This window comes from Convolutriloba macropyga, chromosome 3 (assembly GCF_964194025.1).
Source record: "Convolutriloba macropyga chromosome 3, txConMacr16.3, whole genome shotgun sequence".
NCBI lineage: Eukaryota > Metazoa > Xenacoelomorpha > Acoela > Convolutidae > Convolutriloba > Convolutriloba macropyga.
This window is the reverse complement of record NC_134470.1, coordinates 46,064,385-46,208,563: the sequence shown is the minus strand read 5'-3', so window position 1 is coordinate 46,208,563 and position 144,179 is coordinate 46,064,385. Positions and strand designations below refer to the sequence as shown.

The 144,179-nt window shown below is 35.3% G+C and overlaps 2 protein-coding genes across 2 annotated transcripts; both read right to left on the bottom strand.

Annotated features, from left to right (window-relative positions):
• Positions 1-33,089: 33,089 nt before the first annotated feature.
• Positions 33,090-92,267, bottom strand: LOC142336237 (uncharacterized). The gene is made up of 4 exons (XM_075384916.1): positions 91,462-92,267; positions 88,737-88,830; positions 60,742-62,593; positions 33,090-34,165 (listed from the first exon to the last, which is right to left on the bottom strand). Exons 1-4 carry the CDS (start codon positions 91,769-91,771, stop codon positions 33,515-33,517), a joined length of 2,907 nt encoding a protein of 968 aa, XP_075241031.1. The 5' UTR covers positions 91,772-92,267; the 3' UTR covers positions 33,090-33,514.
• A 917-nt stretch (positions 92,268-93,184) lies between these two features.
• On the bottom strand, positions 93,185-96,919 carry LOC142337089 (uncharacterized). The gene is made up of 2 exons (XM_075386159.1): positions 96,056-96,919; positions 93,185-93,434 (listed from the first exon to the last, which is right to left on the bottom strand). The coding sequence occupies exons 1-2, from the start codon at positions 96,363-96,365 to the stop codon at positions 93,337-93,339; spliced, it is 408 nt and encodes a 135-aa protein (XP_075242274.1). The 5' UTR covers positions 96,366-96,919; the 3' UTR covers positions 93,185-93,336.
• Positions 96,920-144,179: the final 47,260 nt, after the last annotated feature.

The following is a 144,179-nucleotide window of genomic DNA, read 5'->3' as shown; positions in this document are numbered from 1 at the left end:
AAGTATTTCTATTTTGCTTAATTACAAAGTCACTGACGTTTATGATTCGGTTGCTTTATTTATGATTCGGTTGCTTTGTAGTTTATCTCTAAACTTAGGAAACTGGTGGTTGACTTTGGGTCTACATAATTCCTTGGCTTCGGTAGAGAATTCTGTTGCTAATTCTCTCCCATCTTTGCTTTTTTCTATTAACTCACTTTCAATAACTTCGAGCACCTCTTCCTGTTCTAGTGTATTAGTTTTTACTTTTTTGTAGTTTGTCAATATCATTTTTTTGTAAGATGATCGCTTGTATACACATAGATAGTTATTCCTGAGTTGTTAAATGTTTGATCAATTAGGGAAGATATCTCTCTCCAATCCATTACGTCTAAACCACAAGCTATTTTTGGCATTGCTATACCGCGTAATTTTAGTCCTAGTGCGTGATCTCTCATAGCAAGTAGTGCTGTTCTGATTGTATGTGTGGTTGAACTATCATAATAATTAGCTTTAGTGATCAAATTATATCTTAAATTGTTTTCTGCTTTGAAAGTTATTATGTCACCTGTATCACAGTTTCTACTTTTACAGTAATCGTTTGGGAGAGTATTCTTTTTGAAATTGTATTGGCGAAACCTCTTCTCATTTCTGCATCTGAGGATATTGTGTGCGCTATAGTATAAGCATATTAGAGTGAAATATGGATTGGGTACGAAAATCTACATACCTAATGCAAGATTTATTTTGAATTTGGTGTCCTTCTTGTAAATTGTTTACTACTGTGTTCAGTATAAAACAACAGTTATAGTCCTCACATTCATTTAGTATTGTACTTGTGAAGTCTGCACAGTTTTTGATATTGTGTTTTTGTATAGGTTTGTCTGTTATGTCACATATAGCATAACCTATTATTCCTCTATTCTTCTGTATTGGGTGATTCGTTTGATTCTCCATGAATATTGGTAGAAATCCTTCAGGTTTTGGACAAATTGTATTTACGAAGACTAAGTCAATTTTTGCAACATTAATATGAGGCATGAAATATGTTCCTGGTGGAAATAAGGCTTGATTTGGGTGCTTTTGCTTGTGCTATTGCGTACTTTTCTTTTGTAGAAAGATCAGTTGAACTATGTTTAAAACAGCCATTTTTTTTTGGTTATGGATAATCTTTCCCATTGTTGAGTGAGCCGTAGCAAATTAAGTTCATTCAGTTTTTAATTCAACTGCGGGAAAATCGAAGTGAAGTGCTTTTAGAAACAAATGACAAAAATCAATACCTATTATGTTCTGTCTCTGTTCTTTAGTGACAAACACTTTATGAGGGACTGTGTATTTACCGTCAGTTTCAAAACTAGATTGGATAGTTGTGTAACCAAGCATTCCGATTGATGAACCAGTATATGTTTTGAATCACATATTGTACTTTGTAGATGCAAATTTTGTCCGAGGTTTACTAGAGCAAGGTATGTAGGAGTATTGATGATATTGCAAGTTGATCCTGTGTCGATCACAATTTTTACTTCCAAATCACTGTTACTTTTCTATGTCTCCGGTGGCAAAGTGATATTAGTTGAGGTACTTTCTTGACTTAGTACTACTTTCTTTAGTAGCGTTCGGGGACTTTCATAGTTTAAAGGAAAGAAGTCTGTTATAGCATTTACGTAGTCATTGTCACCTTCAACGAAACTTATTTGATTTGGTTGTTGCTGAATATTGTTAGATTTTGATTGTCGTTGTTGTAGATAGATATTTCTGTTTGGTGCATAGAAGCTAGCGCCTTGTTGTGGCTGTTGCTGTTGTTGTGGTGATGGTGATTGTTGGTCAAGATTTGGTTAATTTTTTCTATATGTGTTTTGCTGAGGGAAGGTTTGTTCGTAGGGTTGAGTGAATCTATTACCATAGTTATTAAAAGATGTTTTTTGCTGTTGATAGTTAGGCTTGTTGAACCTAGGGTTATAGTTGGAGTAACCTCCTCTTGGTTGATAGCCTTGGTTTCTATGACCACTAAATATTCGGTTGCCTCTGTTATTCTTTCTATAGTCATCGGAGAATGTTATATTTAGCCTTCTTGGTTCAACTAGTTCTTTTCTCAATTTGTTACCACTATCATATATTTGTTTTTTTGTACATCTAGAGATAGAATGACCATTACATCTGCAGTAATCACAGAACCTAGTACTGTTGAGTCTGGTTTTTACGTTTAATCCCTAGGCCTAGAAATATCTATAGCATTTACTTCGTTGCTTTTGAAAAGACTGGTGAAATCATTGATTTTGCTCTCAAGTGTTATAATTTTATCTAGTCTTGTAGCTCCATTAGATGCTTTTGTTACAGAAAATGTTAAGTCTTTTACGACCAAGTGATCAACAACTTGTGCCAAAGTTATTGACGGATTTTCAATAGGTTTTTTTGTGCGCTTTGCGTTTTAAGCCTTGTGGTCCTAGCCCTCTTATAGCAAAATCTATGTATTTCTGACTTCGCTGTCTGTGCTGAATTATGTTCTCCTTCCTTATGTTGTCATCACCTTCAAAACTTGCAGGTATCTTTTCTGGCCAACCTTCATCAACTTCACTTTTTATTCTATGTATATAATTCTTTATTAATTCTCCTTCCTGCCTGAATGTGTTCTCAACCTCAAGTCTAAATCTGAATTGGTCTTTACCATCTGTAAATCTTTTTTTGAACTCATCTTTTAAAGTATTCAAAATTGTAGCATCTGTAAATTCACTTTCAAACCAATCTAGTGCTGTATCAGTTAAAAGTGAGCCGAATAAGGATTGTTTTCTTTTATCATAGCTTGTTTGTATGGCGGGTGCTGCAGGCTTATTTCCTAATGAAAAGAGTATTTTGTTTTCTACAGAGTTTTCAAAAAAAGTGGCATCCTGATTAAGATCATTGCCTGAGAACGATACAAGTGAAAGATTTGGATGTGTTATGGTCGTTTCAGGTGGGGGGATAGCGGCTGGTGGGGGACTACTACTACCAGAACTACTACCGAATTATTAAACTAAAGATGGTTAAGAACAGAAGAGCATTAAAAATCAAATTCAATTGAGAATTTAAGTTAAATTCCTTTTGAATAGTTAAGTTAGACAAGTTAAATTTTAGGGCCTCTCTAATATTATAAATGGACAATTTAATTCGAATGATTTTAAGATAGAGCGAATTAGTCTTAAAGCTTCTGTGATAACTTAAATGAACAAGTTAAATTGAAGTGAGTGGCCTCTCTGGGGCCACCAGTTATACTGCTGGTCCCTACATTAGATACTTTAACGACGGGGTTAATCGCGGGACCACATGTATAAACTGAGAGTTCAACCCCTAGTTCTACTCTTGACATTTATTTATATATTAAAGAAAGTTAAATGCAAATATGAATTAATAAGTTATATTAAAAAGCATCAATTATGAACCGAGCATTAAGGGATAGAATAGTTAAAGAATGTTATTAAGACGGAGCTAGCACTAGTTAGCATAGATTGAAATATTCTAAGTTAACTTGTCACTTTGATAGAATTTAGGAGATGTTAACTTATAACTTAGAGAAATTAAGATGAACTTACCTGATTTCCAAAATTGTGCTAAGTTAATATCTTCTGACTTTGAAAGTTCTTAGTTAAGAAATATGATAAGTTGAAATCTATCTCAAGTAAGCTGAGAATTCAGCAAGGGAAAAATACGGGAGTATGATTTACATCAGAAGTTATCAGGGACCAAATTGAGCTGGTGGTTGAGCGTGCAAGCTCCTGTTATACCTACGAACACGTGTCTCTCTAGTATCCTATTGGATAGAGATAGCAGTGTCGACAGAGTTACCAAGGTTAAGTTGGTGTTCTCAAAATGGCGTGATGATATCACGTCATGGTATTCTCAGTTTGGGTTAGTGATCTTAAAATAGTAGTTTATTTAAAACTACTTTGTAATTTGTGGACATGTTAGAATGGACTTTGTCTAATTCAAGTTTATGCTTCACGTACTATAACGTAAATTCTCAAAATAGCACTAATATTATTAAACAGTGTTACTGATTGTAGCACACTTCAGTACACAGCAATGACATATAGAGATTCCTAATCAAAATGTAACATCTCAGCTTTCAAGGAAAAGACTATTTTTGGTGTGTCTTTTTAACTGTTTTTTTAGACTGCAGGTCTACGAAGCTATTGCGGCTTTTTTCTGGCAATCTGCCAGCTATATTTACACTGGCCCCACTGATATATACATACTGTTTTCTCAATGATATAAAAAGGTAAGAAAGTGTCACAACGGGATCATAAGAAAGGAGTTGCCACTTTGCAAAAAACTCTATTGAATGTTCAGGGTGTAAAAACACTAAATCCATAATTACTCTTTTAGTCTCAAAATTGTCACCATCTTGAAGAATTTATGGCACAAATTAATCCAAACAATTTCAATCTTTAATGGGTTTGACACAACAAATTATTAAATTCGTTCTTGTTCTTGCAACTCTGTACCACCTGTTCAGAAATAATATAAAATTGGAACTAATTGGGCAGCGAATCACCCATTTCATTTCAATCTAATAAAAAATGTAATCTATTAAAATGCAGAAAATACACATTTCGAAACGTACATAAACAATATCGTCAGGTGCAACACCTTGCGAGAGAGCTAGTGGTTGTGCTCACACAACAGATAGTTTTTGGTCGGAAAGCAATATCGTAAGCACCACGATATCTTTTTTAAAAGTGTGAAACGAAGTGCATGCTTTTTTAGAAAGGTACAAATTTTATCAATGAAAACGTTATGTTATCGGAACACAAAACGTATGATTGAATATTTTGCAGGGACTACGTGCTTTGTCAATTTTAACAGATTATGACAATTGTGTTTTGTGGTACTTGCTACCTATTAAATGTTCAAAATTAATCGCATAACAGAAAATTTCACCGCTTCTATGTACTAAAGTCTGACTGAAAAAAATTATAAACGAGCAGAAATTTTTAAACGCGGTAAAAACGAGCAAAAATTTTTAAAACGAGGTAAAAACGAGCAAAGAGTTTTAAAACGAGGTAAAAACGAGCACAATTTCTAAAAACGAGCTAAAGTCTGTTCATGGCTGACTATGGTCTGGATGGGTCTGATCATGGCAACAATAAAAACGAGTCAAAAACGAGCAGGTATGAAAAACGAGCTAAAGTCTGATCATGGCAGATTATTGTCTGGTTGGGTCTGATCATGACCAATTTTAGTCTGGATGGGTCTGATCATTAACGCACACCTCGACCTGGGCAGTGTCAAGGAGCAGGAACTTCTGAAATAAATCGCATCATTAAAGAAATTAAAAGTGATTTGTACGTTGAAACTTTCATAGTCATAATTGGTTTATCAGCTAAGACCCAATAAGGCAAACAAAACAATTCATGAAAAAGAACACGTTGAAATGATAAACTAATTCTGTTACAATTTAACATTCAAAACATGCCCGTCTCAATTATGGGCTTAGTTTCGAAAATCTCGTTATCGTACCAAATGTGGGGAGGAAAGCCACAAAGTGTAGGAAAATACGGGCCGAGTATATAAGCTTATGGAGAGCGTTATTTCAAGTCCGCTTTTCGCCAATTTCCTAGTCCAAGTGTAATCAATCCTTCTCTAATTCATCCGTTTTATAACAATTTCCCCAATTCCATTCAGGATAAGCAAGATTTAATATCACTCTCCAACAATCAGTTAAAATCCTATAGCTCGATACACTACTTGCTTATGGATCAATTCATTCCCCCACTTAGACATTCGGGTTTAAACTCGCAGAAAAACCCCATTGTTTCGTTTTATCCCAAGTTTACTCTAAACAGTGCTTACTACGACAAGATGGACACGACCATCAATTACTCTAAGGAAACGGATTTCCTCAAAATCCTCGATAATGTTTTCATTAAAAAACTTAATCGCACACCTTTTTTTTTCAAAAGCCGCAGTCACAACGAAATTTGAAATTAAGTATTTACACAAGACAAAGAGCTTTCCATTTCCTTACTGATCATCGAATTTTTTCATTACACCCAACCCCTAAACTCGGAACAAAATTGCCCCAAAAATTTATGGTCGTACATTAATTATCATTTGCTAATTGAAGCCTCCAATTAAACCCGTGTACTTCCCAGGACGAGGTTTTCGTTTGTCCTCGTTTATGACGCAGACCATTTTTGAACGCACACAGGGGTACGGTGTGTTCAAAAATACGTAGTCGAGGATTCTTATTTAACGAGCAGCATAAACGAGCACGTACTTCAGTTAACGCACCAGGTACTTTAGGTCGAGTACCATTAAAGCACCAGGTACTTACGGTCGAGCCAAAGTCAGCACCATAGACGCACCAATTCTGGAACATAGACGAGCCACGTTCTGCCACATACACGAGCCACCTTCAGCCCCACAGACGAGCTAGAAGCTTAAGTCCATACACTTTTTAAAGATCTTTTTATAGCAGAAGTAATGTCGGAAAATTATCTCAAGTTGATTGAAAAAAACCAATTTTTGAGCTTTTCCAGTATGTTCTGGGTGTGTTTCCCTCCTCCTTTCTCATCCAGGCTGGGGGCCGGCTACGGCGGAATTACAAACTACAGCTATAGGAGAATTGAGCAGAGCACTAAAAAAACTAGGCTCGAAAAGCTCTCTCCAAAACAGACAACTTTATAAAATGACAACTATTAATGACATGTTTATATCATGAAACAAATAATATTTAATAACTAATAAAACTAAACTAATTTTAAACTAATATTAACTAAGACCCGATTAAAAAAACGACGTTTTAAAAAATTTCAAATAAGCGATTAGGAACAACCAAGTGACGAACTTTTTTCTAGTAGAGCTAGACCAAAAATTGTATTTGTATCAGAACCTACACAAAATGCGGGATTCCTACGTTGATTTTTGTCACCTTTCGACAAGTCTATTACCCGATTGAAAAAAACGACGTTTTTATAACGTTGCAATGTAGCTATCATTGAAAATTCGAAACCTAAAATTCGTAAGTGTGATTTTAATCCGCTAACCAAATGTCAGGGCGGAATTACATGTGGACTTTGAGGGTCTATTTTTAGATTATTAACGTCACGATATTTAAATACTGTTGGCAAAATATAAATTTTAAATTATCGTTCCGCAAAGTCTCTTCCCCAACATTGAACAATAACGTACTTAACTTGCTCGAAAAATTTTTACACTCACGGCAAACACAAAAATTCACGTCGCGAAGGAATACGTTGTCTGATAAGCAACCAGGTAAAATTATTTTGTGAAAATGGTGGCATCAACATAATCAGAGCTCCTGTATATCATCATCGCGCTTTTGACCTAGTTGAACGGTTCATCCAGACATTAAAGCGCCATCTTGCTTGTAATAAACCACAGAATGAGCAGCTGAAAAGATGACGAATTTTACGAAAACTTTAAAACCTATAAATTATCACTTGGCATTTGCGAGGCCACACGTTTAGCGACTGAACCCGGCTATCAGATACTCAACTCAAACATATTTATACAATTCTTTTTTGATCAGGCGCCCGGGTCGAGGAATTCGTCAAAATTTATACGACTGCGCAGTTTTTTTGACCAGGCGACGCTTTCACAGTTTTTCGGAATTGACGCCTGGATTAAAATCATCGAGAGAAGCGAATAGGACTTGAAAGCCAGCAACACAACGTTCATAAAGGACGCAGTATCTCAAAACAATAAAGAACGAGACACAAGACTCGTGAACATATACGCTAAATTCTCTGAAAAAGTCAACCAGTACCTCAAAACGAACTCTCTGCACAAATAGCGATAAACCAAAAAGTAGAGTAGATCCCCAATTTGCTTTTGGAGTCTCGCAGAAGCGTTTCCTCTTTGATGCTCTTGCTCCAGGTACCAGAATTGAAGGTACAGACACAGCGTCCAAGATATTTGACCTCGAACTTCTTGAAATGACAGTCAAAAATAGCGACTTAGCCAATTTTAGCACCCAGGAGGAGCTGTGAGCTGATTACATCACAGATGGGCACTGGAGACACAAAACCCAAAATTTGACCGAGGAGACTTCACCAGCATTTGATTAATCTGCTGGAAAGGAGCTCGGGAGAAAGTTTACCAAAAAGGCACCACCGGCAATATCACTGATATCCAAGCCCTCCAGCAACCAGGAAAAAGGTAATAGTTCAGAGTGCAACAAGCACTCCATATGAGGGTACCCGAACCTGAACTTTGTCGACAGAACCCAATACAGGATAATCAACATTGGAAGTATCATCTATCGAAGATCGTATCATCTATCGGTTGGGAACAAATGCAAAAGAAAATCGGTATGGTCAAAACCCCAGTCTATACAAATTAGCGTCAAATTTTTTCAGAGAATTATCAACTCTTGAGGAAAATTTGTCTCTTATTTGCATAAGGAGAAAAATCGAACAATTAAAGAACTCGTTTTACGGTTTCAACAATTCTGTCCCCGATCTGAATCGACTTTCAGCTTCATCTAGAAAATCAAAGGCAGAAAAGATTTAGAAGGATAAAATTGATAGCATTCGTAATTTGGAGGATATGTACATCTCCCAACCTCCTTCCAAGTCTAACATTATCGAATCGGTTAAAACGCAATAGAGGAACCAAACAAAAACTCGTGTACCAAACAAAACAATTTTTTTGCAGCCGAGTGTAATTTGGTGGACAGAGTGCGCGACACCCCGGATCATCCTTACTCTTGATCCTTTTATTGCATCATATATACATTACAATTATGTCAATCTAAGTTTAGCTATGTACATGCGGATTTCGTAACAGTATTATGACCTTTTGTATTGCTTCTCTACTGAGTTTTATCTAGATTCTGTTCTGGTTTCTTTTACTGTTGTACATCGCTCGTGTATTGCAGATTGTAATACGATAGTAGTAGATCTTTATGCGATGCTCCCATATCCCGTACTAATCTAATTACGTACAACAGCTTGCTTAAATCTTTAGTATCTTTCATACACTTTTTTCCTAAATGTCTTATGCAAATTTTTAACGCAAATAAAGAATTTTGTTTGTCAAGTTGCGGTACAGTTTCTAAGCATAAATTTATCATAACTGCAATCTGTATCTAATGTTGCTGTTAATGAGACTTTTATTTTGTTAATGTTGCTGTTAATGAGACTTTTCATTTGTTTTGCCTTTTATGTTTTTCAGTTTACAAATATTACAAGGTGTATGTTCTCTAACAGATTTAGCTTCATTGCTCTACGGGAGGAAAAAAACTTCTGACAGACAAATTATGGAAAAAATGAATGACCTTGAGCGCCTCATGGGAATCGCTTCAGCTTCAAAAGATGAACAGGTCACGTTATTTTTTTTTGTCTGTTCTCATTTTCGGCAATTTGTAATTATTTTCTACATTTTTCTTAATATTTAAGAAAAGATGAGAGCACGCGGATTTGATACGTTAAATAATTCACAAAATTATTTTGGTTTTGAATACAAAACTACGACAGAAAATAACAACTCATGAGGTAATAATACGTGTTTTCTGAAAACATGAAAGAAACTTTTCTCAAAAGTTGCCTTTTGAGAAGAAAAGAAAACGATAAATTGCAACCGCCACCTATATGAATGAAGTTTCATCAAACGACTGGTCAAACTTGTTATCATTGACGAAAAAAGGAGTCAGCACAGAACAACAATTAATGGCAAATAATGGACAACACTATGGTTTAAAATCAAAATCAGGGTGAAAAAACTATCAAAAAAACTAATACAACTAAACGCGTCAAGCAGTAATTTATTTGCTATCAAGCAGCTATGATGGATTTTTATTGAGATTTACTTCGATTCAAAACCCAAAAAAAGCTTTTTGGTCAAAGTTTGCAATCAGTTCGCTCTAGAATGTCCACACTCAGTAGTTTCTCGAAGGCCTCAGTTGAAAATAAATTGGGCTTCTCATTAGTTAAACTAATTGATATTTCAGAATATGATAAACAAAATAACACCAAATCCAAATATGCAAGAAATGAGATAAAATCAAAAATAAAAATTTCTCCATGATTTTGGGCTAAGAAACCGCATCAATTGAAAAACTACATTTACCAGTCAAGCGAATTTTTCCTGGGCAATGTTCTTCATGATTTGCCATGTAAGCTATCATACGATTGATTTTACAAATTGTCTATCAGATGATATAAAGCGACAAAAACAATAAAAATTATAATGCAAGAAAAACAAAAAAAACAGGTTATTTTGAAATCTTCTTGTGCTACCATATGCATAAGCAAAAATTATTTTTTAAAAATTTTAAACGAGTTGTTTATGGAGTACATGAGAAGTGCAATTTAGAGAAAAAAATCCCTAAAAGTTCAAATCAAACACGATAAAAAAAAGCTGAATTTATTCGCAACTTCATACCAAGTAATTTAAAGAAACAGCAAGTATAAATTTACAATTCCACGCAGTGACTAAAATGACAGAACTAACACCTATACAATTGAACAGCGTCAATCTGATGGCTAGATTTGGAAAAGCAACAAAAACTGTTCAAACACAAATTGTCTTTTGAAAAGAATAGGAAATGATAAATTAGAATCACCTTCTATATGAATGAAGTTTCATAAAAAAATTGATCAAGTTTGTTATCGTTGAGAAAAAAAGGCAAGTCACCACAAAAAAACAGTTAATGGCGAATCATGAAAACAACTATGGTTTTAAATCAAAATCAGAATCGAAAACTAACTGAAAAAACTAATACCATTAAATGCGTTTACAAATTTTTCCTTTCAGATATTTATGATGGCTTTATATTGAGATTTATTTTTCTTCAAAATCAAAAAAAATTCATCTATCAAATTTTTTCGTCAAAATTAGAAATCATTTTGCTCTGAAATTTTCATACTCTCAATTCATTTTTCATAAAAATGTATCTTAAGTAACCGAATCGCAATTATTATGGATAATCTCTATTCAATTTTGACAGTAATTTAAAATATCAATTTAGATTTATACATGAGAGCAAAAGAATTATATTAAGTGACCTGTGCATACACTTATTTATCTGTTACAAGAAAGCAAAAATCAGCCAAAACCAAACAGAAGTCAAAAAAGTTGCACAATTCCAAGTTATTTTATGGGCGATATTCTTCATGGTTTCTCATGGAAACTACCATACAATTGACTTTACAAAGTGGATATCAAATCATATAGAGCGACATTATCAAGTAAATACAAAACGCAAGAAAAATAGAAAAATTTATATAGAAAAACTTCTTGTGCTAAAGTTTGCATTGCCAAAAAGTATATTGTGAAAACTTCAAACAACCTGTTTAGGGACAACAACAAAATACAAGTTGAAAGATAAATTCCCTAAAAGTTCAAACGAAACACGATGAAGTATGCTTATACTATTAGAAACTCATATTAAGTAATTTAGGGCAACAGAAAATATCAATTGACAATTCCGATTAATGACAAACTGACACAGCTAACACCAATACAAGTGAAAAACAGCAATCTGTTGGGGAGACTTGAATAATCGACAAAGCTGTTCGAAGACAAATTGCCTTTTGGGAAGAAAAAGAAGCAGTAAATTGGAATCATCAGCTATATGAATGAAGTTTGATCAATACACTGGTAAAACCTGTTATCAGTGAGAAAAAACACAAGTCAGCACAGAACAACAATTAATGGCGAATCATGGAAACCACTATGGTTTTAAATCAAAGTCAGGGTAAAGAAACTAACGGAAAAAAACTGATACCACTAAACGTGTTCCAAAAGTTTTTGCTATCAAGCAGCTATGATCGCTGGTTATGGAGATTTAATTTGCTTCAGAATTCAAAACTCTTTAATCAGAATCTGAAATCAGATCGCCGTGAATTTTTTGTCACTCTGTAGTTTCTCTTATTCAATAGTCACGCAAATTGATAATTCAGAATGTGATAAACAAAATAAAACAATCCAAATTTGCGAGAAAACAGATATAATCAAGAAAATTCTTCATGTTTTTAATTGAAATTCAATTGAAATTGAAATTCTACATTTACCAATCAAGCTAATTTTTCCTGGGCAACGTTCTTCAGGTTTTGGCGTGAAACCTATCATACGATTGATTTTACAAATTGTCTATCAGATCATATAAAGCGACATAAGCAGGAAAATTTAAAATGAGCAAAACTGTTCGAGGAAAATTTCCTTTTGGTACGAAAAAGAGGCAGTAAATTGGATTCACCACCTATATGAATGAAGTTTGATCAATAGACTGGTCAAACTTGTTATCATCAAGAAAAAACAGAGGTCAGTAAAGAACAACAAATAATGGCGAATCGTTGAAACCACTGTGATTTGAAATCAAAATTGAGGTAAGAAAACTAACAGAAAAAACTAATACCACTAAACGCGTTCAGAAAGTTTTTGCTATCAAGCAGCTATGATGGCTTTTTATTTTGAATCTATTGCTTCAAAATTCAAAAAACTTTTTATCCATTCTTAAAATCATTTCGCTCTGAAATGTTCACACTCTCAATTCAATTTTCAAAAAAAATATCGTAAGTCACCAAATCGCTGGTATTAGGTTTGGATAACCTCTATTCATTCTCGACAGAAATTTAAAATCTCAATTTAGATTTATATGAGAGAGCAAAAGAATTAAATGAGGTGACCTGTGCTTATTTATCTCCTACAAGAAAGCAAAAATCAACCAAAACCAAACAGAGGTCAAACAAGCTGCACAATTTCAAGTTATTTTGTGGGCGATGTTTTTCATGGTTTCCCATGCAACCTACAAAGTGGATTTTAGAAAGTGGATATCAGTTCACATAAAGCGACATTAGCAAGAGAATACAAAACGCAAGAAAAATAGAACAATTCAAGTTTCCTCGAAAACTTCTTGTGCTAAAGTTTGCCTAGCCAAAAACTACTTTGTGAAAACTCCAAACCACCTGTTTTTTGAAAAAAATTTAAATACAAAATGAAGTATCAATTCCATAAAAGTTCAAATCGAATACGATGAAGTATGCTAAAATTATTAGCAACTCCATATCAAGTAATTTAGGTAAACAGCCAAAATCAATTGAAAATTTCAAGCAGCGACAAAATGACAAAGCTAACACCAATACAATTGAAAAACAGCAATCCGTTGGCAAGACTCGGAAAATGAAAAAAACTGCTCGAAGACAAATTGCCTTTTGGTCAGAAAGGAAGCAGTAAATTGGAATCACCAACTATATGAATGAAGTTTGATCAATAGACTGGTAAAACCTGTTATCATTGAAAAAACACAAGTCAGCACATAACAACAATTAATGGCGAATCATGGAAACCAGTATGGTTTGAAATGAAAATCAGGGTAAAGAAACTAACGGAGAGAACAGATACCACTAAACGTGTTCCCAAAATTTTTGCTGTCAAGCAGCTACGGTCGCTTTTTATTGAGATTTAAATTGCTTCAGAATTCAAAAATTTCTTAATCAAAATTTGAAATCAGTTTGCTCTGAAAAGTTCACACTCAGTAGTTTCTTTTATTCATTAGTCACGCTAATTGAAAACTCAAAAGGTGATAAACAAAATGACACGATCCAATTTTGCGAGAAAACAGATATAATCAAAAATCAAAAATTCTTCATATTTTTATGCTAAAAAAGCATCAATTGCAATTTTACATTTACCAATCAAGCGAATTTTTCTTGGTGAACGTTGTTCAAGATTTGCCATGTAACCTATGGTACGATTGATTTTACAAATTTTCTATCAGATCATGTAAAGCGAAATTAGCAGGAACATTTAAAATGCACGACAAAATAAAAAACAGTTTTTCGAAAAAACTTTCGTGCTAAAAATTGCATAGCCAAAAACCACCTTAAACGAGTTGTTTATGGACTACCAGAAAAGTGCAAGCTGAGGAAGTAAATCCTTAAAAGTTCAAATCAAACACGATAATTTATGCTGAGTTTATTAGCAACTTCGTACCACGTAACTTTAAAAAACAGCAAATATCAATTGACAATTCCACGCAGTGACAAAATGACAAAACTAAAGACAATACAAGTGAAAAACAGCAATCTTTTGGCGAGACTTAGAAAATCAACAAAACTGTTCGAAGACAAATTGCCTTTTGGAAAAAGAAGCAGCAATTTGGAATCACCACCTTTTTGTATGAAGTTTGATCAAAAGACTGGTCAAACCTGTTATCAATGAGAAAAAACACAAGTCAGAACAGAACAACAAATAATATCGAATCGTTGAAACCACTATATCTCAAAATCGGGGTAAGAAAACTCACAGAAAAATGCAATACCAATAAATGGAGAGTTAATTCCTGAAAAGTTCAAATTAAACAGGAGAAATTATGCTGAGTTTATTAGCAACTTCACACCAAGTAACTTTAAGAAACAGAAAATATCAATTGACAATTCGAAGCAGTGACAAAAAGACGAAGGTAACACCAATACATGTTAAAAACCAAGTGAAAAACAGCAATCTGTTGTCAAGACTTGGAAAATGAACAAAATTTTTCGAAGACAAATTGCCCAGTGAATTGGAATCACCACCTATATGAATGAAGTTTGATCAAAAGACTGGTCAAACCTTTTATCATTGAGAAAAAACACAAGTCAGTACAGAACAACATTTAATAACGAATCATTGAAACCACTATGATTTCAAGTAATTAGGGTAAGAAAACTAACAGAAAAAACTAATACCACTAAATGCGTGCACAAAACTTTCTCTATGAAGCACCTATGGTCGCTTTATATTGATAATGAATTCGCTTCAAAGTTCAAAAAAAGCATTTTCATCAATATTTAAAATCTTTTTGCTCTGAAATGTTCATACTCTCAATTCAATTTTCAAAAAATTGTATCTTGAGTAACCAAATCGCTATTATTAGGTTTGGATAACCTCTATTCATTTTCGAAAGTAACAAAAAATCTCAGTTTAGATTTATACGCGAGAGCAAAAGAATTTTATAAAGTGACCTGTGCATACACTTATATATCTCTTACAAGAAAGCAAAACCAACCAAAACCAAACAGAGGTCAAACAAGCTGCCAAATTTCAAATTATTTTGTGGTCGATGTTTTTCATGGTTTCCCATGGAACCTGCAAAGTGGATTTTACAAAGTGGATATCAGATTACGTGAAGCGACTTTAGCAAGAAAATACAAAACGCAAGAAAAATAGAAAAATTCGAGTTTTCTCGAAAACTTCTTGTGCTAAAGTTTGCCTAGTCAAAAACTACTTTGTGAAAACTCCAAACCACTTTATTTTTGCTAATAATTTAAATACAAGTTGAAATTTTATTTCCCTAAAAGTTCAAATCAAACACGATGAAGCATGCTGAAATTATTAGAACTTCATATCATGTAATTTAGGAAAACACCAAAAATCATTTGTTCGAAGATAAATTGCCTTTCGGTCGGCAAAAGAAGCATCAAATTGAAATAACCACCTAAATGAATGGAGTTTGATCAATAGACTGGTAAGACCTGTTATCGTTGAGAAAATACACAAGTTAGCACAGAACAACAATTAATGACGAATCATGGAAGCCAGTATGGTTTGAAAAGAAAATCAGAATACAAAAACTAACAGAAAAAAACTGATACCACTAAACGTGTTCCCAAAAATTTTGCTATCACGCAGCTATGATCGCTTTTTATTGAGATTTTATTTGCTTCAGAATTCAAAAATTTTTTAATCAAAATTTCAGTTCGCTTAATCAAAATCAGTTCGCTCTGAAATGTTCACACTCAGTAGTTTATCTTATTCATTAGTCAAGCTGATTGATAATTCAGAATGTAATGAACAAAATAACACAATCTAAATAGGCAATAAAACAGATAAAATAAAATATCTAAATTTCTCCAAGATTTTACGCTAAGAAGCAGCATCAATTGAAAAACTACATTTACCAGTCAGGCGAGTTTTTCCTGGGCAACGATCTTCATGATATGCCGTGTAACCTATCATACAATTGATTTTACAAATTGTCTATCAAATGATATAAAGCGACGTTAGCAGGAAAATTTAAAATGCACAAAAAAATTTTGAAAAGTTTTTTGTGCTAAAATTTACATAGCCAAAAAGTACCTTAAACGAGTTGTTTATGGACAACAAGTGAAATGCAAATTGAAGAACTATTTCCTTAAATGTTCAAATCAAACACAATAAATTATGCTGAGTTTATTAGCAACTTCATACCAAGTAATTTTAAGAAACAGCAAATATCAGTTGACAATTCCACGCAATGACAAAATGACAAAATTAACACCAATAACAAGGGAACAACGGCAATCTGATGGCGAGATTGGGAAAATCAATAAAACTGTTCGAAGACAATCTGTGTCTGAGTAAGAAAAAGAAGCGATAGATTGAAATCGCCACCTAAATGAAAGAGATTTCATCTAAGGACTGGTCAAACATGTTATAATTGAGACGAAAGGCAAGTCAGCACAGAACAACAATTATTGGCGAATCACGAATACAACAATGGTTTGAAATCAAAATCAGGGTCAAAAACCAGAAAAAAAAATAATACGACTAAACGCGTTCACAAAATTGCGCTATCAAGCAGCTATGATGGCTTTTTTTGAGATTTATTTTGCTTCAAATTTAAAAAAAAAATGTTTTTTAATCAAAGTTTCAAATCAGTTCGCTCTGAGATGGTTACACTCAGTAGTTTCTGCTATTCATTCGTCACGTTAATTGACAGTTCAGAATGTGATAAACAAAATAAAACAATCTAAATATGCGAGAAAACAGATATAATCGAAAATCGAAAATTCTTCAGGTTTTTATGCTAAAAGCATCAATTGAAAATCTACATTTACCAATCAAGCGAATATTTTGTGAGCATTGTTCTTCATGATTTTGTATGCAACCTATCATTCAATTGATTTTACAAACTGTCCTTCGGATCAAATAAAGCGACATTAGCAGACAAACTTTAATTGCACAAAAAATAAAAAAACACTTTCTTTCAAAAAACGTTTTGTGCAAAAATTTGCATAGCAAAAAAGTACCTTAAACGAGTTGTTTATGGACAACAAGAGAAGTGCAAGTTGAAGAAACAAATCCTTAAAAGTTCAAATCAAACACGATAAGCTATGCTGAGTTTTTTTGTCAACTTCATACCAAGTAACTTTAAGAGAAATCAAATATCAGTTGACAACTCCACGCAGTGACAAAATGACAAAACTAACACCAATAACAAGGAAACAAAGGCAATTTGTTGGCGAGATTGGGAAAATCAACAAAAATGTTCGAAGACAATCTGTCTCTGGGTAAGAAAAAGAAGCGATAGATTGAAATGGCCACCTAAATGAATGAAATTTCATCAAAAGACTGTTCAAACATGTTATCATTGAGACGAAAGGCAAGTCAGCACAGAACAACAATTGTTGGCGAATCATGAATACAACAATGGTTTGAAATCAAAATCAGGTCTAAAACCAGCAAGAAATTAAGAAGACTAAACGCGTTCACAAAATTGCGCTATCAAGCAGCTATGATGGCTTTTATTGAGATTTATTTTGCTTCAAAATTAAAAAAAATGTTTTTTAATCAAAATTTCAAATCAGTTCGCTCTGAAATGGTTACACTCAGTAGTTTCTCCTATTCATTCGTCACGTTAATTGATAGTTCAGAATGTGATAAACAAAATAAAACAATTTAAATATGCGAGGAAACAGATATAATCGAAAATCGAAAATTCTTCATGTTTTTATGCTAAAAGCATCAATTGAAAATCTTCATTTACCAATCAAGCGAATATTTTGTGAGCAATGTTCTTCATGATTTTGTATGTAACCTATCATTCGATTGATTTTACAAACTGTCCGTGGGATCATATAAAGTGACATTAGCAGGCAAACTTTAAATGCACGAAAAATAAAAAACGGTTTTTTCAAAAAACGTTTTGTGCAAAAATTTACATATCCAAAAAGTACCTTAAACGAGTTGTTTGCGGAGAACAAGAGAAGTGCAAGTTTGAGAAACAATTCCTTATAAGCTCAAATCAAACACGATAAGTTATGCTGAGTTTTTTGGCAACTTCATACCAAGTAACTTTAAGAGACATCAAATATCAGTTGACAATTCCACGCAGTGACGAAGTGACAAAACTAACACCAATAACAAGGAAACAACGGCAATCTGACGACGAGATTTAGAAAATCAACGAAACTGTTCCAAGACAATTTGTCTTTTGGTAAGAAAAACAGCAATAAACTGCTTTTGGTAATTAAAACACCTATAAGAATGAAGTTTCATCAAAAGACTGGTCAAACTTGTTATCATAGAGACAAAAAGCAAGTCGGCACAGAACAACAGTTAATGGCGAATCTTGCAAACAACTTGGTTTGAAATCAGAATCAGGGTCGAAAACCAACAGAAAAGATGAATACCACTAAACGCGTTCACGAATTTGAGCTATCAAGCAGCTATGATGGCTTTCTATTGAGATTTATTTTGCTTCAAAATAAAAAAATTATGTTTATTTAATCAAAATTTGAAACAAGTTCGCTCCAAATTGTACACACTCAGTAGTGTCTGTTATTCATTAGTCATGCTAATTGATAATTCAGAATGTGACAAACAGGATAACACAATCCAAATATGCGAGAAAATCGATACAATCAAAAAAATCAAAAAATCTTCATACTTTTACGCTAAGAAAAGCATACTGCGAGGTTCTACAATTACCAATCAATTGAATATTTTTGAGTAATGTTCTTCTTGATTTGCCATGTAACCTATTATACGATTGATTTTACAAACTTTTTATCAGATCATATAAAGAGAAATTAGCAGGAAACTTTAAATTGCACGACAAAATAAAAAACAGTTTTTCAAAAAACTTTCGTGCTAAAAATTGCATAGCCAAAAACTACCCTAAACGAGTTGTTTATGGACAACCAGAGAAATGCAAGTTGAGGAATTAGATCCTTAAAAGTTCAAATCAAACACGATAAATTATGCTGAGTTTATTAGCAACTTCATACCACGTAACTTCAAGAAACAGCAAATATCAATTGACAAATCCACGCAGTGACAAACTGACAAAACTAAAGACAATACAAGTGAAAAACAGCATTCTGTTGGCGAGACTTAGAAAATCAACGAAACTGTTCGAAGACAAATTGCCTTTTGGTAGGAAAAAGAAGCAGCAAATTGGAATCACCACCTATTTGAATGAAGTTTGATCAAAAAACTGGTCAAACCTGTTATCATTGAGAAAAAACACAAGTCAGAACAGAACAACAATTAAAATCGAATCGCTGAAACCTTTATATCTCAAAATCGGGGTAAGAAAACTAACATAAAAATGCAATACCAATAAATGGAGAGTTAATTCCTGAAAAGTTCAAATCAAACAGGAGAAATTATGCTGAGTTTATTAGCAACTTCACACCAAGTAACTTTAAGAAACAGAAAATATCAATTGACAATTCGAAGCAGTGACAAAAAGACGAAGGTAACACCAATACATGTTAAAAACCAAGTGAAAAACAGCAATCTGTTGTCAAGACTTGGAAAATGAACAAAATTTTTCGAAGACAAATTGCCCAGTGAATTGGAATCACCACCTATATGAATGAAGTTTGATCAAAAGACTGGTCAAACCTTTTATCATTGAGAAAAAACACAAGTCAGTACAGAACAACATTTAATAACGAATCATTGAAACCACTATGATTTCAAGTAATTAGGGTAAGAAAACTAACAGAAAAAACTAATACCACTAAATGCGTTCACAAAATTTTCTCTATCAAGCAGCTATGATGGTTTTTTATTGAGATTTATTTTGCTTCGAATTTTTTAAAAAAAGCATTTCAATCAAAATAACAAAATTTTGCTCTGAAAAGTTCACATTCAGTAGCTTCTCTTATGCCTCAACTGAAAACAAAATTGGCTTCTCATCAGTCAAACTAATTGATAATTCAGAAAGTGGTAAACAAAACAACACCAAAAACCAAATAAGCGAGAAAACAGATACAATCAAGTATTGATAATTCTCCATTATTTAATGCTAAATATAGCTTCAATTGAAAACCGAAATTTACCAATCAAGCGATTATTTCTTGAGCTATGCTTTTCATGATTTGCCATGTAACCAAGCGTACGATTGATTTTGGAAATTGTCTATAAGATCATATAAAGCAACATTAGAAAGAAACATTAAATTGCCAGAAAAAAACCCTTAAACCCCAAATCAAACACGATAAATAATGCTTAAACTATAGGCAATTCCGTAGCAAGTTTTTAAAAAACAGCAAATGTCAATTAACAATTCAACTCATTGACAAGATGAAAAAGCTAACACCAATACAAGGGAACAACGGCAACCTGATGGCGAGATTTGGAAAATCAACAAAACTGTTCGAAGACAAATTGTCTTTTGTTAAGAAAAAGAAGCAATAAATTGCAATCGCCACCTATTTGAACGAGGTTTTATCAAAAGACTGGTCAAGTTTGTTATCATTGAGAAAAAATGCAAGTCAGCACAGAAAAACAATTAATGGCGAAGCATGAAAACAACTTTGGTTTTAAATCAAAATCAGGGTCAAAAATTAACAGAATAAACTAACACCACGTTCACAAAATCTCAGCTATCAAGCAGCTTTGATGGCTTTTTATTGAGATTTTTTTGACTTCAAAATCTAAAAAATAGCGTTTTGATCAGAATTTAAAATCGGTTTGCTCTGTAAATTTAACATTCAATAATTTCTCTTATGCGTCATTTGACAACTTTTTGGACTTCTCATAAGTCCATCTAATTGATAATTCAGATTGTGAAAAATGAAATAACTCCAGAAACGAAAGATGTGAGAAAACAGATATAGTCAAAAATCGAAAACTCTCAATAAGTTTATGCTATTACATAACATCAATTGAAAATCTACATTTAGCAATCGAGCGAAATCAGTTTTCAGAACAGTATTTAGATAATTATATACTTCGTTTTCAACTAATGAAGTCAAGTCCTTCAATTATGGGATTAAAGATCAACACAAAAAACCGCAAAAAATGGTTAGAAATCAAATATTGATTTTAATGTATTGAAAATAAATTTTGTCCAGTCCTAAAAATAATATCTATGCACTCACGATAAAACTTAATTAAAAAACAAAAATAACTCATAACTCAAAAAACATGAATATTTTGACAGTGATCGTTACCACAAATTTATAAAGAAAAACATTATTGGTTTATGCCTAGTTAGAAATTCGAACAACAACATCTTTGCACCAGTAAAACTCATCGATTGCAGTAGGCTTGCCAGAAAGTTGTGGGGAAAATGCAAAACCGAAAGTCAAATGGCAATCGGGAAAAAAACATCCTGCGAAAATCGAAAAACAAATCTAAAATCAGATCTGTATTATCATAAGTAATAAGTTGTATTAAATCTATATAATTGTATCGACGATGACACGAGCAGTAGCATGTACCGGCTTTAGTGCTACAAAGAAATCCCTTTTAAAAATAGCAACAGAAAAAAAACAAAAAGAAATGGGTATAAATGTGCAAAAAAATAAATGCGAAAACGTGAAATGTTCACAAAAACAATACGCTTAAAAGGTTTTCTAGTGATACAACTAACAACTCTCTACAATAAATTTATCGATCGTGCAAGATTGACGGAACAAACGATTGTATAGTTTGGTTATATAGTCCCCCCAGATAAAGTGGGGTCCGAACAAAAAAGTTATTTTCTTCGTTCAGGTATACTTTTGGTGTTGTTTGGTAGCCAGGTCTCTTTGGCTTGCAATGTTACCGAGTAAATAAAGCGGGTGAAAATAAGTCGTGAGAATATTAACCAATAAGAATCGAGTTTTTCGAATTCGAATGGAAAAGCGTCTGAATGATCTGAAAATGTCAGTTTAACATAAATTTAAATAAACTTAATCATGAAACCTATTAAAAAGACAATATTGGCTTCATAATTTCGGGTTTTTTTGCATTTATTGGTACAATATGGTGACGTGTTATGCTCTTGAATATGTTATTATAAAACGTATCAATTGAGCTCAATGGTAGGCCATTTGTAATATATATTTTGGCGCTGCTCTAGATTACAAACAAATTTTTGCCTTAAAATTTTTTAATTAGATCTTCCCCGGGACGAGATTTTTTAAGAGAAATTATGTAAGAAATGCGCTGACTAGCGCTGAAAAAATTTTTTCAGTGGATAAAACTTACAAAATTATGCGCACAATGTGCTGAATTTTTAGCAAATTTCATACAAAATTTCAGCGCGTGTTTTTTTGAAAGATTTATTCAGTGGAAAATAATTTTTTCGGCGCTTGTCGGTGCATTTCCTACATATATTTCTGTTTTTTCACCACTTATCTTCGCATATAATCAACGCTTTACATAAACAGTTTCAGCACTTATCTTACATATTTTCAACGATTTACGTAGGCAATTTGAGCACTGATCTCAATTAATTTCAACGCTTTCCGTACACAATTTCATCATTTTCAGCACATTTTAAAATTAAATTTAGGACTTCTGCATAACTTTTGAAGTAATGACTTTATTTCCATGAAGGTAGTGAAATTGTATTTAATGTCATGAAATTTTGTAGGTAATGTGCTGAGTCTATGTAAGGAATGTGCAGAAAGCGTTGAAATTATCTCATGATCTGCATTCCCGAAATTATGTAAGAACTGTGCTGACATTTTGAAGTGTTGAATTTTTTTACGGAATGTGTTCACCATTCTGTTAAATTTTTGCAATAATAAGTGCTGAAAGCGCTAACAATTTCCTGTTTCCGAAATACTGAAATTATGTAGGCATTCTACTGAGAGTTTAAAGAGGTTAAATAATGTAAGGAATGAGTTCAAACGTGTGCTCAATTTAAGTAAGGAATGTGTTGAAAAAAGTTCTGAAATTTGTAAGAATTCAGTTGACAAGTGCTGTAAATGTTTCATTCAACACATTCAGCAAATTAAATTTTTTCCGACAACCGTTCACATCTGGCAACTGGTCACAATGGCTGTTGATACGTATAGTATTTGATTTGATGATTGGGAATGAGCTAATGCCAATTTTTGCACCATTGCTTTGAAAATATTATTGACTTGGTCCCGCATTGTTGTTTTACAGTCGGTGGTCACAAGAAAGAGCAGCTTCTTGCAACGAGTTGGGAACAGCACAGTGAGTAGAAGAGCCCTGCACAGTGAGACGAGATTTTTTACAAAAAAATTTAAGAAATGCGCTGACAAGCGCTAAAAAAATTTTTCAGTGGATAAAACTTACCAAATTATGCGCTTAACATGCTGAATTTTCGACACATTTCTTAAAAATGTGCAGCGCGTGTTATTTTGAAAGATTTATTCAGCAAAAAATAATTTTTTTTGGCGCATGTCAACGCGTTTCCTACATAAATTTCGGTTTTTTCACCCCTTATCTTCGCATATCGTCAACGATTTCTACTAATAGTTTCAGCACTTATCTTACATATTTTTTTACCAATTTATCTACGCAATTTGAGCTTTGATTTGAATTAATCTTAACCTTATCTGTACTCAGTTTCATCATTTTGAGCTCACTTTAAATTTATTTCAGGATTTGTTCTTAAAATTTGAAGCATTGACTTTATTTTCATGAAGTTCGTGAAAATGTATTGATTGTCATAAGATTTTGTAGGTAATGTGCTGAACTTTTGTAAGGATTGTACAGAAAGCATTGAAATTTTCTCATGATCTGCATTCCTGAAATTTTGTAAGAACTATGCTGAAATTTTGAAGTGTTGAATTTATCTACGGGTTGTGTTGACAAATTTGTTAAATTTTTGTAAGAACTAGTGCTGAAAGTGCTAAACATTTCCTGTTTCTGAGATGCTGAAATTATGTAGGCATTCTGCTGAGAATTTAAAGAGCCGAAATAATGTAAGGAATGAAGTCAAACATGTGCTCAATTTATGTGAGGAATGTGTTGAAAAAAGTTCTGAATTTTGGAAGAATTCAGTTGACAAGTGCTGAAAATGTTTCATTCAACACATTCAGCACATTAAACACATCGAACAACCGTTCACATCTCGCACCCGGTCACAATGGGTGTTAATACTTATCAAGGAGTGATTTAATGATTGCGAATGAGCTAATGCCATTTATTGCACCATTGCTTTGAAAAAATTATTGACTCGGGCCCGCCTTGTTATTTTACTGTCGGTGGGCACGAGAATGAGCAGCTTCTTGCAATGAGTTTGGAACAGCACAGTGAGTAGAAAAGCCCTGCACAGGGACACAAGATTTTTTACAAACAAATATGTAAGAAATGCGCTGACAAGCGCTGAAAAAATATTTAAGTGGATAAAACTTACAAAATTATGCGCTTAACGTGCTGGATTTTCAACACATTTCCTACAAATGTGTAGCGCGTGTTATTTTGAAAGATTTATTTAGTGAAAAATAATTTTTTGGCGCATGTCAGCGCGTTTCCTTCATTTCTTTCACCACTTATCTTTGCATATAATCAACGGTTTCCTTACAAAGTTTCAGCACTTGTCTTAATTATTTTCACCGATTTACATACGCAATTTGAGCACTGATCTTATTTAATCTCAACGCTTTTCGTACGCAGTTTCATCATTTTCAGCACAGTTTAAATTTATTTCAGGAATTGTGCTTAAATTTTGAAGCCTTGATTTTATTTTCATGAACGTCGTGAAAATGCATTGAATTTCAAGAAAATTGGGCATAAATTTTGGGATAAATGTGCTGAATTTATGTAAGGAATGTGCTGAAAGCGCTGAAATTTTCTCATGATCTATAGTGCTGAAATTATGTAAGAACTGCTGAAATTTTGAAATGTTGAGTTTATTTAATGAATGTTTTGAAAAGTCTATTAAATTTATGTAAGAAATGTGCTGAAAGCGCTAAAATTTTCTTGTTTTCGAAGTGCTGAAATTATGTAGGCATTCTGCTGAGAGTTCAAAGAGTTGAAATAAAGTAAGGAATGAGTTCAAACGTGTGCTGAATTTATGTTAGGAATGTGTTGAAAAAATTTCTGAGTTTTTGTAAGAAATCAGTTGACAAGTGCTGAAAATGTTTTATTCAACACATTCAGCACATTACTTGCATAATTTCATCACATCAAGCTCATTTCTTACAAAATTTTTCTCTTAAACCCGTTCACATCTCGTCCCCGGTCACAATAGTTGTTAATACTTATCAAGGAGTGATTTGGTGATTGCGATTGAGTTATTGTCAATTTTTGCACCATAGCTTTTGACTCGGGCCCGGATTGTTAATTTACTGTAGGTGGTCGCGAGAAAGAGCAGCTTCTTCAAATGAGTTTGCAACAGCACAGTGAGTAGAAAAGCCCTGTTTTGTCCGATGATTGGCAAAATGAATCGTAATCATCGCTGATTCCTTATGAGGAAGACAAATCGGTCTCCCGCTCTGGCATTGAATGCAATGAACCCTCCATGAAGCGAAACTTGATGCGACCGTTCCAAACTTTTGAATATCATCCTGAAGACGTCGTGATCCAGATCCCGACGTTGGATACTCCTGCAAACATCAGCTTCCTGAAGCTCTGCTCTGGTCCAGCGTTCCTAATATGCATAGCATATCAGAATACAGGAAATTTTGAATACGATCTTTAACAGACATCCAATTACCGGATGCAGTCTGCTGTGATTGACATTTCTTGGGTTCTTTTTAAAATCTTTGTTTGCGAGAAGTACTAAATGTTGAAACGCTGAACGAACCAAAACTGTGCGACAAATTTGTAAAATATTATGGAATTTCATTGCACTAAATAATTTTGAGTTTAGACGGCAAAAAATCCAAAAAAGATTTTCAGTTACGATTTAACGTAATAAGCAAAAGAACGCCATATTTTCCGGCAGATAGACAATTAGTAACACCCACAAAAGTAGCTCTTACCAAAAAAAAAACATCGATTTACAAATTTTTGGTCAGATTCCAGTAAATTCAGAAAAGAATTAGTCTATTATGACTACATAGCAAAAGTTGCTCAATTTTGAAGATTTTTGGTCAACTTTGGTTTCCTTCTGTTTTCTACCTTTCTAGTGTGTGACATAGTTGATTCACGAGTTACGACTGGGGTTTTTCTTCACTTTCCCTCTTCCCTGGGTTACTGGCTCTCCCTTTGTGGTAAAGTATTTCTGCAATTGTATGCTGTTGAGTTTTTGTACGAGTAATAGTTTCTTTGGTTCTACTGCCTTCTAGGGTGCGACTTAAGTTTCCTCTGGCGTTACAGCTTGATTATTTCTTGATTTTTCCAGCTGGTAAGTTTCTGTAATATGGTTACTATGCTGATTGTTTATTTTGGTTGAGGTTTTGCTAGGGTGTGAATCATCTTTGCTCTGGAGTTACGGCAAGTAAAGTTTTTGAAATTTTCGTTCTTTTAATACACTACTGCATTGCCGTAAATAAGTCTTTCAGTAGCTTCTCTCTTCCTTCGTAGAAATTGACCTAAATTTGTTATGCAATGACGGCTTATTTGTTGGGTTGAGTTTGTGAGTTTGTTGCTGTGGTCCGCTTGCACAATTATCCACGCCTCCTCGCTCCCTTGCTACATTTCTGTCCGTTCTTTTCCGCTTTCCCGTTTAGTTGCGCGCTACTCATTCGAGGTTTCCGTTTTAACCAACCGTTTTCTCGCCGAGTCGTGCGACGTCTGCCTGGCAATTCCGTTTAGTCCGTTTTGTTTTCTTCTTCGGCTTATGTCGTTTGTCAGGCGTTTGCAACCCGTGCGTTTCGTTTCCCGTTTCCTCGCCCTGCGTTTCCGTCCCTTCCGTTTCTATTTTGTTGTGCGTCGTTAGACCGGCTTTCCTGTTCTGTCTTGCGTCGTTTTGCTGGCCCACCATTGCTGGTCGTCTCTCTCCCTGGTTTTGTTAATTACTCTCGACAACTTCTGTGCTACTTGCTAACTTTTTTCCTGGTCCAGGTCTTGCTGATTATCAAGTCGTTGTTATTGGGATTCCGTATAATCACAACTCCGTTGACAATTTTTGAAAGTACTTTAAAATGGGAAATCAGCTATTTCAATAACATGACGGAATTACATGAGAAATCATGGAAACTCTATGGTGCAAGAGCTAATCTTCATTCCGAGTTACGTAACATCCACAAGAACATCAACGATATCATACGCCTGCAGCACAGGAGGCTTAAATTTTGACGTTCGATTAGAAAGTTGAAGGATGTTTCGAATAAACTTGTGCACAAAAATGAGGAGTTCTTTGACTTGGCGATTAAAACTGAGAACACCGATTCGATTTATCCTGTCCATGAGCAGTGGTTAGATGAAGCAACTAAGAAAATTGATGACCTCTTGCATTCTTCTGGAAACTATATTGACTCAGTCCCTGACCAAGACACCGTAGGTGAGGCATTAATCAGCTAAGTAGTTCAATAAAACGTTTACGCTTAACGTCGATTTTCGCAGGGCAAATACGAAATGAGGAGGCTGAGAAACAAGAACAAGATGCCCAGCTAGTTAAAAACACTTAAATTCTGCGCTAAGCTTCAAAAACAAATAGAGCTCAAGGCAGTTCAGGGCTTGGAGGAAGAACATCGCCAACGTGCTTCTGCAGCCAAATTAAACGAGATTAAGCAAAATCATGGATAATCGTTCATTTTTAGTCACCACTCAAATTAACTAAATTCGCTACAGATAGGAGATTCAATAGAAGTCAAAAACTGGTACACGACTGGCTAAATTCGTTTCCTCCCGGTAATTTACTAACTGTCAGTATTGAATCTAACTTTTTGCGTGCGGATTTGGTAACTGCCCACCCTCCCGTTCAAGATACTGCCGTTAATAATCCTCCAGAAAACCTAGGTAATTGTTGCCGGTAACTTAAACCAAATTGAAATGCTTCCTCAGTACAGATTGCCTCAGTACAGAAAAGTACGGTAAGTTTAACAACGCAATCAATTCTCGGTCTTCAACCGATGATGTTAAATTGACATACTTTAAGAAACTTGTAGCTGGCAACGCTAAAAAAGCTATCACTGGGTCCAATTGATCAAATTCACCACTTTTCTTTCATTGGAGATGCACAATAGCGATAACATCATTAGCTATTCAAGGTGCAATTGAACTCTCGTTAGGTTTTTTTATATTACTCTCAGATGATTCGAATTTAAGAGGTGTTGCGCTTCTCAGCTCTGTAGTACAGAAGTTAACACCCAAAATGAAAGACTCGTCGCCACTATTCACTGTCAAAAAGCGTTGGTTGAATCCTACTCTTCTGGATTTCAACGAACGGTTAAGATAGATGACCGAAGCGCACAATTCAATGAATAAAACCTCCACTATAACAAGGGCTGAAAATACCAGTTACTCAGTAAAAAAGACCTAAATTGCATTAAAGGCATTTGCAACATTTACTCAACAAAATTTTAGTCAGAAGCCGCAACAGAGTTCTCCGCCAATATCAACCTCCGGCGCATAGTATGCAAAGGCAACCGTTGGCTGTGGGAATGCCGTGCTCTTAACAAAAAACACCCGCGAAGCAACCTGAGTTTTTAGCTGAGGCAAAGCCCTTTTCTCTTGTTTGCGTGATAAAAATATGTTCAAGCAGTGCACAAGTCCCCGTAATCATTGGAAAGACGGCTGCAACAACTCCCATAACACCTTACTCTATGGAGCTGAAGAGTTTTTTCCACCTAAATCCTCGACAAAGAACATTAAAAAACCCACGTCAAGTCCAGGTGCTAGTAAGCCTTATACTGGTCACAAGCAACCAATTAAGACGACCACTTTGTCTTCTATCACGGATGTCAAAACCCTCCTTGAGTTGACAGCATTGCAAATGACTAATTCTTCTGGTACTAATACAACGACGTTGGTTTTATGCGATACCGCTTGCAGTAACTCCTGGGTTTTCAACAGTCTCGCAGTTGGATTTGATTTGCAGGGTACCTCCATAAATTTGAACGTACAGGGTATAAATAAGTGTGAACTCAATGACAAGAAAAGTGTTCAATTGACTGTCACACCTCACAAAGATCATGAATTCAAAGATTTCACTCTACGCCTCTATGTGGGGGAAACAATGAACCTAGACTCTGACATCAATCATAATAAATCCTTGCAGGAAACGTACCCGCAATAAGCGACCCTATATCCAGTACGGTCCAGCTATGGAGACATTGAGATGATACTTGGAGAGGATGTCTTTCTTTTCATCCGTCCGTTGGAGTACTTTGCAGCCGACAAAAATGACTATTCGCTTGCCCATGGGTTGGGTTGTAAGGGGCCCGCTTCCGTCACACTCAAGTTTAAGCCAACAAACGTGTTTCAAAGCCAATATTGAACAGGATTATGTTTTCGTTTTCAGTCATGTTACATAGTGGAGTCATGCGGTGCGTACAATCAAACTGACCCACAAACCGCATGGGGGGCTCGAGCCCTTGGAATGACTCAATCAACGACTTTTCATAATGACTGAATGTACAATATTGTGGGCTGACGATTACATTCAGGTCCCAGACCACTACTTTTGTCATTGGTGCGGCTTAGGTATCTCGGAAAGTGGATCTCGACGGTCCTTGACGCTCACATGTTCGAACAGTGGTCGGATAAAAATTGCTATCTATCACATTATCTCGGAATCAGCCCGAACAAAGTGCACAGGGTACTTAATGTTGCAGCAATTATCCACTGTACGTCTTTGAACATTTCTTTGCTCACATTCCTTGACTTATAACTTAAACCATGTGCCCCACTCTAAAACTTAATCCATGTGCTAATTAGGTTCTGTCGACATCAGTTTGCCGTGTCCGCAGATGTCGAGGATATGTCCCTACAGGTTAGTGTCCCTGACTGTGACCAATCTTCGCCGAGTTTTTGTGGCGGCTGAACCCTATTACACCTGTTACAAAAGTTGTGGTCTACCAGTACACAAGCTACACAATCGGGGCTAGGGATTCGTTCACATGTGCAATCTATGCATTACAACGCACCGCTCTTGACAACGTCCACGTTAGCAACCTAAACCGTCCTAGAGAGCTTCTTCACGGACGATTAGTTAGAGTAGAAGCAGTCGCTTGAGAGGGCTCTGAATGGATTGAAGGAATTGGTGCGTCTTCTCCATTCAGATTTAATAAAGTTTGCTAAGTTTGTAAGAAATGTGCCAAATCGGGCTGATCAAATCAATGAGTTGCCTCAATCTACCGAACCCAAAGTAATTGCGGTGATGAGAAATCTTCGCACGTGATTGGGTTGAATTGAGACTACAACAATGATACGCTATTTGTGAGTGATACGCTAAGTTCCTCAAGTATTTAATCCCATTTTTTTAGTGGCACCATTTACCGTTGAGGCTCGATTGTTGCTAAAGGACACCTGGCGTGTCAGCTGGCAGCACTGGGACGAAGAACTATTGAAAGACACTGCTGACAAATTCCTCAATTGGAGTGTGCAATTACCCAAGCTTGCCGAAATAACTCTACTCCGGAACTACTCTTAGGGAACTTCTGAAAACCTGAAACTACATATGTTTGGGATAGTTCGCAAGAAAGAAGTTTCTAAGGCGATTACGTTTCTTCGAGCTCGAGTAAGTACTTCGAATGGGCCCCAAACGGAGCTTGCGTTTCTCTTGGGTAAAGCTCGCATAGTACCTATGAAGGCGATGTTTTTCAAAGCTCGAATTATAGGCTGCACTACTAGCCGCTCGATTGATCAGGATATCTGTCGAGCTCTCACAGTGAATGTCAACAGGGTTTTCATATGGACGGACTGCACTCTTGTCCTACCATGTCCTATTTCTACAATCCAGCACACAAATTCATTTCAATTCGTGTTTGCAAGACCTTAGAAAAAGCTAGCGTTGACGATTGGAACCACGCTGCCTCAAGTGATAACGGATAGACGCTTGTACTCGTGGTATATCCGCTGATGATTTGCAATCAGGCAGCTGGGTGAGGGGCCAGATATCTTCAGAACCAAGCCATTGCCGTTCGAAACAAGCACTGAGGTAATTAGTAACGTCACACTTGGTATAGCAAACAACAAAAATGACGATACCATCACATCATTGACCGCATCCTTAACTAAGTTAACTAAGGACCCGCCCCCGAAACTAATTCTCTTCGATAAGTTGTTCTTATCAAAATTTGCTACAAATAATACCATAGGAACTACGTCGGCTACCTTTTACTGTATGCCATTTTTCTGCCAATGGTTGTAATATATGTTCAACTGAGCTTGAATATCGCAAGGAAAGTTTTTTAATACCGAAAAAAAGATCTTTTCGAAAACATCCGTTAAGCGGAATAGTCGTATTACTCCCTTTTCCTTTGTCGGACCAATTTGTCTAATCCGTTCAGTTGTCCGCATCAAACATCCTGCCGTCCTAGACGCATGCCACGAACTTGCATAGAGTTTTCTTTGGCATATCCACGTAAAAAATCACCACCAAAGCGTTAACTGCGGGCTAAAGTACAAGAACATTATGTCATCCTCAAACTACAGTCCTCATTGCGTTACATTATGTCTAACTGTGTTACGTGCAGAATGTTCCGCGCTGTCACTATTCAATCCATCATGGCTGACCTCGCAGCAGAAAGATTTATGTAACAATCTCGTCCCTTTAACAACATTACCAACACCGGGGTTGATTACTTTGGCCTTTTTACGTCCTTTTTTTGTTCGTTGGACTATCGAGAAGAGGTAGGGATTCCTTTAAGATTGTTTGACCACCCGCGCTCTCCATGAAGAAATCGTCTTGTTCATGGAAGCTAATTCATGTGTAATGGGAATACAGTGGTTTGTCCCTCGTCCAGGTACTCTTGGCATGATCTGCTCAGATAATGGTATCAATTTCCTAAAGTACTAACATTATTGCTGCCAAACTTGCCCAAAAAGGCATTAAGTGCACCCTGTGCGCCACACCAAGTTGGCATCTGGGAGAGGATGGTGCGCAGTTTAAAGCGCGTACATTACATTATACTTGGAACACGTCACCTCACAGATGAAGTTTTGAATACTAATTTTTTCTGGTATAACACGCACTTAATTGACGTCTGTTAACTCCAGTAAGAGCCGACCTGTCCGATCTAGCCACTTTAACACCTATCTTTTTTTGGTTGGTAGCCAAGCAACTGTTTCCGTTTCCGTTATTGGTGTAAATGAGGTTGATTAACGTAAGCGCTACGCCCGCCTACAGTCCTACGCTAACGCTATTTGGCCACGTTGGATCAAAGAGTACGTCTCGGCATTGAACCGAAGTTGTAGTGGCAGACACTTCTCGAGCAACACCCAAAGACCGGTCGCATGGTTTGGGTAGTTCAGGAGACCAAACCTAGTGTTTACTGCCCTACTGCACGGATCACTGAACTCCGTTACGGTTCCGACAGCGTCGCACGCGCCTCCGTCTTGTGTATGCCCACCTGATTGCTTTTCCGCCCGCTTGTTAAACTTGTCCTGATCCTGCCAACATCTTCTGGGCCGGAGGGTTTTACCAAGATAACTGGAGTGTAAATAAAGCGTGATAATATAAATCACGCATTCGAAGTTTGTATAGAATTGCGTCTAATATACGTAGAATGATCTGAGAGTCTGTTCAACATTATTTTAAGTTTTCCTAATAATAAAACCGATGAAATTAGACAAGATTCGTCTCTATAATTTTCGGTTTTTTCGATTCATTTTGGTGAACGTCTTTGAACTTGTTCGTGATTAGACAAAATATCGGCCAAATGAGCATCCAAAACTGCCATCTAAAATCGCTGTAGCATTTATACGCACGGAGATCTTGAATATGTTGTATTACGGTACGTGTGATGCTCTTGAATATGTTATAAAACCTTTGAATTGAACTCCTCGGTAGACTACTAATGTATATGCAAAATGTTTTAATTGTAATTCAGGGTCAGTTCTCCTTGTTTCAATAACCGACGCCATTCTGGACTTCTCGCCAAGAAAATTAGATCTCATAAAGAGTTGAAATATCGCCACTTTGCTTTTGTTCATGCTAGTTAAAGGGCTGAATGATTTTCTGACTTCAGTAAACTAACACCTTTTCATTTAATTTTAACTTTAATCGCATTTAGGACAAACACATTGTCGAATATGATATTTATGACAGACTTTATAGACTTTACACTTTAACAGAAACTCTTGTGGTCAATTAAAATTTCTCGATCGGAAAATGCTTTCGTGATAAAATCAAATTTTCTATAATGAAACGATACAACTCAAATTGCTATTGGCATAAAATAATAGAACAAGAATAAAATTAATGACTTCTTGTTTAGTTTTTAATTGGTCTACTACAAACGATTTTCTAGAGACGTTCAGTAATTTACAAACTGAAGTTGTCGTTTAAACTTTTTTAAAGTTTTTGTGTGGAACATTAATCTGTCGAACTTTTCAGGCCATTCCGAAATTTGTTCACAGTGTCACAGTTTGTTGAGTCGACAAATGAGAGCTGACAATATCTTTTCAGCAGTCAAGTAGCAAGGCACAGCAATCTCACAATTAGCACAATAAGCAATCATTAACAGCGAACAATAAATTGCATTTGAGATCACGCAATTTTTGAATCACCGCCTTCGTAACTTGGTGAAATTGCTTCAAATTATTGACTGTTTCCTCTAGGGTTGTATGGTGAAATCGGTGCTAAGGGGCGCCCTTGCATTAAAGACGCAAACTGATTTTGTGAGGGTGATGGTTGACTTGGACCAGGCTGGCCAGGTAAAATAGTGGAAGCCGAGTTGGTTCCAACCACGGAATGATTGTGAATTGCTGGGTTGATTCCTGCCACTGAAGTTTGTTGACCTCCGATTGGAGGCATGGAATTGATACTGGAACTCTGAGCGTGCAAGTGTGGGGGGTGCTGACTCATGCTAGTATTGCTATTGGGCATCGATTGTTTCAGAGGGAGTTTCTGCGAAGAACCTTGGTTGCCATTTTGGGCAACCGCACCTTGGTTTGGGTTTTGTCCTGGGTTGTTCACCATTTGTGTTTGTTGCTGGTGCTGCATCATTTGAGGAGGTGGAAACCCAACATAATTGTGAATGTGGTTATGTACGTGGTGTGAAGCGATGGGGGTGGTCGGGACGGAAGGGGTGGGAACATGTGATGTCTGCTGCATTTGTTGTTGTGATGTTTGTTGTTGTGAGACGGGAGGTTGCATTTGGATTTGAGAGGAGGAGTTGTTTGAGGTCGGAACTGAGGGAGTCATCAATGAATCGGCGGCTGATTCTGCAATGTGTTGAGCGTTCACTTCCTGAAACCAAAGAAAATTTGACGTCTTTATGGTACACAATTTTCAGAATCTTTTCTAAAACCAAGTTTAACCTTTTGGCGAAAAATGCTTTGACATTTACAACTCCCATTGCACCACCTTAATTCAGAAGTAGTATCTTTGATAGCTATCAAAATAGTCGAATGGAAAATTAGGTTTTTAATAGTGAGTGATGCCTCACATCTTAGCATCGGTTTTATGAAGGCCGAGTTAGATTTTTCAACTTCAATCATTATATTTGAGCTTTTCAAAATTTTGAGCGCTATCGCATCGAAACCGTAAACTGAAAAAAAAACAAAACTTTTTTTGTTAAAGGCAGCTTTGTGGGAGTACGTTTTGTATCGTTTGCTAGCTTCAGTTTTTGAGTTTCTATAGTGACGCTCAAAATGGTGTTAGGCTTGAAACATTTAATAACGATTTACTGGTTTCGATCTGAGCAGAGCAATAATTTTTTCTGCAACCAGGTTGCGACCTCAAATGGGGAACAAGTTTTTGCGTACTTAACCCAACCTCTGGAAGTGGTCTTGTTTTATGGGCCCTCATAGCTCTCAAGTGCAGGAATAGCTACAACTTTAAAGTAAACAGATACATTGAATTGACACTTGGAGCTATTAGGGAATTCTTCCCAATATTTATTGACCGATTTTAATTTGGCACAGATTCCCAAAACAAGCCAATGCTATTAAGAAGAAAGGGAGTTAAAAGTGGGTTTCCAAGTCCCCGCTAAAGACACTATAGCCGCTAGTCACTACCAATTAGGACAAAGGCGCTCACTCCCAAATTGCATTCAGGCTGAAATCTTTCAAACCAATTCCATTTACAACCATATCCACTAAGCACAACAGCAACTAGGCCGAAATGAGCAACTACATAAAACAGTTTTTATTTCAAACAGTTAGAACAAATAAAGATGTTCAGTTTTTGCTACACGCAGACAAAATTTGCTCATAATTAGAATCAGCTATTCAGATCAACTGTAACCATAATGTCGGCACGGAAAACAACCAAATTTTTCACAATTATGCCGTAACGGGAAAATAGAAAAATATTCCCTGTTCTAGATTTAGGTATCGTATCACCCAGGTTCAGTTCGCATTGAAGTCAACCAATAGTTACCTTATAAATAACCTTCACTATTTTTGAGCTAAACTGGCAAGAAATAAAACGGCCTTTTATATCTGAACTGAAGCAATTTCCGGCGTAGTGATAATTGTACTGAAATGAGCTTATTCGTCGAACTTCACTCTTTCTTGGCGTTCTAAACTTTTACTTATCTGGGTGCTAAAGCCATTGAGAAGCGCAGATTGAGTTGGGGACATTTCACAATAAAGCATGAAAAGATTTGTGGCTGTTATTAGAAGGTGGTTTGAAACGTGCACATTTATTTAACTAACAGTTAGCACTTCTGTGCCCGTAAATTCCCCAGGAGTATTCTTCCCAATCCTACAGGCTGCCACTAGGTTTGAAATAAGGCACCAGTTATTAACTGATCAACTTAATATTGCTACAAACAGCCCAACATTTCACTTCCCACATAGAACGAATAGTTGATCGAAAAATTAAATTTAACAACAACAGCATAAACAAGAGATGTTTGTTTATAAAAATTGAAAATATTGCATAGTTTACTTCCCAAAATATGCGAATTTGGATGCCAAGAACCGTTTCCACAAAGTTGAATTCAAAACAACTTTTAGCAATAAGGACAGAACCATTGTTTGAGCACACCCCTTGAAAAGTTATCAAAAATTGTACAGCAAACTTTGTTTGAGATATTCTCAAAATTAACCTTATACTACTGTCGAGTTCTATTGGATTTCGAAAGACAGAGTTTCAGAGTAGAAATTAATTATTCTGGCAGCCAGATATTGCAATTTCGCAGCAGGGGAATAAGAGAGGGTATTAACACCATAAGGAGTAAATACAATCAGATTGTCCATAAACCGGTTGGCATTTGAGCCTTCATTTCAAACTGGACCGCATTTAATCTGTTAATATTGTCACACAGTCCTGTTTGCTATTCACCTTCATTTTTCTACAACTGCGCATATTTATTTTTAAAAAACAACCTTTGTAAATCGAATAAAATAACGCGCTGTTTTGAGAAATCAGTGCTTGAAAATATGAATTTAAGTACATATTTTAAATACCTCGCTGATTTTACTCAAATAGGTTCTCTAGATCAGCCTTCAACCAAAATACTCATTTTATATTTAACAGTCTTAATTTTACAATACTTATTCTTTTGCCCCGCATGTGAATCGCTTTCACTTTGATATCACGGTCAAAGAAGACAATTACACTTTCAAATTCTGAGTTCCTACATACAGGCCGTGATTTACTCCCTATAATTGGCACTAACTTCAACAAAATTTAACAGGCGCTATTCGAAATGACAACATGGCATTATTTTGTCTAGGCATGGCATAAATCCGGGCCAGTGGTCTCGAAACACATTTGGCATTATCTTTCAAAATGTGAGAGAAACTAAAGTAATGTGTGTTTGCGAGACAAATGACAAAGTTTACTCGTAAATAGAACGAATGCGCTATTTGTTTACAGTCCCAATAGATCTAATTTCACACTTCATAAAGCAATTAGATAGAAAATCGCACCTGTGAGGCATCAGCCAATAAAATGATTACAATAGCGAGCCAAACATATATCCTAAAAATTAATAGGTTTACAACGGACACCTAAAAGCAGGTGAAGAGTAATGAAAATTAACTGAAGGTTTTTATCGTTTTCGGAAACTTCATTGCCAAACTCGGAGGCCAGGCAGCGTTGTTGAACAAATTCGAGAGAGCGATAAGAATTGTGTGATAGTGTTTTCAAACCAAATCTCGTTGGGGTAACAACAGTTGCATAATTTATCGATGTGGTAAATCGTTAGCGACCGATTAATACTAGAAACACCTGGAACAGTGGCGTAACACTGTTTGGCCTATGATACAGGAAATCCTCAAATACAAGCCCTTAAATACCATAACTTTTCATTGATCAGATTACAAAACCAGATTTTAACAAGGAGGCTCAGTAATCTGCGTTTGCTCACAAGGTTCCGATCCTGATCAGTCACATTTTTGACTTAATTGTCTACCAAATGAAGAGATAAATTGTTCAAAAAAAATTGGTTTATCCATTAAAAAAAACCGCTTTAAACTCAGACCATTAAAAAAAATAAATAATGCCTCATTAGAGGGCCTATTGAGGAAAGCCTATTAATGACTCTAGGAGACAAGACAGACAACAAAAATGAATAACAACAACAAGCTCAGTTACGACCAAAACTCAATGTCCATCTATTTTAAAAGAGCTTGATAACAAAGTCAAAATAGCATCAGATAAAACTCATTTTAAAGAAATTGACTTGCAATTCACCAGCAGGACCTGGCTTTAGTGAGAATAATTAAAATGCTGACAACAAACAAATAAGTCAAAGTTGAAAAATACGTTTCTACTATTTGAAAACAATTTATTTCAGAGACATGAAACCCATAAGCAATGCACTGATATCACTAAATGAGCTCATTTATACCTCGATAGGACACCATAGAGACAGTTCATTATCCAGAATGTATTAGGAATACAAAAAAAACAAATAGAGGCAAAAATCAGAACAATAATTACGAGAAAACGTTGTCGAATGATTGAAAATCATGATCTATTCACTAAAAACATTAAATAGAACCAGTTGCGCTTCGATTCATTTTTAATAAAGTGATAAGTGACTTTTCAGTAACGTGATAATTGGTCAAGACAACAAAAAGAACAACAAAATTGAAAAAGTTTAAAAATCGAAACAAAAGCTTAAATTCACATTTAGACGAATACAGTCACAACTCAAAACTTTACAAATAATTTTTCACAAACAGTTTTGAATCCAAACAAATCATGGCTTTTTTGCTGAAATTTTAATGTATTTTCAGCTACTTTCACTTCGTCGTAGATTTGATTCATCAATATTGAGCCGTGATTTGAAAAGATTCTGGTCTGTAATTAAGAAAAACAAAAAAGGCAAAAAACTTTTAAAATAACATTTCAAATTTTTAATTGTGAAATTCCACAATTAGACTGACAATAATCTTGCTATCGCTGCTCGTCCAGTGAAAAATTATTCTAATTGTTCCAAAATCTCTGAACTAATTGTTCCAAATTTTACCGGAATAGCTAAAGACAAAAAAGTCAATATCTCAAGAAATAATGAATTGTGGATAATTACGAATGACCATTTGGGTAGCAAAAAACATTGGGTATCAACTGAAAGCATTCAATAACTTCTTTAATGGCTCCTTAGATAGCAAATGAGTCCTTTGAATATTTAGACTCAAGCATAAGACTACAAAAATAACAACAAATGCTGGCAAAGCTCAAGCTTCCACTAAAAGTTAAAAAAAATCATTTTTGGGATCCAAAAAACATGAGCTTCCTTTAGAGAACACATTTTTTTTGGCCTCATTTTAACAAAAATGGTATCTTAAATTAATTAAAACTCACTAAAAACAGACTCGTCTGTAATTGTCACGAAGAAAATTGCAAAACATGTTATAAAAGGGACAGAATCCAAAGACAAAACAATATTTTTTCGTTGCAAAAGCAACTGTGAAACGAAAACTGGCCTTGATATCACTGCGGGGCTTTAAAAAAAATCGTTCCAAATAATTGATGAAATCTGCTCAAAAAATCACCTATATAATACAGATCCAATTTTAAGCGAAAACAAGCATGCTGTCAACAAATCGGTTGCATTTTTTGCAAAACTGGCAAAAAGAACTCGCAAGATTTAAAGTGGGCGGTCGTGGAGCACAGCAATTACTTTAAAAAAACTTAAAAAACAAAATGGGACAAATAGCAAACGCAAAAAAGCCCAATTTAATACCAAACCAAAAAAAAACTGTAACCAAAAAAAATAGTCGTAACCAAAGACGACGAAGATAACGGCACAAGCTCAAATGACTGCTGACGAGCTACCACAACAAAGTTAACTTCTTAATATCTATTATCTACCACCTAATTATATATCATAAGTCCATTTGCAAAAAATCAGTTTCATATGAGAGAAGTCATAAAAATCTCGAACCAGTTTACGCTCTTCAGATACCAAATGATAACGTGTCCTCGTAAACAAAAATACCATTTTCCAAAAAGAAACAAGGTGATCTAATTGCTATGGCAATATACAGCGTGCCTATACTTCCGCTCACCGACATGCTTGAAGACCAACATTTGATTCATAAATGGTAGGCAGATGAAGGTAACGTGGCTGGTAGCCATGAATCACTAAGAATCGTACTGGAGAAGCTCGTTGAACAAGGCAATAATGCATTTGGCTACGATGTAGTCAAATGGCATCAATACAAAACCGGAATTTGTTCAAATGGCCAGCAAACATTTTTTGGGATTTGATGTTGATATTATCGAAGGTCATCGTGTTCTGGGTTCAGTTATTGATTCCGATAACAAATGCAATTACTTCATGAAAGAAAAATTAATGACCTATTCTAGCGTGCATAGTAGAACCGCCAAACAAAGTAGGCTGTACCCTCAGATTGTGTACAAATCATTTACAAATCGTCTGCAATATATGCTGACTTTCAGTGCACGAGCTACATGAAATTCTGACAGTGCTGCATGAAAACGAAAGCGTACTCAAGAAAAATTTTATCCTTTCATAGGTGAACCACTCTTCTTTCAATGATAAAAATCGGAAGCTTTTCTCTTCCGGTTAAAGAAAACAGTTTAAACATTGTTATACATGAAGACAGGGCAAATGAATATGAAAATGAATATGGCTATGCGCATATCAGACAATGAAATCCGTGACTCTTGCCAATCTGCTCAATGAGGTTTGCAACGATGCCGAAATAGAGCCCTGTCTGCACTTTGCAAGGTGAAATCTTCGCAAAAAGAAGTACCGCTACTTGTGACGATAGCAACGCTAATGGCTTCTCCGAATCACGTTGCAGCAGAACGCTCTTTGATATGAAACTGTTTAATCCGTATGCTAAGAATTTCATACCATACGCATACATTTACAAGCATCTTCAAGAAGCTGAAATACGAGCGAAGGACAATAGAAGTCGACAAAGCTACCTTCTGTCCGTTAATCTTCTCCAGTGCAGGAGGAGCGGGTCCGCCCGCATCAAAAGTCATACAGAGATTGGCTACCACGATTAACGATAAGGAAGAGGATTCGTATTCGGACGCGATTTGATCACTTACATTGCGAAAAAATATGTTTCGCGATCTTGCGTAGCTCCATACTCTGGCTCCCTACAGTAGAAGCCTCAACAAGAATCATCGTAATAGAAAGGCGGCTGCTGTCCTAGATAAGTCTCTATAAGTTTATTTAAAATATTCATCCAAAATCACCCCATTTTATAATGAATTCTGATTCTCATATTTATTGTGTTCGTAATTCTGATGGTCGTCTATCTTGTTTTCGATGCTCTAATTTTTGAATGCTGTCACGATTTATAAATGTATATTGGAGTTGAGTTGTCCCCTCCGAGTTGACCGATCACCCCTTTTAGGGGAGGGGCTTTCGTTAAATTGACCATTGTATTTTTCAAGGCTGAAATAGTTGCATACGCCGATTTTAACGACACTTTTGATGTTGCAAGAGCTGAGAACAAAAAATCAAGAGCCAGTAGAATGGCTTCCAACATCGAACATCAACCACCGTGTGGGAATAACATTTTCATTCATTAAAACAATTCGTCAAAGTCTATCGCTTCATCAAACAATCGTCATTTTTATCCTTTCTTGTTACAAAAACCATAATTCAAAAAGTCTTCGAGTCAAGTTGAATGAGTGATAAGTCTCCTGCTCTTGTTATTTTTTTTAATTTGAAAAACTAATAGTTTTAAAATATGAAATTTAAGGTAAACGCGCTGATTCTTTAGTTTAAAAAAATCATCGAGTTTCTTCAGTGCAAGGTAAACAATTTTGAATGAAAACTTCGTATTTTCTTAACAATCTATCTCCTTTTCTTCTGTCTGAAAGCGCCCTTTTGAAGAAATTCATGTTAAAAGACAGGAAGAAACCAGTTTTCAAAACTGTTCAGTTGAAGAAATCGGAAAAAATTGAAAACGGGGATTGAAATGGCATATAACGAGTGATTAAAAACTACTCGAACTGATTGTAAAATAATTCTTTCCTGCTTAACCGCCAACTATTCAATGTAGACCACCAATGGAACCTTTTTATCATGCTAACCAACAAAGAATTCCAATAAAATGCTCAAAATGAAAACATATACTACAAATAATTAACCTAAACACTGCGTTCAAAGTTACTTTAGATTGACTTATCGTGCCATTTTATTTCAGCAAAAAAGGGAAATCAGCTCATTGAAATTTTGACAACATCGTAAACTACTCATGTTGACTCAACAAAATTGAAAGCCTTGAAATCAATGTAGATTATTTCAATTCTTTTCACTAATTTTTGTGCCCTATTTTTTCTCTAACACTGTTTTTTTTCAGAATTAATATTAACGCATTGCTGACTAAATTTTACGCGAATACATTTCAATAATGAACCGAGATGCTCATTACTGAGGCAAATTAATTGACTGCTTGCTTCAGTATTGTAAAATGCCCAAAGCAAAAACATTAAAAACTAACTTATTGCCGTACACTGGGCTGCGAACAACAACAGGGCTAATGATGAGTGTTCTAATAATGACTAAAGGACTAATTTATCGCAATAGAAATAAATTGCATATTTTCACTTTAGTTTACGAAGTTTACAAAAAACATTGAGTGCGACAAAAAATAAAGATTCAAGTTAAATTCTGTTCTGTTAAGTCTTACAATGGTTTAATTATCCAATTGTGATTTAAGTTCTCAAGTTTTCAGATTAAGAAAATAACCAGATCTGAAGAGAACTTAAAAAACAACAAAATTAAAGATTTCTACCCCAATCTAGAGTGACATGTTTAGGCTGGTGACTATATCGGTCAGTAGCCCCGTGATTCTCTCTTCCACTCTCACAGGGAAGGCATCACAAAAGCAAGGTTGCCTCAGTTCATTTATTTTCCCACTTGGCTTACTTTTCCATTTCACTACCTTCCTCACAACTGGGCCACTAATAATACCACTACTATTACTACTACATACGTATAAATTGTGATACAGGGAACGGGCGAAGAGAGAGAGAGAGAGAGAGAGAGAGAGAGAGAGAGAGAGGAGAGGGGGAAAGTGGAAAAATAAAAGTGGGAAAAGCGACATTGAAAGGTCTATTTGAGTAATAGGATTTAATACCCCAATTCCTTGTGGGAGCCGGCCGCTCAGCTTGCTTGCTTTGCTACACAAATACTACTATTCGCTTTTAAGGTCTGTTTATTCCTAGCAGCCAAACTCTGCTGTTATATATTTGCAAATTGGGAGCATACGCGTCGCTGTGCTAGCATTTATTGATTTTTATTGGATAGTAGCTAAACTTTCACCAAATCAACATATTCAGTCGCGCAGAATTGAAAATAACATTTAAATTCTTTGCTAATCTGTATTCAGACAAGCTAATTTAATAATTTAATCTGAATTTTGTCTCTTTAGCTGTCTAACCAGAAACCAAAAATTATTTTTTAAAACCGAATTTTCAGTCTGCGTCGATTGTCATTCAATGTACACTTCAAACTGGTTTAATCAAAAAGCGATTTATTACGACAGAAAAGTAAACACGGGTTCAAAATAAAAAACTCAATTGGTTCAGAAATGAAACCAAAAATGGTAACACGGTTGTGATACCTTCCGAAACGGTTGCACATATGTATTCCACATTACACAATAGCGTTGATTACTTTACTTTACCTTTACTTGCCATTTTTTTTACTTAATGTAAAAAATCGTAGTGTTAAAAAAATCTAACTTACTTATTCTATATTTGAACAAAACCACATTTCCGGAAAAGCTCCCTATGTGCTCTGCTATTTGAAGTGTACCACTCACTTTAGTTCTTAAGTAACTCAGCTACAAAAATAGGTTGTAACAATTTAAAATAACCCATTTTTCTGGAAATGATGAATACTTCAAAAAATAAAAATACAAATCAAAATATTCGTTGAGCCTACCATTCTAAACTTCAAATGCAGCCCTTTAAAAAGCAAGCAAAAGCGCTACTTGCAGATTAAAGCAGATGATGTTGAGACAAGCAAAAGAAGAGAAAACCTAACTTAAAAAAAGTATCGCTATTCGCTGAGTAAACAGTGTGTACGAAGGGCACTATTCCTTTGCACAAAAAGTATTTTTTTAGTCACCTATTTTTGGACTAATTCGGGACTCCAGTTCAATCATCTTCAGCTTTCAATTTATTGAGATTTATTTCAGTCCCTGAAATTATTAAGCATTAATTAAACATGACAGATTACTTGGCTAATTGAAGCAAGCAAATCGATGCAAAATGTCTTCTGATTATCAACAATTTCGATCAAAAACACGCTTCGCAAACATTTTTGAAACAGAGATTTTTTAAAAAAAATCTACAGAATATGATACGGGGATAATACCACATTAGCAAATGAACTTTTCACGACAGAGAGGCTTAGTAGGAATGACGAAATGAGATTGAGCAGAAAATTTGGACCAATTAAAAGAGAAAAGTTTGACATGTTTATTCACTTGATTGAATAAGAAGAGAAGATTTAGTTCCAGTATTAAATGGGATTGAAACAACTAAACAATACTCAGCCCTGTTAAAGTAGGGGCACACAGGGGAGAAGGAGGGTGTACATACAAACGACGATCACTTAAAAACCGACATACAAAATAGCCGAAAAAAAAACAGGAAATAATTATAGGAATAATTGATTTTTTCCTTTCATTAGTTAGATGGTCGAATCTGTGCAAAAAAATTGTTAAATTATCTATGACCCGATTTTTTAAAAAGTAGTTGAACCGTTTTATGTTGTAGAGAACAATAATTTCGTTCTATTTAATCCGGTTAACTTAATAAGCGTCGTCTATCAGATTAGTCGTCCCAATGGTACACCCCCCGATAGGATCTACAGATAGTGGAAAAGAACGGCGGCGGTGAATGAGTCCGTGTAGCTGTTTATTTGGGCTTCCTTCAAACAATCGCTGGGAGCTAGGGAGATAAGGAAAACAAATGAAACAGCTAGAATAACAATTCTTTTACGACTTTAATCGCATATGTACACTTGACATAATTCTGATTGAATTCTGCTGCTATTACTTCACTCATTTCTTCAGGCAACTTTCAGCCCTCGAACATATTTCGACACAAGTTTTGTTGACACAATTCACACACAAATACACACATGAATAGACAAGTGATCGTCATAAAACACAAGTTCCGAATTAACGCTCACACACCACATTGCACGGCTAATATATCATGAGTAATTGCCATCAACATTGGAGTACAGTCCCTCTTTCCCTTCTAACAACTTAAACGATTACAGCTACCGGTCAGGCACGGATTAGACATTCAAAGCTAGAATTGGTGGAAAAGCAGCAAGAAATCATCAATGAGACCAAAATTTCCCCAACTGGCAGTCAATAGAATTTTATCCTTGAGTTGAAATAATACCAAATTCGTTCAAGTTAAAGCTTGAAAAAAATGTCAACTATTGCAACACTAGCACATACAATCAAATGTATTAACTATATTTAAACCAAACTTGTAGAAGGGGAAAAACAAAAAGCCAACAACAGTAAACAGGAAGTTACTTTGAATGTCAGTTAACATAAAGAATATGGGCAAAAATAAACATAAACCGATTATGTCGGAAGAATTGCTCGCGAACGACAGGCTGATAGAAAAAAAATTGACCGCGCCGGGATTCGAACCATTGACCTCCCGATGCCTAACCTGGTGCACTGCCCACTCGGCTATCAGGCACTTCTTGTTGCTATGCTGCAACCGATTTTATATTAGCAACAAATTAGCAACAACTTCGGAGTGAGAGCAATAGAGATCACTCAAAATTGAAGAACGAAAGCGTGAAAAAGTAACTTGAAAAAAATCAAAGAATGCTCAAGAAGAAACCCGCAAAATGGTCAAGCAAAAAATTTGCATTAAAAAAGACCAACACGTTTACAATAATTGCTATGAACTTCGTTCAATTAAAAGCTAGAAATCATATCCTGTCAGGGGAAAAATGAGAACACTTTCTTGATTGCGGATGTTTTCTTGCTGTTTTTCTACAATAAGTACGAAGCACTTTTCAATGTAAGCACTTCATATATTCTCGTGTATCAATATACTCAAAACGATGGCTAATAGCACAGTAAGAAATTTATTCGCGAGTTTTTGTTCACCTGACAAAAGTGTGGACAAAAAATTGGCAAGACAGGTCTACTTCATGAGCCGAGAAATAAAATGGATTGCTGGTATTTGATTTCGTTAAACTGCTGTACTGTTGTGTTGATGAACATAGTTATTATAGTCAAGTTAATTGTCACAAAAAAAGTCACGATACCTTTGTATTATTGAGCTAAAGTGCCCATTACAACATTCATTAAAAAGAAGTTTTTGTTGCAGACCACTTCCAAAATCAGGTAGTTTATGACATAGATTTTAACTGCTCTTTTTCAGGGCCACGATACAATATTACGCAAATCCTCATTGGTGACATTAATACCTTTTCCAATATTTAGGTTTTTCAAAGAAACAAAAGGAAGTTCTGAATGACTAAACTGATCAAGTAGACATGACACTAGAAGGCACATATGATAGCCCTAAATTGTTTCCTTTTACGTAGTTCTGGTGGAAAAGCAGTACAAAAACACATCTATGAGTCCCTCGTGTATCAATATCCTCAAAACGATAGCTAATGGCACAGTAAAAAACTAATCACGAGTTTTTGTTCACAACTGACGAAAGTGGGGACAACAAAAAAGGCCAGAAAGGTCTACTTTATGCCGAGAAATAAAATGGACTGCTGATATTTGATTTCGTTAAACCGCTGAACTGTTGTGTTGATGAACATAGTTATTATAAGCAAGTTAATTGTCACAAAAAAAAGTCACGGTACATTTGTATTTTTAGGCAGAAGTGCTCATTAAAACATTCAATTGATAAAAAAGAACTTGTTTAGACTACTTTCAACATAAGGCAGCTTATGAGAAAAATTGATGCCCGAAAAATCTGCAATTGTTCTCATCTTAAATCTTTTAAAAATATTTAAAGAAATGCCAACAATATTGCGTTTCGCATCCAAACCGACCTCATTTCTCATTATTACCGAAAAGTTAAAACTGAAAAACTACAACATTGTCATCTCTGCGGAAAAGTTGGTCGAAGATTCTCCTCGAAGGAATTCAACACAACATGTTCAGCGTTTTGGTCCCAAAAATTTATATACCAATTTCTTATTGTATCTTAATTTAATATGTAGCGATCTCAAACCTCACCCAGGAGCCAATCTCCAAAATATCCAAACAATCAAAACCAATTTCAATTAGTATCCTAAACGCTTATTGTTCTAAAAAACCTGTGAGAAATTGTCCTATTGACGTCTTAAACATCAGGAGAATATTCAGTAACAGATAACGTTATAATGTTCGGAGACCAGAGATTTAAAAAATTTATCAATACAAAACAGATTCTAACGGAGTTTGCTTCCAAAACTGGATTACAGATAGTAAACAACCAACTTTGACAAAAGGAAATAATTGATTCATTTCTAATCAACAAATCAGATTTTTTAAATAAAATTGGGACAGATGTTTAGCAATGACCATTTTTCAAAAGTTTTGATTTCATCATTGGAAATTGATCATGAATAGCACATTTCTTTTAGACATACAAATTTTTCAAGAGGTGAAGAAAACGAAAAGAAATGAATCACCATATTGAAGACGAGATAATTCATAAAAGGATACAACTTCTACGTTTCAACTATTCAGATTTCGAAAACGCGCTGAATGACACCAATGACAAATCCAAACACAAAGTAAATATCTAACGAGTTCTCAAAACTTATTATCAAAAATATTAGCTTTTTAATATTTGGAAGCAGAAAGCAGACGTTTCTGCTTAAAACACAGTATACAAAATGATTAAAAAAAGGACTTATCGACATTTGAAAAAGCAAGCAAAAAGTAAATCCCAAAAACGTATGAGAATTCCTGACTCGAAAAAGGCAATTCAGAAAAAAACAAAACTCAAACAGGAGGTAAGTATAAAGAAATTTACCGATCTCGGAACAGTAATATCTTTTTGAAAACAATTTGCTAACTTGTTCAATTAATGTTTTTCTAGGTTAGGCGCATCGGATCGGGTCCTGGAATCCTTAGTCCTTGCCATATGGTCTTTCAGGTGTGGAACAGATCTATGGGAACATATTTTCAATTTGCAATCAACGACTACTTCGAAAAGCATTTTTCCAGATGTCATTGAAAGAGTTTAACTCCAATTTACCAAAATCTTTGATCAACTTGAATCAGAGAACTACAGGCCAACCTCACCCCGCCTATTCTTGTAAAAATATTTGACAGGTTTTACTGTAGCATATGTAAGGAAACGTTGAAAAAATGAGAATCAATACAAATCAATTCGAAATTCTGACAAACAAACCGTCGAATGAAACGTTCTTTTATTGACGGAATCAATACAAATTTTAGAACAAAATTAAAATCTTACTAGTACTTTTTAGATCTAGCTCAATTTCTCGCAATTTTTTCTCCAAAAAAATGCCAAGTATGGATTTGTATAGAAACGATAACTATGCTAGGATAATTTCTATCTAATAGAAAACAAAGCATTAAAACCGAATCACATTGATTGGACGATAAATAACTATGGACTGCCTCAAGGAGCAGTCCTCGGGTCCCTGAGTCTTATGCTGTAAAAAAATTTCAGAAAAAATTAAAAGTGAAGAAATTTTAAAATTCGCAGACATGTAGTTTATCCCACTCCAAACAGGTAAAAACCTAACAAAAACCTTCAAAAAATTTTTGTTAAAAAAAGATGATTATATGAATCAGCATATTAAAACATCCAATAGAGATGACTCCAAAGTTGTTTGTTCACAAAAAGATCAGTTGCAAATTGGGGAGTTTCATTATAGAGGAAAAATCAGGAAACGCAAAGATCAGTTGTTATCTGAGCTTAATGATGTAAAACACCTTGCAATTTGATGTAGAGCTAATAAAACCTTGCTAAAAATGGCAACTGCAATTATATTTATATAATTAGCTAGGCATCTAATTCGGTTAAAAGTAAGAGTTGTACTTTTAAATCACACGCCTTGTCACATTTCGATTTGTGTGTAATTTTTCCCGTCTTTCCACCGTCATCACTTAAGAGAATATATAGACAAATTATTTGCGGCATTAAAGTTTGCTCTTTTAAAAAACTTGATAGAACAAGGGATCTTCTATAAAGAGAGATATTGCCTGCAGAACTTCTCATTAAAAAAATTATTTTATTAAATTTGTTATTGGATTAATCATTTAGAGAAAGCAGTAAAAATTGTTCGAAATTCAGGAAAGTATTGTTGAAAATTTTTGGAAAATAAGGAATGAAAATTCCCGAACTGTCCAGTTTTTTTATCCGAAACATATGTTTCAATCTAATTGAAGTGACCGATCAGCAATCAGAAATTTCTCAAGAAGGTGGAATAAAAGCTGCCAAAAAAATCCGAAAAAAAAACAAAACAAATTTAAGGAGAAATTAAATGGCGAAATGATCAAGCCACATAAGCGTTTTCCAATAGACGGACAAGTTAAAGGTTTTAAAATATATTTCGACTCGTAGTTTAAGGACTAAACTTCATATGTTTATAAAGTGATCCTTAAAATGTAAATGTTTAACCAAACTTTTTTCTCATAGTTAAAAAAATTTGAATTTAGACAAGATAGTTAAATAGTAATGCTATCCAATTGCATCGAAGGTCTTCAAAAATTATAAATAATTGGTACCTAAGAACATATAAGGTCAGAGGAGACTACCAAGTTGGACTACAAAGTTGCGAACAACTATGGATGGTGCTAAGAGAACGTTTATTAAAGTAGCGCTATTTGAGCACGTTTAAAAATGAGTGATTTCTTACAATTACAATAGTTCGCTTGATCGCAAACGCTCGTTTTTACTAACATGATATATTTTAACAACATTCTCATCAATCATAAACCCCTACAAGCTACAAGTGGCAACTTTCGGGAGATCAGATATAGTAATTAACGAACAAGACTGACTGAATTAATAACTTTTTCTTGATAAATAATGGTGGTCAGAGAAGATGTCTAGAGAATAATTCCTTCACTTGTGTTGCTGGCTATAATAATTCATTACCGGTGGGAAGAGGTAACAATTTACAATTAAATTCAATATTGTTATTATTGCAGCAAAAACATTACATTATTATTTATAGCGAGACCAAATAAGAGGAAGTTTGCATTATGACCTGAAATAAACAATTTTGGTAATCAGCACCATTTGCCTTCTGCATTCGATTTTTTCATACAACACTTTCAAAAAAGAGCGATAACACTATTAGTTGAAAAAATTATTTTGGTCACAATTTTATCTATCAAGTCTGCTTTTCATTTGCATTTCCATTGAGCCCAAAAATTAGAAGCAAAAAACTGCAAACGAATAAGCACCGTATATTGAGCACATGGTTCAATTTTCCAAAACAAACAAGGATCTTTTCCATTTGTTGTGCCCCCTAGTACGTTATACACCCCCCCCCCCCCCCAGTTAGAGCACGTGTCATTATAGAGTAAATCATTATGTAAAAATGCTACACGTGCGTCTGGGGGGTGCAAATAATATGCACCCACTAAGCTGGCGGGGGGGGGGAGGAGCAGAAACGGAAAAGATCCAAAAACAAATATGAAGAACCACAGAAATCGCAAATAGTGAAGAAAATGTTGCGCAAAGAGCTTGTACTCGCACTAATTACTTCTAACAAAAAGTCGTTTTCATTTCAAGCAGTTAAAAGTATACCCAAGTGTCTGTAATACTTCAGTGGAAAAGCGCAAAGTTTCCTTATCAATTAGCTTTCCAAATTGCACAAACTAAAAATAAGTTTACTTCACAGCTAAGCAAAACTTTTAATGCCACGTTTAGAACATACTGAGTTTCCACAGCATGCATCAACTCTTATGACCTCTTTGAGGTATATCTGGCAACTAAAATAAAATAATTTTATTAACGTCAAAACTTCTTTAAGACCTGAACTTCTATTTGTGGTTGTTTCCATTTTTTCCCGATTTTTTGTGGTTTTAAAATCTGGGCTAAGTATTTCCAGAAGTTTCGTTTCTCACACAAGCTTCAAGCTTTTGTTATAAAGCTTGTTTAACTTGCGGTTAAAACGGGGCGAACGCTTTACAGCGTCGTATTTCTTTTGAAACCAAGTTGCAAAAAAATTTTCATCGCTTGAGCTAAAATGTAACTGTGAGGCGACGCAATTTAATTTTGTCCACAAATCAAAGACCCACCCCCTCCCTCAATCCTCCCATCCCATGCGCTCGTGCCTTGCCCTGCTCTAGCTTCTAATTCATTCATTTTCTCCAACAGAGCAAGCAAGCCAGTCAGCCAGGCCCACCCTCCCACCTATATAGAGGCGAGGCAGAAGCAAGACCTCAAATTTTGTTCACTCGCTTCTCGCACACAAGCGTGTCTTTAAAGACAGAAGAGCGAGCGGGGCTGAGCGGAGCAGTGGGCCATAAATACACATGAAGGGAAGGGGGATAAAAGAGTAGCTGCTTTATGGCCTTTATAGCTTCATCCTCTCTGCAGGATTGCCATCGCCGAATTAGCCGACAGGGGGTTCAGCCGACAGCCAAAAATTAAGAAATTAAGCCGATAACCCGACCGCACACCATTTGTTATGACTGGACCAACTAGTGATATTTTGACCACTCCTACTCCTCCTTCCACTAATTAGAGTTGAGGGTCGGCTGAAAATCTCATTTTTTCCTTGTCGGCTCAGCCCCTGTCGGCAAATAGTACTAGCACCCTGAAGGATATGGAAATGCTGCTGCTGCTGCTTTAATTCTTATTTCGCTACAGTGGCTGCAAACAGCGACTATAAAGCCAATTGGAGCATCCTACTCCCAAATAACTATCTGTTCTCCTTCTATCTCTCCCTCAAATCTATATATCTACCTTTGCATCTATGTACGCTGTATCTTCTAACACTCTTTTTGATTCTATCACCGCGCCAAAATCAATTCAACTATTTTTAATTTATATATATATATATATATATATATATATATATATATATATAAAATGTAAACCTACGTAAAAATGTTTAAAAAATGAAAGTTTAAAGAAAGTTGAAATTAACAACTACACATTTCAATTTAATTTATGTAGCTAGAAAAATTCTTAATCCACATACAAAAAACAATACGTAATTATTATGGTTTATGTGTGTTTTCATCCAGTAATTTTTAAATTGCTAAACCAAGCCTAGATAAATTTTAATTTTTACATGACCGTAAAAATATCAACTAAGGACAAATTCTCAAAAAACTTAAATTTATATGAATATAATGATAGGTCAAAAAACTACAACAATAAAACGCTAAAACAATATAAGTTCTATTTTTCATCCAAATTATTCATTGGCTTAAACGCCAAGTTCATTTCAATAATTATTCCAGTTATTGAATGGAGACACATTTTATTGATGTAAATAAGACCCCAGAAATTGACAACATAGGCGCCGTCTGTTTTTAAATAGAACAAGCAAAACTGAGTTTGGATTGAAATGTGTGTTTATTGGAATGTGGTTTTATTGAGCTGCTTTTGATGAGTGGTTTAGTTGGTTTGAGTTTGTAAATTAACTATTTTAACTCAAACAAATGAAGCATGAAACTGAAAATTAGTTGGTGCAACTCAAAGCCGCCTGTTTACCAATTCAAGTGTTTAGAGCATAAAACACGAGCATTCAATGCCACAAATGCGTTATTTAACAAAACTGTCGTCGTTTTTTCAACAAATATAAAAGTCTTTTCATTCGAGTATTTGCAATTTTAAAAGCTGTAAACCATCAAACAACGCTTGTATGTTTCAAGCATGAAACGACAGCATGTAACAAAAATTAATTATTTAGAAGCGTCTCTATACCACCACCACCACCACTGTTTTCTAAATGAGAAGAAAGAGAGAAAAAAGAGCAATAAAAAGAGAATTAGATTATAATCGATCAGCAAGCTTTTGTGTTGAGAAATAAAACCGCGCATTTCATTTTTGCTAATCGGCGCTAAAGAACAGCTTTGATCTGCTTTTTTAAAAATGCTGAGGTACCTTTTAATCCTCGGCTTTTTAGAACAACAAACAATCAATTTAGCACTATTTTTTAATCTAATGCAAAGTTAAATGAGGTTGAGCAAACCCGCAAAATTTTCTATAAATTACCGCAATTTCATTTTTGATTGCAATAAAAAAACCATTTTTATCACTGTTATGCTAAATCTGCGAACTCAAAAAATCATCCGCAAATAGAAAAAGAAGCAACTCCCAATTAATCTGACACCTATTATCAAGTAAATATTTCTAAATTGAAATTGACATAAAATTGAGCAAGTCATGATTACAATCAATCGGTAGACGTCTTACAAAAGTAGATGCACAACAAACGTGACAACCTTTTACAAATTCTTGATGCATTGCAAAAAGCTTTTCCAAAACTATGCAATGCAACAATTCACATTCCAAAAAATAGATATACAAAAAAGATAAGCGTTTCAACAGTTTTCCAGCAAGTACTACAGAGTTTTAATAACAAATGAGTAGCCCAAAAAACCTTAAATCTTACGGAAAAAACTGAGATGCTGAAGCTGTTAACTGCTTTGTAGTCTTATAGAATTGAACTTAGGAGTTTCATTGGATTGCTTTGAGTGACAAAGAAGGTAACCTAAAAAATCTGTGCGAAACGAATCGTAGAGTACAACAACAGTGGTTGATAGGGATATATCAACCAGGTGAGGACTAAACGCTTCCGAAGGTATTCTCATGGTGAAGGCTCAAACTTAAATGTTGCTATTTGACAACTACTTTGTTTAACTTAAACCAGATTGAACGTCTGTAAAAACCCTTTTTGCGACAGAGATCAACAAACTCTATCTGTACGCCTATTTAAAAGATTGGCGTCTTCAAAAAGCATTTCAAACTTTCGGCAATTTACTCCTGGTAACAGAAAAACAGCTGTCATTTTTTTTGAAAAGCATGAACTCAACCGAAAACTCAAGTTTTCTCACTCTCTCAATATTATTATTGTTAATTTCTAAAATTAATTGGATACAGGGTGTTCTTAACAGAAAATAGAATTTTTATTCTTATTGGATACAGAACAAATGTCTCAAATTTACCCACTTGATGATCATACAAAAAATCAAAACAAACTTACGGCTAGGCTACAATTCAAGCGTTAATGAGGAAAAAAAATTTGGAAGTTCAATATGAATTTCGGTGTTCCTCTGCAATTATATTCAGCAGAAAAAAAAACAAATTGTCAATAAAAATTATCGCATATTGAATGCATGCTTTTTCTCGTCAAAAGAATTCAAAACTTGGAAGATGGAAAACGTTTGCCGTAAAATTCACTAAAATAGGACACAAGAAACTCATGTGGCTTCGCGTTGAAAGTTTTAGGTAATGAAATCTTATTTTGGCTTCTCATTGTACATTTGACTCACATACCCGGTGTGTTGTTGTCAAATGTTGCAGGTAGTTAACAACACTGCTTGCGCGAGACTGTGCATAGCACAAAATGCTCCAACATACGTCTAAAGTTTCTGAAAAACTTCTCTTTAATCTGAGATGAAAATCTGTTGAATATCAATTTTCCATAGATCAATTTTGCCGTTGCAACATTAAGTACGAGTTTTTTATCTAGAAAAAAATCAATACACTCATGTTGATAAAATTTTACCAGAAGAAAAACCAGCAGTTGGCTTGTCAATTGTTTTGTAATAGTAAAAAATTTCAAGGAAAATAAAGAGCACAAGTTGAATATATTTAGTTAGTGAATAAAATGGAAGTAAAAATTAGAGTCGTAATATGTCAAAATTTTTCTTTTTTGGCAATTAGTTAATTTTTAAATTAAATTTTAATTCAAGTTTCTTTTATCGGCGCAATTTTACACAAGCGAAACAAACAAGTGATTGTTTTCTCTTTTCAATCGAAGAAAATTTATTAACTCACGACGTAAGAACTCAGCAGTGTTGAAAAACAAACTTTTTCTTCGTTTCTTCAAATTATTTCTTCTGATGTTGCTACAAAGACTCAATATTTGGTCAGATCATACTAGTCAAAGTGGAACTTTTTATTACCCAAAGGACGTGGTTTTGGAAAGCATTCTGCGGTAACAAAAGTTTTATCCTTTTCTAAAAAAAGTTTTTTTATTATTTGAATTAAAAGCATTGAAAAATTATTTCCCTACTGTTTTCATGTACAACAGAAGAATCGGAGTTCTTCAATTGCATTCAGTGTCAAGCACATAAAACCAAAGGACACAGCAAAAAAGGTAAATTTGAAAATATTAGTTTAAGTGCTCAAGAAAAAAAGAAACAAACTTAAAATTTTTACGTTTACGCATCGTAGCGAAAAAAGATAAGCATCATTTAGTAGCCTTTCGCTGTGTTTAAAAAACAAGTATACAAAAGACAAAATAATAGAAATTAACATTTTTACTTATCATGGGTTTTTCTCTTCTCAAGAGAAAGAACCCGTGAAAAGTAAAAATGTTAATTTCTATTATTTTGTCTTTTGTATACATTTTCTTGAACAAAACGTTAAACAGAAATGTTCAATTTGTTTTGTTCTGAAACAAATTTGAATAATCCAATACAATTCTTTAATATAATGTATTGAAAATTTTATCACAACTTAATTATTAAAATAATTTAATCCCCCCAAAAAATCTTTCCTTTGTCTTTTCTTGTTTTCCTTCAGAATTTTCAAATAGCTCCATTTTTCTGAGATAAAAAATTTTAGCCTTTTATAAAAAAAACAAAAGTAGTCTCGAAAGGCTACTAAATGATGCTTATCTTTTTTTCGCTACGATGCGTAAACAAAGTGAAAAAAGTCGTCATCGCACATATATCCCCCATTTTTTAAAAAAATGTTGGAACAAACTTCAATTGAAAACTTCAGATCAAACACGTTGATTTTTTTCCCTTCGGGTTACAGGGCTCTAACAAGGCGAGGAATAGCGAAGCAGTTAGTTTCCTTCGGACACCTAGTCGACAACTTTTCTGAGGACTATAAATTTTCTATGAAAAAGAGGATAAAAAGGAGTATACATTTTCTATGACAAAAATTTTCTTTCCCAAAATTAATTCAATCGCGCTGTATAAACAGTTTAAGGAAAAATCATTCATATGAAAGATAACTAACTGTACATAGCAATGGACAAATCTTGCTGCTTTTTATTATTTTATTACAATCCGATGGGGCTTGTTGATGTTTACTTAATGAAAGTTTCAAAATAAACAAGAGTTAGCATGGTCAGTTTCAATTAGCATATTCCAACTTTTGTTAGGACGTAACCAAGTGTAGAATTATAACTCAATTTGACTAGATCCTCGTTCATAATACCAGACTGATAAAACTTTGCTTCTTTCACGTTCGTGCAAATCCTTGAATTTCGGTTATTTCAGCTTCGTGGGTGAGAAATTTATTGATTATAACAGATTGCCCTCGCTCATTGGGTGAAAAACTTGGATTCATTTTTAAACCCTCCTTGACGCCCCCGATTATTCAGTGCCATTCAAAAAAATGCAGGGATTGACAAAAGCAATCAAAAGGATCATCTGCAATGACTGCGCAGACATATGAACTGCAGATCTTTAGTTTTTGCTCACAGCCGAGCATCTCTCGCTAAGATCATTGTTGTTGCACTCAGCAAAAAACCACCTTGATCAAAATAAATATTTGCTTTATAATAACGGTCAAAAAATTTTAAGGAAAACAAAAAATATTTGAAAAATTTCTTTTCTAATCAATCACGGTTGTTGTTGTACAACAACAATGAAGTCCTAGAAGTCAGAGAGCAAAAAGTTGAAAATTTTGACTCCTTGTCCAATTTCTTTCCAAAACAGTTGCTCTCTTCTCCAACTAATTCTTGAGAACAAAACTTGTCAATTAAATGTTTCATGCCTAGATCGATGTAATCCTAAGAATATATTACAACGGTAGTAAACATGATAGTCAAATTTTGATGAGCCTTGTCTAAGTTCTGTTTCTGTTGGTCAATCTTACGTGAGATATCATCTCAAATGATCATGTGGCATTATACCGGAGCACGATAACACACACTACCGGGTCTAAAAAATTTCATCTCTTCTAGCCACAAAATAGGGTCCTCAATTTGATCACACATGGAGCCACACTAAACTTCATCTTCAACTATCTCTCAAAATTATTCTCAACATTCAATTACAATGACATGGCATATATTTCGAGCGTCTACAATAATGCGTCGTTGAACAAAATAGCATCGGTCAATTTGGTCATTATAGCCTTCGCTTTGGTTAAGAAGCACCAAAACCAACATTGAACAGAACAGAGCTCTGTCACTTTATCCGAGAAAAGCGTAATAAATCTCGGCTGAATTCATCAGCCAACATTTGTTTAGTTGAAGCGAACAAAGACTAGTGATTTTACCACCGCCTGTGCTGTGTTTACCGTGTGCTCTCTACGGTGATATACGAGAGGTGAATTAATCAAATGGTACTAGAATACACAGTGTGGTGTGTGCGTTTTATAATATTGACACCAATTGGCAACACTTATTAACTAAGCAGCAATTGATAAGAGATCGCTAAGTACAATCATATACTTACTGCTTATTAACAATCAACAATCAACAACTACCTTTATTGTCCATTAAGAGTGCCTTAATCACTTTTTTCAACACAAGTTGACTCAAACTTGCTTTTAAATTTATAAAATATTTTATACGAAAAAGATAAATTTCAAAGAGTCAATCAAGTTTTGGACGCGGTGATTGCCCTCAAAGTGTTCCTTGTTTCATTTTCTTAAAACATAGAATTTTGAAAAGATGAAAATAAATTCGAAGTAGAAACAAGTGAAAAATAATTCGACTATCAATTTTGAATCATAAAAATGTTTGCTGAAAAAATCTCATCTAAGACACCCCACACACTTTAAAAGTTTAATTTTACGAGTTCATTGTTCATTGTAAGTGCCAAAGTAAAATTTATTGCAGTGAATTGACCCAGCCAGAATAACATGGAAAGCTATAAAGCCATAATTACATACTAACATCATTATCTTATCTCTCTCCCGCGGCAAATTAGAGCAACATATTGTCAACATATTTTCCACTACTCGCTATTTATTACATGAGTGAGTTATTAAAAATTGAGAAGCCACAAAATAGTGGGGGAATTGTCAAAGGATTCATAAAAAGCGAGCGAGAGATGATCTACATTTGAAATTATTTATTTTTTACAATAAACAAGTGAAATGGTGCTAGGAATATTGGCCGAAAGGGGCGCTAAGTGACAGGGAAAAAATGAGAAATTTAGCCGACAAATCTGATCGTTGAAACTATTACTAGTCCTTCCAACCGTTACAATTGGGTGTGGTCGGGTTATCGGCTTAAATACTCAGAATCTTTTCAACAGGCGCCTCCTCTTTGGTACCTAGTAGATAATTACCTCCCCTCCTAAATTTTACCCATGTTGTAATACTCAAGATTTGCACGTAATTAACGGTTCAGTTAAGTTCTGGTTGGTCAGTGAATTGCTCGCTTAAACTGACTCTCCTCCTTTTGTGTGCTAAAGCCCCTGTCGGCCAAATGGGTGATGGGTTATTGAAAGGGAGCGATGGTAGAGAGGTGAAATGACATTTCTCTTTTGTCTATTTTCCTACAGCGTTAGTTGGATGGATGGAATAGACAATAAAGCCTGTTTTGAACATCTACACAGGATGCATTGCTAGTGGCGCTTCGTTTTCAATTATGGATAAATAATATAATGAATAGAATGAACTTCAAAGTTCCCATTTGTATTCAAAGAATAACACATGACGTACTCTTAATTGAAATTGTAGATTTAAAAGAAAACTTCTGAACTAATTATATATAATAGCTTATTTTTTCAAAGACTTTCAATTGTTGAAAAAAAACTAGATCAACATATTTTTTTTCGCAACATTCACTTTTTAACATATTCAAAACTTAATGCTGAATTGATAAAAAAAATAATTTCTACAACCAAAATGAAATTTTTAAAACTGTTGTGTGACCAATCAAGATAAAAAACTGCAAGATGTTATAAGAATTCCTGCAAAAACGTGATCATTTATCAGGATCAAAAAGACTCGACATCTAAAAATATTCTTGCTTTGGCATTTCACTGAATTGCGCTTTCTTATATGACAAAATAAATAGCAAGAAGTTGCTAATCAAAGAACCTTGAAGTTCCCATTGGTTCAAAAAGCCCCGCAGAGGGCAATATGAGCGACATCCTACCTTCATTTAAACATGAAAAATAATCGCACTTCTTGTTCATAATACGTCAATTCCCTCTTCCACATTTACACCATTGATGAGATAATCTAATGGCCCTGAAACCCAGTTATCTATCCCTGAGAAATTTGGGAATCCCAATAACAGGCTTTGTAAGACGGCGGCGGGAAGTGGGGCTGGGAGCTGTTATGGCAGGAGAGAGGGGTAATATTACAGAGACAAAGGCTAGAGTGGATTACAGAGCGGGGAAGGGGGGGGGGGTGAGTGGGGTTGGGGGGGGGGGGGGGGGGGTTGCGGGTGTACGAATGATTTATACGATAGGCCGACTGAAAATGTAATTGAATATTTACATAACTTAACACACTTGGTAATCCCGCAGTCAAATCTCCCCCTTATACAGTATTAATCCTCACATTTTGCCTTGCTTTTTCCCTTACTACTCACTATCAGACCTCTTTTTGTCTCTTTTCCTTCATTTTTGCCGAATATTGCAGTTTTTGCAGAACGCTATACTAACATCACCGAAAGTCGAATGTTTCTCTAGAGTTCTTCTTACGCGTTTATATTATGCAAAAATATTTTACTTGCACCAAAATTTAGATTTTTTTAATTCAAAAAATAGAAAAATTGATAAAAACTCAGAAAGAGTTCAAAAATCTCAGACAAACTTTGCACACCAATAATAAAGGAAGAAGCGAAATCGGTTTAAGGAAAAAGGAAACTAAATCCCGAAAAGGATTTAAAAAATCAGTTGAATGACTATTTAATCTCAAAATTTAGAAGAGAGAATAACAAAGGTTATAATCGGTTATCTGAAATGTCTGCTAAGTGAAAGTGCCCGGTCGCATAGCGGTAGAAAGGGAGCCATAAAGAGAGACGTTGAAATTTCTCAAACCAAGTCATTGACAAACTAAATCCACCTCCGAGTAGGCATTTGATCACTTTCATGGCATACTTCAAATTGAAACAGTCAAAAATTATATTGCCAATTCAATCTAAACAACTCGGATCTAAATCTAAACTATGCCCACTGTTGCTACTTAAAACACAGCAAAGTCCTCTCTCCAATATTCCACCACTATTGCCATAAATAAATATTGCTTCGGATAATGCGCATTAGGGACTCAAATCAGATTAATAATTCAGTCAAGATCACCACTCAAAGACCAACATCAAATACCAAGTCCCAATAAATCTATTTATTGTTCAACCAATTACTACTATCGCTATAGTTCAAACCCACCCCTCCCCTCAACTTTGTTTCATTCAATTACATCCCCTCCCGCCCTTCCCTTCAGCACGAAATGGTCAAACGATTATAAATAGAGCCCCTTTTCGTTCCCTCCCCGTTTGTACTTGGAACAATTTCAACATTAATTAAATGAAACATGGATGTTTATAACGGACGACCTTTATTTTGGTGTAAAATAGCACAACTGTAAACAAAAATTACAAAACGTTTCTCTCTCTCCGCTACAAAGCCTCCAGTTCGTACTCAATAAACACACATTTTACGCCTGAGTTGAGTTCAAAGGAACTTAAAGTTGTGTATCTTTGGGATATAAATTTTATTAAATCAATTTCATCAAGCGCGCAATTGAGAGCAGATGTTTAGCTGTTTTAAGATGGTTGACTTAGTGTTCTAATTGGAATGTGGGTCACAGCCTGGGAGCCACTAAGCTCAATGGACAACTTTCTAACAATTAGGGCAACCATAAATAGCCAATTTTGCTAGCACAAAAAAGTTGTAAAATATCTTCAGATTAATTACTCTTCCGATTAAAACCATGTTTGAATTTTGAATCAATCGAAATCTTAATTAGACGGCGAAAGATATTAAATACGCCATTAATCAGAAAATAGAATATTAATGAATTATGCAATTAGTTCGCCATTGATTTATAAAGTCCCATAAAGTTAATACGGAAGGGAGCGTTAGAAAAACTCCAGGCAAACAAATGAACATCGAGATGCTCATTTTCAAGTAAATACTTCAGCATTAAACTACTTATACTCCTTGAAATTTTGAGTTTTGTCTGAAATTTCACTTTCGATCTTTATTTGAAACGCTTGCTTGCGTTGCAGCTTAATGGGACATACTATAATAATTTGAAAAGAGTTACAAACTCACCATATATTTTGCCATGTTCGAATCAACGCCCATGGATCCTGCACTCTCGGAAGTATGCCAGTTGACCACATTGTTAGATGAGGTCGAAATACCACCTCGATGCTGCATCGGCATGAAGCCACTGTTCGGGTGAGTACTCCACTGTTGCGAGTTCTGCTGCATTCCCCCATGTCCAGACGGTGTTTGTCCTGACATCCGTTGCTGCTGTTGATTCGGGTGAACTATTCGTGCAGCCGTTCCTTCTGGTTTGGGTGAATTGGGGTTCACATTAATGTCATGTGAAGTTCCCACAATATTCGAGGCTTCTTGGCCTCCAGTGAAAGGCTGTTGTCCCACAAAGTTTGTGTACAGCTTTGGGTCCACTGCTCCGAAAGGATACATTGGAGTCTGAATAGGAAAGTTTTGCGACGTTTGTTGGTGGGAACTTCTATTGATGCTGTTGCTGTTTGCATTGCCACCGGAACCAATGATTGGTTCCAGTTTGAGTCCTGATTCCCCATCTTGAGAATGATGCTTTTGTTTCAAGGCATCGCTTCCTGAAAACGTAGTTGGCGCTACTTTGGCAACCTTGCGCTCTGGTTGGTTAGCTGGATCATTTCCCTGAAGAGGAAGATTAGCCATTCTTTGCAATTTGCTTTTGGATCCGGAACTCGGACTGCTATTAGACGCCATCACTGGCGAGATTTTTTGCTCTGGTAAAGAGACCTTAGGGTTTCCTATGCTCAAGGTTACAGAAGAGTTTTCTGGCACTGCCGACAACTTCGTGTTATTGACTACGTTTGACAAGGAACTATTGATGTCAGCCTCAGAAGCGTTGTTGGAGCCTTGCTCGCTTCCAGGGGGACTTTCCTCAGATTCGCGTCTCGGCTTCTTTTTCTCTTTTGCAGAGGAGTTCTTCCGAGATCCTCCGCCTTTTTTGCCACCTTTTCCCGTCGGTGAAACCACCTTCCCATTTGCAGAACCCGGTACACATTCTGACAACTCTTCGTCAGTATTTGAATTTTGAACCATTTCGGTTGTGACGGTAGCACCCATGGCCGCAATATGCGCTGACATCTCTTGTTCTATGATTAGATCTGCCTCTGCTTCACTCTTACCGTGAGCATGCGTAATATGATATCGCAATCCATTCTTATGCTTGTACTTTTTGCTGCAAGATTCTTCGGAACACTTCCAGTACACATCTGCCGGTGGTCCATTGGCTAAGGGGGCCGCGATTATAGTTGTGAGTGTGGTTTCGTTGTTAGCACCGTAGTTCGTGATAGTGACACGAGGTTTCTTTCCCGTTTTATTCTCACAAGGCGTCGTCCCTTCAGTTCCTGAATTTTTCTCTGATTTCCTCTTCATTCCAGTGGCTGGAAGCGCAGTTGCGTTTCCGGGAGCAGAGGAGAAGTTAGCACCTTGTGTTGTCAGCTGGACTTCATTTTGTGAGATTGGATGTTGCTGGTCCTCGACAATCGTTAATGGAGGGGGGCTTTTAGACGCACTGTTTTGTTGCTGGGTGCCTCTTCTAGACTTGGGTCCCGTTGGGGTTTGCTGTTGTGGGGGAACCACTGTTGTAGCGGCGGTGGATTCGGTTTTGACTGTGCTCTGAGGAGCATTTGATACTAAAGGCGATACAGCGTGCACTCTCAATTTGGAATTGGTGGCATCGTATTCAGCTGCGATCGAGTTGTTGGTAGTTCTTCCACCAGTGGAACTTGAGGTTGATGATGTAACAGGGGGACAACTCAAATTTCCCAGACCTGCGTTAGAGTTTCGCTTTGAGGTTGGGAATGAGCTCATACTAGCCGAGTTGGAGTTGTTCGTGTTGCGACCTTTAGTTGCCCGTTTCTCCTCAGGTTCACTATAGCTAAAACAATCAAAATTTCAAGATTACAAATTATCGTAGAACAATACAGTCCTCTACTGAACTGAGCACTAATTGCAACCAAGGGTAAAGGGGGTAATAGTAAAAAGATATTGACCATTTGACCTTTAAATCTACAGCATAGTATCCACAGTTTGCTTCAAAGACATACTTTGTTTGTCATTCTGTTTCTATTGAATACCGACTGCCCATTTTTGAACATAATTTGGTTTCCCGAAGTTATTCAAAAAAGCAGAATTGCTAAAAAATTAAACTGAACAAAATTTTAAAACTCATTGGATAAATATTGACACTTAAAAACTACGTACTTTTTAATAGCTTTAACTGAAAACTCAGTTTAAATAAATCATGATTGCAAACTTTGAAGTTGAAAACCGTTCTTAGGAAGTTGCCATTAAAAGAGATTGTTGCTTAAAGTTACTGAATAAAGGGCTGACCACTTTTTTCTGGTGCTAAAAATAATGTGGTAAAATGCGGTGACATCAAATCGTTCAATCGAATGACAAAACCTCAAGTGCCTTTTATCTCCCCAAATTAGCCCAATTGCGACCCCATCAAACAAAGGCCAGGAAATGAAGTCCTTCGCACTTTAATGGAACCTTCATTATTGCAATGCTCGTGTTTTCTCTTCCCTTCACTCACTCTATTCCACCTTCCTCCCTTACATCCAATATTGTTCAACATAATCAGACACTATCGATTTTTTCAACAAGTACAAAAGCCACTTAAATAATTCACTTGATTTTTTACGGGAGCATTTCTTTTGAATTTCAAGCCAAAAGCTACTAAATTAGGCCTGAGTTGCAAGGGAAGGGGAAGAAAGAGGAAGAGACGCGCAAACGGCGTAAAAATGGAAAAAGGAAAAATGCTAAAAAGGATCGAAATTGATATTTTATTGCACTTCGCATTACGGGAGAGTTGCTTAACTATTCCTACAATTCCCAATTTCCCAACACTGATAGAAAAATATTTTTCCTTACAAACAGGGAAAATAGAGCTGGAAAATATTGGAGAGCTGAGAGCGGCGCGGAGATAGAGCAAAATACATTTAACAAGAGAGCAGGACAAAATCGGAGGATTTAATTTATACGCGTTTATTAGAAAGGAGGAGCCTAGTGTATTATGCATAAATATACATTTCTTATTTAGCAACCGATCGCAACATTTATCATTTATTCATTATCAAATGTTGAAAGCCCAGAAATGTAGAAAATTTGATATTTGAAAGCGGAATCGATACGTCGGAAACAAACAAGAAAGAGATAAGATTGCAACCAGAAGCAAGTAAATTGCAATGAGAATGGGCTCTTAAGGGGCTCTTTAGCTGCAAGTTTCATCTTGAAAAACAATACACCGCATTCTGTTAATAGTTCTGCCTCAGTTGGCGGAATAAAAAATAAGGCGCTACAATGCCTCATGAAATGGCACAAAATGTCAATAAAATTTTCCAACCGCATCCGGTATTCGATTTAAATGCAATAAGGTTATTTTAGGGCACTCTGTGGTAAGGATAATAAAAAATATGTTTAAACTGATACGCATTTTGGCATTCAGTTAAAGGTACAAACATTCACCCGAACCATTCAATTAAAGAACAGAATAACATGGCATATGAAAACCGTTTTGTGAATTTGTACATTAAATCTAAAGTATCAAGTATCATATAAATTTTTAAGTTATGGCTTTTATGTTATCATAGGTATTATTAAAACAAAATCCTTCATTTTATAAAGAATACACAAAACAGGATACAAACAAACTTTTAAACCAGCTGAAAAAATAATATCATTAAAACATGATTAAATATCGTTTAATATCATTAAATTAAAACAACACAAACCCTAGTAAAAAAAAGAGAAACAAAGAGGATCAGTCATTCGTGTTTGCGCCCATTGTTTCAACACTTCAAAAAAAACTTGGAAAACCAAAACTTGTTTTACCCCAGTCTAATGCTCACTTGAACATAGTATGCTATGCCTAATGAACAGGTTGATCATTGAAGGTCTGAAAAATTAAAGAAAAATTCGGGAAGTCATGATTGAAATCAATCTTTTGAAGGGAATACCCAAGACAATTGAACAACAAAATGACCTCGCACACAAGAGCAGCAAAATGTAGGAAACTTCTTTTTCTCCAATTCTGCTAAAATCACACACAGACAAAATAGGATTAATTTTAATGAATCTACTTCATCTATCCAATTTTTAAGTAGTGAAAACAAAATGAACAGAAAAAATCTTTCTAAATGATTAGTGTTACCTAATTGTGCCCACAATTTTGGAAAAAATGAGAACTATATTCTAGCGCTACTTTCTTTGTTCAGACAATTTTCGACTTATCCCAGACCAACATATGTGGTATCATTTGAAAACTCTCTGCGTCTAGAATCACACTACAGAGAGAGAGAGAGAGAGAGATTGAGAGAGAGAGAGAGTATTTTCAAGAATTAGCAGATTTGAAAAAGTTTATGAGAAAAACTTAAGGTCAATTTCAGGCAACTTAAGCCCATTGCTAATTTTGCTTTCTTGGATTCAATGTCATTTTTTGCAACTTTTAGCAGAAAAAATAAAGAATAAATTGAGCCTTGGCCATTATTCTCGCTGAGTTTAACCGCTCATCGCTTAAAGAAACAAAAAAACTCAACAAAATATTGAGAAAAGTAGGAAAAAATCTCGAATAACATTTCAAAAATCAAAGAAAAAATTTCCGTCCTTTGGCATGTCCTTGTATGCAGAGCAGTTGTTAGAACACCAATTAGTGACAACAAAAAATTATGGAATTAAGCACCTATCCAGTAAATGTTGAAAATCTTGAAAAAATTGACACGTTATTCTGATTTTGTTTTCAATTTTGTTAATTTTGACTAATTTTGTTAAATCTTTTGTTTTTTAAAGCTTGCTTATCAGCAATTAAAATTTATTTGTTTTCATTTGCTTTCATAATGTACTGAAGTGTGCTACACTCAGTAACACTAATTGATAATCTTAGTGCTATTTTGAGAATTTACGTTATAGTGCGTGAAGCACAAACTTGAATTGGACAAAGTCCATTTTAACGTGTGAACAAATTACTAAGTAGTTTTGAATAAGCTACTATTTTAAGATCACTAACTAAAACTGAGAATACTATGACGTGATATTATCACGCCACACAGATAACACCAAGTTAACCTTGGTAACTCTGTCGACACTGTTATCTCTATCCAATAGGATACTAGAGAACCACGTGTCCGCAAGTATAAAAGGAGCTTGCACGCTCAACTACCAACACTTTTTGGTCCCCGATAACTTCTGATTTAAAATCATACTCCCGTATTGCTCCCTTGCTCAATCTCAGCTTACTTGAGATATTTTTCTATCTTAGAATATTTTGTGACTTGTTCTTAACTAAGAACTCTCTAAGTCATAAAATATTAACTTAGCACAAATTTGGAAATCAGGTAAGTTCAACTTAACTACTCTAAATTATAATTTAACATCTCTTAAATTCTATCTAAGTTAAAAGTTAACTTAGAATATTTCAACCTGTGCTAACTTGTACTTTCTCAGTCTTAATAACCTTAACTATTCTATCCCTTCATGCTCTGTTCATATTTGATGCTGTTTAACATAACTTATTAATTCATATTTGCATTTAACTTTCTTTAATACTTAACTATATACCAAGAGTAGAACTAGGGGTTGAACTCTCAAGTTATACATGTGGTCCCGCGATTAACCCCGTCGTTTAAGTATCTAATGTACGGATCAGCAGTATAAATGGTGGTCCCAGAGAGGCTACTTCAATTTAACTTGTTCGAATAATATAGAGAGGCGACTTCAATTTAACTTGTTCATTTAATATAGAGAGGCAACTTCAATTTAACTTGTTCATTTAATAAAGAGAGGCTACTTCAATTTAACTTGTTCATTTAATATAGAAAAGGCATTCTCAATTTAACTTGTTCATTTAAACTATCAGAGAAGCCTGCCTAAATTTAACTTGTTCACTTATTGTAGAAAAGCCATTAAATTAACTTGTGTAAGTTAACTAGTCAAAGGGCTTCTCACTAAAATCCTTTTTTGATTTTGATTTAAACTATTCCTCTGTTATTAATAATTCTAATACAATAACTTCAGTCCTTCAAACAATGGCCAGTCCTGGTGGTAGTACTCCTCCACCTGCCGTTACTCCCCCACCTGAAACTCCCATAACACATCCAAATCTTTCACTTGTATCTTTTTCAGGCAATGATCCTAATCAAGATGCCACTTCTTTTTGGAACTCTGTAGAAAACAAAATACTCTTTTCACTAGGAACTAGGCCTACAGCACCCGCTGCACAAACTAGCTATGATAAAAGGCAACAATCCTTATTTGGCTCACTTTTAACTGATACAGCACTAGAATGGTTTGAAAGTGAAGTCACAGATACTACAGATTGGAATACTTTAAAAGATGAATTTATAAAAAGATTCACAGACGGTAGAGACCAATTTAGATTTAGACTTGAGGTTGAGAACACATTCAGGCAGGAAGGAGAACTAATAAAGAACTATCTACATAGAATAAAAAGTGGAGTTGATAAAGGTTGGCCAGAAAAGATACCAACAAGTATTGAAGGTGATGACAATATACGAAGGGAGAAAGAAATCCAACAAAGACAACGAAGTCAGAAATACATAGATTTTGCTATAAGAGGACTAAGACCACAAGGTTTAAAACGCAAAGCGCACGAGAAACTTATTGAAAATCCTTCAATAACTTGGACACGATTTGTTGATCACTTAGTCGTAAAAGACTTAACATTTTCTGTAACAACAGAGTCTAGTGGAGCTACAGGAATAGATAAACTTAAAACACTCGAGAGCAAAATTAACGATTTAACCAGTCTTTTCAAAAGCAACGAAGTGAATGCTATAGATACTTCTAGGCCAAGAGACCCTAATATAAAAGGCAGACCTAACAGTACTAGATTCTGTGATTATTGCAGAAGCAATGGTCATTCCATCTCTAGATGCACAAAGAAACAGATAGATGATAGCGTTAACAAATTGAGAAAGGAACTTGTTGAACCAAGAAGGCCAAATATACTATTCTCCAATGATTACAGAAAGAATAACCGAGGCAATACAAGATTCAATGGTCCTAGAAACCAAGGCTATCAACCAAGAGGTGGCTACTCAAACTATAATCCTAGGTTCAACAAGCCTAACTATCAACAACAAAATACATCTTTTAGCAGCTATGGCAATAGATTCACTCAACCATACGAACAAACCTTCCCTCAGCAAAACACCTATAGAAATAATGAACCAAATCTTGAACAACAATCACCATCACCACAACAACAGCAACAGCCACAACAAAGTGCTAACTTCTATACACCAAGTAGAAATAACAATCTACAACAAAGACAATCAAAACCCAACAATATTCAGCAACAACCAAATCAAATAAGTTTCGTTGAAGGCGACGATGACTACGTAAATGCTATAACGGACTTCTTTCCTTTAAACTTTTGAAGTCTCCGAACGCTACTAAAGAAAGTAGTACTAAGTCAAGAATTTATCTCAACTTATATCACTTTGCCACCGGAGACATTAAAAATAATAGTGGTTTAGAAGTAGAATTCATGATTGACCCAGGATCAACCTGCACTATTATCAATCATCCTACATACCTTGCACTAGTAAACCTTGGACAAAATTTGCATTTACAAAATACAAATTGTGATTCAAAAACATATACTGGTTCATCAATCAGAATGCTTGGCTACACAACTATTCAATCTAGCTTCGAAACTGACGGTAAATTTACAGTCTCCCATAAAGTATTCGTTACTAAAGAACAGAGACAGAACATAATAGGTATCGATTTTTGTCATTTGTTTTTAAAAGCACTTCACTTCGATATCCCCGCAGTAGAGTTAAAAACTGAGAGAAACCTAATTTGCTACGGCTCACTCAACAATGAGAAAGATTACCCATACATAACTGAGATGACTGCTTTAAACATAGCTCAACCAATCTTTCTACAACAGAAAAGTACACAATTGCACAAGCAAAAGCACCCCAGTCAAGCCTTATTTCCACCAGGAACATATTTCATGCCCCATATTAACGTTGCAAAAACTGACCTAGTCTTTGTGAACACACTTTGTCCACAACCTGAAGAATTTCTACCCATATTTATGGAGAATCAAAAGAATCACCCAATACAGATAAATAGAGGAATAATAGGTTATGCTATGTGCGATATAACTGACAAACCTATACAAAGATACAATATCAAAAACTGTGCCGAATTTACAAGTACAATACTAAATGAAAGTGAGGACTATAACAATTGCTTCATACTGAACACAGTAGTAAACAATTTACAAGAAGGACAGCAAATCCAAACTAATTCTTGCATTAGATATGTAGATTTTCGTACCCAATCTATATTTGACTCCAATATGCCCATAGCGCACACGATATCCTCAGATGCAGAAATGAAAAAAGGTTTTGCTAACACAATCTCCAAAAGAATACCCTTATTAAAGGACTACTGTAAAAGTAGAAACTGTGATATAGGTGACATAATAACTTTCAGAGCAGATAATAACTTAGTATATAATCTCATCACTAAGGCTAATCATTATGAAAAGCCAACAATTGACACAATCAAAACAACACTACTTGCCATGAGAGATCATGCACTAGGACTAAATTTACGCTGTATAGCGATGCCAAAAATAGCTTGTGGTTTAGACGGAATGGATTGGAGAGAGATATCTTCTCTAATTGAACAAATCTTTAAGAATTCAGGAATAACTATCTATGTGTATACAAGCAAGGATGATATTGATAAACTACAGAAAGTAGAGACTAATACACTAGAACAGGAAGAGGTGCTCGAAATTATTGAAAGTGAGTTAATAGAAAAATGCAAAGAAGATGAGAGAGAACTAGCCACAGACTTCTCTACCGAAGCAAAAGAGTTATGTAGACCTAAAGTCAACGAACAGTTTCCTAAGTTTAGAGATAAACTACAAAGCAACCGAATCATAAATAAAGCAGTTAGTGATTTTGTAATTAAGCAAAACAGAAATACAGTTCAAGACATAGAGTATCTAGAAAGGTTCTTAGATAACTTTGATTTCACGCAAAGTGATTTGACTGATGATGAATTGTTTGAGTTGATAGAAATAATACTTCAGGATAATGATGTCTATTCACATCATAAGTATGATATTGGCAGAACTAAACATAAGTTCCATTTACCCTTAAAAAAAGACGCAACCTTCAAAAAGCAACGACCAAGCAAAATACCCATTCATCTCAGAGATAAATTAGAAAGACTAATGGATGAATTAATTCAAGCAGGGATAATCAGAGAGCTCAATGAGAACGATGATATGAATAGTTGGTTTGTCAATCCCGTCATCATATTACCTAAGAAGGATTATGTAAAACTAGTCATTGATGCTAGATACCTAAACTCTATTACTGATACAAGTAATTCTAGTTGGCCACTCGAACCACTAAATGTTCTAATGACAAGAATAACTGGAACTATATTTACAAGTAGTGATTTATCATCGGCTTATAATCAAGTACCACTAACTGAAGATACACAGAAGGTTACAAGTTTTATTGTAGGAGGCAGACAGTACACCTATCAAGTAGGATTTTATGGTCTCAAGCCATTACCCAGTTTCTTTAGCAAACTAATGCGTTATGCATTTGGACCCCTTATAAAACGTAAACAAGCCATAACATATATAGACCATACTTTATTACAAGCTAAAGATAAACAAGAAATGTTCACAATAGTAAAAGAGTATCACTCTTTGCTTCGAAAGGCAAACCTTAAAGCAGCCCCCGATAAAACAATGTTTTTCTTACGAAAAGTGAGATTTCTAGGACATGTTATATCTAAGAACGGACTATCGCCTATTGCTTCGCGCATAGATGATATTAGAAACCTAAAAACGCCAGAATCGAAAACAGAAGTTTTAAGAGTTTTAGGAATGATGGGTTTCTATCATACCTATATTTTGAACTTTCACATTGATGCAAAACCTCTATATGACTTAACTAAAGATACAACACTATTCAAGTGGTTACCAGAACACGAAAAGGTATTCACAGACCTTAAACAAAGATTCTGTCACGATATTTCTAACGCGTTTCCTTCTAATGACTATCCCTTTCATATACATGCTGATTCATCTAATTTAGGAACAGGCTGTGTTCTTATACAAGATTTTCCTGATAGAAAACGTATGATTTCAGCAAACTCGAGAGTATTTGACAAAGCTGAACAAAAGATGTCCCCTCAACATAGAGAGCTATGCGGAATAATATCTGCATTACAAACTTATGAATTTTATGTTATTGGATCCCCTTTTCCAATTTACCTATACTGTGATCACAGACCAATTCTATTTCTTTGGTCACGACGAGGACAAATGTCACATCGTTTCTTTAAGTATCAAGTTGTAATAACTAAGTTCCAAAACTTGCAAATTATATACACTGAAGGCAAAAACTTAGCGTTCCCTGACATTCTTAGCCGAAACGTTTCTTTAGCAGATGCTAAACTTTATCAACTAGAACACAAAGTGATACCTAAAGATATAAAGTTTCATATTAACGGAAAAGAAGTTAACTATTCTGTATTGCATCAAGACGATAAGGACGCAACCGCTAACGACTGTTATCCAATTATTGCTCAAGTCACAGGCGAAAGAAAAAAACTTATTAATATAAATGATGAAGGTGACTTTAGCGTAGATGATGCACCAGACTACATAAATGAACACTGTAATGCTATACACAGTTTCTCTGATTGTTTTCGCTACGGCACACAAATAAATCAAATAAAGAAATTAACTTCAGAACTAACTAGCGATTATGATAATCACTACTATTCCGAGATAGAAGAAATAGCTGAAATAAGTGATGACCGAGAAGGTTATGATGACCAAGATTGGTTAGATCTAGTAGAAGGAAATATTGAAAATTCACTTATTGAACAATTAGAATCTGCTAAAGCCGACTATATCAGACGGACAAAATTTAAGAAACTTATTGAACCAGAAGCTTTTCAAAACATCTCAGAAAAGGATGTCCACACAGATACATTAGATTTAATAGCTAAAGTTACAGATTTTGCAAAAAACGCTAATCTTGACACCGATAATATTCTTGAAGAACAAGCAAACGACTCCGTGATAAATAAAGTTAGAGATTGGCTAAAAGTAGGCTAAGCTCCAGAAAAGGACTACATTATTAAACAATCTAAAGCACTACAGACCTATAGAAATAATTTCAACTTGTTGTTTTTAGAAAGTCAATATGATTTACTCTGTTATTCCGAACCTTGTGAGGACGGCTCTTTTGACGTTAGGATATGTGCACCACTTTCGCTATTTATAAAGATATTCGAAGTCGCACATACGCATGAACTTAGTGGTCATAGAGCAGAAAGCACAACTTACAATAGAGTTAAGCGATATTTCTATTGGCCCGGTATGTTTAAATGGATTGAAATGTTAATGTTAGATTGCTTAAGTTGCCAAACTAATAAGTCAGCACGCAAAGACTTGAACGAAGCACCCTTAGAACCATGGGGACAATTAGAAGCTATACCCCTACACACACTTCATATTGATCACAAAGGTCCACAACGACCACTTAGTAAAGGAAATAGATTTTGTCTTGTAATAGTAGACGCTTTCTCTAGATTTATACAAGTATACCCTAGCAAGAATGCTGAAGCTCTCGAAACAGTAAATCAACTAGAGAAATTTATAACTACATTTTGTATACAGCAACAAATAGTACACGATAACGGCAAGGCTTTTATTAGTAATGATTTCGTTCACTACACAAATGAAATGGGAATTACACTATGCCCCCGAACTGCATATTCACCGTGGACTAACGGCAAAGTAGAAGTACAAAATAAACATTTGACTAATTACCTAAGACATTTTATTAGTAAAAGTGGATCTAATTGGTCCGAGTACACTAGTAAATTTGCATTCTCACACAATACTGCAGTAAATTACAGTACGGGATATACCCCTTATGAAATACTATTCGGAACAAAACCACAAATACCCTTATCACTAAAGTTAGGACTACTACGAGATAATCAAAAGAAATGCACATCAGAGTATTGTAATAATCTACCGCCACACTCACATAGTGAAGAAACTTGTAATAACAAAAAGATAGAGAAATTATTACAAAACAGATTATCTAACAAAATGTTAAAGCGAGAGAATACATTTAAAACTATATACTCGAATACCTATACTAAATGTAGACAAACTACGAATAAAGCGCACAAGTATAGAAATAGATTTAAACTCGGAAAGCCTATACCTGAAGGTAGAAAAGTACTACTAGAAAATCACTCTAAAGGACTACTAAAGTCTAAAAAGCTACAAGAGCTACGCTCAGGCCCTTACACCGTGAAACGAATGCTAACTAATACTACATATGAAATACAACATGATAAAACAAATGAGAAGAAAACCGTGCATAGAAATCATATAGTACCTTATTACCCGAAAGAAGAAAAAATACAAGAGTTAGTTGAGAACTATGTAGTCCCAGACGATACGGATGATTATTATACTCAATATAATAAGCATAATATATCCAAATCTAATGCTTATAGAGGCGCACAACATATTGCTATTTCACAGTGGCCCTTAGTAGAAACACAATATACTGTTAATCCTAGTACTACACTACAGCCAACATTTAACGTTGAGGCTACTCCAACAAAAGATTCAGGCTTAGAATCGCTACAAACACGAGCAGATAATACTACGCATATACAAGGCACAAGCTCTTCTAATTTTCTACCCCCACGCATTTCAACCCCCTACCCTATGCAAAATATGTATTCACCTAATAGCCCACAGCAAGAAAATTTTTCTACACCACCTGATAATACTAGTAAATTTAAAGCTACACGCAAATTATTCCCCCAAGCAACGCATAATAGCCCCACATCATCACCTTATAATCCTACACCTACAGCATCACCTTATATATCTAATTTACCAGACGCAAATGAAGTATTAAGCAGACCTCAACGTAATAGAAAAGCACCTACATTCTTTGGTGAACCTATTCCTTCTGACTTGATACAGAAACTCAAAAAGAAATAGAGACACAAAATCTCTTTTAAATAATATCTTTATAATAAAAGCGTTATATACGCGCAAAAACCAAAAAAATGACAAAGTTAATATTTACAAAAATAATAAAGGCGCAAACCAATAGTAAATGCGCAGAAGTTAACAAAAATATTTTATTGAGCGATTTTTTGTTTCTCTCCCCTTTTCAATTGCTTAGATGCTGCATGATTACACCTCTCACGGTTCTGGCAACTAAGCTCTCCGTCTCAAAGACCAGACACTCCTTGTAATTGAGCTGTATCATTTTCAAATACAGCTCCTGTAGAGTGGGCCCTGTCTTTGGATCCCACCACGCATCCCTCAAGGTCCATAATTGGTTTTCCCATTTCTCGTGCTTGTCGCACCACTTTGTCATGTCTTCTTCCCCCCTCTTAGCATATAGTTTTTCACAAAACTAAAATAACCAATTTTTATTACTAAAAGAAAACTACTCAGTCATAATCTCCGGACCCCACTTTTACAGTTAAATTCTTGCAACCCCGATAAAGACCTAAATTAACTGCTAGTTAATTTGAGTAAAATCAACACTCACTTTTTTTCCGAAGAAGAACTCGATGACTTCTATAGTGTGCTTAGAGACACACTTAGTACACCTCATTTCCCATGGACTGTAGCTCCCACGTGCCCTCAGTATTCCCCACACCTCGTCGTCAGATAGCACGAGAAACATATATTTATAACTTTGAGAAAAGAAATAAATAAATTCCACTGGCCCTAAACCAGAAGTATCTTCATAAATAAAATGAAGATACTGAGAGCGTCGAATTCGCTCTAGAGCTCCCGAAACAGGTTCCAACACCACTCCGCTCGAACTACATTTCCATCTGGCATTATCCAGATCCTCGCTGTTTTCAGCATTATCTCTAAGATAATTCTTAGTTTCCCAATTCATAATTCTTGAGAACGAAGAAGTACAAAAAGAATATATAAACGGAAATTGAAGAAGAAATGCAAAATTTAAAATAAATTAAAGATTGAAAGTGAAATTAATGGTCAAGAACGAAATGAAGAAAGAGAGTTAAGTAGAAGTTAAAGGATTGAAATTTAATAGTCAAGAGAGACCAACTGTATAGTATGAACGTTTAAGGCAAAAAGCAAATAGCCCACTCAACACAAATCTTACATAAAGTACGCAATTAATCACCATTGCAAGCTGTTACACACACATAAACTTCTATACATGTTCAAAACTCATAAACTTTCACAATTTACGCATACCTTTTATTGCAAACTAACGCTGAAAACACATGTTACCCAAAGCAAAGCCAAGTAGAAACAAGTCCCCATGAACAAATAACTTATCTAAGCTAAATACCTTAAGTACAAAAATTTGTCCCTTGCAAACTATTTAAACACACTAAATTGCAATTAGTCAGGAAACGCGAATTTAAGCAACCCACATAGTCAACAAATAGAGCTAACTTTACTAGCTTAAGGACCCAAGGAATGTTTAAAATAAACATTAGAGCACTTATAAACAAACAGCTAACCGCAATTTTAAATTCTCAAAGTAGGAATTATGTCAACTATGTGCAGACCTTAAGCATCTGTTAGAAAGAGCTTGAGCTTGATAAACTTATCCGCTCAACAACCCATGCCACAACTGTTTAGAATGCATGCTTGAAGAATATAAGCTTGGAACGGATAAATATATTTATTTACGAATTTTACATTAAAAATACTACTTTTTCAGTTTCTAAGCGTTCTTGCAATCTCCACACGAAAACAATTATAAAAAAAAATTTATTGTGTCTGAGTGCTACATCAATTTACTACCAGATATCCCAAAACCAATTTCGAATTTTGCTCTCCACACAAAGAGAATTAATCAGATTTAGTGAGAAAAATATGTCTAACAAAAATTAACACTTTTTGTTCTTCTAAGTGCGACCTTTTCTCAACAACATATTACAAGCGCGCAAAATTTTGTCCAAAAATAGACAAGAACCAAGTGTGTAAAATGGCGGAAACAGAATTCTAATATTGCCAATCAATAGTTTATTATGGTCCCTAAAACATCTCAGAGAGTTGAAAATACAATATAAATTCCGTTGGTCAAAAACTGATTTACAAAGCCAAACTAGACACACCTATACCCAACATCATCGTGTAGCCAAGAGCCACACCAAGAGTCTTTTGATTCAACTTTTTTCGAATTTTTCACTTAATTCATAGTTTTTTTTTGGAAAAACCTTCCAATTTTGAGCTGATGAATAAGATTTTTAATTGTTTCTCCCAAGAATTTAGCTGACTTTGTTCAGAAAATTTAGTTATCCCTGTCTGACTAATTACAAATTGTCTCAAATCCCATCAGAAATAATTCTGCTACTCAAAAAATTAGGGGAATGCAACGAAAAACACATTATATTTGCCCATATTCTAATATAGTTTGATATAATGATATAAATAGAAAACTTAACGTGACAATTTAGTTACATGATCAGTTTAATACTATGCTACATGGCACTAGTCAGAGCTAGTGATTAGCCAATCAGAATTGAGCACACATATTTTGGTGACTTAACCCTGAGAATCACTATTTAAGAGTCCTACCAAAAATTTAAAATCACTTTTCTCAGTTACCTTCTGAAATCAATTACTTCTTTCGCTTTCAAATTCAGTTCTAATTCATCTCTCTCTCTCTCTCTCTCTCTTTCTCTCTGTCCCAAATTCTATCTTCACATTTTGCCCCTTTCAAATAATAACTTAGAAAACTTAGAAAAGTTTTCAAGCATCTCAATTTGTGACCTGCAAATACTTGTCACAAAACATCTCCGCAACACATATATCAGGTATCTCAGTTCAATATTAATTTAATTCTCAGTCAGCTACTATAGAAGGAGTACATGACCCTTCAGATCGAACATAGTACAAGACTGACAATTGAGAAAGTTTCTAAATTCTAACAAACACTACTCATATTGAACACATTCATCACCAGTAAACACATTGCATAACACAATTAAAACCCCCTTAAAGCTGATCAAGTCTAATTTATGACAGAAGTCTCATTCGACCAAAACGGTTTTCTTGTTTCTCTTTCTATCAACCCTGATACACTTGTGAAAGTTTCTATTAAGGCAAATCAAAAAATGAAATTTAATAGTGAGTTTAACACCTTAACCAGTTGTCAAATTTCTAACGAAGTTAGAACTGTAGTATTTTTTGCTACTAACTCTAACGAAGACCCTATTGCTGTCTTCTGGGGAAAATATAACCCTCAACAACTTAACAGTTTATTACTTCAAATTCATTCTTCAAGCCTAGTTGACTTAGACATTTTAAATGTCCCTTGTTTGGTTTTAGAACCACCAACTGATCAATGAATATTCCGCTAAACGATTATTGGGTTATAGCTTCAAGAACCACTTTCTCAACTTCTTACAGTCCTTATAACATCCCACATAAAATTCTGAAATATAATAACAAGTCAGCAAAAATTGATCGATCATATATTTCATATAAAGAAAACATTGTTATTTTCTTCGTTAAAGACCAGTTTGTAAACTTAGAAATAATTGTTTGTTGGACCCCTAACAAACCAGAACATATTGAACGCTTTCATTTCCAATTGAACAACAGAGACGAAATAGACCTTGATATCATCGAAGCTCCCTTTACTGTGGACCCTTAATCGATGTTACCACCTTCCCTTGAAACACAAGTTCTTACTGCCCTTGCATTCGACCCGCTATCGTACATTAGAATATTCCTCTTACAGAAAATATTGAAATTCGGAAATAAAACTGTAACACTTGACAAGTGTTTTGTTTCTAATCAACAGAGAACAGTTGCATTCTTCGTAACATCAGAAAATAACGCAAAATTTGTTATATTTTGGGTACCCTATAATTCCGCTCACGTTCACGAGCTAAAATATCAGATTACTTTCACGGATAATATTAACTTGAATTTGTTAGACTCACCTTATACTGTGTTCGTTTATTAAATGGAAGACGGCGAAATCAAGAAATCACCAGCAATAGACGAAGTAATAAACGTAAGTTACAAAATGCTTATTTTTACATCACTTTGCTTAACTCTGTTCCTACCTGTAGCAACTGATATTGAATCTGAAATTGCTCAGCGTATTGCAGAATTAAAATTCCTAGTTGAATATAACAATTCTCACCCACACTTCATAGAATGTGTCGTAAATAGAAATAATTGTCTACCTGAAGAAATTCCGTACCTTAAATTACTAGAGCCTCCTGAAAAGCTATTAATTTGGTCAAAACGCAACGTCCATATGCCACTATCACTGATTAAAGACCAGTTCTTTAAAGAAAAACTTACTGATAAGAAAGCGTTTCTTTCAAAAGTAGAATATTTTTTAACTTACATAGGAAACCAAATTCGTTCTGTTCAGTTTCTTAAGATTATTGCTATAATACCTCTCGCACTTCTCTGTGTTATAACTGCTTGCTCTGCAAAATATTTGATCTTTGTTATATTTCTTGCATTATTACTCTTAACGTCTTTCACTGACGGCAGACCAATTGAAAAGATGAGTATCTATGAAAACACAGCTCCTAACCTTCATGTTAACCACTTTGATTGCTCAAAAATGATCTCAAACCAGATGTATTCTCTCAACAAAGTAGCACCCTGCGAAATTCGCCCTGATAAAATTAGCACTAATCAAGCACGAGTCACTCTCTACCAAAGAAATTATAAAGTTAAGCTAGAAGCAACTATGTGTAAAGCAACCCAACAGCAATTACGTTGGTTTTGCGATTCTTTTGACTCTAGCGGCATAGATGCCAGACATAATACTATTACTACTTCAGTTAAGCTTGATGCTCAGAAATGCAAACTTGCAAAGGAAAGAAAAAAGATAAAGCTTTCCCCTTCTTCTAATTCAGTAGAATTCGATTTTGACAAATCTTTATTCTCAAACTTTAACTCAGGCGATGTTGGAACTGGGAACAATGAATGTAACTCCCGAGGTTGGATTACACATTACACTTATGAAACATATATGCAAAATGTTAGCCTGAATGTAAACCTTAGAGATGGCACAGTTAATAACTGGCAAAATATACCTCTACCTTGTCCTTTATCAGCCGGAGGCTGCGATTCTACATCTACTGATCCATTTGCATACACTTGGGATGAACCCAATAATTGTCTTTTCACTATAATTCGCACTTTTGACGCTCAAATGATTAAAGCTAATGACAAATACTACATAGTAAAGGATCCTAAATTTACTTCAGCTCAGTCAGATTTCGACTTACAAAGCTTTATGTTCCAAGTTTATAATAAACCACAGTCTTTATGTAGTCATCCACGAATAGTATATCCTACGCCATATGATTCTCTATACATTAGTCTTCGTGACGGATTTGATATGAACACTGGAGAACCCATTCACAAATTTAAACCCGATACTGGTGCTATAATTATGAAAAATAAATTCTATTCCAGTGACAACAAAACAGTTGATACAACATATTCTCAAGTTTATGAAAATATTGATTTCGAAGCACATCTTGGAACAAAAATTGACTATTTGCACTTTAATAATCTTCGGCAACTTCAAACTTCTACTGTAGAGCTATTAAGAAATGACTGTGAATTAGAGCGCTCAACTATTCTTAACACTTTAATGATTTCTCATGAAAATCCGCGCTTAGCTGGATATACCTTAACAAGAAACAGATCTATGTTTCTCAAAACAAATGGCAATGTTGCCTGGCTATATAATTGTCCTGAATTTCATTCACCCTTACAGATTCTTAATAAGTGCTATAATCGAATACCAATTCTTTATGAAGATGAAATTCATTTTGTTGATCCCATTTCTAGACAAACCTTCATTGAAGCCGAAGAACAATTGTGCTCTGATAAACATTCAAACTTATTTCAACTAGATGTTGACGATGACAATTCATGGGTTGAGCTAACCCCACAAATCGCAAAAGTAAGAGGACCTGCACTTTTCAAACCACACATAGTTATTCAACAAATTGCGAATGTTATTACTGCAAGTATTTATGCTTCTATCTACACATATAAAGAAATGATGTCTTTCTGGAATTCAATAACTTTCAACTCCAATATGAAAGGAGTTCTCAAGCACTTTACTAAGTCATTAATAGATAGCAGAGAATCATTTTCAAATATTTCAGGCACAAATTATTATAACTCTAGAACTATTTATCTAGATTCATTCATTTCACCGGACTTCTTTAATAATCAATTTGTTGAAACCTTTGGTAAAATACAATATATAATTGAGCGATGCGGAATATTCTTTGCCGCTTTCTTATTCATTAAGCTACTCATCGACATAGTCTTATGCTTAATTCGAGCAATGCAAATTAACAAAATTACAGATGCATCTATTCACTTTGGTAAGGCACTCTTTGCTGCCACATTTGACTTAATGTCAGTTCCAATTTTGACTTCTATCTATCAAACAACTAATTCTGATAATAATAACACTGATGAAAATAGAGAACGGACAATGCAAGTTCCAAAAACCGAAAATATTAATATTAGAGAACGAGTTATTCAAACTCCACCTTATGCAGAGAATATAGGCTTACAAGCTTTAAGATTTGAGAATAAAAGTGGTTACCCAAACCTACATGATGAGAATAATAAAGACGAAAATAGAAACGATCACAACGTTCCTACGTCTCCAGTATAGGATTAATTCCTCTATTACTTTCATATCATCAAACTATATGATGATAATACAGACTGACTTCAAAATTACTACTGATTTACTTTGAAAGAGAATACAAAAAAAAATAATAAGAAAAAGAGAATACTAGCAAAATAACTTCAAAAAATATACTCTTAGAATAGAATAAGAGTAGAGAATACTTGATATTTCAGGAACTTTCTTCAATCCCTAACGAACTGATACCAGTCTTTCAGAAGGAACCTTCAAGTGGTTGGCCCGAATACAATACACCATCAACTTCTAAACCTCAATCTGGAGTTAAACAACTCGACAGACTAGTACAACCCACAACTCACGTTACCCCATCTACAACCTTTCTCTCAGCTATCAAGATTTCAGCAGTACAAACTCAAACAACTAGTGCAAATTCATCAACGACGGTTACATCATCCAAGAAGAGAACTAAAACTGCAGATACAATTGCAAAGAAACAACCACGTAAACAATTCATTAGAGAGACATTCAACCCAGCGACACCGCTAGAAGTAAACATACCCAAGACAAACAGTACAGTACCCAACGTCTTAGCAAACACTACAACTACTCAATCGTCACGACCAAACTTTCTTAATCTTCATCATTACACAACTACCCCCTTGCAAGACCGCCTACAAAAACAACATCAAGCTGAGATACAAGCTAAAACCCCCGGTTTTAGTGGACACCCGAACTACGATACGAATTTAATCTACCAGTTGCAACCCAACATCAATAGATTCAATCTCATTGGCTATTTGTCAAACAAAAATTCTTATCTACTAACTAATCACAACCTTCAAGGACAAACAATACAAGTCCCGTTTGATAATATTACAGCAAACCTCACTCCTCAGCTTGATACCTTCACTTATCAGGTACAGCAAAACTTTCTAACAGAAAGACAACGCTCTCAACAGCTCGAACAACGGATTACTGAGCTCCAACTGGAGATCGCAAATCTGAAGCATCAACTCCACATCCTCCGCTCATCACGTTGAGCACTCACGGAATGGAATAGATAAATTTGTGGTTGTTGATGTTCAGTACTTCCTTCATTACTTCTTCTTCTTTCTCCCGCGGTGAGGAAAATTATTCGTTAGTTTAAACGCCTAATTATTAGCCATTTTGATTACCTTACTCTCCTTCATTACATTACTTACATCAAGTAAAGTAATCCGCATTTCTTCAATCTTCATTGAAACAATCTTCAATGATTACCCTTAGCGCAATTTATGGTGAACAAGGAGTCCATTCTTATCTTTAGATTGCAGATTTGATTTGTTCTCGCTTCTCTAATAAAATCTATTCTTTACCGATTTATCTTGCTTATGACATCATTCGATTGTTCCATCGAATTCCATAATTTATTTGATGTCTTACAACCTTTCAGTAGACGTTAAGTATTTCAAAACATATTGCGATCTCGCTGAATTTATTCAATCTCAAGTTATTAAAACTTCGAAAACATTCTTAGTTGGAAATAAATTCTATACGCCAGTGTCAGTTCATTGGACATTTGAGTTACAAGAGATTATCTTATTCTTACAAGATAACAATTCTAATGAAATTGTAGTTTATTTTCATCAAGTTCCTGAGTACGATTTATTTGAAATTCTAAAGCTTATTCATACAGAAGACATTCTTAACATCAATAATCTAAACTTTCGACCGCTCACTTATTTCAATTAAAATGTTAGTCTTCAATATTTGGTGATCACGGATATAGAAATGTTACAACCTTTCGTTAACAGGTATGCATTCATCGCCATCCGCCATTTATAGTTTAAGTACTATTTGGATCTTCCTGTTAATTTCTTTCAAAGATTAAATGGTCTTCCATTCTCCCCATTGACACAAAAATTGAATTACTATATTATTCAAAATGAACACATATTTTGAAGGAGGTGTTGATATCGAATGGTTTAAAGACTATTGTCAATTCTCTGATCATGTTGAATCCGCATGGGTTAACTTTTCTAAACAGATTATTTTTAACGATAAAGTATTCAGAATCTCCGAATTATATTATTCTGAATTTCAATGCGAAGTTATTTTATTTCTTGAAGACTTTGAACAAAAAGAAATTGTTATTTATTTTGAACTAATGACAAAAAGCAAGATTAATTATTTCATGAAGCTAATTCATAATGATCAACCAAGCCTAAATATTAATTCCTTAAACTATAGCTACAAAGCTTACTTCAATTGATTTATTCTTCAACAAGACTCAAATAATGATGAATTACGAAACGGAATTCTTTATTTGGGGAGTTATTTCAACAACACTGGTCCTTATGGTGTTGTGCGCAGTCATTTTAATTTCCCTATTCATTTACCTCGCTTGTCATTATAGACCATTAACTTAACCAGTATATTCCTCAACTTATGTTATTCTATTATTCAACGTCAGATGTATTGACAGCACAATCTTATGGAAAAACTTCAAAAGGTCTAGTATAACGGCCACCCAAAAAAAATTGGATCTATTATTTTGTACAGCCTTGTATCTTAGGACATCGTCAACCCTTCTTCAAGAGAGAACTCAGAAACAAGAAGATACGATGAACTTTAGAACTTTAACCACGTAATCTACCTCACAAACTTTAAATGCTTAATTATTATAAAATTAAGCTAAATAATTTTTTCGATTATGTAAAATTTGATGTTTTGATTTGATACCTATGGACCGGGATGGGATGTACTGAAGTGTGCTACACTCAGTAACACTAATTGATAATCTTAGTGCTATTTTGAGAATTTACGTTATAGTGCGTGAAGCACAAACTTGAATTGGACAAAGTCCATTTTAACGTGTGAACAAATTACTAAGTAGTTTTGAATAAGCTACTATTTTAAGATCACTAACTAAAACTGAGAATACTATGACGTGATATTATCACGCCACACAGATAACACCAAGTTAACCTTGGTAACTCTGTCGACACTGTTATCTCTATCCAATAGGATACTAGAGAACCACGTGTCCGCAAGTATAAAAGGAGCTTGCACGCTCAACTACCAACACTTTTTGGTCCCCGATAACTTCTGATTTAAAATCATACTCCCGTATTGCTCCCTTGCTCAATCTCAGCTTACTTGAGATATTTTTCTATCTTAGAATATTTTGTGACTTGTTCTTAACTAAGAACTCTCTAAGTCATAAAATATTAACTTAGCACAAATTTGGAAATCAGGTAAGTTCAACTTAACTACTCTAAATTATAATTTAACATCTCTTAAATTCTATCTAAGTTAAAAGTTAACTTAGAATATTTCAACCTGTGCTAACTTGTACTTTCTCAGTCTTAATAACCTTAACTATTCTATCCCTTCATGCTCTGTTCATATTTGATGCTGTTTAACATAACTTATTAATTCATATTTGCATTTAACTTTCTTTAATACTTAACTATATACCAAGAGTAGAACTAGGGGTTGAACTCTCAAGTTATACATGTGGTCCCGCGATTAACCCCGTCGTTTAAGTATCTAATGTACGGACCAGCAGTATAATAATTTTATAAAAACGCTAATGAATCTTCTAGCAAGACTGGAGTCTTTTCCTATCGCTTGATTTACAAAAAAATAGGAGCTGCTACTGAAATCTTCCTTTTATAATATGCGTTTTTCTAGAGCGATAAACTTGTGATTAAGCCTGTTCAATTTGATCATTCCTCCATCAGTTCAAGCAAAAAGTTGCATTGTGAAAACAACAACTAAATGATCACGTTGAACAGATTTCACGTAGAACTCAACTCACTGCTGCTCATAGAAAATTGGGCAACTTCTATCTCGATTATTTTCTGTAAAATGATTGATAGAAAAATCATAAGAAACCACCAATATTACGTTGACTAAAACTGGCTTCAAAAACAGACAGTCTACCAAATAAATTTGCGTTTTGTGCAATTACTTTTGTCAACGAGTGTACAAGGTTCTGAAGACTGAAAAAATTCGAAGAAAATTTGCTATGAAACTGAACCTATCCCAGTCCAAGTTGAACCATTTGCAGCACGAGATACAATTTCTATTAAAAATATGTTCTGTTTGACACACAGTTTTCATTGTCATAATCAATCAAGTAGCAATATCGCAGATATTTTTGTTATATAATTCCCACCTAATTGCCCTATTCAATGACAAAAATTCCTAATTTTAGACTACCAATTGGACTATAGTTGGGTGTGTGCGTTTGAAGTTTTCCGATATTTAAATCGATTCAAATTTTATGTATTTGTCAAATTAAACCAATTTTAGCTAACTTTGAAATCGGCGCCGTAGGTGAATGTAATTGACCTTGCTTACTATAAACCGCAGTTAATAGGGCGCTTGATGAAAACATGAAACCCACATCATCATTAACTAAAATTGAGCTGCGCGTGGATTTAAGGTGAAATCAAACTCACATTTAGTTGGGCTATTATTTTGAAAGCATAACAACTTTTGTGTGAACATTACACAAACTCGTTTGGTATGTTTGACTACTGTTTAAACTTGAAGTGATTGATCACACTGAGTTGGTTTAGCTTATGTTTGTTCACAGGGCATATTCGCATAATTGACGACACCTATATGCTTCTCAAACTGTGACATGCACAAGTCATGAAATGTTGCAATTCAACATTATTTATCTAGGCAACAATTTTGAAATGATGCCTTTCAAACATACAGTTAGACATATTGGCATAAAATTCGAATTTCAGGCAACCCAACAATTACGGAAACAAAAATGACGTTTATCTGTTTTTCATACAAAATTCAATTTAACTTTAAAAGATTTAATTTGCAAATAGTGATTGATTAGGTTGGCTAATGAAACATGACTAATCATTAACAGGAAAGATTAACGCTCTTGCCTACAGGTAAATATATATTTGCTAAGGTATGTCAACACATTCTTTTGGTAGTCCTCAGAGTAAACAAGATTTTCAAATGTTTCGTGTGAATAAAAAATTGCACTCTTACCTATTATGTGCTCCTTATTACGAATGCAGGAAAAAGCAAATCAAGCACTTTTAAAGGGCCACGAAACGAAGTTTATCAAAGCCTTATTGGCAAGGAGACGGCGTTTTTTCGTCTTCAAAATTGTTTCTAAATTTTCTGATGTCTCAGGAGGGAATTTTTTGTGGCAAAACTTCATAGAAAGGGATATAAAAAAGACACAGAAATACGCCCGTGAAAGTCTATTAACCATAAACTTTTTCCTCTTTCCAATTCCTACCAGATCGGCGCCACAATAATCTCAAAATCCAGACGTTGGGAACCCAATTCGCTTTAGCCAAATAGTGGGAGATATTGAAACCACATTTTTGGTGAACAAAAAATGGGGCTATCGTAGTTTTTCAGGTGAAAACCACACAAAACGTAAACTTGTCCGATATCCTCACGGGGTCACCTGATGATAATGACAACTAATCTGAATTAATTGTAGCACAAGGAAACAAATTTATACAAAATCAAAAAAATCGAAGATTATAGATACATATGAAACGGGAGCAAATCTTTGAATCCTTGTTGCAGAAGTTAAGAGGCGAGCCTTGAATAGTGTGTCATCCATGAGCGGGGACAATCTATACTGATTTTTGACTCACCCAATGAAAGGGGAGCTCAAAATTTAATGCATTATCATACTAGTTGTAACTCAGTGGCGGTTGAAATGTGATTGCCCAGAACAGGAAGTTTTACCTCAAACAATTTTTCCAAGAAGGAAACGAGTGTGATAGAATGGGTGAATGCATGGGTTGAACTGATAACAATGATCGTTTATGAACCAAGATTTTCTAATTAAATAATTGTGAAACAAAAAAATCGAATCTCTAAAAACAGCAATTATAAAGTTAGGTTGACCAGATTGTAAACTTTGTGGTCAATTGATAGTGTAGTAGATAAAAAAGAGAATTAAAATTTTGTACACACACCAAATTTTCCTCTGTTTCCGCACTTTCCAGCTAAAAAAGAGTCCAGGTCTATTTTATTGACCCAATGGTGGGCAAACTTTTTTACCAAATCTTTAAAATTTAGCGCCGTACCGAACGGATGCTAGGGAGCATTTACCTCTTTGAGCGGCGTTTCAGAGCTTCTTAAAGTCAATCACTGTAAATAGATACGTGCTTGAAATAATTTTGAATGGAAAACAAATAGCCAAAACTATCCCATCAAAGAAAAGAAATTCATTATCTAAAAATCCAAAATATATTACTTACACGTTTGTCACATAAAAAGCGAGAAAAAGGAGTCACTTTTGAAAACATATAATGAAAGAGCCAAGAAAAATGAAAGTCTTTTTTGTTTATTTACGAAAAGCACTTCATCAAAAAAACTATAAACCTTAACAGACTTATGTCGGAAGAATTGCTCTGAAACGACAGCCGGGGGAAAAACATTTGACCCTCCGGGAATCGAACCACATTTAATTCCCGCTCCATAACCAGATACACTGCCAACTCAGCTATCAGGCCCCCTTGTAGCTATGCTGCAACCGATTTTATGTTAGCAACAAGCTTTACTTCGCAGTGAGAGCAATAGAGATCACTTAAAAATGAAAAACGAAGGCGTGAAAAAGTCACTTGAGAAGTCAAAGAAAGTTCTAGAAGAAGAGAACAAAATGGTCAAGCGAAAAATTTGCATAAAAAGACCTACACATTTACAATAATTGCTATGAACTTCGTTCAAGAGCAATTGAAAACTCAATTTTTGAACAGTATAAATATAATAGCTGGGCAAAAAGAGATATGAAAAATTATCCTCTTTTTAGCTGATCCATTTTTAACTTTGGTTTTATATGTGAGTTATCACAGCCTACATTAATTAAATTCGAACTTAGAGCCTTTTCATTTTCTCACAGTCATTTTTTTTAATTTTCACAATCAAAAATATCTTACTTTCTGAACAAAAAGTATAACTGCTGAATTTCCTATAGCTAAAACTGCTCTTTTCCAGCCTTAGCTGGAAACATTTTTTTTTTCAATTTTGAAAAATATATCTGTTGTTCCTAGTGAGAAACAGAAATGGATAGAGTTTAGCAAATATAAAAATATGTTTTTTTAGTTCGTCGATACGATTTTTTTTTTCGTAATTACCAGTAAAAACGTGAAAACTTTTTTTCAAAATCTTCATTAAGAATTTTTTTCTTGTTTATCACACCGTGCATTGTAAAATTAATCAAGCCTGGATTACATAACCTGAAATTCTTAAAATTATTGACTTCAAGACATTTTTTGCAACTTTCTTATACATGTATAGAAAATCGTAAGATTTTTTATTTTGATTCAAAATTCAAATTTATTTTTCAAAAATAATTCAAATTTTTGTAATTTGAGCTGTTTTTCGTTACTATACTGTTTTCGTTACGTTTTTGTATGTTGACTTAAAATTCAATTTTATTTTTCAAAAACAATTCAACTTTTGGTAAAGATTATTGTCTGAATATAAAAGAACATAAAGACGCGCTTTTCTACTCAAGTGAAATAGAAATAGAGATTTAGCCTCTAGTTCTGCGACTTTGTTTTGTATTGTTTGTCGTTGATGACTTACACAATTGAAAGCTTTAGTAGCTCTCAGAATTGAACTGGAGTGAACAATGGCAGCGTATCATTGAAGGCCCCTTTCAAACTGTACAAAGAAAGCAAATTACTCAAAGCAAAGACCGACCAACAGCGAATAACAACAAACGCAGCTGGTCAGCTAGAAGCACGGCGTGTTATTACATATGAGCCATCGATTCGCTTATTTTAATCAATTTTATCGATTCTAAAAGAGTGCTCAGCTCGACTTCAAGACGCAATTTGCCATTAAATGCAAGACAAAAGGTTCAGTTGTAGCCTATAGTAATCACAACACACAAAAGGTGATTGATATGAAAAGAGATCAATTTTGGCCAATGCGAAATACAACGAGATTTAAAGTCATGTTGATCGACGGGAGCTTAAAAACTATGGGCATCGACTCTGTTAGCCGACGTGAACAACATTTTGAACAAAATTTACCGTAATGTTATCTGGACTCACTATAATGAATTTCCGTACTTTCTAATAACTCTTAGCACCCTGGTAAGAAGAGACCTGGAGGGTGTAGACAGAATATTTCAAAGCTTCAAGAAAAACAATTAAGAAATTGTCAATTTGTGGTGGAAATAATGTGACAAAAAACCAGATTTCAGGGAATTACGGCAGCGTTTTTAAGGTCGAGAAAAAGTTGTGAGTACAAAATAGGAGACATATATTGAGAAAGATATTTCACAAACGATAATTTCATTTGGCTCACCTGTTGGCTCCAGGGTGCCAGTCATACTTAGAGTGGTCTAGAAGGGTTCCCACATAGCTCTTCCCTCTCCACGTAATGTTAACAACTAGCACTCCTGCAAACAAACATATGATATATGCTTAAATAACGCAAAGTAACCATATGGATGCTATGTTCTGCGGGTCATATCAACTTCAGTGTAAAAGATTTATAATCAACCGCTTAATTGAAACTTGTAATTTTTGCCGATGATGTTATCATTTGGATTCTTTGTACAATTGAGTAGAGATGTTTAACCTTGACATTTTTCTGTGATAAACATTTGTCAGACTCCCTCCTCCCTCCCCCCCCCCCCCCCCCCCAAAAAAAAAAGAGAAAATATTTCAGATTAGTGTTACCGCTTTCTGCATTTGCTTCTTAATCAACTATTTCAATCAGTGCGTGATCTAAGACTCCTTTCTAATAGAGATCGCTGCAGATTTACTACTGCTTTCTTTGGTCCTCAAGGAGTCTTTTGATTATCTTCCAAAAAACATTGGGGCAAAATTAACCCCCAGAAACTAAGCAAATTGTGTTGCTTAATCAAATCAAAACTAGAACAGGTTAAAAAGAAGGGAATTGTACAATAATAGCTTGAGCGTGACAGAAAGATCAAATCTCCTTTAAAACTATATCCACTTTCAGTTCAGAAAGTATGCAATATATCTGTTTGCCGCAGAATTGCAAAAAGAACAAGTCTAATTTGGCAAGGATTGAGCTAAATAAACACCAATTTAAAGTCCCTTTGTCTAAACCAGAGACCACCGTTTTACAAACTCATTCTAATTCCCACTTTAATTCCCAAATAATATCCCCCTATATTTTGCCCCTTTCCCAGCTACGTTCTTTTCCTCTTGCTAGCTGAGTTCTGCAAAAACAGACGGACGGGTCTTACTCTATCTAGTTAGCCTGGTAATAAATATATTCACGCCGCTAAATCTCCAAATTTCTTTTTATCTCCAATCCGCGGAATAAATCTACTTTTGTATTATTTATTATCATGCAAACTGGAGAGAGCGAGAATAAATGATACTTATTTTTATTCCACCACAATTTTACCAACCAACCAATAACCAGTTAGGTAGCTCTACATTTCTTAAAACTACAATAAACAACCCCCCCCCCCTTACACCCCACCGTGTAGGATCGAAAAATAGAAAATACAAAAAACAAACAAAAGCTTATACCACTTATTGCGAGCACCGCTGAACAAACAGTGCTCAGTGGTATGTACGTAAAAAAGAAACGCGGCGTGGCAACATTAAAAATGGAAATAGGAAAAGAGGCCACAGATTGGAGGTAAATAAAAGTGATGAACGAAAAAGGTGGAAGTGATATTTTAATTTTCCCAGTCACACCAACGGAAAAAGAACTAATTCAGCCATATCACCAAATTTTATTCTCACCTACGAAACCATAAATAGCCTTTCTATTCTTATATGTATGAGGCGGGGGCCAAAAACTATTGTTGTATATTAAACTGAAAATGCGTTGTTCGCGTCCTACTGTTAAAAATAAACAAACAACGTGCACTGTTTTTAAAATTTACAATATTGTTATTCAAATTAAACATTCGATTATGCATGCCAACTAACCATAATTTTGAAAAATCAATACATGTTTGCAGTAGGATAGTAGAAAAATTGAATGATTTCGATTTTGTCGCATGGGGGGGGGGTTGAAGAATAATACTAATACATGGAAGATGTTTCTTATTTTGCTTAAATTGACCAAACAGCTTCAATGCAATAGAGAGACATAGAGGGACTTTCATGTATTTGATATTTGAGAAGACAATTTGTTGTTTATGTCCTATTAAAATATTTGCACAATTACTTAATTGCTTAGCGTAGTCTTCTAATCCAAATAATCAAGACCGCCGAGCAATTGAATAACAAAAGTGGTTTTATAGTTGCTAAATCTAATTTATCATAACTTATTCATAACAGCCTACTTAAAAAGCTGCTTTTATGGGCGCTTGGAATTTTTAATTTTTGCACTTTTTTGGCTGGAAAAAAAGCTAACAAGCGAACTAAGAAGGAACTAAATTTGTCTCTCCCCCGTATTTATTAACTGAGTTATGGCCTACTTTCAGTGTATAGTGCAAATTACACTGCACTCTCAATTCCTTTTCCTTAGGGAGTTAGTTGGGAAAATAAGACAATTATAGGATGTTTGAAAAATCGATGCGGTTGACAAGAGAGAGTTAGCAGATGTATAAGAGACGAAAGGAAATCATACATCAAATGAGTGATTATATTTAGTAAAATTATTTTTTAAAACCCAGGCGAATTGTGGGGGATGCCGCGGGGCTAAAGTAGCTAGAGCAAAAGCGCAAATTCTGATTGGGTAAAACGAATTTGCTATAAATAAACAGGAAAGATGACCTCCGCTGAGAAAAATAATAATCCCGTGAAAAAATGTCCCGTTAAAGCAAATAATAGATGAAGTTTCAAGACAATAAACTACTTTCCACTTATATGGCGTAACATTTAAATTACATGAAATAATGCGAAATTAATTAGTTTTTAAGGAATTACATTCTTAATAATTAAACATGCGAATGAACATAAAATATGAACCAAAATTGCAAACATTACAGGACAGACACTTAAGAGAACAGAACAGTTGAAACATGAACTTTAAGACAAAAAGGCTGATAGCAAAAATTTTACGAAGAAAATGGCCGCTGAAAAGTGAGACTTACCGTCTTGGGTTTCATGCCAGACCACTCCCTCGAAAAGTAAATGGGCACCTCGTTCACACAACCCAAATTGGTCAGCTTCCGTCTGAATTGCGACCTCTTCGCAAGATACCAGATTCCTGTTTTGCCCGTAGACGAAAGGCGACGAGCTGAAGTCATCTCGGCCGAAGTGGGCTTTGGTTTGGTTCCCGTTCGAGTCGTTCATTTTCAGAGAGTAAATATTGTTCACGGCTATCTCAGTAGCCAGCTTTACGGCTGGGTTATCCAGAGAAGGCATTTTCCCAGAGCAAGGGGAGTTTTCGGTGGTGGTCATGGGGGTACTCCAGGGTTAAGTCAAAGGAAAATTTAAGGAAGGGGAGATAACCGAAAATACAAATTTAGGCAACAAAATGAACAGCAGCGAAGTAATTAAGCGCTCAAAGTTGATAAAAACAGTCTGTTTTTGGTAATACGCAATTCAAGTCAGAGAATGTCAAGTTCATAGTTCAAAAAAAGATATTTTTGTTTGAGTAGCTCAGCAAATGGATTTTTTCCAAAAATATCTCAAGTAAATTTGTAAATAATTTGCGGATAAAAGTTCACCATAAGCTAATAGACCAATAAGCTAAATATCCCTGATGTTTTCTAGGGTTTTTAAAGTGAAAATTGATCCGAAACAGTAATTTCGAAGATTATTCGTTCAATTTTGCGAGTTTTTGTTTATAAACGCGTTGATAAAAATTTGCTGGGCGATAAAATAAATTTTGTGGAGCGAAGAATAAAATGACTAAAATGAGCCGTTCTGCGATGTGATTGGTTGAAATTCAGAATTCAAGTCATTGCTCTTTGTGACGCGCTCTATGCGAATAGAAATCTGCAGAGCAAATATTTAACACAGTAACGCAGTGTGTTCAGGGGAGAAACAGCACATAATGTAAATGCTGTTATTTAACTGAGTTAAATAATCCAGCTCGAATGTACTGCAATGAAAAGGCAGCTTCTCAAACTGGAGACATTTTTTTGGGAACTTTTGTATTCAGCTAATTTAATGTGATCTTAAAGATGATATCTCCGAGCAAAATATATGAAAAACTCGAAGCGCCCTTTCTATGAATTAATCCATGTTTTGTCTTTGTGTGTTCAAGAAACACTCGTTCCAGAAAATTTCCTCCTAAACAAACAGGCATTTCAATTGACAGGACGGGCAATAAAAAGACGATCCAGACAAGCCGTAAATCCATAATCTTTTAATCATATTAAATGGGAAAATGACAGCTTTCAACAGTGGAATTGGTTCAAGAAAACAAGTTTTAGACAAGCATAATTAGACACAAATACATAAATATTTGATGACAGTCGCGCAAGCTTCGAAATAGGTGGCTATAATTTATGAGATATTTAATGCAAGACACGTTACTTTTATGCTGATATTCATTCGGTACGTAGCGCAAAATGATGAGATCAATAGAGTCTTGTTCATCTCGGCGTTAGAACCTCAAGAAATAAGAAATTTATTTCTTACGTTACTTGACAAATAGATCCAAGTTTCAATCGCAATCTGGGATCTTTTCGAGAAACATCCTTTTAGCAAGACAGCAAGCCATAAACATTTTGAACAAAATTTACCGTAATGTTATCTGGACTCACTATAATGAATTTCCGTACTTTCTAATAACTCTTAGCACCCTGGTAAGAAGAGACCTGGAGGGTGTAGACAGAATATTTCAAAGCTTTAAGAAAAACAATTAAGAAATTGTCAATTTGTGGTGGAAATAATGTGACAAAAAACCAGATTTCAGGGAATTACGGCAGCGTTTTTAAGGTCGAGAAAAAGTTGTGAGTACAAAATAGGAGACATATATTGAGAAAGATATTTCACAAACGATAATTTCATTTGGCTCACCTGTTGGCTCCAGGGTGCCAGTCATACTTAGAGTGGTCTAGAAGGGTTCCCACATAGCTCTTCCCTCTCCACGTAATGTTAACAACTAGCACTCCTGCAAACAAACATATGATATATGCTTAAATAACGCAAAGTAACCATATGGATGCTATGTTCTGCGGGCCATATCAACTTCAGTGTAAAAGATTTATAATCAACCGCTTAATTGAAACTTGTAATTTTTGCCGATGATGTTATCATTTGGATTCTTTTCTGTACAATTGAGTAGAGATGTTTAACCTTTTGACATTTTTCTGTGATAAACATTTGTCAGACTCCCTCCTCCCTCCCCCCCCCCAAAAAAAGAGAAAATATTTCAGATTAGTGTTACCGCTTTCTGCATTTGCTTCTTAATCAACTATTTCAATCAGTGCGTGATCTAAGACTCCTTTCTAATAGAGATCGCTGCAGATTTACTACTGCTTTCTTTGGTCCTCAAGGAGTCTTTTGATTATCTTCCAAAAAACATTGGGGCAAAATTAACCCCCAGAAACTAAGCAAATTGTGTTGCTTAATCAAATCAAAACTAGAACAGGTTAAAAAGAAGGGAATTGTACAATAATAGCTTGAGCGTGACAGAAAGATCAAATCTCCTTTAAAACTATATCCACTTTCAGTTCAGAAAGTATGCAATATATCTGTTTGCCGCAGAATTGCAAAAAGAACAAGTCTAATTTGGCAAGGATTGAGCTAAATAAACACCAATTTAAAGTCCCTTTGTCTAAACCAGAGACCACCGTTTTAAAAACTCATTCTAATTCCCACTTTAATTCCCAAATAATATCCCCCTATATTTTGCCCCTTTCCCAGCTACGTTCTTTTCCTCTTGCTAGCTGAGTTCTGCAAAAACAGACGGACGGGTCTTACTCTATCTAGTTAGCCTGGTAATAAATATATTCACGCCGCTAAATCTCCAAATTTCTTTTTATCTCCAATCCGCGGAATAAATCTACTTTTGTATTATTTATTATCATGCAAACTGGAGAGAGCGAGAATAAATGATACTTATTTTTATTCCACCACAATTTTACCAACCAACCAATAACCAGTTAGGTAGCTCTACATTTCTTAAAACTACAATAAACAACCCCCCCCCTTACACCCCACCGTGTAGGATCGAAAAATAGAAAATACAAAAAACAAACAAAAGCTTATACCACTTATTGCGAGCACCGCTGAACAAACAGTGCTCAGTGGTATGTACGTAAAAAAGAAACGCGGCGTGGCAACATTAAAAATGGAAATAGGAAAAGTGGCCACAGATTGGAGGTAAATAAAAGTGATGAACGAAAAAGGTGGAAGTGATATTTTAATTTTCCCAGTCACACCAACGGAAAAAGAACTAATTCAGCCATATCACCAAATTTTATTCTCACCTACGAAACCATAAATAGCCTTTCTATTCTTATATGTATGAGGCGGGGGCCAAAAACTATTGTTGTATACTAAACTGAAAATGCGTTGTTCGCGTCCTACTGTTAAAAATAAACAAACAACGTGCATTGTTTTTAAAATTTACAATATTGTTATTCAAATTAAACATTCGATTATGCATGCGAACTAACCATAATTTTGAAAAATCAATACATGTTTGCAGTAGGATAGTAGAAAAATTGAATGATTTCGATTTTGTCGCATGGGGGGGGGGTTGAAGAATAATACTAATACATGGAAGATGTTTCTTATTTTGCTTAAATTGACCAAACAGCTTCAATGCAATAGAGAGACATAGAGGGACTTTCATGTATTTGATATTTGAGAAGACAATTTGTTGTTTATATCCTATTAAAATATTTGCACAATTACTTAATTGCTTAGCGTAGTCTTCTAATCCAAATAATCAAGACCGCCGAGCAATTGAATAACAAAAGTGGTTTTATAGTTGCTAAATCTAATTTATCATAACTTATTCATAACAGCCTACTTAAAAAGCTGCTTTTATGGGCGCTTGGAATTTTTAATTTTTGCACTTTTTTGGCTGGAAAAAAGCTAACAAGCGAACTAAGAAGGAACTAAATTTGTCTCTCCCCCGTATTTATTAACTGAGTTATGGCCTACTTTCAGTGTATAGTGCAAATTACACTGCACTCTCAATTCCTTTTCCTTAGGGAGTTAGTTGGGAAAATAAGACAATTATAGGATGTTTGAAAAATCGATGCGGTTGACAAGAGAGAGTTAGCAGATGTATAAGAGACGAAAGGAAATCATACATCAAATGAGTGATTATATTTAGTAAAATTATTTTTTAAAACCCAGGCGAATTGTGGGGGATGCCGCGGGGCTAAAGTAGCTAGAGCAAAAGCGCAAATTCTGATTGGGTAAAACGAATTTGCTATAAATAAACAGGAAAGATGACCTCCGCTGAGAAAAATAATAATCCCGTGAAAAAATGTCCCGTTAAAGCAAATAATAGATGAAGCTTCAAGACAATAAACTACTTTCCACTTATATGGCGTAACATTTAAATTACATGAAACAATGCGAAATTAATTAGTTTTTAAGGAATTACATTCTTAATAATTAAACATGCGAATGAACATAAAATATGAACCAAAATTGCAAACATTACAGGACAGACACTTAAGAGAACAGAACAGTTGAAACATGAACTTTAAGACAAAAAGGCTGATAGCAAAAATTTTACGAAGAAAATGGCCGCTGAAAAGTGAGACTTACCGTCTTGGGTTTCATGCCAGACCACTCCCTCGAAAAGTAAATGGGCACCTCGTTCACACAACCCAAATTGGTCAGCTTCCGTCTGAATTGCGACCTCTTCGCAAGATACCAGATTCCTGTTTTGCCCGTAGACGAAAGGCGACGAGCTGAAGTCATCTCGGCCGAAGTGGGCTTTGGTTTGGTTCCCGTTCGAGTCGTTCATTTTCAGAGAGTAAATATTGTTCACGGCTATCTCAGTAGCCAGCTTTACGGCTGGGTTATCCAGAGAAGGCATTTTCCCAGAGCAAGGGGAGTTTTCGGTGGTGGTCATGGGGGTACTCCAGGGTTAAGTCAAAGGAAAATTTAAGGAAGGGGAGATAACCGAAAATACAAAATTAGGCAACAAAATGAACAGCAGCGAAGTAATTAAGCGCTCAAAGTTGATAAATACAGTCTGTTTTTGGTAATACGCAATTCAAGTCAGAGAATGTCAAGTTCATAGTTCAAAAAAGATATTTTTGTTTGAGTAGCTCAGCAAATGGATTTTTTCCAAAAATATCTCAAGTAAATTTGTAAATAATTTGCGGATAAAAGTTCACCATAAGCTAATAGACCAATAAGCTAAATATCCCTGATGTTTTCTAGGGTTTTTAAAGTGAAAATTGATCCGAAACAGTAATTTCGAAGATTATTCGTTCAATTTTGCGAGTTTTTGTTTATAAACGCGTTGATAAAAATTTGCTGGGCGATAAAATAAATTTTGTGGAGCGAAGAATAAAATGACTAAAATGAGCCGTTCTGCGATGTGATTGGTTGAAATTCAGAATTCAAGTCATTGCTCTTTGTGACGCGCTCTATGCGAATAGAAATCTGCAGAGCAAATATTTAACACAGTAACGCAGTGTGTTCAGAGGAGAAACAGCACATAATGTAAATGCTGTTATTTAACTGAGTTAAATAATCCAGCTCGAATGTACTGCAATGAAAAGGCAGCTTCTCAATCTGGAGATATTTTTTTGGGAACTTTTGTATTCAGCTAATTTAATGTGATCTTAAAGATGATATCTCCGAGCAAAATATATGAAAAACTCGAAGCGCCCTTTCTATGAATTAATCCATGTTTTGTCTTTGTGTGTTCAAGAAACACTCGTTCCAGAAAATTTCCTCCTAAACAAACAGGCATTTCAATTGACAGGACGGGCAATAAAAAGACGATCCAGACAAGCCGTAAATCCATAATCTTTTAATCATATTAAATGGGAAAATGACAGCTTTCAACAGTGGAATTGGTTCAAGGAAACAAGTTTTAGACAAGCATAATTAGACACAAATACATAAATATTTGATGACAGTCGCGCAAGCTTTGAAATAGGTGGCTATAATTTATGAGATATTTAATGCAAGACACGTTACTTTTATGCTGATATTCATTCGGTACGTAGCGCAAAATGATGAGATCAATAGAGTCTTGTTCATCTCGGCGTTAGAACCTCAAGAAATAAGAAATTTATTTCTTACGTTACTTGACAAATAGATCCAAGTTTCAATCGCAATCTGGGATCTTTTCGAGAAATATCCTTTTAGCAAGACAGCAAGCCATAAAAGGGGCTTACAAATTGTGGATCTTTTCCGTTTTACAAATATTTTCCGCTAGCGTCCCCCCCGTAAATCAGACATGTATATGGGTGACGTCTCAACAAATAGACGTACCAAAATAGACTTTTCAACGAATGTGATTGGTTAAGAAATTTAAAACACTCTACCTTTATGCGTTCAATTAGCCTAAATGGGGCTTAGCCTAATTCTAGATTGTATTTTTTTTACCGCATCTGGCCGTGCCTCACGGGCCATGGCCAAGCCGCAGCGGCCCGTGGGACTTGATATGAATCTATCACAACCGAATATGAGATCAGTTCCCCTCCCAAAAAATACGATTTTTCTCTTTCGGCTTATCGCGATTTCTGAGCAATTTTACGTTAACATTCATATCCTATTATAGAACATGGAGAGTTTGTTGAGCAATCAGCCAATCAGAAAACACTATTCCCATTTTCTCAATTGTGATTGGCCAGCAATAAAATTTCTATATTTTGGTACGTCTGCCATTTTCACTAGAGCCATGTATATGTACCCCCCATTTGTATATGTTTATACACTAAGTATGCATTTGAATTAATAGGCATTTAGAAAATATTAACAGAGCGGAAGTTTGAAATTATTCCATGCATAGTAATACAGCACTGCATATAATGCAAATATCATCCAAAAACTTGCTATAATCGCATTTTTTGGAGTTAAGGGCTTCGTAATACGATCCACTACTTTGATTTTCTGGAAAAGTGAGGCCAATATGGTTGTCTATCTATTATAAAACGGTCGTAGTTATAAAAATTAAAAACTTTTTCAGAAGGGAGATAAACAATTGGAACTCGCAGCAAGCGTAGCGAAATGGGAGCATAAAAAAAGAAGGGAAACCTTTATTGGTTTTCATTTCTTATATCCACTTTCTTCTCTTATAGCAACTGTTTAGACAAAAGTGTTTTAGTTATAGTTACAGTTACAGTAATAGTAACGTAATATGAAGAAAAAGGGCGAAAAAATACAACAGAGCTGATAACGAAAACTAGCAATCGCAGAAAACGGCTTTCTTCCTATCACTCGGCAAAATATTGCAAAGATAAACTGTTTTGAGCAGTTAATAACTCTTTACTGTGTCTTGTACTTTAAAACTTCTTGAGCAGTAAATTGTTACTGTCTTGCATTGGAAATTGTTTTTGAGCAGTAAATTATTTGATAGTGTGTCATGTATCTACGAGTTATCTGAGCTGCAATTCAACTGTTACATCACCCGCTTCTGGTATTTCAGTTTGTGAGTAAAAAGAGTGAAACTCAACTTAATCTTAAGTTTATATATTCTTGCATGAACAGATCTTAGACATAAATCCTTGTCTGCGATTTGTTTTCTTATCGGATTGAACTGGTATACATATAAAGATCCCGCATGGTTTGATTTGTACCAATCTAGTCAAATTCGATATTTAGAAAACTAAGAAGAGCGAATTTTCAAAATTAAATTGCATTACAACGGCAAGATTATAGCGGGTACAGTAAAAAAAAAAGTGAAATACAAAAAATACATTATCTAGACAGATTTTGAACAGCTGAAACGAACTGGGCGGTGTAAAGTTTTCCGTTTCACAACCAATTAAGAGAGCAGCCTTTAGATTTACTCCGCTGACTCAAACAGAGCAATACAAACTGCTGTCCAATCTATTTCAGAAATTATAATGTAAATTTCTTGTGTAAAGTAGACTTTCATTAAAGATTGACGCTTCTGCCTAAACTACGGAGCAAAATGACTCATTCTCGAGATCGCAGCAACCTGACTTTCTCAGAGCAGCTCCAATCAAAAACCAAAGAAGGGATGGGACACAATTCGAAATGATGATCAACCCAGCAAACTCTAGAAAAGCGATCAGCATATTCAGGAAATTGACAACCGTTTGCAACCACTGCTTGACAAACGGAGTGACTGGCTTTCGCACCGAGCAGAACAACAAAAAAGTCTCAAGAACTTAAACAATGATTGGGTACTATATATCCATGAACAGAAAATTGTGCCATATAAGCAAATAAGTTCAGTTTCTCAGATCAAAGAAGAAAAAACAGCTGCAGATCAATCACAGCCAGTAGAAAAAAAATCAGTCAGTACATGGGGAATGGTAATGAAAACGAAGACAATGGGTATAAAATCTGACGCAAGAGATAAAATGAAAGCTGAGAACTTTGCATCTTTGGAGCAGGGATTTTCGTCCAAGCATCACTGAAAAAATATGGAATTCGAAATGAAAAGAACCAAGCATGAGCTAGAGATGCACAATTTTGAAGAGAAATGGGCTTTTAATTTGGAGTATAAAAGGGAAACCCATGACATTAAAAATTCAGATGACGGCTCTGACCCGAGCATAGGCAGCCGTTCCGCATTCAGATGGAAGGAGGCAAGATGCAGAGATGTATCCTCCAGGCTTGAATGGTCCGACAAACCTGCAAAGACACAGAACAATAACTGTTACCGTTCTAAAAATGGAGTACTTAACACTTAACCTCGGGTAACTTTTGATCACGAGTGGTCACTCAAGCCAAGATAGTTAAGTAGAGAGCGTATCAACTCAACCTACTGTCGTAAAACATTTTTTGCAGTACAAAAGCTGCAGCAGCAGTCAAACAGACAAACTGAAACTAAGCTCTTCCGATGGTATTCCAAGTAAACGTATTGACTGGTAAAGTGTAATTGTTGGTACCGTGCATCGGCGTAGTTTTGCGACTCAGGGAAACTGAGCCACTTGAAAACGCTTTTAGGCTGTAAAGCGATATTGCGTAGAGGTTATTTGGTCTTTCTACACTCACTCTTAGATACTACTCGAAAGCAAGTTTGGCCACCTACATCTAATGGTTGATGGTCAACTTAATAACTTGCCCAAACAACACCGAGTAAAAGCTCACGATTCAACTCCTCTATTCAAATTCACAAAACTAATATGCAATTTCGTTACGGTTTTAAAGCAATACAACTACGGCGGCGGTCTACAATGGAGAACAACACTTCGCCTTGCGATAGAACTTTTTTTACAGATCGCAAAGACGGTGGTTCTATCCAAAAGATTGTCAGAAAAATAAACCTAATCAGAATGTTCCTCGTAATTGATTAAGATGAAAGGCATTTGTTCATGAAATTTTCTCAGCTTCTACAGAAGGACTCAGAGAACAAGACATACGCAATACATGAGGAGAAAATCGATTCTGGTGGACATCAAATTTCAATGCAAGTTCGATCATAAGGGAAACCAAGCCAACGCAAACTGACCAATGCCAGCTAGCTGATTAATTCCATCGCATTATGAACTGCCCACTATTCAAGAACATGAACAATAACGATCGGTTTTTAGCATGAGAACACAACGCTTTTGTTACGTATGTCTGCGAGCAGTACATGCAATCAAAGTTGGCTAGGTCAACACGTGCGGAATAAATGGATGTTTGAAAAGGTACAATCAATTCTTACACTCTGAAAATCATATGGGCGAGGGCAATCATAGACTCAACGTGAGCGCAGCAATAAATCAAAGTGAAGATTTTTAAAGTTTTTTTAGAAAGTCTTTGTCTCAATCCAGAGTGGCCGCAGCCAACTGAACACACATGCTATCCCTTATAGTGAATCAAGGGTATCATTCATCGATTAAATATAACCGCTAGTGAATCAACAGTATCATTTGTCGTTTAATACAACCGGCAAACATAGAACAAAGGATCTTGTTTCAAAGACCCAAAAATTATCTAAACATAAAGATACTGCATTCCCAGTCGCTGTCACATGAGTCGTTCTCACACACGTCAATTTCATTGGAAATACAAAATATGACTACAAGAAACTGAAACCAATTCTCCAACACGTGAGGTTTCTCCCGAACAGTTGCTCAATCTGATGGAATTGGCATCATTTGGGTTCAAGAAGCCTATGAACTAAAACTGGCATTAGACTAAACTTAGGAACACAAAATGAACCTGTTGTTCTCCTGACTAAATTAGTATGGGTAGTCTGAGGATCATTGAAGCAAAAGACAAAACAAAATGCTGGTAGTTTCGCCTGCACAGAAGAAGTTGAAATTGCTCAGAATATTTAAACATGGTGTGATACAGAAACCTATGCTTCCTAAATCAAAATGGTTAGTCAAACAAAGAAAAAAATGCAAGCAAAAAACATGCTAGAGTTCGACAAGGTTTGCAGGCGAGGAATATGAAGTAAGGAACAACGGCCAAACCTACCGATCAACCGCAATTCAGCCTTGTGTCAGCATTATTAATTAGAGCGACGATTCAAATTGAGTTCGTATCGTCATTATAAAGATACGGACGTCAAGTAAGTGATGAAATTGAATTAACCAAAAATCAAATTATTACTAGGAACGAATAGTATTTGCCACTCAATTCAGACCTAAATCCAAACCAAACCCGCAGAATCTGCGTGCCTGCAACGCTGCATAAAAGTACGAATAAGTATGCCTGAAAGACAAGCTACCGCCTGGACGACAAACTACCAACAAAGAAGTTGAGGCCTCCATAACACAAAGCGATATCTTGTGTCTAGTATCCTCAGTATTTGACACAATTGAATTTTTGCTCCAATCAGAGTTCACTCAAGAAGACTTCTGAAGAACATCTAGAATAAGAATGCACACGATTGTGGAAACGAGTGACGTAGCATAAATCTAAAAATGGGAAGAAAAAAATTTTTTGTAGGCCAATTCAGCATCAAAAGAACGTACATCAAAACAGTGAGGGACAAAATTGAACTTAATTGGTTTGTTTACGCATCTTAGGACAATCTGTGTGCAGTTAATAATCAACGTTCTCATCAAAACCAACACTCATTTGACTTAGCAATTGAAATGCAGAGTGACACCGATGACGCATCTTTCAATACCCGCATGGAATTGCAAGCAGCGGTCACGGCAGTGAGATTGAAGGGTCGGATTGTCAAGTAGCACAGAATGATGATAACAAGTTGCATTTTCTGGTTCACCCCAACTACCACACTGCAATGGATACATAGTTTTCACCGTGTTCATGGCTAACAACAAGTTCTTGAGGCAAATCGAGTGGCCGAGATACTGGATGCAACAGATGTTTCACAATAGAAACATATGAGCGCTATTCACATCCCCGCGGATATCGGCACTAGAGAAATCAATGTGGAAGGGAGCAAGTCAAACACACCCAAAATCTTTTGCATAGCACAGACTGAAGGCAAGAAAACGATTGTTCATTGGGTATCATTTAGTTTTTCACTCGTCTAAAAAATACAATGCCAAATGCGTAGCGATTGTTGAGTGGAATGATACCGACAACAAACAAAATTTTGTGTCGAAGAACGTGAGAATTTCAAGCTAATGCGACCCACCTTAGTTCATGATAACATACCGTAATCAGTCTTCATGATACACGCTGAAGAAAATAAAGCCGTTATTCAGTGGAAACGATGTAGTAACTTTAACAGAATATTGAATACAATGGCATATGTGCAGCAAACATTGAATAGATACAAACGAGCAATCTTTGTAGTCAGAATTGAAGACAAATCAAAAGCAAAAGCAATCACTTTCGGGTTACCACAGTGAAAACAGTGTGCTGAAGAAGCGAAATCTCTCAAAAGTGAATGATAAAATCCACATAGAAGCATGATTTTAAAAATTATTACCATTAAATGACTAGAAGGAATTTTTCGTGCCAAAAGTAGAATAGGCAAAAGACAAAGAGAACTCAGTGCAAAGTACTCAATATTGTTACATTGGAAACATCTCGTTGTGGAAGTTCTCTTATGTAACTAGAACGGAAACAATTCTTATTAAGGGAAGCAACATGTTGGAATTCTTGTTCAACTAAATATGTGGAAAATTTCCGTAATAAATGCGTTGCGCTCACTAAAGAACAACTGTGTCACCCACAGAAAAAGCAGAGGACAGACAATGGTTCCTCTGATTGCGGCCTACTTACAAAAAAGATTGTTGCTTCAAATGCGTTTGCAAAGGTTGGAGTATACTAATTTGTACCTTTAACACAGAAAATTGTACGCAGTAACAGTACGCGCCGTCCATATGGAAATAGTTCCAAAGCTAGACTCTGGCGGTGGTCTGAACGCATTTATGAAATTCATATCATGAAGAGATAAACCGTTAAAAGTGATCAATTACAGGGTGACAAGATTGATCGGTGGGCTCAAAGCGTATATCGTATTATGAAGCAAAGAAGGGAGTGGGGAATATTTGAATATTTAGGACAATAGGCGATCAGATGGAAGTTCAATCCACCTGCAGCACCTCACGCTAAAGGAGTGGAGAAGCGACTGGTCAGCAGCTGCAAGAAAACATTGTAAGCTTTATTAGAAAACCAATCAGTTACAGAAGAAGTTCTCTCAAACACAATTTCTCTTGTTGAGCAGAGATTGAATGCAAGGCCATTGAGACCAATCAGTTCTGACGTAAACGATTTGGAAGCTATTTCTCCAAACCACTTCTTTATTTGTAACAAAAATCAATTTTTATCTTATTTGCCGTGCGCAGATGAGTTTTTTGATAATCAAAAGCTCTTTCAACGAATACAAGCCTACTCAAGACTTATCTGGGACAGATTCAGAAAAGAGTATGTGCCAACTTTGAACAATCCGCAAAAATGAAAAAAAGAGAATCTGCACCAGAAAAATCTCGTTCAGTCGGTCAGAATCAGTGACAAATGAGGCTTTTACAAAATCGGTCAAGCTACAAAATATTGTAGATTTTGACGGAGCATATCGATCAGCAATGTTTCTGACGAATGACAGAGTCTACAGGAGGCCTGCTATAGAGCTCACTCGAGTACTAATATTGATGAGGATGTTTTCACAAAGGAAAAAAGGGCAGACGATGTTGGAGCTGATCTTGCATAGCATGCATAGAAAAATAGAAGCACAAAAACAGAGAAGCAGAAACTCTTTTTTTAAAAGTTGTTCATTTTTGTCCACTTTATGTTGTCATATTAACTCTAATGTTAACAAATTACACTAATATTTACCAGTAGAGTAATAGTCACATAATAAAGGGGCGAAAAAAATATAGCGTAGAAATTTTACGCCAGCAGTCACAGAATACAGCATTCTTCCTATTATAGAGCTAAATATTGCAAAAATAAACTCTCTTCAGGTGTCATTAACGTGCTACTGTGTCCAGTATTTTAAATTTCCTCTGGGCAGTAAGTTGCTACTGTGTTTTGCATTGGAAAACACTTTAGAGCAGTACATTATTTGTTATTGTGTCTTGTATCTAAGATTTACTTGAACTGCAACTAAACTGGTACAATCCCCAAATTGTGTTATTTTTACTCGTTAGTACAAAAAGAGAAACTCAATTTAAGATAAGTTTTAAAAATTTCTGCGTAAACAGATCTTAGACAAATATCTTCGTCTTCGATTTGTTTCTTTATTGGATTGAAATACATACAGAGATCCCGTTTGTATCCCGATTGTATACATATTAAGATCCCGTATATTGCAATCTGTGGCAATCTAGTCCGAATCAAAAATGAGACAACAATGGTTAGACAAAATGAAAGTGCAACGCAACGTTAAGAATATAGGTGATATACAGCTACAGAAGCGAACTGCATAGAATTATTCTTGTTCAACTAAATATGTGGAAAATTTCCGTAATAAATGCGTTGCGCTCACTAAAGAACAACTGTGTCACCCACAGAAAAAGCAGAGGACAGACAATGGTTCCTCTGATTGCTGCCTACTTACAAAAAAGATTGTTGCTTCAAATGCGTTTGCAAAGGTTGGAGTATACTAATTTGTACCTTTAACACAGAAAATTGTACGCAGTAACAGTACGCGCCGTCCATATGGAAATAGTTCCAAAGCTAGACTCTGGCGGTGGTCTGAACGCATTTATGAAATTCATATCATGAAGAGATAAACCGTTAAAAGTGATCAATTACAGGGTGACAAGATTGATCGGTGGGCTCAAAGCGTATATCGTATTATGAAGCAAAGAAGGAAGTGGGGAATATTTGAATATTTAGGACAATAGGCGATCAGATGGAAGTTCAATCCACCTGCAGCACCTCACGCTAAAGGAGTGGAGAAGCGACTGGTCAGCAGCTGCAAGAAAACATTGTAAGCTTTATTAGAAAACCAATCAGTTACAGAAGAAGTTCTCTCAAACACAATTTGTCTTGTTGAGCAGAGATTGAATGCAAGGCCATTGAGACCAATCAGTTCTGACGTAAACGATTTGGAAGCTATTTCTCCAAACCACTTCTTTATTTGTAACAAAAATCAATTTTTATCTTATTTGCCGTGCGCAGATGAGTTTTTTGATAATCAAAAGCTCTTTCAACGAATACAAGCCTACTCAAGACTTATCTGGGACAGATTCAGAAAACAGTATCTGCCAACTTTGAACAATCCGCAAAAATGAAAAAAAGAGAATCTGCACCAGAAAAATCTCGTTCAGTCGGTCAGAATCAGTGACAAATGAGGCTTTTACAAAATCGGTCAAGCTACAAAATATTGTAGATTTTGACGGAGCATATCGATCAGCAATGTTTCTGACGAATGACAGAGTCTACAGGAGGCCTGCTATAGAGCTCACTCGAGTACTAATATTGATGAGGATGTTTTCACAAAGGAAAACAGGGCAGACGATGTTGGAGCTGATCTTGCATAGCATGCATAGAAAAATAGAAGCACAAAAACAGAGAAGCAGAAACTCTTTTTTTAAAAGTTGTTCATTTTTGTCCACTTTATGTTGTCATATTAACTCTAATGTTAACAAATTACACTAATATTTACCAGTAGAGTAATAGTCACATAATAAAGGGGCGAAAAAAATATAGCGTAGAAATTTTACGCCAGCAGTCACAGAAAACAGCATTCTTCCTATTATAGAGCTAAATATTGCAAAAATAAACTCTCTTCAGGTGTCATTAACGTGCTACTGTGTCCAGTATTTTAAATTTCCTCTGGGCAGTAAGTTGCTACTGTGTTTTGCATTGGAAAACACTTTAGAGCAGTACATTATTTGTTATTGTGTCTTGTATCTAAGATTTACTTGAACTGCAACTAAACTGGTACAATCCCCAAATTGTGTTATTTTTACTCGTTAGTACAAAAAGAGAAACTCAATTTAAGATAAGTTTTAAAAATTTCTGCGTAAACAGATCTTAGACAAATATCTTCGTCTTCGATTTGTTTCTTTATTGGATTGAAATACATACAGAGATCCCGTTTGTATCCCGATTGTATACATATAGAGATCCCGTATATTGCAATCTGTGGCAATCTAGTCCGAATCAAAAATGAGACAACAATGGTTAGACAAAATGAAAGTGCAACGCAACGTTAAGAATATAGGTGATATACAGCTACAGAAGCGAACTGCATAGAATTATCGACAAAAATCGTATCAGAGATTTCGAAAAGCTGAAACAATCTGGACGATTTAAAGTTCTCCTCGTCGTCACAACCGTTTGGGAGCGCAGCCATTACAGTAACATCAATTTTGGAAGCTCCGGCTAAAGGGCACTAGGATTGCGGGTATTAGCAAAAAGAGACCCATGATTTATGGTAAGAAATCATTTCTGTGCGAGAGAACAACAAGAGGCAGTTTCGTATCGTTGACTGGCGTCCTTTTGTAGCTGCAAAATTCCTTTCTTTTTCTTCGAGAATTATAAAAAAACAGAAAAAAAGTACTTTGTGATTAGTATGAAAATCAAAATTAGTCGTGAAATATGAGCAAAATATTTCCAGCACATCACTATGAAATTTTCACAAATAGGAAGAGCAAGCTGTTTGCAATCCTTACCTTGCCATTTCTCTCGACTCTTCTGACAAAAATCAAATAATCTTTCGAACAAATTTCAGTTCATTAGTTCTGGTAACAATCAAGAGGTTTCTATAGAGAGTAATGATAATAAGCCATGACATTAATTCTGGTACGTAGAAAACGACAAGTGAGATTTAGAGGGCATCAAAGTATTTGATGCCCTTTTACCAGTTTTGTGTCTGATGTTATGGACGTCAAAAAATGGTTTATAATTGGCCAACAATTGTCTGGAATTTTTTTTTACAAAAATTAAGCCAAAAGCCACCTTGTTTGATACACACCGTGGAAATATGTGCAAAAAATTAGGTTATTCAAACTGTTTCTGAAAGTTCCACGTCTATAGGAATGATTACTGGGCATATTTATGTACTGGAATCTGATTGGCTAAGAAAAGTGACGTTTTGTCTATTTTTCACGCTTGCATTAGAACTGCTTGTTGGCTAGAAATTCCACACAAAAAACTTACGTTTATATACTTAGCGTTATCCTCCGACAAAAATGAATATGTTTGAAGACTTGGTACTAATTCTTCATGTGGGTAGACGAGCGATCCGTTTGAGGTGCCCAGCATGGCGGAGCGGGCGACAATCTCCGAACAATAACGAATTGCATTGGTCAGAGCAAGGGGTAGTCACTCCTTAGGTTGGTCTCTTCAACTTCCTAAACTAAATCACCGCTATTTATATGTAGATCGCCAGGCGTCTCTTAGCTACAACGTCGGAGCAGATCCGGGACGTACTATCTGATCCAAAATGACAAAATAGTGTTAGCATACGACTGTGCCGGAGCGTACCCCACACGATGATTGAACCCGTCAACGCCAACTGTTGACTGGATTAGGGTTGCTTGGTTACAAAATAGGAATCCATTAAGAGTTAAGGCGGCTAGCGGGGATGGTTCGCTGCTTAAGTACGCTAACGGACAAAAAACTATGTGCGTGTGTGACCAGTGAAAAATTGTTACTTAAAACTTCATCTGTTAGGCGACGAATTCCAATTATGAAGTAAATTGTTTACTTTAAACTATGTCCTAATCGCTCACAGATTCAAACTTGGTGTGATGCATTGGTTGTTTTGAACCTCCATTTAATGACGTTAAGGTCAAAATCAGCTTTTTTTTAGGATTCAACAAAACATTCTGCACATAACAGAGTTAATCTAATTGAAAGCAGTGAAGATCGCAGTTTTGGTTTGGCGTAGTGTTCCTGGATAACTGACCGGAGGTAAAAATCGATACCCTGATTGGGATTTTTAACGAGCATATACCAAAAGAACAGCTTAGAAAACTTTTCGCGCTTCTGAAGTAATTGAATGATTTGCATGAAAGTCAACTTCGACCAAGCGCTTGAGAAGGGCAGCCAAACGGACAAGACCATAAGGTAGAACAAATGGAAAAAGCGGAGCAATACGGTTACCCCGTTCAAGAGATGTTTTGCAGAGATCTTTTCTTTCGCAGTTAAAAAATTTTATCGAAGAAGATACCGAAGGTGATGCTCCGCCTCGCCAAGTGGACTTTGTTCTATTTTTCTTCCATTGACATAACGATAGCATTGATGAGAAGGTAAAAAACAGAATGCGTACGCTGTTATGCGTAAGAGTTTTTAATAAGAGATTAAAAGCCTGTTGAAATTTACTGTAGGAACTCTACATATATCTCGCTTTACACAGGGAACTAGTAGCGCATCTTGTAGTTCCAGCTTTTAAGTGCAATCATTTTTATAAGTGCTACGCGGGTTTTACACGGGACAATTGTAAGCTCCTCTTTAAGCCCATTCGAAGCAGTTGCATGATCTCGGAACAACGCAACAGCACTGGAAATCTTTTGAGAACTGTCGCAAAACTTGCAAAATTGCAGGTGTCTGAAGATTCTCGAGACGGGATTGAGTAAAATTTTTGGATAACTGACCGGAGAAAGTCTATACCTGGATAGATTCGTGATATAGGGACTTTGGCAAGCTTCGGTAGTTTCAAACTCCATTTGATGAATTTTTGCAAACTGTTTTTTTGTAATTCATCATCCCAGTGCTGCCCGCTGACACGCCAGATGTCCGTTGGTAGTAATCGATCGCCGACAATAAATGGCTCCACTGGAAAATTGGGATCAATTATTTCAGAAACTAAGCTCATTAACAAGCCTTATGTAATGACTTTATGACCATAACCTAGGTACTCAAACTGACAATCAAACTGTCATTGCTTTCAATGCCATTCCAACATAAGCACCTGGGAAGAGTCCTCCTTAGATGATGCGATTACCTTGGGTTCGCTAGTTTGAAGTGACCTATCAAACTCATCAGACAGATTTGGTACATTGCTTACAAACTTAGCCAGTTTGAGCCCAAGTTGAGAAGATGCTCCAAGTCCTGACGGGATTTAAACCACTCCACTTCCATTACACATGAACTACCGTCCATGAACGAAACAAATCCTGCATTGGCGGCACACGTTGTTAAATAAGAAAAACGAAACCCCCATTCGTTCACAGTAGCCCTACGAACAGTAACGTAGAAGAGCAAAAATAATCCTACCCGGTGTTTGTGAATGGATATACTGGTACGCGAGTATTTTTACTGGAACAACGGCCATGGTGGGTTGAAGAGTGGAAGCGCGCAACATTGTGCACGTATTTCAGTTGATTTATTTGAGAGCCATGGTAGCTGTTTCGGGATAGCGTGGAGTTCTTAGGTAACTGACCAGAGATAATCGATACCCGGATAGTGATGTTTAACGTAAATATGCCATAAGAACAGCTTAACAATCACCTTTCGTGCTTATTGAGCATTCGAATGTTTTGCTTGAAACACACCCTTGACCAACCAATTGATGAGACGCCAATTGAACGGATTGGACAATTTGGTAGGACAGCGGTAGAAAACGGAGAAAAACGGCGACTCCGTTCAAGAGATTTTTTGCAGAGTTAAAAGACTTGCTTTGAACGAGATACCGAAGATGACGCTTGGCATCATCATACTGAGTCGGTTCTATCATACTTATATTGGCATTATTGTAGCATTCATGTGTAAAAAACGGAGTGGGTGTGAGTTTATGCCTAACAATTTTGATAAAAGATTAAAATCCTGTTTATGGCGGGAGCTCGACTTATATCTCGTTTTAGACAAGCTGCCATTAGCGCAGCTTGTAGTTCCAGCTTTTAGGTGTCTTTGTGTTCATAGCTCTTACGCGAGATTTACCCAGGACAACTGCAAGCTCCGTTTTGGGCCAATTCAAAGAGTTTACAAGAGCCCGTAGCAATGCAACAGCACTAGAAATCTCTTGAGAACTGCCGCCAATTATGAGAAGCTGCAGGTTTCTGAAGGTTCCCCAGTAGTAGTTCGCTGGTATAGGGGTTTTGTCAAGCTTCTGTAATTTCATACTCCATTTGAATAATTTTTGGACAGGGTCTTTTGGTAATTCATCATCCCAGTGCTGCCGAATGACACGCCAGATGTCCGTTGGTAGTAATTGATCAAAGACAGTAAAAGATGCCACTAGAACAATGGGATCAACTATTCCAGACACTAAGCTCATTACAAAGCACTATGTTTTGACTTAGTGACCGGTCTCTAGGTACTCCGACTCACAACAAAGTTGTCATTGTTGTAGCACCATTCCAACTCAACTATTTGGAAAAATTCGGCTTTAGATGATGCGATTAGCTTTGGTTTGCTAGTTCGAAGTGACCAATCAAACTGATCAGCCCGATTTGAAACTCTGCCTACAAACTTATTAACCTCGAACCCAACTTAATCAAAGATGCACTTTAAAATTTGCCCTCACTTGACACGAGCCGTTGACATCTGTGACAAAAGACACAATCGTCGTCTTGGTTGGTTGCTGTTAACTGGAACATGTTTTACTACAACCTGAATTTTACGCCAAACTGATATTGTCGAGCATTTCGCAGGAAGAAGTCTTTCTGCTCTCTGAAGTAAGGTGTTATTGGAGTTTTTGCAGCCAACTTTTCTACAATTATGATGACTTTGGCACTGTCTGAACGTGTGTTTCCCACGCAAACAGGAAAAATAGAGATTTGCCTAAGCGATGACCGTAAATGACAAAAACATTCTACTCCAACAGCTGATTGCCACCTTTGCATACAATTTGCGTTTGCTGTTGATATACAACTCTGTTTCGGCTTCAGATTACCTTTCTGTTGCGTATTTGCAGCAAAAGTTTTTGACGCAACTTTTTTACTTGCTAAGGTGATGGTGGTATCTTTAGTCCTTTTTTTGGCTGCAGTGTTCTTCATTTAGTTGTGTGGTTCGGCTTTCTCCTCCAACCAGTCATTAAAATCCTGAAGTATAGGTTTCAACCGATTTTTTTTACGAAGATTTAACATAAATTGCATGTTGGGTGGTAGTTTCTGTACGAAAGTGTTGAGAATGTGCAGCATTCTCTAAATCCGAATCATATGAAGGTGATTTTAAGCCCCAAAATATATGTAATGCACCATGAATAGTTAAAAACGTTATGGCTATTGTCCAACTTCAACGATGGCGATCTGCTGAATTTGTCCAAATGGGTTCTTACAACCGCTTGTATGGGGCAAAATTTACGATCTATGGTTTTCAATGCTCCTTTGTACAATGCGACGCAGTAAGCAAACATAACGATAGCTGTTTTAGTTTTGACAGTTACAAGGATCTTGAGTAATATCTAATTAACATAATCAGATTAAGACTGAGGTTCATTAGTTCCTTTGAAAAGAACATATTGCTCGTGCAACTGTATTGCATCACAACTGTATTGGGAAAACATCCATTTGGTAGTGGATCATTCTTTTGCGCCAGCCAAGCACTCAATGAGGTTTGCATTTTCCGCTGCTGGTGCTGGAGGCGTAGAAGCAGCATGCTTGTATACTTGAGGTATAACTCGCGTGACAAAAGGTGGTGCGATGTTAGTTGCCGTACTGAAGGTGTTAAGTTGGGTGCTACGTGATTGCTATATAGGTTTTGTTGTGCAGACGATTGCCAAAAGGGATGGCTGATGGCAGGTTTAGCAGTGCTCGTTTGTGGCACGGGTTGATTGATGTTGAAAACGGCTGCAATATTTGTCCTCTGACCTTTATATGGGGTTTTGTACTGGAGAAAACTCCAGAAATATGATTTAGTGTGAAGGTTACTTAAACCTTTAGAACCAAAGGAGCTGTAGGCGAATGGGCAATTTTCTGCCGGGCGCTACTAAATTGGGTAATTGTGATGCTGCACTTGGGGGCATAACAAGCGGAGTTACGGGAAGTTGAGGATTGTCCAATTGCTTGGCTAACGGTCGGATTAGGATTACGGGCAACAATTCTACGAGTCGGTTCGGAGGTGGAGAGACAAAATTTGGTGCGATGGTTATGAAGGAGTTGTGTTTCTTTTAGACAATTAAACTAGGTGGACTCCGTTGTTGTGGAACATGAAGGTTAGGCAGATGCAACTGAAAAAGCATAATAGAACCTTGTGAAGTGTCCAGTGCATTGATCACTGATTTGATTTTCTTGTGGATTTGCTGAAAAAATCAGGTTCAAAACGTTGGGGATCGGCGGTGCCATATTTATCGGTGGCCGGGGAGGTTGCATAGGTGGCAGAAGCTGTGCAGTTGTGACATTTTAATCGGCAGTCTGAGCGTGGTTCCCTGGATTCTCAACACCACCACCTGATTGACGTTTTGCACATTCCACGCTTTGGTCAATGTCAGATTGCTGAAACTAAGAATGGAGGTTTTCCCAATCCAGCACCTTTTGCTGAATATTTGAACTTTCGCCTCCAGGCTGCGTCCACTGAAAAAGCATTTCGAGATTGCTCTGACTGTTAGCGTTGACAACAATTAGACATGGAGTCTGGTGTTGGTGGTTACTGAAAAAGGACGCGACAAGTGCGGCTCTATTGTGGCGGTCAGTAATTCACCGCGAGGAAACGAGTTTGTACAATCCCGTACATGTATCTGACTTCTAACCGATACCATATACTTCAAATACTTTAATTCAATTGAGTGATGATTAAAGAATGACAAATTACTACCTATCAAATCGGCCTGGTTTAATTTGGTTGAGCAACACGCTGGCATTGATCATCCTCCAATTATTGATTTGACATCTGTATCAATTTTATGTTAAACTCCTTTTTCCAATTTGGAGTTTTGCAAGGGAGCTAGTTGGTTTTCTCGGACTCTTTGCGTTTCATTTTTGCCATAAGAAAAACAAGTTTACGCTGACTAGACGTGGTTCACAAAATTAGTTGCGATCGTCTATTGAAATGACTTTGAGGATTATGCTCATTAATGCAATGTCTTGGTCAGGGATTGAGTTAATGTAATTGATATAGCCATTCAAGCTATTGCATCATAGAGCTTATTCGTTTTCTCTTGTAGTTGGCAGCTGATCATGAAATCGAATAAACTAACAAAGTAATGTAGTTTATACGATATTACACTGATCCAGGGTTATAATGAACCAAGCTGACAACGATTTGACAACCACGCCACTGATGGTCAGGAGAGAGGCTGCAGTGTGGCGCAGTACTCGGCGAAATTAGCAAGGGGGAACATCTTACGTGCCTGTAAGCAACCTGAAACCAAACAGCAATACTGGTGACCGGCGATGGAGTGTTTAGAGAACGACGAAAGATGGAATGGAGCGAGTAGGAATTCCGATAGAGGAACCGAAAACGGAAACGGAAAGGGACGGGACTGACAGACCAGGTGGACTCCGTTGGACGAAACAGGAAACAAAACGGAGCTGACAGACACGCCGGTAAAGGAAGCACGACGAAAAGCAAAATAAAAAGTGTGGGATAAATTGCATGTTATGCGGCAAACGATGAAATGGAAAACGTAACGAATTGGACCTAAACGTTGGGCGAACAACTCAAGACGCAGCAGGTAAACCTGCGGAACCAAACGAAAAGTCCAGTGAGTAGAGCGCGACGAAACGGGAGGCCGGTATAGAACGAGTGGGGAAACGAGCACTTAGGAAACGAAGAAGTGAGAGAACCTATGCCAATAAGCCGCAGCCCGCCAAAGTCAAACAAATAAACTAGACTTAACTCCGGAAAAACTTAAGTCACATCCTAGGAAGGAAGAGAGCACAAGTTTTACTGGGCTTTAGTACCAAAAACAAGTTTAAGTTTGGCAATGCAGCATTGTACTAAAATGTCAAAAAAGTCAATAACTTACTATCTGGAACTCTGGAACAAACTTAAATTACATTTTAGCAATATTTATGCCCAAACAATCAGCATACTAACGATAATAAACAGACCCAGCAGGATGTAATAAATCACAGGACGGTCTATGTTGACTATGACAGTTGGAAAAATCATGAAACAATCTAGCTATAACTCCAGAATAAACTTTAGGTGACACCCTACACTGCAACAGAGCCAAACCGTCTTTTAGTTATACAATTACTCAAAAACAATCAGCAGCAATAGATAGTGTACATCGAAAAGGTAAATGAGCAAAGCCGATAAAATGAAGATAAAACCAGCCGTAACTCATGAGTCGCCTAATTCACAACCTATAATGTAAGACCGGGCCTTAAACTAGTATAGTCAACATACTGCAACAAACACGAAACATTCATCATCACATATGACAACACACTAAAACGAAAGCAAAACAGAGACGGATGAAAACAATAGTAAAGTACAGGGCTGTAATATAAAAAACAAAAAACGAGGTTTTGGGAGATCATAAGTTTTGGAAAAAAATGAAACTGAAGAATATCGATGTAAAAGGGAAAGAAAAACACTCGGACGGTGCGGTATGAAAACGAGACCAGAAAAAAGGTATTACAACGCAGTATCAAAAGCGTTATCAAAAACCTAACATTTGATAACGTAACATTTCTCAGAGAGCTTTGCGGTTTGTTAATTGAAAGAAGGTTTTTCAATATTTGACATTGATATGAAAAGATTTTCAGAAATTCATTAAAATCGACAAAAATATTTAAAAATGAGTATAATTATTGAGCGTAGTCAAGTTTACAATAGACAACAGCTTGCGGGTTTTCGAAGAGTTGTCCTTTATCAACCATCAAGTGGCCAGCGAGACCTGTATAGTTGTCTTTCTTGAATGACTGGATTTAAGTTGACTCGGCGCTAATATCATCAAAATAACCTAACTTGGCGAACAACCGCTTTAACCTATAGAATTTTATTCTCACACCAATTAGGCTGAGACGCAAAAATTACGTTGATTCCGCTTAGGGCGCGTTACGATGACAAAAATGAAACACGCTTTTGGACACTATTCAGTTAGTCATGTCAGCAAAAATCAGATGTTTTTTTAAAGAGAGCAACGACAATAAGTCAATTTAAAAATATTGATACAAAACTAGCAACAAGTGAGATTTAGATGGCTAGATTCTTGATTCTCTTTTGTCGTTTTATTGTTTGATTTTTTTGACGTCAGAAATTGGTTCACAATTGATGAACTGTTTTCTAGAAAACCTAAAGAATTAGGCCAATAACCATACCGTGGTAATATGTACTTTATATTTGGTTATTCGAAATTTTATGGAACTGATCTCGTCTATTATAATAATTTCTGTGTGTATTTTGGTATATTTCTTTTTTAAATTTTAATTTCTCGTTGTTCCAAACCCCGTAGTGGGGGGGAAGAACTATAAACTCAAATTTTTCTTTTTTTGTTGAGTCAATTTTGGCTGATCGATATATTTTTTGTATAGAAGCGTGAGTGCTTTCATTAGAAAGCGTTTCAAGCGTAGAAATTGAAATTGAAAAATTTTTTAACAGTTTTTTAACGTTTTTGAAGAGTTATCAATGTTTAACCATTTTGTAAACAATTGAAATATAGGTGTTAAATTTATCGCTTCTAGCGTTATATTTGAAATTTTAATTTCCCTCGTATCAAAATCTTATTTCACAATTGGCTTTTTCAGACTAAATACGGAACAATTTTGTGCTTTTCAAAGAGAAGCGGCGACCAATACGCCAATTTTGGTCTTATCGGAAGAATACAATCTAAAAGATTCGATTTCCAGTAGAGAGCACTTTGTAAATCTCTTCTTGCAATTTTGATTTTTTTTGGAGTCATCTAGACACAAAAATTTTTTGATATCATAGTTCTACTATGAAAAGCCCCATTTATGACAAGATTGCGCCCAGTGAACTTTTGTTTTGTTTTCAGGAAGACACGGCTCATGGCTTTTATGGTTTTGAAAGTGTCTTTTTTGTAACCTTTACTGCACTTTTGTACTTTGCTTGCATTTGCTACATTCTTCTAATCCTATATCTTAGCCTCAATAATTATAAACAAATTTAGTTTCCTAAATACGATTAAGTCGATATATATATATATATATATATATATATATATATATATATATATATATATATAGATATATATAAACATAATTAGTTTTTGTTGACACTTTGAAAATGATTTGGGAAAAAAAACTTTAACTTTAACCGTTCTTAAACTCACTTCTGTGAGATTTAATGTCGTTACCACTGATGGCATTTCCGTTACGCTTAATATTGAACCAAAATTGATTTTTTTAGCGTTTTTCTCAACTATTGGTTTTATGCATTTGGTGCGTGTTTATGTATTTCTGACTAGTTTTAACAAATTTTTGATATGTTTGATTATTTATTCAAAATTGTGGTTTTTGTTGAAAAGAAAGAAGTTTATCATAGAGTTGTTTAGGGCATTAAAGTCATCGACACTTTCTTCCGAAACTTTTTTATTAAACTTTTGAATTGAACCTGTATCTGTTGTCCTTTTTGTAGTCATAAGATTTACTTCGATTAATGAACGATCTCAATTACTTCCTTTTTTCAGCTTAAAGATATAAGTAAGCGTCTTTGATAGGGTTCTTTGAAAGCCAATGGTTTTAAAAGCTCGAACTCCAGTTGTTCAAAATTGTTGATTTCATTAAAATCAGCTTATCGCAATACTGATCAACACTGAGCAACTTAGCAACTTATTTTTGTTAAAAAACATTTATTTGTCATCTCAAAAAATTTCTGCTTAAAACTATTTTTAAAAGACTTTGTCACTTGTCTCGTTTTTTAAAACTCTGGGTTTCCCCTGTTTTTGTTGTTCATTCTGTATTCGTATAAATTTTTCTGATTAACGACAAGTCTCATTGACTTCCTTTTTAATGGGGTTGATTAACACATCTGAGTTCTGTCAGCTGATAGCCAAAAGATTTAATAAATTAAATTATATTTGATTTCTGAAATTTGAGATTTTTTTTCGATTTTTTCCTTTTCTTATTGTCAACTTTGAACTTAGTCTCATCATTGTGGGGCCCCGGCACTGTCGTGTGAATTAAATTTCAGCCTTTTTATTGGCTTTCTGTTACAACCATCTATTTATATCTTGGACATTATGTGTTTTCTTAATAATGTTGTGATTGGTAAATTTTCTTGTTTCTCTTTGTTGACCTTTAAAACATTCGCTTTAATAACAAGTCCCATTGATTTTCAATTGAGATCTAAGTCAACATACACATTTAGAAAATTATTTCTAAACTTAAAAATAAAAATAATAACTTTAATAACACATATAGTCTTGAGATAATAGCTGTTAAAATTTAATGGCTTAATTACATTGTTTCTTCGCAAGCTAATTGTAATTTTGTCTTTATTGTTGTATCTGTAGTAAATTTTTTAGTCTTCCCCTATGGCTTAGTCTCGCCAATGACATATACCTTGAAAAATTGTAAGTAAATCTATCATGAATATTCAGTTAAAGGTTTTTGTTAATTTTGAAATTTTTTGGTTTAAAAAAACCCATGGGTTTTTGAATTTGCCCGCTTTTTTGTTTCTGTCGAATGTGTGCTGTTTAGGTTTTATCTGGTGTTTTTTGTTTTGTTACTATGCGCATTTAAAAGTAGATAATAAGTTTTTGCATGAAATATGTTTTTTGTTTTCTTTTGTCAATTTTATTGTTGTGCAGTAATGTTAAAGCCAGGTATCTTGAATTCACTAATGTGTTATAGTATTATACCATTGATTTGGTAGTTTGCGTATGTATATTTTTTCCCGCAAACAATTAATTGTGTAAATCTGTACTCTTTTTCATTTATTGGACAATAAAATGCTGATGAGCAGGGTTGGAATATTAGGTGTTGACGCACCCTGCCGAGCATCATTGTTGCTTACATGTCTCAGAAATAGCACACGATTGTTTACTAGGTAACCTTATCAATAAGTAATTGTGGTTACAATTCCAAAACTTCATTAAAAGACTTTAATTATAAATAACTTTTATCAATGTTTGTCTATATATACAAAAATTATGAGTTTGTTGCCTTTTTATATGTATTCTTTAGAATTTTCAATTTCAAGAGCTATTTTGACAAAAAAATCATCAATTCTCTGAGATCTTAAATTTTAACACAAAATCCTGAACCTCCAATAGAATCAATTTTTTTACCTTGTATGATTCGAATTGATTGTTTAATTTTTCATCGAGGTTAGAATATCTTTTTTGCATCATTTTCAGAGACCAAAACTCCATACTGTAAGAATGGTTGAGCATAAGTTTTGCGTGAAAAAGATTGTTGATCGCTTAGTAACTCAGTTTCAAATTCGGGAAAAACAACTGTTTTTGAAAAAATCAATGGGACGTTTGAATGTTTTAAATTAATTAAAACCCAAGGTATCCAACTGTCAAACTGATTTTTTAATCAAGTCTTTTTTCAACTGATCTACTGTTTTTACTGTGTCTTCTGTTTTTTTCCAGCAATACTTAATGAAAAAAAGAATGTCAAATATTCAAAGTCAGGATGTTCCCATCTAAGCAAATTTTGCTCTGCTGTGCGACCGAATCAATTTAATTCTTATATGATAGCTGCAGTAAAAAAGGCAGTGTTTTCTACGTAAAGAGTCACTAAAAAGTATTGTTAGTTTCATTTGTTAACATATATTATGAATAAAAAAATTTCTAAGGATACCCAGGATTAAGTCCTCGGACCAAGACAGGTATTGGCCAGACCAATTTGGGTTGCGGACAAGGGAGTCCGGTGCGACTGCCCCCAATGGTCTGGAAAAAATCTGGCTCTCGCCTTCCGTCTGGCCAATGGCAATTTTTGTCTGTTCGGTTTGGCCAATACCGACATTTCGGTCTGTTCGGCCTGGCCAATACCCACATTTTGGTCAGTTCAGTCTGGCCAATATCCATATCTCGGTCTAATCGGTCTGGCCAATACCCTTGTTTCGGTCTGTTTGGTCTGTCCAATGCGCACATATCAGTCTATGTGGTCTGGCCCATATGCAGATTTCGATCTGATTGATCTGGCCAATGCCCAATTTCAAGGCCTAGAGGTCCAGCCAAATTAAAGTGGGTCCTCTAAAAATTATATAAATGCGTGCTCTATTGACTGTTTTTGAAAATAGCAACCCATAAATAGTAACCGACATCTACTTCTTGATGATTAGACTACTTCATTAACTTTTTTTTGTAAATTGCATTTGTCTTTAAATCGACGGTTTTTTTCAATAATTTCTTCTTAAATTCTCAAATTCATTTTGTCATTCAGAAAATGAAACGAAAAAATTATAAATTTTTTTGGGTGCTTCTACACGTTTAAGTGCGTCTGGCCAATGGTCTGGCCTAGGGTCTGTTCGGTCTGGCTAATGGTCTGGACAAAGTCTGTTCAGTCATGCCAATGTTAGCCAAAGTCTGTTGGGTCTGGCCAAGGGTGGCCAAAGTCTGTTCGGTCGGGCCAATACCTATCTTTAGGTATGATCGGTCTGGAGCCCCCTGTCCGCGACCGAAGTCGGTCTGGCCAACAACTGTCTTGGATCGCGGACTTCATCCTGGGTAACAAAAACAATTTATGCAGATGGTTAACAAATTCGACCGGATATAACAAGTTAGACCGTTTTGTGGTCTGCAAAGTCAAGCTTCATATCATTTTTGTACCAAAAATATTTTGAAATCCAGAAAAATAGAATTCGCGCGACGTTGATGCTCGAAAGAGCCTAGGGTTCCCAATTTTGTACAAAAACCCCAAGTTGCTTTTGCGGAGTTGTCCCTTAAAAATGAAAAACTGCTCATTTTTCGCACCTTTTGTTTTGATAGACATTAGAGATGACGGGCAACAAAGACCTCGGTCTATAACTATAAGCTCCAGAACTTGCAATGGATTTGAAAATCGGAACTTGTGCTTTTGTTGCGGCAGTTGCAAAAACATGTGTTTCTGTAAATTTATGAAATGGAATTTGGCTACTACAGACTGAAAAGCAAACCCATACTCGTTTTAAATTATTTTATAATCATTTTTGTTATTATTGACAGGAAAATTCGTTCTAATAGATCTCGAAACATGGGCTCTCGAAACATGGGCAAGTTTAATGGGAAGCAAAAATGCTTTCCTTGTTTAAAAAAAATTGTCTGTGAATTCTTTAAATGATTTTGTGGCGATGTATGCAAAAAAACAGCTCTCATCTAATTTTTAGCGAATAATTTTTGTTATAATCTTGTCTGTTTTACTCTTGCCTCCAAAAAATTAGAAATTTAAATAAACACGATGTTTTGACTTTTTTCAGCATTGATAGGGATTTGAAAGGACCATCTAGTTTCCTCTTTTTCAACAACCAACTTTTTTAGGCGTCTTTTCATTGCCGTATGTTCTCATTTCCCAGAAGCACCTATGTAGAAATACATTTTGCACAGTTGCTTGTTTCTTTGGACAATTTTTTTATTATTAAACAAGTTTGTTTTCTTTGTTGCATGTGTTTTCTGTCCTTGTTGGAACCTCTGAATAAAGTTTTAAAATATCAAATAAAACCGGTCAAAAAAGTATGTTTTTTAAATTGAAAAATAAATTCACTTTTTTTTCATTTTGGCATTACGAATTATAAATTGTTTTGTGTGCTGCGTTCTCAGCTGAATAAAATTACAAATTTTGATCATTTTGCATTATTTTATAAAAATTTGTATGCATCATTTATTTAAAAGACTCGTTGTAATGGTCTAAACACCGCCATCACCCGCTTAATTTTGAAAATTACTAATTAAAAATTTTCATGTGCTCTGACTCAGATAAACACCAACTAAGGAGTTTAAGGTTTAAAGAGTTCATACTAAAAATCACTAGACTTGAAATAAACAACAGTAGCAAAAATGGACACATTCAAGGGTTTTTTTGATTGATTATAATTGTATATTAATATTTTTTAGCTTTAACCTAAATAATTTCGTTCTAAAATCTTTTCCTGTAGTTTAGGTCACATCATGTTTTTAGGGGAGAGGTCTTTTTTATCCATGGAATTTGAAAAATAGATCGTCGCCTGTTAATCATGTTTCATTGAATTGTAAATTTTTTGCCTCAAAATATAAATGTCACTCCCTTACAAAACACCTGGTCTGGGATGGTCTGATCAGGGGTTACTTCAAGCGCACAAACGTTCACACAATGGTCTGGAAAGGGTCGAGGCATTGCGTATTACGATGTGTAGTAAATAATTTGATCGGTGGGTTTTTTGTCTGGTGATGGTCTAATCAGAGGTTGTTTCAAGCGCACAGTCGTCTGGACAATGGTCTGGATTTGGTCTGGGCCATTTTCACACATAAGTCTGGACAATGGTCTGGTTTCGGTCTGATCAGAGGCTATTTCCGCCTGAAAAGGTCTGATCAACTGATCAAAGACAACTTCCAGCGCACTCCGAGAGCACACTTTGTTTCAAGCGAAGTTTAGTCTCTACATTTTTCTGTACACTGCGTCGTTGTCTCATCTACCCAGTTTCAGACTTTGACTTATGAAAAGACTATGCTTGACTACTGAAAAATGGTATGAAACGACCAAGCTCGATTCAGCCATGAAAAGACTTTAGCTGGACCTAATCGTTCCACTAAACTTTGGCTCGACCCTGACTTTTGATGAAAGATTTATGCTCAACCCAAATATGATGCTCGACTTTAGCTCGACCCAAAATGTTAACGCTGGACCCAAAAAGTTGCATTTGCTGGTAGTTGTTTCACATCTTCATAAATAAATAATTATCTACAAAAAAATTATTTATTTTTAATCTCACCAAAATGCAATCCTGAACTCATGAAAAGACCATTCTCGACCTATTAAGTGACCGTGTGCGACCTTAATTTGTCATAAAAATAATTTCTGTGGACCCATAAAAAGACTTTAGCTTGACTTTATCTAGAAGCTGGAACGTGTATTTATAGTCAATATTGGACCCACTAATAGAACTATAAAGTCTTCATAAGTAGAAGTCTAGACCTGGGTAGTGAATGCAAAGACATGAAAACGTTGACACAAGACAATCAATTCTCTATTTCAGACCTTGACTTATGAAATGAACTAAAAATCCGAGGGCGGGGGGTAAAATTTTTTTTAATTACAAGGCTGAGTTAAAGTCGAGCTAAATTCTTTTCATGGGTCAGGTATAATTTTTTTTAGATAAAAAACGGTCTAATCTCTTGTTTTTTGATGCAAAAACATTCTAGACTAATTCTTTTCATAGGTCAAGCCTAATTGTTTATGACAAAAAATGCCAATTTTGCCTAACTCTGCGTTGTTCATGAGGTTTGTTTTGCTTTGCAACATCTTTCCTGCTCTCAAAATCCAATTATGTGCAAGGCACGTTCAAGGTGCTTTCGAAATTACTTGAATTGATTCGATTTACCAATTAGTATCTGAAACGGAACTCATTATGATTGGTCATTTGGCTTTTTTGAACATGTTCATTCAACTTAATGATTATGCTTGTTGATTTACACGTTTTCCTAAAAAAGTTTAGTCAATATTTTTAAATAAATTTCTATTTAGTTGCTATAGATATGCAAAAAATCACTTTGAATGATAAGTGTAAGAGCTGCTCTGCTATCAATTGCAAGGAAAAATGTACACCACGCGGCCATTACGTTTTTTCAAAAAATATTCTGTTAATTGCATTATACGCCATAGTGTAGATTACCATTAGGAAAAAGATTCAAATATTCAAAGTGATTTTCCAGAATCAGAAGGTAATTTTTCAGAAAAATTACCAATTGAAAGTACTTGCCGCTTAAGAATTGTGCTCCAATGAAACGGTCAGTCAAATAACAAAACATAATTGACGAGTTTCAACTAATTCTTGGAAGTTTTCAAGCTACATTTCTGTTGCTAGCCACGTGCTTTCACATTTCCGAGTTGAATCTCTGATTTGCTTTAGATGAATGTGTCATCGTATTTCTCCAAATTAACAGTGTTAGAGTTTCAGATACTTCTTATGCCCTGTAACTTATGAATTGGTGCAAAATTCGAATGTTTCACTGTTACTGGCATACCAAATTCGGTACCTCTTACTCTTTTCGAGCTTGATTCTTCGATCTAGTAATAAATTTCGCAATTGTCGCCCACGTGGCAAAAGAGATTTTATGATGGTTAAGTATTTTGAGTTTAAGTTTCAGTTTCAGTTCATGTATGATAATGACGTACTAATAGTTACTGAAACAGTCACTAAATAAGTTGACAAGCGTGAACTCAATAGGGTTTTGTCGAACGAAGCATTTAATTATGAAAATCATGCCGTTTAATATGCCATTTTAAACCCTGCTATTAATATGCCCATGAACGCGGGTGCATTTTTAGGAAGCTCAACTCTAATATGAATGGCCATGTTTTCCATCGTGAAAACTTTTTTCCTGTTATTTCACAAGAGTTGCCTTCAATAATTTTTTTCTTTTTTTGTAAATTCCGTGTTTTATTCGAACTGTTTCCTTCTCAATGTACTCGAAAATTATCTTTCCGTTACAACAAGAATTTATCCCGTTGTCGCCGATTTGTGTACTGGGTTTGAATCTTTGTTCCATAAATTGCATGACTGCATTCAGACAACTATTTGTGTTGAACTTGGGTAGCATTTGTATATGTGCAGTATTTCCTGATAGACATGTCAACAGAAAACAGAACCGCTTTTATTTTCTTCGCCCGCTCTCCATTGATAAAGTGTCAAAGCAGTCAACGCGAACAATTCTAAAGTCTGTTGAACCCTTCACCGGCACCTAGGTTGACTTGTTTTCTCTTGGTGTTATCGCCTCCGCTCTGCCCTATTTGATTTTTTGAAAAAAGTACATTTATTTGTGATTGATCGAAAAGCTACTCGTACAATATGATCCATATGTTCTAATTTGTTTTTGGCAGAAATGAAGCATTCCTCATCAGGAATGGGTGAAAATGGTTGGAATTGGTCTCCTTTTGTAATTTCCGTTAAAGATATGAGGGACATCTTTTCAACAAATATTTGTTTTTTATTATTATTTCGCAGATGGTAACGTTTGCTTTTCTCCTTTCTACAACTCTTACTAGATGTGTTGTGGGTTTGTGGATGTTCAATGCTTGTTTTTTGCATGCCATTATATTCACTAGATTACTGAAGTTATGTGATCATTCTCATTTAAAAATAACTTTCTTTTCTTCAGCTTGTCTCATGAAGACTGATGATGGTATGTTCACTTCGTCGGAGGCTTAGATTAGATTAATTTGCTCTGGCCACTCCATTTACGGCCGCTTCAGTCCGCATAGTGATCCACACACTTTTTCAAGTTCCTCAATGTTGACATCTCTGGTGCTCGTATCCAATGGTTCGCTGATAACGTTTAATCTTTTTCACTGTGAAATGTCAGTTGTATCCAGTAACGCAGTCACTGGATATCCCAAACACCTTTTTTTCGATGGGAGCTGATATATATTGCAATACTGTAAGTGAATCTGATAGGAAACTGCAATTATTTATCATCATTTTGTGTTCTTTGACAATCGTTACTTCAAGCTAACCACCATGAGTGCCGCTTACAATTTCGACCGTGACATTCAAAGATGTCTCATTGGTGTCACGATGCACTTTCCTATACCAAATGGTGAGCCAGCTTAGTGTTTTCTCGTTTATGAACGCAGATTATCAACTCCTTGTGTCGTTTTGTCGTAACACCAGGTGTATCAGCAAACACATAATGTTTGGTTTTGTTCCGCGCTGTTTCGAGGTTTCTTATGTAGATGCGATTTCAGCAGCTACTTCTCGAAGTCGTTCTTGCCACATTGTCCATTCATCGACCAGATGAGTTTCAGAAGTCATCTCATGTGCACATTTAACGGAGCAGAAATCCCGATTAGTTGAAACGCTGAAACTCGTTAACTTCAAGTCTTCCAGGGTTGCTTCTGTAACCGCTTTGCTGTTTATTCAGCACTTCTTTGGGTCAAACCGTTCAGGTGCGAAAAGAAGTTATAGCTGATAAAAAGAACTCAATTGCTACTTCTGCAGTGTATATGAATTTGATGAAATCGTCAAATTTAAAGTTGTTTTGTAATGCTTTTGCTTCGATTGCATTCCTATCGTCATTAAGAAGTCCCACTTGCTTGACAGCAAAATTTGTAATGAGTGGAAACGCTGCTTTTCGCATATTGGAACATATTTGACTGTTAGCTCGTGGCCTTCATAGAACGCTCATTCAATACTACTTCTATCTTGTTAGAGAATTTGCACAGACTAGAACATCGTTCGGATGTCAGCTGTCGGAGCTATTGTTCTGTTGCTGCTGGCTCTATGTATTAAGATTGGGTATAACCGACTCTATATTTTAAGATTAGTTATAGCAGACTACAGTTATTTAGATTAGTTAAAGCGTCTCATGATCAAAGGTAGTCTAGCAGTAGACAAAAAAATTTACTAGAGGTAAAACTGGGGAACAGACATCCTTGCGTTTCTCAAAATAAATTTAGGGCAGGGAAAAAAGAATGGAAAGGACAAAATTTGACCGATCAAAAAAATCCCTTTATAATTGGAATTTTTGTGTACTAGTTGTTTTTTGCGCGCGTTCAGTAGCTTGAAAAATGTCAAAAAAATGAAAAAATACAAAATTACAGACGCAGTATAACTGAGGCCAGTGAAAATTTAAAAGGCTACGACAGGAAACGTGTTGCTAAAGTTTTATGACGAGACATAAGATTTCCTCCAGAGCACATCAAAAATATTCTACTCGTCCATATCAAATCTCTTCTAGTGTTTTTTTGATAGAGTTACTACTGATTATGTATTTATCAGATTGTGCATCATAGCATTAATTAAATTTTTAATTTTGCTAGAAATACAAATTAATTACGTACATCTGTATTCTTCTTTAAAGCAACTCGGTTCCCGTTTTTCAGGCTTCTCATTCTTTAAACAACTTTTTCTAGTGAAGAAAGTTTGTGTAGCATCCGATCTATTGGAGTTATCATAGTCTTTTGTTTCACAACTTTCATCCTTATTTTGGCTAGTTGTATACAGGGACAACAATTCTCGAGAGTTAGGCCTAACTAAAGAGAGTCTGTATCATTCTCTAACTCGCCGAATTTGTCCTTGTCAAAAAATCTGTCTGAGAAATTGTATTGGAGCTCCATCATACGCAGTTAAGCGTATTGAAATATAAAAAATTAAACTATTATGGTTTCACAAATTGTAATTTCTGATTTTTCCAGCTCAAGTTTGTAAAGACCCTTTGACACATAGTTCAATTGCTTAAACATTTTCCCAATGATATCTTTTTGAGAATTTTTGTTACTTGAACAGTTGCTCTCTTTTGGTCTGCTTCAATTGGGAATCTCAAAACAATAAGAGCAACTGCCCTTTAATATCATTGTCGCAGTAATAGCGCTGGTAGACGTGTTTCCCTTCTCCGACTCTTCTAACGTCCACCAATGAGTGAAATTTTTTTTGGTGTTCCACTTTACGAATCAATAAAGTGTTGTAAAATTCATGCCAAGATTGAAAAAATAAGTAAGTGGGTGTCAATTTCAACGTTTTTCAGCTTGACGCTTGAAATTAGCAATCGCTGCGGTTAATTGAATAATTTTTTTCGAGAGCGTATCCTTTCTTTTAGCACCACAAGCGTTGAGTTTTATCCAAAAACAGGGGTTCTTTTTTTCAAAAATCCTCTTTAATTTCTCCTCTGAGAAACAGGAGCTAGCTTCCTGACAATTTGTAAGAAAATAGCAAACCTTGGCATCAACCAAATAACAAACGATATGTAGTAGCTCACAAAATTTTGTTTGGGACGCCCATTGAACACACGACATGAACATGTTCTCAAAGTTCCGAGATCTGTCTGTTCGAGCATTGAATTTTTGAGAATCTCTGTTGAGGTCTCTACATATGTAGTGTCCAGAAAAAATCTCCTGACATATTAATAAAGCAGTGGTCGTCCAACTTTACTACCCACGAAAAGTTTTCTGAGCTTCTTATGAGGGTCTGATCAACAATGAGTTTCTTATCAGAGAATTAGATTGACCCCCGGTTTTTTCTTACCTATTTGTTCGTGTTTACCCTTCTCATCTTCACCAATCGAAAACAAACTTCTGGTTTCTGTACTCGTGAGGACAATTGTTAGGCATGTTGGGAAGTGTGCATCCAAATTTTAAAATATCATTTCCGTTTTTCTGATGGAACTGCTTGGTTTCCATTGTTAAAACAACATCCTTGTTGTTCTGCCACTCCACTCGAGAAAATCTCTAATTTTAGCCATCTGCTCTTGCTCCCAGATTTCTTTCTGCTTAGTGTAATTGTCAATTTCAGACAATGGAACATTTTTCAGCGTCGAATTATTCAATGCAAATTGTTGAGACAGTCAACCATCCTTCGTACCATTTCAACAAAAGCAGCAACTTTCTTTTGCACTAAATTATGATATCTCATTTAGTAATTCAACATTGGTAAGGAAGGAAAAACGTTGCATTGAGGTTCTTGGGTATTTTAAACCATTCATAAAAAAAGCCTTTATTCTCATTTGTGTTGTTTGCTTTAAGGAATGAGGTGAGTTATGTAGCTACGCCGAGAAAATTGAGAAAACCAGAAAATCTATACAGCTAATTTGAACGAAAACACGAAAAGAAGATTTTGTCTCTTAATGTCAGTAGACTGAATATCAATGTTATGAATAAGATATAGTACGAGATAATAAGACTTAATAAGATTTAAATCATATTTTCTAATTTTGAAAGCAAATTTAAGGTATTCAGATATTGCTCAGGAAGTTGTTGTAAGGCTTATAGCTGATATCGTTTAATTTTGCAGAATTACCTGGGCAAGCAAGCTTTTTCTTCAACACATGGGTCTTCAAAATTTAATTTTTTTGAAAAACTTGAAAAAATCTTACGTCAAATACCTTTTTGCAACATGCGCAAAAACCATTAAAGCGAAAAGGACCAAACTTTTTTCTCTTTTCCGGTTGTTTAAAGACATTAGATTAAGCTATTAATGCAATTTTTTGAGATGTTCTCAATGAACACAGGACATGATCATGTTCTCAAATGTCGAAGACCTCTTTGTTCGAGTTTTGAATTTTTGATGATCTCTGCAAGGTCTCTATATGTGTAGTGTCCAGAAAGTATCCTCCGAGACAATGAAAATGGAACAGTTGTCGAACATGAATACCAACGAAAAGTTTTCTGCGTTTCTTTTGAGGGTCTGATTAACCCTGACTTTCTTATAAGAGCTATAGATGGATACGTGATCATATCAATGCGTTTTTTACCCTTCTCGGCCTCAACAATGGAAAAAACGTCTAATTTGTGTTTTTGTGAAGACAAATATTAGCCAAATGGGAGGTGTGCATCCGAATTCTGAAGTAACAAATCATTTCTTCTTGCAAAACTCAATCAGTTTTCATTTCACTGAAAGAAGAAATTTATACTTTTTTTTCGTATAAATTTTAAGAAATTCCGCTAGCTTGACCGATTGTTGTTTTTTTTATTGGAGCGTTAAAAGGTCTGCCTTTTTGCCTCACATTTGCCAGTTAACTCCCCATTAGCATCTCTAAAACTAAAATCAGAGCTTTCAAAGCCTTGTAGCATAAAAAGACAATTTTATCGACAAATTTGGATGAAATCAAGAAGATAGAGAAAATTCAGAGGCTGGTTCATGTTTTCCTATCCAAGTGGTGTGCAGGACAAATCAACGTCAAAAGTAGCTAAGTTTTTGAACAGTTTTTGATCATCGTTTTCTGAAATTCCAAATCCGTCAAATTGATTAAACAAGTTCTTGCAGAATTATTATAATTTTTTGGGTCATTTTGATTTACTTTATCTTTGCTCAGTTTCATTTTACGGTTGAAGTAGGCCTGCAAATCTAATAAACATATCACCACTAGGACAATAAAGGAGTGCGTTAATTTTGTTCACATAACATACGTGGTTGCTATAACGGAGTAAATTATAATTTCTGGCATACATTTCAACACTTCTAGCAAGTTACACAACAAAATCTACAAACATGTGCTTAGTCGCATTTTAAAAACAGATACAGCTAATTTCACAGCCGGTTGTCTCAGTATTTATCCAGGAAGATAAGCTTTAGATAATTTCAATCAGGATATTTTTCAGTACAGGGCAGAAAACTGTTAGAATTGTAGTCAGAATAGATTGCAATTCCATTTTGTAAACTCCCGCACTCGAAAACACGTTTCACTGTCCCAACGAAGGACTAAGTCGCGTTTCGAACAGAGAAGAGGAGACTTCTAAAAAACCTGTAGTTCTCGTGAGGTTAGAAATATGAATTCTTGACAGTGTGCATTTTTCTTAAGCGGAACCAAAGAGTCAAATTAGGCTGCACAGTTGAGTATTTGAATTTTTTTCAACTTTTCAGTAATTTCATCGGAAACCTGGGACTACTTAAAATTGAATTCTTGATGTTCTTTGGAAGACATGTTTAGTAGCAACCGCTCTAATAGAATCATCCTGATTTTTTGCTAGTCCGAAAAAACTACAATTTTTCGCGAGTTGGGGCTCGTATAGAGGGTCTGTGTTGATCTCCATCTCCTCGAGTTTGTCTACATCACAAAATCTGTCAGAAAAATTGTAATAGAACTCCATCATACGCAGTTAAGTGTATTGACGTACCGTACAAGAAATCCGACTAGAATGGGTTCACGATGCTCAATTTTTGATTTTGCCAGCTCAACTTTGTAAAATTTCTCTGACAGATTGTCCATTGCTTAAACATTTTCACATTGTTTTGTTGTGCCTTTTTTGTCATTCAATAGTTTGCGTTCCTTTTGCCTGCTTTTTTTCAATTCTGATGACCATAAGAGCATTTGCCCAATAATATCGTTGTCTCAGTAACAATACTGGTAGAACAATTGCTATCTCAGGTTCTTCTAATATCCATCAATGACTGAAAAAAATTGTTTAAACATTTCTTTGTTGTTTAAAATTTTGTAATGTGAATTTCCGTCTTCTGCTGAAACTCCATCTGTTTCCCTTTTGCTCACAGGAGCATTTTATTATTCTCTTTCATATACTTGAAATTTCCGTTAGCTCAAGCGCTTGTTGTCTTGTCAGGGGAAGAATTGTTTGTCTGCTATTCTTCTTTGGTGTTGTCATGCCAGCTAACTCTACGATGGTTTCAAAAAAAGCTGCAATGAGATCCTTCAGAGCCTAGTAAAACAACGTGACAAACCTCTTCTATCAAATTAGAGGAAATAGAGGCGATGTTAGTGAAGAATCAGAGGCTGATTGTTTATGAACACCGAGTTTTTGAACAATTCTGATCATCGTTGTTTGAAAATTGAAATCCATGAATTTTAATAAATAAGAGCCCGGAGAAAAGCCTTCTTTAGGTCATTTTGATGTACTTTATCTTTGCTCTGTTTCACAAGGCGGTTGAAAAAACCTGCATGCCTAATAAAAGTATGTCATCGAGGGCAAAAAAAACCACTTAAAGGATGAGTTGATGTCATCCACATAACGTACGCGAGTGCTGTTTCTTTATAGAGAAAATGAGACATTTGAGGCAAACCAATGTTCCTTTGTCGCAAGATTTATTGTGCCTATCTGTATGCTGTTTGACAACTATATTTTTAGCGCTTAGTTTGTTTAACTACCATATTCCTATCAAAAAATGCATTTTATTGTTTTGGTCTACTATGAAATGAATAAATTTCAGATAAATACCGGTGCAACCAATGTTGAACATAGCAAAATGGGAATGAATTATTTCATTTGTTTTCAAATGATATACGCGGCTATGGTTGCTTGTCCCATATACTGAAAACGATTGAGCGTCACTTCTAATTTAAGAAATTTCTTGTCATAATAGATCATTCTAGAACCTATTGAGTGAACCTAATGATTGATTTGCCTATTTACAAATGCTTCTTTTTTCCTAAACATTATCTGAAATGTGTAATTTCATCCCATGGCGAAAACTTCATCCCCAAGTTGCTGTAGCAGGAAGGCATCAGATCTGTGAAAAAATTGTCTATCGTTATATGGAAAAAAATGGAAAAAAGTAAATTTAAAAAGTGTATTTTTCATCACAACAATGAACACAGAGATGATCAATCAGCGAATAAAGCTCAAAAAATAACCAACAAGGATTTTTTGCTTTGAAAATCGAATTAAAAAGTATAAGCTGACGCGTTTTAAAATGTGTGAAGTTGTTCTCATATCAAAAGCTGTATTCTTTGCAGAAAAGAATACAGATCTTATTTCAAAAAATAAATTCTTCAAAATAATTGAAAGTGCTAATTTTAAAACTGTTAATTCTAACCTTTGCGGAAAGCAAAGGGATGAATTTCTAAACAAAAAATTTATAACTCTGTTTTGATTTTCTTACCCGAACAAAATGTTCTTGGGAATGGGAGGTAGCAATTACAAAACTATCTACCAAAACATAACAAAATATAAGCTTGCTACCTAGATGAAGTTACCCACGAGAAAAGCACATCGGATAAATGCAAACTTGAAGGCCAATTTTCTTTGATTTGAGATAATGTAAACAGACGAGCAGAAAAATTCAAAAATGAGAAAATTATTAAAAAAATCTACAAAATTACCTGTTTACAAAACTGTACAGCGAATTCTATTTGGTCTTCTTATTGAAAACAATTTATTTGTCACTTTTAGTGCAGATCTTTTTTATGTCTTCGGTTGCGAAGAAGCTCTCAATTTAAAAGGTATCGCTGCAAGTGGTTCTCCTCTAAATTTCGCCAAGTTGCTTTATAAGAGTTTTTTTTGCAACATTCATTAACAAAATTTAATGACATTTTTGAATCGAACACAGTGGGTGACACAAAAGCTTCTTTTTTACGATGCGTTCGGTTTATGTCATAAGGGTATAATGGAGGACACATCTCAACATGACAATAAATGAATTATCAAAACATTCCAAATCTACAGTTCAAAAATTTTAAGAAAACTCATTCCACAGAATAAAATTTGTGCTTATGGTGAAAAAGTGCCTTGTCACTTATGGTGAAAAAGTGCCTTTCATATCTGTTGGCGTATCAGGAGCCGTACTAATTTTTTTTATAAAATCTTCTCTAAATTTTTTTCAAATTTTAAGATTTGACTGGCCAATAGCGGAATTGGAGCTGGTACACACGATCAGCATCCGGCTATTCCATTAATGAGGAGATATGTTGTCCCAACAGCAAAAAGAATTGGCGCTGATTTGCTTGGTCTAGCCGAAACACGAAAAGGAAATGTATTAACGGGAAGAGAAAATTTGCGGATGTTGCAGCTGCGGATGTTGTAAACAAGTTTCGGTTAACAACTAGGTAGTGGAAAATACAGAAACGGTTGCAATATTCGGAAATGCCTTCGACAAATTGCTTGTTTTTGTTGAACAAGAAGAAATAACTAAAAAGACCAAAGGATCAATAAACGATTGCAATTTTCGTTATGGACACTTTACGACAAAAAGAAAGATTACTTACTGATGATTATAGGAATAAAGAGGAGCATGGAAAGCAGATATATCCCTCAATCTCACAGACGATAAATAACAGTTTCCAATTCCTTTCAACAATTTGTTTCACTAAGTCCTCTCCAACCCAAAAAGTGTGCCTGAACAACCGACAACTATACAAATCTGATGCGCTCTAACTATACAAATCTGATGCACTCTAGGGACATAAGGCTTTAAATTCTAATTGATTCAAAGCTTGAAAAAATATAGAGGGTTTTCCCGTTTGTTATGGGTATGAATTTGAAAAAGCGGCCACCAAACTTGAAAAAGTCAGTTTATAGACCGCTAGGTGAACGTTTTGCTGAAATTTGGAACTAAACATAATCGTAATAGAGTGATTGATTTTCTTCAATGTGGAAGTTAATCCATCGAAAGAAAGAGAGGTCTTGTTTTTAATGAATTGTATCACCAGACTACAAAATGCCAACTAAATCATCAGACCTTCTGTTTTAACTTTAGGGAATCACTAGAGGAGCAGATTTTGTGCAGGCTTATCTGCATATTTTTGTGGAAGCCAAACTTTTAGCATATGACCCTCTCGATTGGTATTTTAGGCCGCCTACACTCTGATAAACAGGACAAGAGTGCCAGTGTCAAAATGGTGTAGAGACATCTGACACTTCCTAAAACAGTAAAATATATTCCGGCGGAAGGTGAAACAGTTTCTGCAAGGAAACCATAAGCAAGCTTCACAGATAGTTTGTTGAGGTTGTCATGGAAACAGAATATTTCAAACCAATTTGCTGAGGAACACAGCTCCTAATTGCAAAAGAAGGCGTCGTTGACCCCACACGTTTTAAAGATCGTGAAAACTATAGAAATGCATAATTTGTACTCAGTGGAAGAATTGGTTCTTTACGACAAAAAAATGTCCAACAAACCGAAACGCTGATGATGTCATGTCCAATACTGGCTTAAAAAATAGTTACTCCTTGATGAGAACAGCCATTCTAGGTCAATCCCTGATGGAAAAGGCCAATCATTATACACAAATGGCAGTTAAAACAAAAAATTCTCATATTTGCTGCAAGCAGTCTCTATCTTTCAAAGTTATTTGAAAATCATACAATTTGCTAAATTGGTTAAGTTCTGGAAGCAATTGAGAAATTTTCTCTAAAACAACCCAGGGAAACGATGACATTTTTGTGGAATAAGAGACAAAGAAATTATGTCCCTAAATGTCATATATTTCAAAGATGAAGAGTATTTTTTTTATCTAAAAGAAAGAACTGGTTTGGATTGTAGATGACTCAGTGGGATGATTTTGGGATAAAAAGGGACAAACATGTAGGTCCAGAGATCTTCAAGCGACTACTGAAGAAACGTGCGCTGTCAGAACACCAGAAACAAAGAAGAAAGTTTGAAAAATTAGATTTTGTGGAAAATCGGTTGGGACCGGAAATCTGTACACGCCCTACAATTTTGGGAAGCAAACCCGGAGCTACCGAAGGTTTTAGCTTTTGGTTTCAGTTGTCCCTAATTTTTCATGGACCCAATAAACACCAACCATCAGGTCCACAAGTGTGTTGATTAGAACTTACATAGTGCAAAAATGCTTTTTCATATTTTCTTTTTTATAGTTAAATATCTTAATTTTTTAATTATGAAACTCTAAATATGCTTTCGTCATTTAAGGTTTTTAGAGCAGTTACTTGACATTTACCATGTAAATATTGACTTCAACCGCTATTTTGATCAAAGAATCAGCGCTGAGTGATTATAGAGGCTCTTGTATTCTTTTCGATTACTTTTGTATTAAATAATAAAGTAAAGATGTTACACTTAAACATACATTTTTAAGTGTCATGTTTTCCCTATTTTGCAGAACGTTTCCAATGCTCATCGTTTGTGGTATAGCGGGTTATGAAAGTTCTTGTGAGGTGACGAAAACGCTAGATTGATCATGACTAAGTATATAAAACACGAATTTTGCTGTATCATTTCAAAGCACCAGTAACGTCAAAATTGACCTCATCATGTTTGACGTTGGCTGCAGTTCTTTGAAAGCTTAATAAATAAAGCTCATGTAATAAATATCTTGCTGTCACAAAACTAAAAAGAACGACATTGGGTATTTCTTGTGCTTTTTTTAATCAAAAAACAGAAATCTTCGCTTGAAAAAATTGTGTCAATAGACTGAATGAAATTTATTCTGAAACTTATATCAATTTTTATCGGATGAAAGAAAATTTCTCTGCAAACTTTTAATCGTTGTTCGAATTATCCTATGGATAGAAATAGGATTGAGAAAAACAGTTTGTTCGAGCAACATGGTGCACTATAAAAGGGCGCTTATTTTTTCTTGACTTGAATTTTTTTTGAAATGACTTGAAATGAAGATAACGTCTACTATATAAGGCGGAAAAATTTTCATGAAAAAAGCCAAAATGTAAACTTGTTTTTTTCATTTATAAAAAGCTACTCTTGTTCATTTATATTTTTTCCGTTTGAGAATCAGCATGGCAACCATTGAGACGGTAGACTTGAAGAAACTTCTTGAAATTTATGCGCAAAATAAAGTTGACTATCCGGAGTAGAGTGAACGGTTTGCTTGTTTTTGACAACATATCTTTATTTGGACCCCGACGTTAATTTGCAAACTGCTCTCAGGCTATCACCATATGGCGGCCCAATAGGTAGAGAAAAATCTTCGTTACACACGCACCTTAACTCTTGAAATTTTCTCCGATTAAATGCAACACCTCCTGACCCCCATGTTTTATTGTAGAACACAGTCAGAATAGTCCTGGATATCCATATGTTTTATTTTTTTCAGTAACAAACGCTTATCTTTGTCACCTGACTGGTCTAACGTTTTGTTTGTCGGTAAAAACATTTAAACGGAATTTGTTTACTTTTTTGGAATGTTGAATTCCGAAGTTGTTGTCATAGATTTTGATACATAGACCAGTTCCATACAATTTAATTTCCACTAGTGAGAAGAAATCTCATCAGCAAGTTGGTGGATTTTTACACGGTTTATTTTGGAGCACTGGCAGTTAACCTTTCTGTTTTGTATTGCCAATCTTTACCGTTATTAAGCTTCGTTTTCAATCCAGAAATTCTATGCAAAAAGCAAACAGAAATTGGAATCACACCAAATCTTACTTTAGGAGGAAGTAGTAGATTTGAACACTCTTTTAGTCCTCAAAAAATGAAAAAGACTTTTTATCCGATTAACAATTCCGTTTGTGCTGTGCAGTCTTTCAATTTACAGAAGAAGCAAAAGAGAAAACATTCTGCTAACTGAGAAGCATATTTATAGTTTTTATTATAAACGCCAACAATGTCCAACAGTGATTCGTCAAGTGGGGAAGGTAGCTCTTTCAGTTCTTAAAGTGAATTTATCTCCAAATTTGACTGTATGCAGTTGCATAAAGAATGAAAATCAGCTAATTTCATCATTGATCAAAAAAGAGAAAATATAATCAAGAACGCAATCAATTCTGAGGAAACAGCAAAATCGTTGCAACATAACTGAGACTGAGAAGCTGAAGTAATAACTCTCAATGCTCGATTATTTTCAAATGTATCATATCTTTACAAGAGAAAATGAAAAGACCGAAGATAGCCCCTTTACTTATTCAGCAGTCGCCAGCACCGCTTCAAGTGGCCCTGGACGACAAAAGTGTCCCTGATGAAATCAAGCTGGTAGTTAGCAAAGGCAACGTGGAGTCACATCTCTACTATGAAAAAAAATATGGCTTGTAAGCGAACTACAATGTGACTTACTAAAAAGAAGACAAAGACTCGAGGTATACTACTATGAATTTTGCACAGTTGAGTGAGTTACTAACAAGACAATGAGATAACACAAAAATTGAAGTTTTATTTTTTTGAAATATTTTTTCTCAAATGACTCAAAAATAAAATTAGATAGACTTTGCTGGTGGAGTAGATTTCAATGACTTAGTTTTTGATCAAGAAAACCGTGAGAGATATCAATCTTGGAAATTTGGTAAGTTTAGACTGCCAGAATTGGAAGTTGTTTTTTTTACTCAAAATTATAATTATACCATTTTAAATTGGCGTTTCTTTGATCGGACGTGCGTTTTTCCATCTTGATTGTAAGAAATTAACATTTTGGTTTTCATTGCTTTCATGCACAGTTGGCTACGCGCTTCCTAATCCGAAATGATGAACAGATAATTTCAACAAGCGATAGACTATTCAAGGTTCTTTGTGGCCCGTCATGCTGTGGTACAACTGAGCTCTTTATTTCTTCTATATCTACTAATTCTATCAACATGAGCAACCAAAGTTTAGCTATATGGAGCGTAATTTAAACATTTTTTTCTCAAAGTCCTCTGGATATGAATTTATTTCACTGGAAAACTATCTGAGTATTCTTGACAATTCATGTGAAGAAATTTTTCTAGATAAAGAGTTTTCAAAATTTGCAACGGCTGGACGTCATAGAAATAATTGCATCATTTGCGTTGAGCATAACTTAAAATAACAGTAAATGGTCAGAGTCAATTGATCAGAACCCATCCCATATCATTTGATACAAATCACCCGGAGACATACAGAAAATCACCTATATTGGCAAAGAGGTAAACAACAAATTTTTTTAAAAGAAAGCTACGAACTAGCAATAAAATCACCTTTTGGACACTTACTCATTGACTTGGATCCAAAAATTACAGACTGCTTGCGTTATTGTTCTAATGTTGTACAGCCATGACCAACAATTTTTTTTATCTATCTTCCTCAAAGCGTTTATAACTAATTTGACAGATGAGAAAGAGTAATGTTTGCTAAAGCAAATGATCGAGTTGGCTGAGAGTAATTTCAGAAAATTCCTCGAAGAAAAACCAAATTTTTTCATAAACTTTCTGTGTGAGTGTTGCTCACTGCAATCAATGGCGACGTTCCTGTCGACAAGCAGCAATTTAAAAAACAAAAGGATTCATTTCAGCAGTTTTTATCAAAAGAAACAGTCTGAAGAAAAAACAATATATTTTTTGCAAAAAAATCAGAGATCTTGAAGGCATTAAGATTCTTGTGCTCAGATAATGCGTGCAGAAGAAATTATTATGATGACCAAGAAAAAGTTCATATAAAAAAAACCAACCAAAAAATTTTTGATAATCAATTATATCAACAGAAAGCAACTCTGTTAGCCTTCCTACACAAAATTTAATCCAATTTTTGAGCAAAAACGTGACAAAAAAATGAAAGACGCTGACACTGACATGATAAATTGATCACCAAAACAAATAGTAACGGTGATAAAACAACTGATCCGGACGACGTAAAACCGGAATCAGTTCTTAGTGATAACAGTGAAAGAGAGCCTCTGGTGAAAACACGAAAGGATTCAGCATTTGACTCAAAAACGCTAGACGTGAAACTAACGGACAAAAACAAAACAAAGAAGAGCTGCAACTAACCTCAAAAGAGTTTTTGATTGCGTCAAATTCTCTATTAGTGAAAAACATAATGTTTTCCATACTGACGGTCAAGGAGTGTAATCAACAAGTTTCCAGTACAAATTATAACAACCTCCCGAAAAAAATGTTCGAAAGTATGCAAAAAAATTGAGTGAACTCGATGCAAAAAAACTCGATGAGTTTTACAAGGAAGAGGAAGAAGAACATTCGAATAGAAAACAAAAAAACAGCAGCAGCAACAGTAACAAAAAAAAACCAAGAGGAAGATCTGAAATAAAAGATGAAAAACGCAATAACAAAAGGCGTTGAGAGCAAACAAAACACAGACAAAGACACATGTAGAAAAAACTGGACTTTCTAAAGATTAAATGAAGAAACTTGACAACCTCCATTTAAAAGGACCTGCGTCATTTGGAAACACAAAAAGACGGCAAAAATTAAATAATTTAAAAAATGAGGAAGTTAAATTGTATCTAGAAACAACGAAACCAACGTTCGCCAAATATCACCCACGTCGCCACAGATTCCCAAGGCTTAAAAAAATTGTTAACAATCTAAATGGGTTCTGGTCCGTGGATCTAGCATTTGTTGATAAACTTGCAAAGTACAACTGTGATTTAAATTTGCTTCTTGTTGCAGTTTACTGTCTTTCAGGATATATCAGGATAGAGCCACTGAAGACAAAGTATGGTACAGAAAGTATTGGCTCTCAAAAATAGAATCGAACATAAGCAACGTAAAACGTTTTGGGTAAACTGCAGTAAAAGTGGAATTCATGTATACAGTACGTTCAAGGAGAAAATTTTTTATCCTGCTGAAAGAAATATACGTTCCCTCAAGACTATAATATACAGACAATTAGAAGAAATTGGACTATTCATATCTAGATAAACTGGACTCTTTTGTTAAAACAAGCAATTCTAGAATTAATCGAACAGTCAATCTCGCTCCAAACAAAATCACAATTAAGACGTTTCGCTGCTTGCATCGATGATTGTGGTTACAACATTTTCTTGAAAACCAAAATTTTTTGTTGATGAGGTTTTACGCATAATTTGAAATGAGAAAACGTTTAGAAAGGTTCACAATCATTCTTTTACTGAGGAGATTTTTGAAAGTTCATCTATTCATCTATCCCAGCATTGAACCCTCCAATGTTTTCAAGATGGATTCACGGTACATGAAATCTCCTCCGCTTCGATGGAGATCTCTGATCAAAACAAATTGGCTTCCTTCAGTAATTTTTTCAATGATGAAATACAACTGTCGGGAGAATGGAGAGTATCTTTAACCGAAATTATGTCGACAACTAAAACAGAACGCATTAAAAAGAGATGCAACTTTCAAAGACGTCTAAATAGCCGAAAAGAAGTCGGTCGGATTTTTTTGCCAAAGTTCAGAAGATCGGTAAAATTTTTTAATCAGGGGCAATTCACAATTCGTTGGGTTTATTCGAAGAACACGCGCCTCTTGTAACTTTTGATGGTAGCTTAGGTCAAAAATAGGGCCAGTTTACAGCCCTAAAGCACCCATGCTTGAGTTTGGGGGGGGGGAGCTCGGGCAGAAAAAATTCTTTTGATCAAAACTAAAAACTCAATGCATCCTTCCTCGAAATCAAATACAAGATAGTTCAGGCCTCTGAAGCTGATTTGAAATAAGAAACTGGAGCAGACGTAACCAAAGCTGACGCTCTTGACATCTGCAATAGTTGGGAATTTTAAAAACAGAAATTTAGAGAGACCGAATTTGCTCACAAGAAAGATACAAATGCTACTTCGGTGACTTGCCAAGGTTATTCGTACAAAGATAATACTAGAGCGATGGCAACAATGAAGTCAGCCGAAGAACAGTTTTGGTTAGGTAATCTGCTGAATGTATTTTTTACGGAGAGGTAGCGGCAGATTTTTTAACATGCGGTCGAAATATTTTGAGTAGAGTAACCCTGCGAACTTCTTTTTGACGATCAGTAGATGATTTTGTTATAACTTCCGACAAGGCTGGAAATTCATACAAAGTGAAACTTGTACAAGGGTTTTTGCAGTTGGAAAAAGTTTTTTATCAGGTCAAGCGTCCTATCATAACTGAAAAATTTCTGGCTTCAACTGGTTTGCAATATTTGAAACAGGAAGATGTTTCCAGTAGGGCTCCCGTTCGACGTCTTGCCATTTGACTTAACACACGTGAAGTTTTCTTAGGAGGCAAACAAATTAATCCTTTTCTTTTTTGTAAATTTAATATGGGGCAGTTTAGTATTTACCAAAATGGACTCCCTGTTGTTGACAAACCAATAAATATAACTAATGTATAATGCTTGTGCTTCAAAAATTGAAAGATTTAGCCTATATTGACAACGAACACCGAATTAGTCCATCTGAAAACTCTAACCACTTTAATATGGTGTTTGAACTCACCAGCACTCAGCGGGCGTCACATGATTTAATTAACTCTGAACTTACCAATTGTTCAATTTCAATTGAACATAAGTTTTCAGCCGCTTTGCCAAGTAATATTGAATATTTAATAATAAATAACAAAACGAGCTTTTTTTCATAGATTCTGTCCAAAGATTTTCAAGAAATCCTAGTCTTACAAACTGATGGATGAGTTGGAAATAAAGAACCTCGTTCAGGGATGTTTGCAGCTGACAATTTTCCGCTAAGTTTACCTAAGAACAGCTTCATTACAGTGAATGTATCAATTTCTCAATCCATTGGAACACATTGAACACCAATTTTTCGAAAAATGGAAATATTTTTTTGCGGATCCACTGAGACTAAATCTAATTTCGTGTAAATATTTGCACAATGGACGTGCTTTATCTTCTGGTAGTGTTCAAACTGTGTCTGAATTGCTTAGTAAACATCCGATTCAAAAACGAAACTCAGAATTGTGTGGCTTTTTTGCCTTTATGTTGCTCATTAACTTCTTGTTGACTTGTAAAATGAGTGATTTTGATTTGATACGTTTTACGCTGTGTTTAATGCTCTAACAATTCTAATTTTTGTATTGCAATGATTTTTTTTATCAAAAAGTAGTTTTTCCTTCATTAGCTAACGAACACACAAAAAATTATTGTCAACATGCAATTTCCCGTAGCCACTCAAAAAACGAGCCATTTTCTGACAGAAAGCACCAGAATGAGGACCATGGAAAATTTAATCAAGTCTCATAAGAGTTTTAGTAGTACAATCAATCAGTTTGCAATTGTTGCTTTGATTTCATCTGAACACTATTTTCTAGAGCAGAGTAAGCACTTTTTTCAATTGCTCGCTGGCTTTTGCAACCAGCGCAATTGTTCAAAATACGTAAGCGTTTTTGAATGCTTGTTGTTTCTCCCTTTGTCTTTGCTGTTAAACCATTGTTCTGCCACCCATAGTTTCAATTTTTCTAAAATTTCTCTGGTTGTAACCAAGTCCCTGCAATTTGAGAACAAACAGTTGAAATTTGTATATAAGCATGGAAGCAAACAAGTTTAGTTCTTTCTAAAATTTCAGCAGAACCATCCGAAATATCAAATGAAACATGATAATGACTAGAAGGCAAAACTCAACAAAAATGTTCTCATTGTGCATGCACATAGCAACATATTTAGTAAACTTTGTACTTGGCTTCTTTTCAGAGATCTAAAACCTAAAGTTGTTTTGAGTCTGCTTGAAGTAATCAGGAGAACGTCAACACAAAGCTTCCAACATTTTTCAGTCAGGTGTTTTGGATTAGTCAGAAGTTTTTTGTTTGTTGTGTTTTTGTTTTAATATTGCTTTCTTCGCAGAGGGCGCTTTCAGAGTGGAATCGTTTTCAGTGGTATTATTAGCAGCCCAACGAATTTTTGTTGTGTGTGTTGTCAGCCTCTCAAGCTGGTATAAATTCAGTGTTCTGCTAAACTCCTAATTTCAGAATGATATAGGTTCTTGTTTTATAGAATTTCCTTGATGCTCAGATCAAAAAATTTTCGATTCTAGAAACGTCAAAATTAGCGTCACTCTCTGTTGTAAAAGGCATTTTACGCTTCTAAAGCAGAAAATTCAACCAACTGTTTTACTTTGAGAATATCTGTGTCAATGATTTTGTGAACTAAAACCTCAGACAACAATTGCGTAAGCTAAAAAAGTATTGGTTAACTGATAAGAAGTGTATTATATCAACTTTACATTCTACATTGAAACTTGTAAGGTAGTTGAGTATACAGTTCTTGTAAATAAGTCCAGAGAAGGCAAGAACATTAATGTCTTTGTGGTTTATATACAATAATATTCCCATTGTACCAGAAGCCTTAACTTCTTATCTTCTGGGTGGTCTTTTTTGTAAACGACAAAACTTTAGTGCTTAGTTTAACAGACAACACCAAATTGGAGAGTTCATGTGCAACCTCAGGAGTGTCAACAGACTAATTGTGATCAATGAAATGTACCAGATTTGTGTACCAAACTTTTAACGAAGCTCAACAGCGTACATATTTTCTTGAAACTGCTATTCAATTTCTTATTCAAATTCATGTTTGGAGTACTGGAAACAATTGTCTTTAAATAATAACAGTTTGTTTTTTGATTTTTGATACAGAGTTTTTGTTTCAACTGTCGAGTTTGCTCCAATATAAAAAAATCAAAGTTTTCATCAATGTTCTTTAACTTCAATTTATCAACTCACTGTTCATGTAAATTGTTTCAAAGCTCCCTGAATGTCTAATCTAGTTTTATCTGAAAACGAAAAGTGGTTTGAATGCGCAATTTTTTAAAATCAAACAATGCTTAAAAACTTCACTGCAATTGTACAACAAAAACAGTTCAATTACAAAGAAGAGTTGATTTCTAAGGAGCATTGCATGCTTCCAGAAATTGTCATAGATTTCATGGCTCAGTTGCCCAACAAACCCCAAGCAAGCATTGGCGGTTTCATTACATCAGGCAAAATTGTAACAATTTTAGCTTTCTCTGACCCTCTGCAGCCTTACAAAATATCTAACTTGCCAGTGGGAACAAAAAAATTCCTTTTAGATACGATTGTGGTTGTTTTCTCTTCTACGAGAACCAGCTCGGCGATATGCAAGAATTTGAAATTTGAGCAGACCTTCAGGGTCTTTCAAAATCTCCAAAATCGCCCACCAGTCCTCCAGAACTTCCACTGCAGACCCAAGTCCAACATTGAGCGGCGTTAGCACACAGCAAAGCCCTTTTCTTTTTGTCAAGTTTGAATAAGAACAACTTGAGGATCAACTTTGATAAATCGCAAATTTTTTTGAAGTGATTACAAATTTTGTTGGATGCGGACCATTAACAGTGCTCATTCTCATTCGACGCATGTTGCTCGAATTTGAGTTGTTAAAAAGGCTTCTTTTCCTCATAATACATAATTTTTTCAATAGTCTTTTTGAGTATGGAAACACAAAAAACAGAAAACCCAAAAAACAAATATCTTCGGAAGTAGTGAAAAACTTTGCAATAATTGGAGAAGTGATTATCAACTTGTGTAAGAGCTGCTTAAGGTTTGACACAGAGCAACTGATTGTGAAAACTTTCCAATGTCCAGAAAACCTAAGTTTCAAAGGTAATTTTTGGAAAAGTGGTTCATAGAATAACAACTGAAGAAACCCAATTTCTGAAATTTTTATTAAATTGATCTTAATATTTGAAGCATAATATGGAAGCCTATTTGAAAAT

What these genes read in the sequence shown, in the direction of transcription:
- LOC142337089 (XM_075386159.1), bottom strand. Translation starts at nt 96,365, where the DNA reads ATGACCACCACCGAAAACTCCCCTTGCTCTGGGAAAATGCCTTCTCTG. An exon ending in CTGGCATGAAACCCAAGACG is followed by an intron (nt 93,435 to 96,055) that starts GTAAGTCTCACT and finishes GTTTGTTTGCAG; the next exon opens with GAGTGCTAGTTGTTAACATT.
- LOC142336237 (XM_075384916.1), bottom strand. Translation starts at nt 91,771, where the DNA reads ATGACCACCACCGAAAACTCCCCTTGCTCTGGGAAAATGCCTTCTCTG. An exon ending in TGGCACCCTGGAGCCAACAG is followed by an intron (nt 62,594 to 88,736) that starts GTGAGCCAAATG and finishes TGATTGTTTTAG; the next exon opens with CTATAGTGAACCTGAGGAGA. An exon ending in CGAACATGGCAAAATATATG is followed by an intron (nt 34,166 to 60,741) that starts GTGAGTTTGTAA and finishes CTTTGGTTTCAG; the next exon opens with GAAGTGAACGCTCAACACAT.